A 126,431-nucleotide genomic window follows, 5' to 3' on the forward strand; every position below is an offset into this window, starting at 1 on the left:
TATGCTCAAACAGCAACATTACACACTAGCTAAAGTTAGAAAAGTGAAATCGTGTTTTACCACCCCTTTAAAAGTGCAAATGCCTATGTCATCATGACTAAAATAATTTCACAATTATATATATATAAATATAAATAGACTATATATATACACACACATATATATAGGCTATATATAAATATTATATTGTTTTGATCCGACAAGCCAATCAATCATGCATACATAAGTTTGTTTCCTTTTATTTAAATAGCTAATGAAATTTAGATGAAATAGTGACAAGGCTGCTATTAAAGAATAATTGCCTAAAAATAAATATGTAATTTTCCCATCGCCTTTGTCATTCCAAACCTGCATGACTTTCTTCAGTAGGTCACAAAAGGAGAAGTTCTGAAGAATGTTCATAATTTTCCCAACCATCATGAGACTGGATAGAAACCGAGGGCTTTTAAAGTTCCAAAAATGACACACAGACAAAATATCATAGCGTGAGTCATGGATCATGAAACTGCATAACAACATCAACGAAAGCATCATAAAAGTAGTCCATATTGCATGTACTGTATTTCAAGTTTTCTGAAATCAAATGAGGCTTTAAATATAGAGGACAGAGTGAAATTTAAGTTGCTATTTACAATCTGCTTGACACGTACTCCATTCACTTTCGCTTTACACAACTGTACACAACATTCTGCTATTAATAACTCTTATAAGAGTTCAAATCATTCAGCCTTCAAAAGACTGAGGATGAGTAAATGATGACAGAATGTTAATTTTTGGGGGGTGAACTATCCCTTTCAGTTTCAAACACAGACTTTCACTGTAGATGAACATGAGTTAAGAGTAAACGGTTCAGTCTCGATTATTAGTTTAAAAACCGTGTATTAAAACCATTGTAAAATCATCTGCTACTAATTTTAACTGAAAATCTTCCGCATATTGTGTTAGTTTAACATCTGCTGTGTCCAAAAGTCTAAAAGGCATCTGTGCAGAAGCATGTAAAAAAGTTGTTTTTCAAAGTTATCTTTACAAATTTTTACAAAAATGCAAAAATCTCTACTTGTTTTCAAAAGTCAAATTAAAATGAACAATGCATTTACTTTAAATTACTGAAGTACAATTAAAAATGCATACTTTTTTACTTTCACTCAAGTATTTTTACTTAGTAAACATTTTGACTAGTATCTGTACTTTATCTTGGGTAGGCTACAATTTCTCAATATTTTTTTTATAGCTCTACCCCTGAACGAACCACATAATTTGTAGTCCCTTTGCAAAAGTACGAGTACAGAAAAACAGATTGTGTGGCTTTAAAAGAGGGGTGGGCGTGGCTTCGGGCGCAGTGACCTCAGCGAGGTAGAGTTTCTATTCAGTTGCGTTACCAAAACACCTGTAAGCGTAAGGGTAGGGAGTTATCGATTACGTGAGTTTGCGGAAGCTTTTTAAATTGTTTAAAACCCAGTTTGTGCTTTGAACTGTACTAAAGAGGGTCGCGGCAGGGTTGGTTTGCCGAACATGGGGCCTCTTGCGAGTCTCGATGTGTTTCCGTGGCTACTGGTGGCCTCGGTTCTCCAGGTGTCGAGTGTGCGCTTGGCGCAGGCCAGTTACCTGTGCACTGCATACTTGAACATTTCCTACACCCATCCTGAAATGAACCGAACCACATGGTATCAAGAGGAAATGGGACTGTATGGCCAAGACTCACCCAAAGCTTCTATCATGGGAAATGTGTATTTAGCCGCTCCGATCTATGGATGTGACGAGGACACCGTTTATAGCCGACCGAACGATTCCAGGGGCTGGATCGCCTTAATCCAACGCGGAAGCGGTTGCACTTTCAGCGATAAAATTAACGTCGCAGCAATGAACGGAGCTGCCGCTGTTATCATTTTCAACGACGTCGGGGCAGAAAATCGGGTCATTCAGATGTCCCACCCAGGTATGTGACCCAACGGGCTTAGGACCACAGATGGGCAGGGCTGCTGAACTTTTTTTATGGCTGTATAGGTTTTAGTTTGTATATATGTAAGTGTTCCCTTGTCTATTTATTTGGATCAGTTCTGGTCTCTATTGGGTGCCAGTTGTACTCTAACCCGGGCGTTGTGTTGTGTAAGTTATGTAAACTTGACGGTTGAAACAGAGATCATGTCCTTTGCACCTCCTCAACGCGGAAGAGCGCGCACCCTGCTCTCACCTGTACAGGAGTTAAAAAAGAAACTGGACTAGATCCGCGTTTTTTTTAAAGCACAAACTGATCATCAGGAGAAATTCACTGCGTAATGACTCACTTTTTAGATGACCTGTAGCCTAATGTGTTTTATGACATTATGTGTCATGCCATAAAAAGCTGCGTGTACGTAGTTCTTTGCAGTGTTATTTTAATATCACGATCAAGATACTACTAAAGTTGTTGTAAAAATTTAGTTATTTTGTCGTGTTTGTAAAAATATGTATGTTCTAATATAATTAAAACAAAAATTAACAACATCACGTTAAACTAAATAAAAAATGAAATGTTGCCCTTTATATGTCTTGTTTGATCAGTTAACGTTTATTTCAAGTTACAAAAATGAACTTGAAACAGAACAGAAAATGTTTTTTAAATAGTTTTAGTTAACTAGGCTTTAATAATCATGGTAGAATGTTATGCGCATGCAAACAAGCAATGTTTCCATCTTTTTGAGTCATAAGAATTCAGACCTCTCGCGAAACAAACTCTTGTTTGACCACTGTTTCGACACAAGGTGCATAATTTCCTCCCCCTTCATTTAAAAACGTAATTTATTTCGTTACGTGTTGGTAAATAACTATAATGTTGCATGTTTGATGACGATTCGGCCCCTTTAGTCAGGTTGCTAAACGCAACGGGTTGTGTTTTTGGTTTGCGCATGCGTATTGCTGGTGTTTACAGTATCGTCTCTTTTGTGTGTTTCTAGGCACGAGCATCGTTGCAGTCATGATTGGCAACTACCGTGGGATGGAGCTGGCCCATCTGCTAGGCAAAGGCGTGCCCGTTTCCATAGCGATAGAGGTCGGGAAGCAGCACGGTCCCTGGATGAGTCACTATTCAGTGTTTTTCGTCTCCATCTCCTTCTTCATCGTCACCGCGGCGACTGTTGGATACTTCATCTTTTACTCCGCGCGGAGACTGACCGGCCTCAGACAGCAGAACCGCAAACAGGTAATGTAACAGCACAAGATTTTCGTGGATGGCTGCCGATGGCTGCTGATTTGATGAGCTGTGTGAACGTCAATCCTGTTAATGTACTGCGTTAATCTAGGTTTGGCCCAAAAACACTTTTACGTTAACGTTAGTCTAAATAAAACTGTAACCTTATTAAACTACATCTTTTTTAAAGACAGAGATAATACCTCGAAATTAATAAATATAAGAATAAATGCTAAAACAAACACTATTTAATAGAGATCATATTATATTTTTTGCACTAAAATATAGCAAAAAGTAGTTACACTTTTTTTGTGCAAGTAAGTTACGTTATGTAAAGTTTTGCACTTTAAGATAATTCCAGTGGCTTTGTAGCCTACACACTGCACAGTTTAGGAAATTAAGAATGATAACCTTATCCAAGCGAACCTCTTTAAATGCAATAGGGAAAGTACACTGGAACTGAGAAAATGGCTGAAAATTACTTTATTTGCTTTTCGTCACTTTGTTACCTCGTTTTTTCCCTTATAGAAATAGTCAGCCTCAAATGTCTTGGCATGTTTGACAAGAAAAATCAAGAAGGTCTGTATAGTGTGGGGTTAAAGTAACTCACAGAGACATTGCTTTAGAGGCCGAAGCTTTACCAGTCTTTCCACCAGAGCTGGTTACAACCATTTTGTGGTCTGTGGCTAATTAAAATTTGACCAATCATGTACTTGATCCTCGATTGAGCTTGTTTATTAAATAACATCATGACATCGTGATAAGAATTTCCTGTTTATCAAAATTGCCTTCTTTGATATTTCCACTTGTCACTGTCATAATCATTACAGGTGTTATTCACAGCAATGACAATAATAGAAAGCCATTTACTTAGGTTACTCATTTATATAGATGATAGCTGGTCTGCCCGGTAAGTGGTTGTATAAACAAGACTATTTGAGAATCTTACTAAATATAGATGTCAAAACCAAAGTACTGACTGTGTGTTCCAGTTATGATTCTATGAGACAACATTTGTTCTGAGAAATTTATATAGAAAATGTAGCCTATATAGAAAACATCACAAATGCGTAGTTTTGCACTGTGCACTTCATGCTTGCTTGTTAATTAGTCTGGTTTCACAGTACTGGGTTCTGAGATCATCATCCTTTTTTCAACTTTAATGTCATCACTATATGTGTATAAGTTTGGTTCAAAAATGGCATTAGGACTAACTTTAGTATCAAGGGAATGTTTGATCTTGGATAAAGTTTAACTAAAATTACAACCCATCTGAGATTATTACACACACACACACACACACACACACACACACACACACACACACACACACACACACACACACACACAGACGGACGGAATGGTTTCAATTCGCTACTGTTGAAATTACACTGGGAATTTTTTCTAACAATCTTGTTTGCAGAGGTGAATACCGTGGAATATTTAAGCTTACTAAAGCCAAAAGGCATTACTGTGCTCCAAAAGTACCTTTTCCAGTTGTTTGTTATTTTGCTTGAGGTAAAATGGGAAGAAAATAATAAAAGTAAATTGTAAAGTAAAAGTCTTTGTTGAACTTTAGCAGGCCAAGATCCCATCCTAACCTGTTGAACTTTACTACCCATATCCCGGCAACGGCCTGAGTATACAGGTTTGTGCTTTATAACTTCAGGAAAATCAGACCCTTTCTGTCTGAGTATGCTGTGCCTTTTCTTGTCCAAGCCAAAAACACATTTCATACTACAGGACTTGGATCGCAGATATTTATCCTGCTAAATACAGTATCTCTTGGCCATTGGTGATGCATCAGAGCTTCTCTCGGATAAAATTTAGAAATCATTCAAACATAGTAATCGACACTTACGTGCATGAGCACGGATTTTATGCTTCTGTCGACAATCTCCATTAACTGTCGCTGAGTGGAAAGTAAGGGCTAAGTCATGTAGTATGTGGGCAGAATAAGCTTCAACCAGAGAGGGTCCATGTCACATCCCTCTTTGTGTCACTCCAGTGGCTACTTGTAGTCACCTGCATACATTTCAAGGCTTTGACGTTGGCCATCAGGACTGCCATTGGATGTGCACACTCATTATAAGAGTATGTTCCCTCCTCCCTCCATTTGCAGCCAGTAAATGTAAAGAAACTGGTGTTTCCTCCACAACAAGGTGCAACGGTGCTTTCCAGAACCTTCTCCCTCTCTTTTCGGTTACGGGAGCCAACCTCCACCTGATCTGCTAAAATCTTTGCGGCTTTCAAGAAATGGCTGAAGACTTCAGACTCTTCTGCGATTTATCTAACTAACAACCATAAACCATATTATAAAAATAGTTTAAAGAGTGATGGTGTGTAGGTTTTTTTCTAGAGTAATAACCAGATTTCCCAGATTTGAATGGACTTTGTTTGGGTTTGTGTGAGCAATAAAAATGACTTCCTTCTTCATACTGATTTAGAATTAACACTGTCACAGGTGGTCTTATTCATGGAATTTAAAAACGTCAGAAACATATTAACTCTGACTCATTTGTCACTGGGTTGAGATCAGGTCAATGACAAATAAAAAAGAGCTCCAAGAAATCCATATTTCTTTAGAGGCTTGTAAAGCCCAATTTATACTTCTGCGTCAAAATCATGCCGTAGCTACGCCGTAGGGTGTGTGTAGCACGCATACCCTGACGTTCACCTCTCCAAAAATGTATCAATTCTACGCAGACGCAAGCACTGTGATTGGTCTGCTAGAACCCCTCCCTCAGGTTTCACATGCTCCCTCTGCATGTGTAATTGGGCGTCAACGCGGACAACGGCGTAGAAGTATAAATGAAAACCAACGCGTAGTCTATAGCATAGAGGCGCCGACGTAGGTCCGACGCAGAAGTATAAATCAGCCTTAAGGTGTTCAAAAAGGGTGGACTGTCAAGAGTATTGGATTTACTTTTGCTGGAGAACAGTCAGTTGTAAATAATTGCTGTTTTAAAAAAAGTTAACAAACATCAAATTGTTGCTGAGACTGTTGACTAGACAGATAGTCTGTTGACACAGTTTGTTTTCATTTTTTAATGAGTCTCTATTATTTGTTGGCCGTTAGTATGTTCATTTCCTCAATAGGGAAATTCATGCGGTCTTACATGAATACATTTATACTTTTTGGTATAACTTTAGTCAATAGTGTTATATTAATTATATATTTTCAATCACAAATGTTTCATCATTGGTAATAATAAAAAGCAGTGTCAATAAATTACTCTAAAGCAGCACCTGAGCAAACTTTACTTTTGCATTCTAACTCTGACTAATAACTGCTGCACTGTTTTAGATTTGAAAAATTGTTTTATGAAATTTATTACAATTTTGACTGCAGGGTAAGGATTGTGAATGTTCAACTTACTATTCATTTTTATTAATTTATTTATTCCTATTCACATGTAGGACTATATTTATTGTAAAACATGCACATTAATAGAATTATTTTTTTCTGTTCCTCCAAATAAATTAAAACGTGTATATTCACATATCCTTTAAGCTACAGCATTTATAGTCAAATGTGATGTCAGCAAAAATGGTGGCTGATAGATTGAAAACATCACTTGTCAATGTGCTGAAAAATACCTGCATTTAATTGGTGTAAATGAGCAGCGCTAGAGCTAAACATGTAATAGTACTTTGTCGATTCCCTTTTCAATCTGTTAGAGGATTCATATTAGTATGAACACAATTCACACAGTTCAAGTGAATTTGTGTATTCAAGTTCTGCAGGCATGTCCATGTCTGTTATATTAACTATTCCCTAGGTTGTATACAATTTAATAATATGTATCTAGAATAATGCAATTGAAATTACAGAAATGAGAGTTGGACTTAACTAAAAATATCTTGGTATTCTCACAAAAGAAAAAGTTGGCACATCATAGCTCCATAATAGAAATATTATTACATGTTCTCACCAAAGTGATTAGAACATGCAATAAATCATTTTTCTATTTATAAAGCTGGTGTGCCAACTTTTTCCTTTTTCTGTGTGGTTTGTGAAAGTGTGAATGAGTGTTTTGCTAGAGGTTCTTTTTTGGTTATCTAATGCATTGACATTCATACATTTTTAAGTCTGTCTCAAGTGTCCAAATTCAGTCCGCAATAGTTCTCTCGCTGAAGGTTGAGGGTTTTTTTATGCTAAATGTAATGTTCCATTTATATATTTACTTAATAATCCTAATATGAAGTTCCTTTGTTGTAGGTTTTTGTTTAGAAGAGTAAACAAATCTGAGAACACCGTGTTGATACTCACATTACAGTTTAACAATATTCATACACTTCCTGAAAAACCAGTAAGACCAGACCAAAAACACCAAAACACACACACACACACACACACACACACACACACACACACACACACACACACACACACACACACACACACACACACACACACACACATTTTAAGCTCTGTTTGTCTGTTCTTTTTCAGAAAAAACTGAAAGCTGAAGCAAAAAAGGCGATTGGCCAGCTGCAGGTCCGCACACTGAGACAAGGGGATCAGGTACATTTGAACACCATACATGCTTTCTTGCTTTCTTTCTTGCTTTCTTTCTTTTCTTTCTTTCTTTGTGTTTTGTGCATGCACATGTATGTATGTAGAGTTTATTTTTTACATTTTTTTTTTTATAGGTTTGTTTTTGGAATATTTTCGTACGGTACATATAAGTGGTACACTTTTTCATGTTGTGGATGGTACATTTTTATACAACATGTGTAACAGGAGTCTAAATGTTACAGCACTTTTGGACACTTAGGGCCATTTCACACTGTGCTTAACCCTGGGTGATTGACGTTCTAACCCCAGCTTTTAATCCTGGATAAAGGAATGTTTCACTCTTGTAATCTAGAAGTGGGGTTAGCACTGCTTTTTACTCGGGTTAGCAAATGCTTAGCAACAGACAACCAATTGCGTGCCTCATATTCACAGGCTTTGAACAGTCATGCAAACACTGAGTGTTGAATAAACAGACGTTTCAGCGTGATAGAAGAAGTGAATAAGACATCATTTCATTCTTACCTTTATAGTTCAAAAAGTCTGTTCTGGATAAACGTGATAGAACAGTTGGCAAAATAACGTATCGGGTGTTGTGTTTATGCATTTGCAAATATGCAAATAAGGTCGTTAACCCGGGGTTCAGGGTTGTCCAGTTTGACACGTCATCTTATGAATAGATTAGTTGGTAACCCCAGGTAAAGTGTGAACAATGTGAAACGTGATTCAAGATAACCCAGGATTCCATTTACCTGGAGTTTCTAATGACCCAGGGTTAACTATTTCAAGTGTGAAAAGTAATTTTGTAAATTGAGTCAAAAGCTGAAATAAAGCATAAAATATAGCATAAAAACAATGTTTGTTTTTAAAACTATTGTACAGTTAGAATGTGCATGAAAGAAGACAAATGATTCAGTGTAATGGCTTATTATCAATAGAATAACTTATTAATTGCAGATATACGAAGAACTGGATGAACCATCTGTGTGAATGATGTTTTGATGATTTGTGCATGTGTGTATATTTTTGTTTCACAGGAGACTGGCCCCGATGCTGATACCTGTGCAGTTTGTATTGAGTTGTATAAAGCAGGAGATGTACTGTCAGTTCTCACATGCAAGTATGTCTCTCTGTCTTTCACTCCATTCCATCTCTGTCAATCACTGATGTTTATTTCTTTTTTACTGTCCTACAGTTCTAATGTGGGCACAATGTGTTTGTGTGTTTTGCAGTCATTTCTTCCATAGATCTTGCATAGAGCCGTGGCTGCTAGAGCACAGAACCTGCCCAATGTGCAAGTGTGACATTCTTAAAGCCCTTGGAGTTGAGGTGAGTTTTCACACTAGGACTGTTTGTCACCCCAGACATATTCAAAAGACCAGCGTTTGACGATATAAAGCTCTGAGGTGCTAGCAAATATCAAATGTTATTTTTCACCTCCCCTCCATCTTTATCTAAAAGTTGATAAAGTTCCAAAAACACATTTATGAATTAATTTACTTTTTTCATCCGCTCTTATCAAAGATATATATTTTTTTTTCAACCTACCTTCTTTCAAAGAGGTACCAGATGGAGTCACCTCAGTTGGTAGGATGTTGTGTAAACAACGTCCCTTAATGCTTTCCGGATACTGCCTAATAAGGCGTAATTTTTCTGGTTTCAGACACAGTCTTATTGTTAAAATGGTAAAACAAAGAAGATAAAAGCTGAACAAATGCAAACAAACCAGAACCCTATTTTCTCTCAGTTCAGTTTAAAGTGCTACCATGACAATACAAATGTCCTGTTGTTTATCATGCTAAAGTGTAAGCAACTTAGCTGCAGATGAAAAACATAACTTTACTAAGCATTATTTAAAAAGGAAAAGAAGACGACAAGGCAAAATCATTTCTGTGCCTCGTGTGGCAAAGAGGAACAGATGTTCAAAAGCTCTGGTGTTATTCCTGTTCAATGTGACACAGCTCATGGGTTTAAAGCATTTGATTTGAGTCATGCAGAGTCACAGGGAGCAGCGTTACATTGCTGTTTGTGTTGACTAAAGTTGTTGGGTGCTCCTGGGAGAGATTTTGGTCTTTGGTCACCTTCGTAATTTGAAATCTTTTATTGTGGCAGTGAGTGAAGATGGATAGAGATCCATCAGCAGTGACACACCTCACCTCAAAGTTTATTTGTCACATGCTCGAGTGAGGCCATAAAACGCTATTTTCTCAAGGCTTCTAGAATGACTAGACAAAATGAATGCTGTCCTTCAATTGTTTGGGGTCAGTAAGTAAGTAAGTAAGTAAATTTTATTTATAAAGCACATTTAACCATAGGGAAGCTATCCAAAGTGCTGAACAAAGTAAAGTAAAATAAATAAATAAAAACACAGAAGCATAAAACCAAACAAAAACAAAACAGTAAGATTTATTTAATTTTTGTTTTTTTGGCAAAGATGTATTAAAATGATCAAGATTTTCATTTCAATTAAATGCTGTTTTTGAAAGGCTGCATTTTACAGCAAAAATACAGTAAACGCAGTAATTTTGTAAAATATTATTTAGTAAATATATTAGTAAAATATATTAAGTTTTTTTTCTTTCTATTATATGATGGCAAAGCTGAATTCCCAGTATATTACTCCAGTCTTCAGTGTCACATGATCCTTCAGAAATCATTCTAATATCATGATTTGGTGCTCAGGAAACATTTCTTCTTATTATTTTTTACATTATCAACAATGTTGAAAATACTTGTGCTGGTTAATATTTTTGTGGAATAACACTACAGTTTTTTCCAGAATTCTTTGATAAATGTAAAGTTCAAAAGAACAAAAAATCTTGCTGACCCCAAACTTTTGAATGGTGATAATGTGATAATAATACATTTGCACAATTTATACAGATATGCAAGTAATATACAGATACATTATTTAAAATTGTTTAAAATAAAAATAAATAATTGAATTATAGATTATAAGTATTGACTTTTGATGTCCCTAGGCTTTGGTGGTATTGGCCTTTCTGCAGCAAATACCATATCTGGGATGCTTTTTTTTCTCCTGGCCTTAGCCCTGCTCACCTTGGTGTTACATTCTGTTGCTTGTACTATCCTCTGTAAGTCTCTTTGATTCTGCTGCTATTCCAGGCAGAAGTACAGCCTGACAGGATGCTTTCGATGGAGTACATGTTTGCTCATCCTTAACTTCCAGAAGCAGTGATAGGATGGAAAAAAAACTCCAGTGTTCTGTTTCCTCAAGATGATTAATTTGCAATAGTTTTTTCTTCCTTATTATAATGTTTATAATCGAGTGAAAAGACTGTTTGTTGCACCTTGGGAGCTCACCTTTGTTCCAAAGAATGTCCTTAAGCAGTCCTGACCCAAGGTGACAAAAACAGCATACCTCTAGTGTAAGGGGTGTTAAGTGGCATTAGTAAGTAACTGCACATGATGTGTTCTCTTGACCATTCTGTCATGAGCCTTGATTACAGTAACCAGAGGGTTGATAGATCATCTGTCACTTGTTAATACAAAGACTGCTCTCACTGAAACTGGACTGATGCTTAGTCATCATGCTTCACATATACGGAAAGCTGGAGGGTTAGTTCTGTTTTTTCTTCTCTTTGGCAGCCTGGCTTTATTCTTTTGCCCTTCAAGTCTGGAGTCCATTTTAGGGAATTTGCCATAAAATCTAGTTTTCAGTTTTTGAACATTCAATCGGTGCACACTAAAAAATATTTGGCCAGACATTTTCTGAAATGTATTTTTCTGATCTTCTCTTGTAGTTGGATGTAGAGGAGCAGCCACAGATTTCAGTGCCTGATTTCAGATCCTTTTCTAACTCCGAGGACCTGCAGAGTGAGACGGCATCACACACACACAGTGAGACTGCATCCTCTGGATATGCATCCATGCGTGGAATCGAGCACCTAAGTCCTGCTGAAGGCACTCAAAACGGTATGAAAAAACACGCACACAATCACATTACTCGCGTCATGTAGAAACGCACTGCAGCTTACTGTGATTGTACTAATTAACTGTCCTCAAAATGGATCCTGTTTTTATACTAAATAATATACTAACTATTTGAAACAAATCTGTCTAATCATTTACGTCCAAATAATATCTATAATAGTTTAATGCTTCTTTGTAATTGCTGATTTGATGAAGCTGTTCACAGTGTACCTCAAAGCTGAAGTTTGTAATGTTGTAAATAAATTTGGATATGGTTGTTGTTGTTTTTAAAAAAAATCTAATGGAGAAAATGATTGGGGGAAAAGATGCTTCTAGAAACAAGGTAATAGGTCAGTTATTGTTATTGGTCTTTTGGTCTGAGTGGTTTGTTGTGATTGGTTTGCAGATGTGCAAGAGGAGCAGTTGGACGCGTCACCCCAATATGATAATCTTGCCTTTGAGGGCGACGTTCACAGGCAGAGTGAAATCAGGCCCTGAGCAGCATCAACAAACACTGATACAATGCACTCATACAGATGAATGAAGGGTTTTGATTTGAGGACTTATATTGAAGCACTGCTGAACCTTTTCTGATTAGTTTCTGACTTAAGTGCCTATATTCAATCTCTCTCTCTCTCTCTCTCTCTCTCTATCTCTATCTCTATCTCTATCTCTATCTCTATCTCTCTCTATCTCGCTCTCTGAGTTTATAATTTAATTGTCTGTGGTTAATTCAGGTTATTTCTAATTCAGGGTTTGATTCCCACTGTGGTTCTGTCAGGATTTGAGACTCATGGCCTTCCGTAGCATCATGATGTCAGAGCAGCTGTGGAGACATACAGAGAGAGACAAGAGTGCTCCACCTGCTGTACATCAGTGAACTTAATGCATTCTGTATTTTCCCCTTTTTTTGTGGCTTATTAAAATATATTGTTCCAGTTTTTATGGAAATTTCTAAATTCAGTAATATTGTGCCTTACACACACTTATGTAAGTGTGCAAATGTATATTACTCTTTGCATAGACCTAATGGGGCTGGTTTTAAAATATCTGGATTAAGTTCTCCTGATTTTAATATTTAAATAAGAGATGGAAATATTTCTTTACTTTTTCAAATTAATAGTACTGACATTAAAATTAACACTGTAAATAAAATCTTTTATGAAATTTAACGTGTGTTTATTATTCAGTGTTTTTTTAAGAAGCTCATTTCACAACTCAGTTCTTTTTAGTTTATCCAAAACAATTCACATAAATCAGAGCAGATCAAAGAAATATGAATCATTGAGCTGAAAATTACTTTTGTTTTATATGAGACTTTAATTCGTGTAATTCATGGCTGTTCTACTTTGTATGACAACGGTCGCTTGAAGATCACACAAGTTGTGTTGTAATCAGTTTGTTTCATAAAATATTGGCAATATTTTATTTAAGTCTTTTTACTCCAATATATAGTTATAGCCAATTATTAGTAAACACACCCTTTGCAAGAATTGCATTTCTTTTTTCTTTTTTTTCAAAAGTACTTACTAAAATAAAAATACAATAAAAATAGTTATCGGGAAAACCGGAATCATTATACTTTCCAATTCCCACCCCTAGTCCTGAAACACACTTCTGCATGGTATAAACTAATGAGTTCAAGGTAAAAACGCTATCGTGACAACTCGTTGTAAACAAATGTTGCTGTCCCTTTAAATAATTTGAGACAAAGTCATGAGGTTGAGCGGGGATTGTGGGAAATGTAGTTGATAGTTTTCAGGGTAGCGCTCTCCTCTGCTCAGCGGGGCAGATGTGGAAAACTACAATCCCACTGGCGCCGGTGTAGCTGTCTTTGGCTCAGTTTCTGTCGACGTGGGAAAAGCGGTCCAAGAGCAAACAACACGCAAATCTATGGGTGTATGCGTTTGAGATGATCCGAGTGTCATGCAAGAGGACGCGTATTTCTGAAAACAAATTCCAGCATGTGGCTCAAACCCGAAGAGGTGCTTCTTAAAAATGCGTTGAAATTATGGGTGACGGAGAAATCCAACGATTACTTCGTGCTGCAACGCAGACGCGGATCCGGAGAGGACAGCGGAGGATTGACAGGTACAGCGACCCCGCGGATATCCGTGTGCAAGCTCTAAACATGAAAGGCTGTAATGCTTTATTAATTGTGCTTAATAAGTATCCAAGTGTGACGTCTTTTTCGGTGTTACACCTTAAATTATACACCTCAAATGATTTTCAAAACTATTGATTTTGTTTTAACCAAAAGTCATTTTGCAACAGGTCAAGGGTTAAGATATGATGGAGTTTTTGTTATTATTTTTTTATTTTTTTGGTTAACAGTGGTCTGATGATGTGCTCTTTTGAGTACTGACGTCACCACTGCGGTAAACTGACCGTGTGCGTAAATGTACTTACAAATGCAACATTCCTTCAGAGTCAGACATTATATGTTTAGAAGCTGAAGGCTAAATAGGTTTAATACGGAGAATAATTTGGTAGATTTGAGTTCATCTCTCCTTTGAGCAGTTTTTGCGTCATGACGTCAGGTTATTTAGGTTTCAGGTAGGATTCAGCGTGTTTACAGTTTACTGAGGTTGTCTTAATAAAGTCCATCTGAAAGAAGGCAGGTGATGTGACCTGGGAATGTCTTACCAGCAAAGGGCAACGAGGCTAATGCAAGTTTTGTCTCATTTTAAGCCAATTTACATTGTTTATTTTAAAGGTGCACTCATAACTTTTTTTGCTAACATAAAAAACGGGTTTACTTTACACACAAACAACTGAACATTTTTTTTAAGAAAAGTTTTTAGAAATTATGTACACTCACATGGAAGCTCTAGTGATATCAGTATACAAATACTTACTACTAAAAATAATTAGAGTTCTTTTTTTACAAATTTTAAAAATGTTTTTTTTTACAATTTATCCACAATTTTAAATTGACAGAGAGTATGTAATAATAAAATAAGATAGATGCAAGAAGGACCACAGCTATACTATTGGAAGTGGTGCTAAAAACTGCAAAAAAAAACTAAAATTTTTTTTTGTCTATTATTATTAACACATAATTTTTTTTATTAATAAAATTATTAATATATTATTAATAAAAGTCATACTGTCGTGGAGTTTCCTCCAGTACAGAGGAACATATGGCCAGAATGGTTGGTGAGCTGATTATAGGTTTTACTCTAATTATTAGTGACTTTTTTTCCGCTTTGGAGTTCATCACCATGGAAACCTTTGCTTCATGACAGCCATAATACAGCAGTTTCTTTCTGAAGCAGTGTGTATAAGCAGTGCAGAGAGGACATATTTGCAGTGACTATCTTAATAATTTGTCCTTGATAACATCCCCAGTAGAGACATTGGAAGAAGTAAATCCATTATAACCTCATATTATTCTATATATTTTATATATCTTTATTTGAATATATTTAAAAATGTAATTTATTCCTGTGATGGCAAAGCTGAATTTTTGCTGCAAAAAGTTAGTGCCATTTAAACCTCATATTATGCTATTGTAAATATCTCTATTTTAAAACATTTTAAAATGTAATTTATTCCTGTGATGGTAAAGCAGAATTTTAAGTCATTAAGTGTCACATGATCCTTCAGAAATCATTCTATAGCTATAATGATAACGATAGTTCAATATTCATTATAGCTATAGAAAGATAGGTTTTTAAAAAATTCTAAATATAAAAGATATTATTGGAATCACTTTCACAAAAACCTTTTCCAGCTGATGAATGATAAAAACATTGACAACCAATGAGAATCCATCCAGCTTTAATGTGCACTAGCATTTAAAGCAGCAGATGACAAAACTGCAGCATGTGCTTATAATAAATACAACAATATTATCCGTGGGTGTGGATAATGCTAATATAATTATCGTTATAGTTATCTTTTGTGGGCATGTCATGGTATGAATGGGCCTTATTACGCTGACTTGGTGCTCAAGAAACATTTCTTTTTATCATTGTTTTAAACAGCTGCTTAACATTTTTGTGGCTTTCTCAATTAAGGTTAAAAAGAACAGCAGTTATTTGAAATGGAAAAACTGACCACATTCAATTGCAATTCAGACTGCAGGTTTTAAGGAATGTTGCCACATTTTAGGCTCAGGGAGATGTTTTTATAATGTTATGTTTGTTTTTTTACATCATTGTTTTAGGCCTGCTGGTTGGAACTTTGGACACAGTTTTTGACTCTACAGCCAAAGTTGCCCCGTTTCGCATTTTACACCAGACGCCTGACTCTCAGGTGTACTGGATCATTGCCTGTGGTGAGGGAGATGCTGCACACAGTGTTAATGTGTATGTGAGGGCTCATTCAGATCCTGATATAATGTGTGTGTGTGTGTACAGGAGCATCTTTAGAGGAGATCTCACAGCACTGGGACTGGCTTCAGCAAAACATCATCAGAACTCTCTCTGTGTTTGACTCTGGTGAAGACATCACCAGTTTTGTCCAGGGAAAGATAAGGGTGAGAGGGTTATTTGGCTCCCATATACCATGTTTTTTCCCCTGTTTTTTTTGTTTGTTGGTATTTTAGATATTAGTCCCAGCATTTGCCCTTGTGTTGACTTAAGTGGTGGTATGTTGTTTGTGTAGGGTCTGATAGCAGAGGAGGGCACATCCGCAGATGACGAGGAAGATCCCGAACGCTTCCGGGAGGCAGTGCTCCGCTTTGAACGTCTGTTTGTTTTGCCACAGAGAGAGAAGCTTGTGACGTATTTCTCTTGCAGCTACTGGAGAGGACGCGTGCCAAACCAGGGCTGGATCTACCTCAGCACCAACTTCCTGTGTTTCTACTCCTATATGCTGGGAAATGAGGGTTAGAAACATGCTGGCCTGCTTACACATAATGCCACAAGCTCTATTACTGTACCATTTTATGGGGGCACGATGTTAAAACATTGTGTGTATTAACAAAGTGTTTTTTAAATCTTTACACCTGGTATTAAGATGCATTTTGGTTGATTGGATCACAAGTGGATGACGCTAAATACAGGTTTAAATGGGGTCTAAAGCGTTTTGGCCTTGTCCACTTTCAACCACTTCCAGAGGTAGTCGAAAACGCAAACGACCAGATTACTTTCATAGTGTGGACACTCATGTGGTCGAATGTGTTCGAACAGCCACAATAGGCCGCCTACTCTCCGCCTACCGACCTAATTATGGGAAGTGTACTAGCCAGACCGGATTTAAACTGTCTGCTGAAGACCCAAGTTTGGTTTGAAGACGAAAATCGTACCAAGCTCAATGTTTTCTCACCATTCTTGATTTCTAACGCGGCACCACCTCACAGAGTTTGCCGTGGTCTTGCCGCTGTCAGAGCAGAAACCAAAGCTCCCGCTCTCCGTATGTTTTCCGTTGTCTCCTTTTGCGTTCATGTGTAAATTGTGCAAGCTTATTATGTCCATTAGATTAAAAGATCTAAAAAAAAGCCCATACATTCACCCACCCATATGTCACATATTACTCCATACAGGGTTCGTACAAGGTGCTTTAATTTGACTTTTGGGTATTTAAGTCCTGGAAAACCCTTGAAAACAGCCATATTTATGAAAAGTGCTTGAATTATTGAAAGACAATATGTGAAATTAGTGTTTAATTTTATTGATAAAACAATCCTTTCACTCAAAATTAACGCTGCTGTCCGTCTGATATAGATATAGAGGCATTTTGCATGGCTATGAGTTTGATATTGCTCATAAATATCCAAGTATTTGATACAGCTTTTATTCTTTAGGTCAATCATATATTCATGGGAGAAATAAAATATGTTTGATTAAGGAAAGCGATATCTTTGTCATAATATCCTTTCTGTGGTTAAAGTTAGCAAAATAGTTTCTTGTGCTGCACTTTATTTGTATAATTTTGTTTTATTGGTTTATTTTTATTAATCTATTTACCTTTTTTTTAATTTAAAGATAATAAAGATATTGTTTGAAAAGTGAGATCTCTGATTGTAGTCCTTGAAAACCAAAAAAGTAGTGCTTGAAAAGCCATATATTGTGGTTTCCTCCTTTTACAGTTGGCATCAGTCAAAATCTTATTCATGGTTTGTGCCTTTCTTGCTTAGTGAAACGAGTGTATCCCTGGGATGAAGTGAGCCGTCTGGAACGTACGTCAAGTGTGATGTTGACAGAGAGCATCCGTGTGCGTGTGCGTGGAGAGGATCATTTTTTTTCGATGCTCCTGAGACTCCAGCAGACGTATCTGATCATGCAGCAGCTGGCCGACTACGCCATTGTGCGGTTCTTCGATAAAGAAACATTTAATGGTGAACATCCACTAGCCAACCCCCTTCACATCACGCAAAGGTGCATTAATTTTATTCCTCTGAATGTTACCTTTGTTTTGTTTTTTTATTGAACAATGTCAGACTCTACTGTTATCTTTGCAGAGCTCTGGAAATACATGCACGGAATCAGTCATTCCGAGCTTTTTTCCGGTTGCCACAGGAGGAAAATCTTTGTGAAGTGTACGAGAGTTTCCTCTGGGTTCCATTCAGCCACGTCAATGCGCTTGGAAAAATATGTGTCTCTGAGAACTATCTGTGCTTTGCAAGCCAGGATGGGTCTCAGTGCCATCTCATAATACCTCTATGGGAGGTGCGTAAACTGCTAATTTTTCTGCAAACTGCTAAGAAATCTGTCATGGTGAAGAAAAAGAAGTATGCTTAATTGTGTTGAATGCACTTGTAATGTACTTCAAATCTTAAAAGTATATTTAAAAAAAAAAGCTGTACTTGCAGATAATATAATTTAAGTAAAAGGCCACGTAACTGTACATTACCCTTAACTTTAATTTATATTTATTAATTTAGTAGATGCTTTTATTCAAATTAACTTACAAATGAGGAATACAAGTGATTCATGTGTATTCATGTATTAAGACTAATGTACACTTTTAGAAAGTGCACTTTGTAATGTCAAATTTTAAGATTAACTTTGATTTTCTTTTAGAGAAGTACACTTATTTTGATATGCTGAACTTCAGTTATGTTAGTCAATATATCAAAATAAGTGTACTGAAGCACATGTAAAGTACTTGATTTTAATTTATGTAGTTTGTTATGATATATTACACTTACATTTTTTGTTTTGTTATCAGTGTGTTTACTTATTTCTGTGTTTATGGCATTAATGTATGCCTGCAGGTGTTTAGAGTGGAGCTGCCAGACCGCAGTAGTCATGCCCTGACAGTGTGTTTGCGTGGCAAGAGAGCTTTGCGTTTTTCTGAGGTTCGGGATTTTGAGAGACTTGCTGCCACCATCCGCAGAAAGTGTGGCACAGCAGGAAGCCCCCAGCATTGTATCAGTAATCCGGTAATTCCTCTACACTACAGCCACTAATATAAAGAAATTATGTGTTACCTTACCATATCTTACCATGATAATACCATTATTATATATATTCTATAGCAATTAAAAATGTCACAGGCAGTTTTAAATTAAAAATATCCCACATTTCATGGCATGATTTTGTAGAAAAAAAGAACTGTACAAATCCCAGAGGATACTTATTGGATGCTAAATTGTATGTGTGTGTCTTTCTCTCCGAGGATGAGGAGGGTGTGATGGTGGGGCAAAGTCAAGCCGTCAGCACTGAAGCTCTCATGAACGTCTTCCATCCACACGATGCCGAAAACCTTGACCCCAAAATGGTAACCTTATTGCAATATTGGTGTAACATTAGTTAAGTAAAGAAGGATTAATGGAATCAAAGCAAGTTGTATACACTAACATTCAAAGTTTTGGGATTAGATTTTTTTTTGTTTTGAAAGAATTTAATATATTTACTTAGTGAGGACACATTAAATTGATCAACAGTGACAGTAAAGACGTTTTCTATTCATTAGGGAATTCTGAAAAAATGTATCATAGATTCCACAAAAATATGAAGCAACACAACTGTTTTTAACATTGATGATAATGGGAAATGTTTCTTGAGCAACAAATCAGCATATAAGAAAAGACTTCTGATGGATCATGTGACAATGAAGATTGGAGCAAATATTCAGCTTTGGCATCACAAGAAATTTTTTATTAAAATAGAAAACAGTCTATTTTTTGATTACTTAAATGCATCCTTTATGAGCATAAAATACTTATTTTTTTAAAATCCTTAAAAAATCTCACAGACCCAAACTTTTAATCCCACTGTTGACAGCTGAAGGAGCGAATGAAAGAGCAGTCGTGGCAGATCCACTTCGCGGAATATGGTCGTGGAACCGGAATGTTTTGCACCAAAAAAACACGTGATCTCATTGTACGAGGAGTTCCAGAGACTCTCAGAGGAGAACTGTGGATGCTCTTCTCAGGTGTGTGTGTGTGTGTGTGTGTGTGCAGTAGGTGTGTCCTGCAGTTTGTACATGTATGTTTGCTTGTTATATAGGTGCAGTGCATGACATGACCTCTCACCCTGGGTACTACGGGCGCCTGCTGGAGGAGTGCATGGGCAGCAGCTCACTCGCATGTGATGAGATTGAGAGAGATCTGCATCGCTCTCTCCCAGAGCACCCAGCATTCCAGAGTGACACAGGAATCTCGGCCCTTCGCCGCGTCCTGACTGCCTATGCTCACCGCAACCCCAAAATCGGCTACTGCCAGGTATACGCACATGTGACTCTTTCATTTACCTTTCTCACATGGTCTCAGCATCAGATGGTACAGTACACAGGACATCTGTGCTTCTTGTGCACAAATCTTTTTTTAAAAGCCTTCTCAAAGCCATCAAGTTGCACTCGGATTGATTGACTACACAATCTCAGAGTGTCATACAGGTTTATAATGGTCTAATCTTTTCATGCCATAGAATATTTTGAAATATTCACTTTTAATGTCAGCTAGATGATCGTGTCGTGTCTAAGTGACCAGTTGTAGCTTCAAAGGGGAGCAGACTTTATGATTGTGTATGTCTGTACACAACGTCCTGCTTTTGCACAGCAATAGAGCATTGTCTGCCAGACTATCACACACACAATTATTCATTACCATGCACATAAACAACAGCACAAAAAGATATTGCACCAATATTTGATATTAAATCAGATATTTAACAAAACAAGAGAAAAATGAGAAACAGCTAAATCTATGGTAATAAACCATGAACTATGGAGCCTCATATAAACATTTTTGTGTGCAAAACAGGAATGACATGGAATATAAATGTTTTGTTAATCTAACACTTTGTCTATGCAAAGTATAATCATGGAAAATATGCAAAGTGAAGTCTATGTATTTGAAAGATATTGGGACTGTTTTTTATTTGTAAGAAGTCAGATTATTAAAATATTTAATTTATATTTATTTATATTAAATTTGTCTATATACAACGACATCACAAACTCTTAAAGGGTCTGTTCACTTGAAATGAAATTCTGTCATTACACACCCTTTTATGTTTTTATTCTCTTTATTCACTGAAAGTCTTGCCTTCCAGTCATTCTATCAATGATTTGAATTCCAGATATTATTTATAACATCCTTTAGCTTTAGAAGATGTATATATTCTCACTCTTGTTTATATGTTGGTCTGTCCAGGCGATGAATATCCTGACATCGGTGTTGTTGCTGTATGCTAAAGAGGAAGAGGCCTTCTGGCTGCTGGTAGCTGTGTGTGAACGAATGCTCCCAGACTACTTCAATCGCAGAATTATTGGTATGTGTGTGAGAGCTGGTTATACACGTCTCATACCCAGAATGTCATTGAATCATCTTAATAAATTTGCAGGATGCCTGCCAAAGGTGTCGTAATTGCCCTCACAACTGAAATTAATAATTATTACTGAGCTTTGTTAAGGTGTGCTCTACAATTAGTAAATGATTATTTTTGATTACAGTATTATTCAAGTCTCCGTGTGTATGTTTTCCAGGTGCCTTGGTGGACCAAGCCGTGTTCGAGGAACTGATCCGTGAGCATCTAACCCAGCTGACCGAACACATGACAGACCTGTCGTTCTTCTCGTCAGTGTCGTTGTCATGGTTCCTGACTCTCTTTATCAGTGTACTGCCAATTGAGAGTGCTGTGAATGTTGTCGATTGCTTCTTTTATGATGGAATCAAAGCCATTCTGCAGCTTGGCCTTGCTGTGCTCGACTACAATATGGATAATCTGCTTTGTTGCCATGACGACGCAGAAGCTGTCACAGTCCTCAACAGGTGATTGGACCGTTGTCATTTTATAATAGCCAAGCATTTGGGTAGCAAGCTGGATTGTTCCTTCTATCAGTTCCTTTTATTTTTGTGGCCTATCTGCCTCTTATGAGCAACATAAGAGGTGAGCATTTTATAGTAGAGGTTGACCACTGTGAAAATCACAAAAATCAATTTGCATGTATGTTTATTATTACCACCACTACTACTAGATGAATCTTTTGTCCATGCTGTGTAATTCATTCAGCCAAGATCAGGATGACCGAACCTACAGAGTTTCTTTGGATGACAAGCTGCTGTTTAATTGTAAACAGCATCTTTGGTTCTTGCAGTGGATTTTTATATTTACAAACTCGATCTGTCTTCATATTTGATTTTATCCTTCAGGTTTTTTGACAGTGTCACAAACAAAGACAGTCCTCTACCAGCTACCGTGCAGCAGGCATCTGCAACAACCAATGACAAATCAATACAAAAGGTTGACATCTGTGATCTCATCAAAGAGGCGTACGAGGTAAATCTGCACACTTTAATACACTGTAGTGAACATTAAAATATGTCTGTACAAAGAAAAAAACATGTTAGGGATGTCTCATTTGTAAGTCACTTTAGATAAAAGCATCTGCTAAATGATTAAATGTAATGTCTTTGTTAATACTTCTTTGACAATTAACACCTGTACTCAGGTTGACAGATTTGATAGTTTTGTGTAAATTTTGTGTTGACGAAATGACTGAAACCCCCCTCTGACAGGCCTGAAACAGAAAGAATAATGAGGCACTTTGTTTCAGAAATATGGAGACATTCGAACAGAGGAAGTGGAAAACATGCGAAAGAAGAACAAGCTTTGTGTCATTCAGACATTAGAGGACACAACGAAACAAAATGTAGTAAGTACAAATGAGTGTGAACCTTATTCCTTTAGTCTCATGTCATATAATATATTACAATATATAAATCTGTAGAATTTTTAAAGATTTAACAAACAAAAATGCATTATAAAGCTACATTCATTACTTTCATGGCAAATTTTATTTTGATCAGTAAGATTTGATGAATCTATTTAGCAAGGATGCATTCAATTGATCAAAAGAGAAAGTAAAAACATTTATAATGTTAAAAAAGATTTGTTTCAAATGAGTGCTCTTTCTATTCTTTGATTTGTGCTCTGTGATTTGTGAGGTATCATGTGACACTGAAGACTGGAGTAATGGCTCCTGACAATTCAGCTTTGACATGGCGGGAATAAATTATATTTTAAGATATATAAAAATAGAAAACAATTATTTTAAATTGTGAAGATATCTCTCGGTATTGCTGTATTGTATTTTTTTTTTTTGATCAAATAAATGGAGCCTTAGTGAGCATAAGAGTCTTTTTTAAAAACATTGAAAAATCTTACAGACCCCAGACTTTGGAATGTGGTGTAATCTGCATAATTTCTTCTTTACACATTGTTTGCATATACAGTGGCAGTAAAGTTTATTGTCCCTGGTAAATTGTTTAATAGTCCATCGTTTTTTGTTTGTTTCATATTACTGCAGTTGCGTGTTGTTGCTCAAGGTGTGAAGTTCAGTGCTGCTCAGCTGGACGAGCTGTACTTGCTTTTTAAGGTGAGTTACACTGTACAAACTGGTGCTTTTCAGTACATAAAGGCCTCAAAATTCGGCTGCTGCCACATGAACTGTGTGTGCTTGTGTGTCTTTTAAATTACATTTGTTGAGTATGTGTGAGTGTGTGCATATGGATATATAGTGTCTATGTTTGTGTGTTGCAGAGGCAGCACTTTGTGAGCTGTTACTGGTCAGTGTGTAGTCCTGCCCTGCAGAACCATGACCCAAGCTTGCCATATCTTGACCAGTATCAGCTGGATCAGTCCCAGTTTAGTAGCCTGTTTAACCTCCTGCTGCCATGGACCTCACATACTCACGCATGCTTGCTGTCAAGATCAGCCTTTCATATTTTGGACGAGAATGGAGATGGACTTGTGAACTTTAAAGAATTCATATGCGGTCTGGGTAAGAGGAGCCTAACTCTGCCCTTTGACCTTTCACCTTTCAGTACATAGCAGCTTGCTTTCCAATCGGTCAGATTCATTCATGTGTGTGTGTGTGTGTGTGTGTGTGTGTGTGTGTGTGTGTGTGTGTGTGTGTGTGTGTGTGTGTGTGTGTGTGTGTGTGTGTGTGTTGTAGATATCTTATACAACCGATCATTCACAGAAAAACTAAAACTTCTCTTCAAACTACACCTTCAACCAGGTAAATTAATTCTCTGATCTCTCCCACTGTGCTATAGTGTTTAGTGAGAACATAATGATATGGTTATGTATGAATATGATTGTGTAATGATTTGTATAATTTTATAGATTAATCTCTGTATATCTGTCCCCTTTAAGAACTTAAGCAATTTTTATGTCTTATACCTCAGTAACCCTTGATTATCTGTATATCTGACCCATGTATAACCCTGTATAATCTGTATGTCTTTCCCCTTTATAACCCTGTATAATCTAGAAGTCTTACCCCTCAATAACCTTTTATAATCTATACAGGGTAATAGTTGGGTCAGATATATAATCTATATGTCATCTAACCCCTCTATAACCCTGTTTAATCTATTTACAGTATCTGACCCCTCTGTAACCCTGAATAATCTGAATATCTAACCTCTCTACATCCCCTCATTATTCTCTTTATTTGTAAACAGTTAGTTAGTTAGTTATTGGAAACTTTTTCATCCAAAGGAACTTAAACAGCTACGGCAACAGTTCTTCTGTTCTTGGAAGGCCATAATAGTGATATTGGAGTAATGGGACCTATGCAATAACCTTTGGATTACTCGCCTGGTTTTGTAACAACGAAGATAACACCACTTTACCTAAATCCCCATCAATCTTGATGTAATTGGGTGCCTTTTTAAAAATATATATATATATGGGCCATTTTTAATAAGTGCAGATTTGTCCATAACTTACAACAGATCATGACAAAAAAATTTACCAGTGCAAAAAAAATAGAAGAATGTGTGTTTCTGCATATATTCATATTTTGTGTTTCTTCAGGGACACAGGACTGTAAGATTTTACCGTCGTCTAGATTTTTTCCTCCAGCTGAAGATCACTCTTTCCCCACTCGTCTTTCTGGTCAGCTTTCACTTCTTTCTGTGGCTCCTTACGCCTTTCTTTTTACTCTTTCTTCTTTCTTCTGGGTGTGTTATAATGTTAGTGATTTATTTTATGTGCTTATGTGTTATTTTCATGTTTGTGTGTTGTGTGTGGTATTTTTTATTTGTGCTTAAGAGGAACTAATCAACTAACATCAAAAAAGTTTAATTTCTAGATTTCTAACATACCAAGTTTTGGTCTTTTACCAAGAAGCAGAAGCTTAAATCCCTGCCCAGCCTAAAAAAAAGCTTATAAAATATATGTCTATATGTATGCATGTATATCTGTTCATTAATGTGTGAGTTCAATGTTCTGTCATCACTGTTTTGTGGTTGTACATTTTCTCCTCTTTTCCTTGTAGACTCGGCAGAGGATGGAGTGATCAGAAAATGTCCAGAGAGAGGTGGAGTATTCATCCCTATCCTATGATCATGTTCTCCACCATCGTATCAAACAATATCATAAAATAAACCATAACAGGGTGGTCAGGGTCACTGTGCAAAAACCAAATGACTGCATTTTTACTTGGCTACTTGCCAAATAAATGGATTGGCATAATATATTGATACAACTTTAAATTATTGGATTATGTGAAAGGAAAGAGATTGGTTGGCAGACAGAAACGTCGAATGAGTTTACTATACAAAAATATTTTACCACAAAATGCTGTGATCGACCAATCAGAATCGAGTATTCCAGGAAACTGTAAAAATCAGATGTATTTTGCCCCTCAGGTCGTGCTAAAGTAGATCTGCAAGAATATCTGAAACAGTGGCAGGAAGACTTGCAGCGGAGAGATGAGAATATTAAAGATCTGCCCAGAATTAATCAGGTACACACACACAAAAATTAAACATGGTCAGAATTTAATGGGTACATAAATACGCAATGTCTTTGTGCAGGAAAAAGTCAATGGTATTAAATGGCATTATCCAGCCATTTAATAATGACTGAACATTATCTGTTGACTTTTTCCTGTGTGATGCTGAGATTTTTCACTTTATGCACTGCTGATCTGTGTACATTAACCAAACGTAGCATCGCTACTAACTGTCCAATGTTTACTTTGTTGTTTTAACATTTTTTGTGAACATCATCTGAAAGCTGAGCGAATAATCAAATATTCTTTCATAAAGTTCTATCTTTCTCATATAGTTTTGAGAAGTTTCGGAAGTCATATTCATTTTATTGAATTGTTTTATTTGGTTCAAGATTTTATTTTATTTGTGTGTGTGTATATATATATATATATGTATATGTGCAGCAAAGCTGCATTTATTTGATCAAATACAGTAAATCAGTAATACTGTGGAAATATGATTACCATTTAAAATAACTTTTATTCTATATAAAAAAGATTAAATGTAATTTATTCCTGTGATGGCAAAGCTATAATTTCAGCAGCGTCATTAATCCAGTCTTCAGTGTCACATGATCCTTCAGAAATCATTCTGATATGCTGATTTGGTGTTTAAGAAACATTTCTTATTGTCATCATTGTTGAAAATTTTGTGCTGCTTAATATTTTTGTGGAAACCGTGATACATTTTTGAAAATATATTTAGAAAGTATGATGAGAATAAATTTTTGTTTACTGTCACTTTTTCCTTTTTCCTTGTAGAATAAATGTATTAATAAAAAAAACTTTGAAAAGGCAGTGTATGTAAATAATAATAATAATAATAATAATATATATTAAAAACTATTAAAAGAATGTAGTGTTACAAAAATACTGTAAGTGTACTATTAAAATAGGAATATATTTTTTGAATTGGAATATGAGTATTTGATCTCTGAAATGAATGTGGGACATCAAGACGGTTTCTCATGCTTATTTGAGTACAGCACCTGGTTTGCTTAGTCCTGATGTTGATTCCACAAATACATTGAGGTGTTTTGACAATTGTGTCAACAGTGTCCATTCTCTACTGACTAACATTGTTCAGTGCGGTTCTATTCCTGTTCTCTGGCATAGTCTGTGAGACTCGCTGTTCTTTGTCCTGAACACACAACTTGTTCTTGCCCTCAAACTTATGTTTAGACTTATCTTATTGAAGTGTAATAGGAATGTTGCCCATTGCTGGAGATATTTGTTGTGGTTAATTTTAAGCCATGTAAATGCAGTTCAAATCAATTAAATAGACGCTATTTGTTCCAGGTGCAGTTTATCCGTTTGACGAAGACCCTGTATGGCGTTTTCCACGGTGATGCGGAGGAGGAGAGTCTGTACCGCGCCGTGGCGCGAGTGACCAGTCTTCTGTTGCGCATGGAGGAGGTGGGGCGGAAGCTACAGCAGAGCAGCCCGCAAAAAACACCCCAGAATACACCCACCAGCATGGCTCAGACAGAGACCTCCCCATCATTGCCCACCAGCCCTGAGGCCGAGACCCTCGTTGAGGGGGAAGGCACCCAGGACCACACTGAGTCTCCGGTCAGACAACATGAAACCGTCCCGTCCTGCTCTGACATTACCCCAAACTCAACTTCGCGACCTTCTACGCCCACCAGCAGTCCCACTGGAACCAGCAGCCCTGCGTTGGACACACCAACAGACATACCCAGCTCACCCTCCACGGTCAGAGATGGGGACTGGAGTTTCTCCTTCGAGCAGATTCTCGCATCTCTCCTGAATGAACCGCCTGTCGTTCGCTTCTTCGAACGGGCTATTGACACAAACGCTCTGATCGCACACGCACGTAAAAACCAGCTTAAAGACGCACACTAAAACACTATTTCAGAGCAATCACAGCAAAACACTGCCCTAAAAGCCATAAGCCCTTCCTCCTCTCTTTCTCTTACTCTGTGCAACCTCCACAGGTCAGTGTTTGTGAAACACTTATATGTCTGTTAAAGAAAGGAAATCGTTTAATTTAAATACAAATGCACATATGCAGGTCAAAGGGACAAAAAAAAGAATTGATGTATAAAATGATTCAGATTATATAGTGTGAGGAAAGAAGTAAAACGGGTATGAGGTTATTTTAATGTCAAATAAATTATTAGTGTTAGATGTTATTCATGTAATATAGAGGATAGGTGATATAATGTAGATGAAGGTATTATGATGTAATATAGAGAACTGAATGAGGAATATATTCTAAATGATACTATAAATGGCACCTGTGATTTGGGATGACGGCATTGGGATGATTTGATTGCCTCCTTTATTTATTTAAGTTACCTCAGAATGTTCCTCTTGCTCTCATTCCCAGCCGGACCTAATTCACGTAAACACAAAAGGTAGGATAATTCTAAGGGATATCAAAGTGCTATGCTGTTGAACTGCTGACAAACTATGTTGTTTGAGAATTCGTTCAAATATCTCAGTCCATTTAACATGTCACCTGACATTTCTTACCCTACTAAAATGCTCTATGAAATGAAATTGTTGTTCTTTTTGTTAAAGCTTTATTAGGAAATCCCAAAAATGGGCCAATCAGGAGGCAGAGTTTAGTCCGCATCATATCCATTGCATAGAAGTTCTGTATTAGGAATCCAGATCATAGTTGTTTAATTCTGATTCACTGAATGTGTTTGTGTCTACAAACCGGAATCTGTGGTTTATGCCTTATTAGTTTTTGATTCAGGTCTTCACAGATACGAATATCACAAGTGCTTCCATTTAACGAAACCTATTTCATCTTTCCTCATATTGATTTGTAAACATTTATCGCAATCATTTATAAGATTTGTTTCCAAATAATGCAAATTTTGTCATAAAACAAGGATATTTTCTGCCATTATTTTACAGATTAAAAAGTCATACAGAACATACTGAAATGCTTTAGCAAGAAAAATTTGTATAACTATTGCGCTGTATATTATATGCAAAGTGAATAAGTAATTTTTCTGTCAGAGTTCATGTAATCAAACCTGTAAGAAACACTAAGTGATGAGTCCACCAATCGTTAGTAAAATATGTTGTATAATGCTTAAAATGGACCAATGAATCTGCTGAATTGTTCTTAATTTTCAGCTTTGTGTAAATGTTGAGAGCTTGTGGTGATGAATGCAAAAAGGGAAGTTGATGTTTTGTGGTTATTCTGTTTAAAGCTATGTCAGGTCTATACCAACTAAACAAGTTTTTTGTTCTATGTTTAATGAAGTAATTATGTTCTTCTAAAGTTAAAAGGCGCCTAAGAGAAGGATGCCATAGGGCATATTTTGTATTTGTTTGGTTGTTTATCTAAGGAAAATGCTGTTTTGTTTTGATTTCTTGCACACAAACCTCCAATTATATAGTCAAACCGCTCTGAACTTTGCAGATGAAGTTGAATTGAAAGTTAAATTATTAGTGTTCCATCCTCTCCTGTCACTTTCTTGCTGTTCATATGTACTGCGGGGTAAAAATGTGGTCGTTTTGATTAGATTTTTTTTCTTTGTCTAAAAGTTGTTTTTTTGTTACAAACTGTTTGTGCCTCATAAACTCTATTCTAAATTTAATGATAAAATAAAATGTATGAAGAAAACTTCTTCCATCTCTATTTCTCTCTAATCTCTAATGTTGTTCTAGGAGCAACCTCGATATTGATCCAGGAACATGCCCTTCATGGGCAGAACGAGTTAAGCCTCCTGGTAATTGAGAACAGTGTAAGCAGGACGTCCACAGTGCTGTCAATAGAGTGATCGATCCCAACTGCAGACATGCAGACAGGCCCCTGCTGTGATCTGCTTTAGCTGCCTTTGATTGGTCACATGAGCCATCTTACATAATTTATGAAGTCCATGTTGGCACAGCTTGACATCATGTCCTATGACCCCTACCACGGTGGCAACACCTGTTATGAGACATGCAAGATTTTCCTAAAAGGGGGAGATTGCAACCCCTATGGGTCATCAGACAGTTTTATAGACAATAGAAATAAAATGCATTAGGGTAAAATAATCACTAGGCCTAATATTGTGTGGCAAGCCGGTTCTAGCTCACTCAAACATTTAAATGTAATGGCAGATATGTTTAGATATGCAAGTAGCAAAGCTGTAGATTCATTATGCAAATACTGTTTCCACATAAAAGCAATTAATTTGGCATATTACCTCACATACTCTTCTCCATTGACTAGAATGGCCTCTGATCTTCTTATTGGGATCTCATGGTAAGTCGCAATGAAACAGCAGTTTAGGCAGACCTTCTCTTCCCACGTTGTGACGTACATCCGAGTGTAACTGATTTGGTTCTATTTTTCGGCTGTTGATTGGATTTTGAGATGTGGGCTTTGCACTCAAAAATGAATGTTTACTTGCAGTCGATTGTAGATGGGTTAAGCTAAATAAATTATTGTAGATGTCCAACATACATCACCAGAGAATTCTGTCGTTTTACCAGAAGTGCGGAGTTATGATATTCTGACTGTAGTATGTGGTTAGTAATAATAATAATAATAATAAACATGTGCATGGATAAAACATTCACATACAAAACATACATTTAGAAAATAGATGGGGTGAATTTGCATTTCATGTCAACTTTAAGCAGAGGTTGTAGTCTCCCTCTGAGGGTAAGTCTGTCTCTGGTCATGCAGCATTTCAAAATGTGAAAGATACTGTGTTCCAAAAGACCAAATATAGTGGGTTTTGTCTCTCCTCAGGCTGCATAAAATATTTACATTTTATTTTTCTGTAATGAAAGTATCTTATATTTCTTTCATATATTTGAAAATGCATACATTTTATTTCAACTAATATATGTGTATTTATTGTGACAGTATCAAGCTATTAGCTTAGAAACATGCTAACATGAGACTCTTTGTGTGCAGGGCATTAGTGATTTTTTTTAAGCTCATCAAAAGTTTTTTAAGTCACATTTCAGTCAGGATGATGCTGCCTTTGAATGACCAACATCTCTCTAGCCCTGCTCCAAAACCTTGTGAGCTGCCTAGCTGTCGGCTTGACACTGATCCATAACTGCCCATGTGACACTTTAAACTTTTTGGATCTGCTGAAATGCTTTTTGCAACTATTTAAGCCACTTGAATTTGAGCTACTCTTGCCTAATGGGACAGATTTAGCCAATCGGTGCTCCTCCCCTTCCGTCTGCTAGACCTGTATCAGGTTTCAAACCGGACACTCATGCTCATACAGAGTGTCTCTGGGCACACATTTCAGCTTTCTAAGAATAGTCTTCAGTGTTTATTTAAGAAGTGAACACACACATAGCAACTTTGCTTTATATCAATCATGTTTACATGCTGAGAATGTCTGGACACTACATTCATAAAGTGCTGGTTCTCTGTCTAAAAAGTTTTAAACAGGCCATAGACACATTGAAGACTGTAAACACCTGGTAAAAAAACAACAACAAAAAACAGAACTGAAGTCTGGATGATGTAATTTTTGTAAGCTGTTGATGTGTAAAATGTGATTAGTGTTGCCAATGAAAGAATATAAATAAATCAGTTCCTCTGTAGTCACTCTATACCCACTCAATAAACCTCACAAAATTCAGACATTCACATTTTACCCGTAAGTCTCCTAAGTATTTTATTGCTGGTAAATGTAAAGCAATTCTGAATCATTTTTAAGTATTATACCTATGGAAGACCATTTCTGCCACATAATAAATAAATAAAATGATGCTTTGTTAAATCATAATTATGACAAAAAATTGCTCTCTGCTCTCAACTTTAAAATTTACAGTCTCTTATTTGGAGACTTTTACCTAACATATCTTAAACACATTTCTTACTGATGGAAGTTATTTAAACTTCATATGAAATGTATGAAAAATGTGTGTAATATTGCTTGTCGGAGAAAGTGTTAAATATGAACTGACAACCATATCAATCGATCGGCTAACCAAGCCAGTTCTTTTTTATTGTTGCCATTTTATTCAATTTTAATATTCGAATGTTAGTGAGAAGAATAAAAAAATAACTTTTAGATATCCAGCAGCATATGCGATGGACATCAGTTATGCTCATGTTTAGCTCCTTTGAAGGCATATTGAGTAAAGCAGCTCTATAATTAATGAAGCACATGCAAAAGACCCGAACTGGAGGTGATGCGACCTGTTTCATAAAATACTGAAATTTGCTGCACAAAACCCCCTTATTCTTATTATTATATAAATTTGTCTATTTATATGTTAACTCGAACTCTCCCGCCATATAGCATTAAAATTAATGAGGATTCCATAACACATGACCATAAACAATAAAAATACTTTTTGAAGTGACAATGGCATGTACCCTTTGCTAACAAACTTGTGGAAGGGCCTTTCACGAGTTCACACTTACATATAATTAAATAGAGTAAAGGTAATGCTTATTTGGCGTGCTGTTCCGAGCTCGGAATTTGGCCCAAACCCAGAGACCAAAAGCATGAATTTTTTCTTATGTGGCAGAAATGGGCTCCATATGACTCAGTCCATTATTCAATCATCAATCTGTTCAATCAATGATCAAGTGATTGCAGTGTTCCCACAAAATGAATTCAAGTAAAGCATCACACCAATTTACATTCCGACTCCCTGATTCTGATGTCACTCTAAATGACACTTTTGTAAATTAATCTCATCATGCTCAGTGCCGGTGAGCGAGAGAGGGAATCTCCTGTGTGTTCAGAACGGAAGAGCCTGGAAACAGTGATGGAGTCTCGTTTCCTTCTGGTTAGATTTTGAGGTCATCCATCCTGGTCTTGTTGCTGCTGTAGCGACTTGAATGGCTGGGCCTGCGCTGCTGGCTCGCTGGTGATCCGGGGACAGAATTCGCCGCTTTACTGGTCTTGACATCCGCTGCGTCAGGTTTTCCGCTGCGCTCTACAGCCATGTTCTCGCGGTTTTGCTTGCAAACAGAGCGGCTGCCATGCTGTGGGAAGGTTCCATCGGGTTCTGAGAGGTTGAAGTGCGGTTCAGCGGGAAAGGGAGCCGGAGGAGGAGCGTGAGGGGGAAAATACGGGTAGTTTGGCACAAACTGAACCATCTCACTGGGTGCTTTAGATTCAGTGTCGCAGACAGAATGAGCGCGCCGGTAACGGAGGCCCTGTCGGCACTTGGTGAAACCCAGGTGATACATCTCCACCAGGTTAAGCAGCAGAGAGACACAGGCCACGGCCAGCATGAACACGATGAAGATGGTTTTCTCCGTAGGTCGTGAGATGTAGCAGTTGACGGTGTTAGGGCAGGGCCACCTGTTGCAGGTGTACAGTGGCTTGAGATCGAATCCATACAGGAAGTACTGTGCCACAATGAAGCCCACCTCAAACAGTGTTTTGAAGATGATGTTGAAGACATACGTGCGTAGTAAGACTCCCTGCAGGCGGATCTTCCCCTGTTCATCACGTATAGGACCTTTTCCAGCTTTGGAGCTTAAAAGTTCCTGTTTATCTGCCCCGCTGTCCCCACTGTGTTTATGTTTCTGCTCCATGCGCACCAGGTGGAGGATGTGGCCCAGGTAGATCAGTGTCGGAGTGGAGACGAAGATGATCTGAAGCACCCAGAATCGTATGTGAGAGATCGGGAAGGTTATATCATAACATACATTCTGACAACCAGGTTGTTTGGTGTCACAGGTGAAACCGGACTGCTCATCACCCCAAACCTTCTCTGCGGCAGCACCGAGCACCAATATACGGAAGATGAAAAGTACGGTGAGCCAGACTTTACCCACCACCGTGGAGTGTTCCTGGGCGCTTTCCAAAAGCTTTCCAAGACTGTTCCAATCTCCCATTACTGTTGCGTGCCCACCTGCAAAAACATACAAATATATTGGGATGTATCAATAGCAATTAAGATTCTAAATGAGCCAATAATCAGTTTTTATGGCCAATAATCAGTAAAAGATAGGTATCAAAATTCTATTGTATTTTGTTTGAATGATAATTCTAATGAATAATTCTGTCAATACTTAGTACCGATACATCCCTTCAAAAATACTCTAACATATCTTAGCGTTTTGAATTTCAGGCCAATACAGATCCATCATGTATTAAAGGAATAGTTCACCCAAAAATGAAAACTCTGTCATCATTTACTCACCCTCAAGTTCTTCCTAACCTGTAGGATATTTTGAAAAAGGTTAGTAACCAGAGAGTTGTTTAACAGAAGAAAAATCTCATAGATTTGGAACAACTTGAGGGTGAGTAAATGATGGCAAAATCTTCATGTTTTGGTGAACTATCCCTTTCACACACACACACACACACACACACACACACACACACACACACACACACACACACACACACACACACACACACACACACACACACACACACACACACACACACACACACACAAACACACACACACACACACACACACACACACACACACACACACACACACACACACACACACACTTATTTAAATAGGGACATCCCATAGACTTGTATTGTTTTCACATCTTGTTAAAAATACTATAAGCTAACCCTAACATTTTACAAAAAAAAAAAAACATTATTTACTTTATACTGTTTTTACAAATGATTCCCCAAGAGGAGGTTTTTAGCTGATTTGGCTCACACAAAATTTTACAAATTTGTCCCTATATTAATATATGATTAATTTGTTACACACACATGCGTATATAACAAGTTATCTGGTTAAGTATGTACACACACACATATACTTTAGTAGAGAGGGTTCTTTGTCATATATATTGTCATATGCCCTGAGGTTTGACTGGCATGTCTTCATGCTTGAGTATGACCTGAAACAGGTGGACATGCTCGACCCCTACACACACACACACACACACATACACACACACACACACACACACACACACACACACACACACACACACACACACACACACACACACACACACACACACACACACACACACACACACACACACACACACACACACACATGGATCTTCTAACACACTTCATCCTACTGTCTGTGCATAGATTCCGTTTAACTAAACATTAAATTATCTTAACTCAGGGGTTTTCAAACTTTTTAAAGCTATGGACCTCCAAATAGGATGCCCCCCTTCCTAAATTCTAAAGGTAGTTATATATTTTCGTGCACATACTGTAAAAAATGAAGACATTATAAAAATGTGTCAAATATTTTCTGGAAAATATCTAATTTGTAATAAGTTGACATTTACATATTTTTATTTCTTATCTGTCAATAGAACAAAAATAATAAGTGATTAATTGCATGCTTTTTTGGCCAGTTTTTAAAAAGCAGAATTAAATGGTGATTGGTTACATTCAGTCATATACAGTATTTGTCACATCTCTCCACCATGCCCATGATCCCCACAGAGGGCACTCCTCCTGACTCCCTTGCTTTCCCACACAAACTTCAACTCCCATAACCCATTGCCTGTACTCATTTTTGTTTGATCACTACCACCTGTGTCTCATTATCTGGTTAAACTCTGCCCATATAAGCCTGGTGTTTTCACTCATTCAGTGCAAACTGGAAAGTTTTGTATGTTCGATGTTACACTGCAATTCTGAGCCCCTGTTTGCAGCTTAGGCCACATTTACACATAGCCGGGTATTTAGAGAAACGAAAATAATCCCCCCCTCCGTTTTCAACAATAACATTGTGCACACACATCGTTTTAAAAAAAGTTGTCGTTTACGTCTTCGAGCGCCATCATAACTATGCCAAACTGGGCGCTCACATGACGTTAAGCATTTTCTGGCGCATAAATGTTTGAGAACCTAAAACCCCGTTTCTCTCAATTGACACGGCAACAGATAACCGGCGTTATCAGAAATCTCCACTTTGGCAGGAGTTTTTAGAAATAATCTTTTTCTGTGATTAAAAACAGGGTTTTCGTGTAAATGAGAGGCCAAACCACATGGAAATATCTGCGTCTTCCCTTCGTGTAAACGGGGCAACTCTGGCCATATAGGCCTGGTGTTTTTACTCATTTAGTGTGAAAGTCTTGTATGTTCAATGTAGTACTGCCATTCTGAGCCCTTGTATCCAGGTTGCCCATGTCTTAGTTTTGATATTCTGACTGTTGTCCTGGATTTCCCTGTTTGCCTGTGTTTTCTACCCTGGTGTTGTTTGTCTGCATGATGTTTTGACAATTGCTTGCTCCATGGATTATGATTCTGGATTGCCCAATAAAAGCTGCATTTGGACCTTTTAATAATAAAATGCTAAAATATGGACTTTTCCCATTTTATATGAATCTAACTACTAAGTTTATTTAGCTCAGCAATCGAGACACACACACACAGACACACACACACAAATTCTCTGAAGAACAGGTTCTCAAATACACCCTAAACACAAAGTTTTTCGAAAACCAATATACACATCCTTCCTCAGATAATCACTCAGAAATACTGTGATTAGTCATTGACGAATATACACACACAGTCATATATGAATTAATCACATTAGTCATAATACTAAATATAGGACCCCTTTTGCTTCTCATTTGTGCCACTAAGCCATTATCTCTACATAAAGATTGATTCATAATGTTGAATGAAAGGAATAAAAAACTGTGAATACAATCTGAACCTGAAAGGATAATAAATTGTTTTTTTCATTCTGACAGATTATGTTCCTGTGCTGTCAGTCTCTATGTGTGTGTGTGTGTGTGTGTGTGTGTGTGTGTGTGTGTGTGTGTGTGTGTGTGTGTGTGTGTGTGTGTGTGTGTGTGTGTAAGGTAGAGTGTGTGAAAGATTTTTTTAGTTTTATTGTGTTAAACTTACCTTTCTTAAAAGGCCAGAGTTAGAATAATCCCCTCACACACAAATGCAGTGCTGCACGTCTTCTGTCATACACACACTTTCTTCTGTATTCCAGCACTGGCTCAAACTGTAAGAGAAGACTGACCCATACAAATACACTGTATATATGGGTGCATGTACGTGCGTGTGTGCGTGTGTGTGTGTGTGTGTGTGTGTGTGTGTGTGTGTGTGTGTGTGTGTGTGTGTGTGTGTGTGTGTGTGTTAGGGTTAATTTTGGCAGGGAACACAATCCCTAGGGAGAATTTTGAAGAGTGTACCACCTGCCTTGTTTTTCAGAGCCTTTCTGCTGAGTGACAGCTGTCAGGCCCAATGGCTGAGCTCACATTTGAACGGATGCATTTGAAGGAAAGTAACTAAAACATATTATAATTATTTTTATCTTTCTAATTTTATTTCTACCTTTTTAAAGTGTGTTTAGCACCAAACAGAGAACAAATAGAAGTTATAGAGCAAGAGGTAGACAAAAAACAAGGCTGTGTCTCAGATTGTAGCTATTTTGAATGTAGGATATGTGGTATGACAGATGACAGGGAATATTTTACATTCCCTATAAGCGCAGGTAAAATCTGGATTGGTTGGTGACAGAAGACCCAGGGCTCAAAACAGTTTCATAAAAAGGTTTATGAAATATTTTAATATTTGCTAACCTCCGTAGCAAATGTAGGTCAGTACAAATTAATAATAAGCATTTTAACAACAGATCATTAAAACAAATGTCCTGCCCATTTATAATGTAGAAATTAATTCATAAAAAAAAAATGTTTATCATCATTATGTTCCGAGAGGCTGACCTTGATATTGCAGATAAAGCATCGAGAGTTGGTCTTTTGGAACTGTAGCGCCCCCTAGAGAACAAGTAAAACAAAAATAAATCTCAAAGTTATGAGTAGGCTTCTTGTGCAATTAAGAGACTATTAAAGGGTAACTAAACCCCTGGTCAAAGCCTGACTTAACCCACTGGCAATATTTGAAAAATGCTGGAAAAGTGGGCAGAGCCCAGCGGAGATAGAGGCGACGAACCGAGGGCGGGGCTGAGCGGGCGGGGGGGTTGGGGGGGGGGGGGGTGCACCTGAGACCCGCAGTGATAGCTGCTGTCAAAATGCGTGATTTTTTTTCCCAAACCACTTCAGCGGAAATCCCGCCCTGCAGCCGATTTCATTGGTTTAGGTTACAGTGACGGGTAGGTTTAGGGATCAGTGTTTGGTGTAGGCAATCAGTACAGTGATTGACATGACCAATGAAAACTTTTAAATCGGCTGCAGGGCGGGATTTCCACTGAAGTGGTTTGGGAAAAAAAATCACGCTGTCAAAATAGCTAAAATGGAGTGACGCAAGTAGCTGTGCAACAGAGCGGTCATTTGAAGTCGAGAACTTTTCTCCCCCACCTTCACCTGAAGTGGAGGAGCGTGAATTGTCTGTGGACACCAGCTCAAACTGCGGTCTTGACTCCCGCATCGCGATCGGCATCCGATTATTCTTATATTGAGTCATTTTGAGGTAATTTTTTCCAGGATTAATAATAATAATCAGGATTATTATTACTATTACGTTCAATATATTTTGCTGCTATGTGAAAAAAATAATCAGCAAATCGCGCCGGCGCGTTTGTCGACACCAGAGGATTAACTTTAGCCTAATAAGAAGGAACATAAATTCATGACGCCGCTGCGGAGGTGGCAGGCCCGGACTGGACATCGGGAGCCCCGGGAGATTTATTATATTATTACCTTTACCAGTGATCATTTTCGAATTCGTCATTCAATAAAATTATTATTAAGATTAATAAAAATAATAAAAAATAAATTCACAAATCTGTTAGTCTTTTTTACAGTCTATGGTCTTGACTGGCAAGGCTACGATTCGACTTTATGCCTCAGGCAAACGGTTAAACAAAAAATGCGAGCAGCACACGATGATCGAGAGAAAACCGCCATGTGGAGCAGAGAGGGAAAGGAAAAAGAAAAAGAAAGCACTCCAAGAAGAAGCAGCAAAATGTTGCAAAATTACTGACCTGTTCAGGGCTTCAAGTGCAGGTCAGTTTCATCTGTAAATAGCCTACTGTAACGTTACTTTTTTCTTCGTTAACTTAGAATTGAACTGCTAGCAAATGAAAGCGATAGCGCCCCTATTACTATCGTCATACATTCGTGGAGAAATCAAAACAAATGAGTGAAACAGCACACAGAACACTCACAGAAGAAATCTGAGGTAAAAATTCTAATTGATTGAATGATTCAGCGTTTTGAACGAATCTTTTGTATGAATGACTCAATAACTCAATAATTAAGACGGTCACTTGTCGCCACCTATTGGGGGTTTAGTTTGATGTTTAGGTATTGCATTTTTTTATTTGTATACTCAAACATTTATAACATCTCATGATAACTTTATTTATTGCAGTTGTAATTTTGCAGTGCAAATTATTTAATTTGATGGGTAACAGCCCTATAGTGTCTTATTATTATGAATTTATTGATCAAATGTAATAATTTGACATGAAAGAAGATGCATACATTTAATAAGGTTATAAAAATATTTGTATTAATAATTTTATTAATACATTTTATAAAATTTATTTAATAAATGTATTTTATTAAAAAGTCTTATGCAACCTCCTGACCTTCTAAGCTAACTTTTTTGTTTAACCTCTATTCTGCAGTTTATATACATTTATGAGTGTGAAGTAGAGAGGTAGAAAGTAGAAACAGCTTTGGACTTCAAGAGTAAATGCTTGTATAACGTTATGTGCACAGACCCATTTGACATTAGAACTGCTTTACTTCTAGGTCGGTTGTTTATGTTTTCATGTTATGGTCATACTGTGAAATAACGGGGGGCGGCAGGGTTGTCCGTGTTTCTAAATTTTATTTGGGTGCATAGCATGGCCTGGATGGGTGTAGGATTTCCCGGCCTGAAATTGTGTCCCAGTCCGGTGTTGTGCCGAATTTTGACTCCCTGCCAAATTATTACCCCCCTCGTTGAAATCAGTATCTGATTGCCTAATCCTAACCCCACCCCTAATCCTAACCCCGCCTCTCCCACAACTAATCTTAAACCTACCATACTAGGGGGGGTAATAATTTGGCGGGGGTCAGAATTCGGCACCACACCTGTCCTGGGTGGTGGAGTTCATGCAGGTATGAAGAGCAGCGTTTGGCAGCGCGAGCTGTGTGGAGAAGCCCATTTCCACCTCCATTGCGTTGAAGAAGCAATCCAACGTAAAATGCAGGTTGCACACTGGAGCGATAGGCGAGATTAACTACCTAGGCTACACGAAATAATCTAAATAATTATATAAATGCTATGCTAACTAGATACTAATATATACAGTATTCAATACTTGTAATTCCAACTCCTGACTCGCTACAGTAGTTTTGACGGAACCAGATGCTTTTATACCAGGGGCTGCCAAGGGCGTGGTGAGCTCGCACCAAGGGCGTGACCGAGTGACGTCAGAGAGTATTCTACGTCAGAGAGTACCCCTACTGCAGGAGCTTTCCGTTTAACCTGAAGAGGGCAGCACTCAGACGTTTTTACACCATATATTTGAAAATTAAAACACTTTATACCCAGATGTCAAAAAATGTACTCGAATCAATGAACAGCATTTATGAAGCTCCATTCTTACAGATAATAAACTAAAAAAAGTTGTTTTAGTGTTTAGTTACCCTTTAAACATTTTTTGACACAAAATCCAGAAATCATAATGAATCTGAATTGCTATAAACTCTCTGTAGATGTTTGTTGGCAAATGATATAGCAGTGATAGACCTACATAGTGAAGCACACATTTATGTAAGTGGAAAATAAATAGCAGAAAATTTTGTTTTATAATAAATTAGCTTTCTACTGCAGTGGTTCTCATCCTTTTTGACTCCAAGATCACCATTGTCCAAGACAATATTCAATCCTGATTGTAGGCTACCTCTACTTCTGTTGTAACAATAATAAAAAGCTAAAATAAAATAAGGTGTGTTTTCGTGTGTTTATTTTATCATAAACAATTACGATTATGGGAATATAACTACATTTAAATCAGTTTAAGACTTATTGGTAAAACCCACTGATCTACAGGATAATGAAGTAGCTACAACTGATGAATGTATTGAAACATTTAGAACTTTTTTTGTTGCAAACACTTTTGACGTTTGCAATAAATCTCAATGTGTGAAATCAGGCAGAGATTTTATCACAAATAAATCAAGATTAAGATTTTCTTTAATTGTAATATTTTTTAGCTACAATATAACATTTTTATACAGCAGTGTAAATTTATTTAAACAATATTTACACAGTTTCACAAACAAGGCTTAAGCCTAGTCCCAGACTAAGATGTTGGAGCTGTTTTAACTGAAAGCTACTACTGACATATCTTAAAAAATGTCAGTGCCATTGTTGTGCCAAGGCACGTTTATAAAAGCTACATAAATTCCCTAATTGAACTAAGGCCAAATCAAAACCCTGTCTGTGAAACTGGGCCACTGAGTTATAAAGTAAAATAAAAAAACATTATCAATGAGGTGAGGATATTATTAGGCCTCATTAACATTAAGTGTTTGAGTGAAATATTTAGCTTTCAGGGTGACTAGACGAGCACTTCTAAAAGGAAAACAATTTCTGGGAGATCCAGGCTCCCACTGCAGAGTCCTTGGAGTTATTGAGATGACGACTTGTTGCCCTAGCAACAAGAAATATGATTTCTGCGATGTTGAGCAGGATGCAGATGCCGGACACCGCAAGCATAAATATAGTGAACACCGTTTTCTCTGTTGGCCGGGACACAAAGCAATCGACTATGTTTGGGCACGGGTACGAATCACACTTTACCAGCCGGAACATCTTGTAGCCTGGGTAAATCATGTAGAAGAGATACATAAACGCAGATTCGAATAACACACGGAACAGCAGGCTAATCATGTATGTCCACCAAAGGCCACCGGTAATCTTCATCTTTTGAGTCTTTATCTGCTCTAAATCCTTCGGACTGGTGCGGCCAGCTTGGCGATACAACTTTTTGTCGATATGCCGACGATGTGCAATGTGCATGGCAACCAGCAGGGCGGGGGTAGAGACCATGATGAGCTGCAGCGCCCACAGTCGGATGTGAGAGATGGGAAAGAAGTGGTCGTAGCACACGCTGTTGCAGCCAGGCTGCTGTGTGTTGCAGATAAAATGCGCTTTCTCATCGCCCCACACGCTCTCCGCCGCCACCACCAGAACCATGATACGGAAAATGAAGAGAACAGACAGCCAAATCCGCCCAATGCCTGTGGAATGCCGGTTCACGCCGCTGATCACGGCATAAAAAGACGCCCAGTTCATTTTTGGTTCCAGATCTGCAAAACAGAGAAAAACTCCACTCTTAGCAAACTCTCTCTCTCTCTCTCTCTCTCTCTCTCTCTCTCTCTCTCTCTCTCTCTCTCTCTCTCTCTCTCTCTCTCTCTCTCTCTCTCTCTCTCTCTCTCTCTGTTTTTTTAAGAAATAAATATTTTTATTTAGCAAGGAAACAATAAATAGATCAAAAGTGGCAGTTTATACTCAGCTGAAAAAAATGCATCATGGTTTACACAAAAATATTAAGCAGCACAACTGTTTTTAACATTGATAATAAATGTTACTTAAGCACAAGATCAGCATATTAGACGGATTTTTAAAGGATCATGTGACACTATTGGCTGCTACATGAAAATCCAACATCATAAAATATTTAAAATAGAAAACCCATAGGACATTATCACATCACAGTCTTGATGTCAGCCTTTTTATTACCACACAATAATCATAATATGTGACATGTAATGACTATGTCTGACTCAAATCTACAAATATATCTTTGAAACACAATAGTAAAAATGTAATTCTGACCAATCTGAGACCAGAGCTATGAACTTGTTCTGTATAGGCTGGTACTTGCAGAAAGTGTTTTTTCATGACTAGCCTACAACCTAAAATAACCTCATTGAATCAAACTCATTTACATGTCAAAAGTAAAGCAAATGCAAAGAGAAAAATACAAATACATCAACAGAAGATAACAGCAGCAGACCACCCATGTTCTGACAAACAGAGAAAGTAAATGAGAGAAAGAGATTTATGCAGTATTCAGCATTACCAGACTCCGCAGGTGGTGTTAGTGGCATGGGCAAAGCCCGTTCAGAGGGGTTCTGAGACCCGCCGTGTCTCCGGTGTGTGTGTGTATGCCTGTGTCTGTATGTGTGTACTTCTGTCAGATGGAGTGTCTCCGGCTTGCAGCCACCATTTATGAAGAAAGGGACACCCATGTGACTGGCGAACTCAGAGCCAATGTCATTCTCCCATCACACAATGAAAGCGTGGGTTCAGTCACAGAACAAGAGTGTGTGCTTTGATGTGTGTGTTTGTGTGATATGGGTCACCGGGTATCTTCCATCTTGTACTTTTGCTTTCTGCCTCATAGATTTATGTAATATTTTAAGTTTTATATTATATATTAATATTATATGCACTATTATATGCACAATCTTTTTGATTTTAGTAAACTTAATTTTCTATATCCAATTCATTCGTCCAATGTAGGCTATTTGAATTGACAAAATAAAAAAGTTTGGGTGTAATTAATACTCAAAAAAGCCCATGCAAAAAAAAAAAAAAAGGAACACAGTTTAATGATTTGAGATTATTTACAGTGTGACCTCACAGGACCATGTAACATTTTTTAAAAACAAATTTAAGCACAGTCAATATGAACTCAAATTTTACGTGTGAGTTTATAGGTAAGTTTAGGAATTAGAAATATGCCAATAGTTTGGTTTGCAAACACCCTGAATCAATAATATGCATCCCTGTGAAAATTAATAAAAATTATGATGTCATAGAGCAGGACATGTTTTAATTCATGCTTTTACATTATTAATAAATATTACTATTATTATATTTTAATATTTAATATAATGGAATATAATTTCCTATATAATAATAATAATTATTATTATTATTCATATACAAATGCTTGAATATAAAGTGTTGTCTAAAAATAATTAAAAATATATTATAAATGTCTTACATATCTCAATCAATGCATTTACAGAGTTTTTTTTATTCCTACGTTTTTTCTCTGCTAGGAAAGTGTTGATTGTGGTTTTATTATTTTTTTAGTGAAATACAATAATGGATGTCATCACAAAGATACAGAATCCTACAAGTAGCCTACATCAGAAATCCACTAAAGAGTCTCAAGATGCTGTGTAACATCTTGGCTTCAAATAGCCTACAGATTTATAGTTTCCAAGAGTGGTGTTATGAAACAATACATTGTCTGATATTATTATGTATTATATACCATGAACAGGGAGTGGCTGTAAACTTTCTAAAATAAATATAGAGAGGAGTTCCACACAGCTGAATTCACTGGTTTGGGTTTGGTAGTTGGTTGATTATTGAGTTTCTAGAGTGAACATGGTTGGTAGTTGATTATGTCAAAGGTTTAATTGGTAGGTTTAGTACTGTGTAGTTTGATAGGGTTGATATTTGGCTGATGTTTACCTGCGGTTGGTGTGGTCCCTGAGCAGAAGAAGAGGTTGAAGTCGCACAGGAAAGGGTTGATGTTTCCCTAGTGCCGATTATGGCGCAGTACCGGAGCTTTGCATTGCTAATCACTCGTGTCACGCTGTTACTCACCCCACTACAAACATCTCAACACAAAAGATGCTTGTGCTGCCGGTCCTTAACCATTCAGATCAGATCCGAGGCACACACCCACCAGGAGAAACTGTGACGCAAATTATGTACAAACGCACATTTACACATGAACATACACCAATGTGCATTAGTTGCATACACATAGCAATTCTTTCACACACATTCGTGGCCAAGAACAAACATGAATGTTTAAACACACAACCAGTCTGTGTCTGAAAAAAAAAGATGTACACAACAAAACTGTTTTTAAATAGACCTAAAAGTATTATATTAAATCACTTCAATCACACTCACAACAGCAACTTCCAAAGAAAAGATAAAATTCATCCAAATTGTTCCTTTTTGTCCAATAAAAGCAGCATTTATTAAAGGGAAATTTCATCAAAAATATAAATAAGCACCAAACATTAAGTTGTTTATATATATTTAATATATTATTAATATTTATTGTCAACAACAAGTAGCATACAGTGCCATATCTCATATAACAAAAGATGCCTCAACAAGAAGGAACTTGCCTCAACAAGAAGTAACAAAAAAATAAAAATAAAAAAATAAATAATAATATTAATTAAAAATAAGTAAAATTAAGATAAAAAGACAAGAGGGTACATAAGCATCAGTTTACAAATAGAAATACATTGTGCATATAACAATTCCATAGGATATTACAATGCAATTTTAATACAGAACATATACTTTACCGGTCAGCACCATTCATTATGTTTTATATTTTTTATATTATGTAAAAATGTTAAAGGATGAGCATATATATATCACTTTAATTGCTTTACTATTTTTAGATTTTGACATCACATATGCCTACATATATTTTAATCCTCCTTTCAAGCACCATAAAAAGAGGTTTGCCTTTTGTAAACTTGCATTTATGAATGTGAAATTTACACAGATATATAAATAAAATTTATAATAAAATCAACCTCCTTTAAAGAGCGATCCTTGATATAATAACCTAAAATCACATGTTTGTAAGATAAAGAAAATGTTTTTAAAATATTATCAGCAATGAAAATCTCCACATTATTCCAAAAAGTACTGGGTGTATATTTTTTTATTTTTAAATGCAGGGGACATTCTTTTAACTTTTAGTATTTCACTTCCCAAAGGTCTCCACAAGGTGACCCACGAACACGGGCACCAGCACTCTGGCACAAACATAGAACGCGCGAGCGCGGCAGCGCGCACGACCAGCCCCACCTACAGGAATTGTGGGAAGACATGGCAGCTTCCGCTGTTTGTGTTCACGGAATTTCCGCACTATACAGTCATTAAATGAATACAGTTTAGTTAAAACCACAACTCAATAAGTGTTGCGTTTCGGTTTGTTTCGGGATGGAGGAGAGCGGCAGTGTGGACAGTGTGGAGTCGCTGTGCAGGTATCAACAGTAAACAAACTCTCTAAATAAAAAATTAATGGATAATTTCACGCTGGCTTTTATATAACGTTAATGTTTTTGAAACTTCTTGACAAGCGCAGCCGCTAACTGTCTTCACTTCGATTTCAGAAGGGATAGTTCACCCTGAAATTAAAACTCTGCCATCATTTACTCACCATTATGTTGCTTCAAACATGTATGACACCACTTATTTTTATTACATAGAAAAAAAGAGGTAAAGATAATAAATTATGACTGAGGCTGTCAGTCTCTAACATTCTGCATTGTATGTTCCATGGAAGAAATAAAGTCAGTTTAAAATATACCGTTTTGGAACAACATGAGGGTGAGTAAATGATGAAAAAATGTTCATTTCTGAGTGCACCTTTCCTTTAAGATCATGAGTAAAGCTCATAGGTGTGTTTTAATCTGCCTTCCACCTCTAATGTCCTTTCAGCTCCACTACCACCCGCTCTGACCGTTCAAGTGGCACCAAAGTTTCAGACACAGAGCTGCGGGTCAGTGAGAACCAAAGTTCAGCCCAGCACTTCTTTTTATGTACTTAAAACTGATGTATGTTCCGAACTGTTACTATTACTAAACCTTATCTGTTACTTTTTCTTATTACAGAGTAAAGGAAGGACATTAGAAAAGGTATTAAAGTTTGAATGTGTGCAAAAGACTTGGATAAAGTTTCAGTTTGTTCACTCATCAAATTTTCCTGTCTGCAGGTCTATAAAGACCCCGGTAAAGACGAACTTCCTCTTCTGGCAGAGGAACTGGTTCAGGATGTCGGTATGTTTGGCACATTAACACTGACTGCTGTGCATCAGCTATTCTGATGGTTTTAATGTATGTGCTTATTGTATGCTTGTCCACAGCTAAAGACGTGACTTACATTTGTCCATTCATTGGGCCTGCTAGAGGATCTCTGACCGTCACTAACTACAGACTGTTCTTCAGATGCACTGACAGGGTAAGAACCACGCACGCATGCTGTTTCTGTAATTCTGGAGAGAATTTCTAAACTAAAGACTTAATTTTCAGGCACGTTATTTGTTTGTTAGGAGCCGGTGTTTGGGCTAGATCTGCCTCTGGGAGTTTTGAGCAGAGTAGAGAAGATCGGCGCAGCGACTAGCAGAGGCGATGCCTCATACGTCCTTGTCTGCAAGGTTTGTGAATGTCTTTTTTCTTTTTTTGAAATAGAAGACTTGACATTTAACTATACATATGTTTAAAAAAAAACAATAATTAAAAATATAGCTGAAATAAAATATAATTATTGAATGAAAATTTTAATTAAAAAGCTTAAACAAAAATTATAAATATTGAAATAAAAATGTACAAAAATGACAAACAAATAAAAATAATTTAAAGCTAAATTGTAATATTAAAAAAATACTGAAAATATCTGAATAAAGGCTACTTCAAAATAATAAATAATATAAATGAGGTGTTATTAAAAATAGTGTTATTTATATACAAATAAAATAAATAATACTAAAATAACACTCTTTGTAGTTGGCCAATGAAAATGTTGGCAGGGCAGGAAACTGGCCAGCAGAAAAAAACCTTACTGTTGAGCCCTGATACATTCTTTTCCCTGCATGTTTGCTCAATGTATATGTGTCTTGTAGGATATGAGGAACCTGCGTTTTGTCCACAAGGAACCTGAGGATTCACTAAAGAAATCAGTGTTTGAGATTCTGATGAAGTTTGCTTTTCCAGTGTCAAACAACATGGTGAGAAACATAAGAAGACAAAGACCATATATTATTCCAGTATACAGTATAGTATAATTTATAAACCCAATTCAGCAAAATCAGCATCAGCCTAAAAGTAATTAGAGCTCATAATCTCTCTGTCTGTATCCCTCCTTTCTCTTTGTCTAGTCCCTCTTTGCATTCGAGTATAAGCAGGTGTTTCCTGAGAATGGATGGAGGGTGTATGATGCACTGGCTGAATACAAGCGACAGGTAAATTGTGTGTTTATTCATTTTTTAGTTATATGCAAGGTGATAATATACAGTCATCCAGTTTTTGTTGCAAAATAAACCCCTTCAGAGGGATGAGGACTCTACTGTAAAGCTGGGGCCGTTTGTATCACCCTAAAAAGGTTTGTTTTGCAATAATGATGGCTGGGTGTACATTATCCCATGTATTACTCACTTATTTACCAAATAAATTAATATAAATTAAAATTAATAATGACAACAATAATAATATGAAATAATGGTTTTATTCTACAATATTTCAATATTATTTTTATTTTATCACTTGGTAATTGTATAATAATAATAAAATGAGTTAATAATATTAATACATGTATTATATATATAAATATATATATATATGTGTGTGTGTGTAAAATATGAAAAATATATAACAATTAACAGTATTTAACAATATTTTATTGTTTGAAAAGAATGAGACTATGGAGTGATACAGGAGGCATCTGGCACAGCTATGTAGGATATCGTAAATCAATTATACATTTTATGGTCATTATACAAAACATATTTCTCTGCAGAATTCTGTGATTGTCCAATAAGAAACAAGTATTTCAGAGAGTCGTGTTTTAAATATAAATAGGGTCTTCCGAATGAGAGCTGGAGGATATCCAAAGTAAATGATCACTATGAGCTGTGTGATTCATACCCAGCGGTGCTAGTTGTGCCGGTAACAATCACTGACGAGGAACTGCGGCGCGTCTTCAGCTTCAGGGCCAAAGGACGCATTCCGGTCAGTGTCTTGAGACGTTTCTGAATCTCCACACTTCAGTTTGTGTGTGAGCAATAATTCATCCTCAGGTCTCATCACTGAAGCTATTGGCTCGTTCCGGTTTAGGTATTGTCATGGATCCACCCGGAGAGTCAGGCTGCAGTGGTTCGGTCCAGTCAACCGATGGTAGGTCAGAACGGTCGACGCAGCAAAGAAGATGAGAAACTCCTTCAGGCCATCATGGACGCAAACGCACAATCACACAAACTATTCATATTTGATTCCAGACCCAGTGTGAATGCTGCAGCTAACAAGGTAAACACTCACTTTCTTTTCAAGCGTGTGCTTTAAATGAAAGGGAAAGTTTTGACAGTTTGTGTTTTAGATGAAAGGAGGTGGGTATGAGAGTGAAGATGCTTATCAGAATGCAGAGCTGGTGTTTCTGGATATCCACAACATTCACGTAATGCGCGAGTCACTACGGAAACTGAAGGATGTCGTCTATCCCAACATTGAAGAATCTCATTGGCTGTCCAACCTTGAGTCCACACACTGGCTGGAGCATATTAAGGTGAGACAAGACAAGAGGGATCTCTTCATAATGTTTTTCACATGTTAAGAAACATGAGGATGATGAAGAGGGCACTGATTGTGTGGTGTGTGTGTGTGTGTGTGTGATAGTTGATTCTGGCAGGAGCTTTAAGGATAGCCGACAAGGTGGAGTCTGGGAAAACCTCAGTGGTGGTTCATTGCAGTGACGGCTGGGACAGAACTGCTCAGCTGACCTCACTGGCCCTGATAATGCTGGACTCTCACTACAGAACCATACGAGGCTTTCAGATACTGGTGGAGAAAGAGTGGCTCAGCTTTGGACATCGCTTCCAACAGGTCAGTCAACTTACATGACAACAACAAACAAGACTGTAAAGGGGATCAAATGTTTGCGGTTTTCCAAATTTCTCACTTGTTAACTCATTCAGTATTTACTATATAATGAATGCTTCATAGTGCATCACATAAGTGGTGTCTACGCTGGGCACATACTTTGATTTTTAATGTGTTGCTCTACTTAAAAGTCTGAAATGAAGTCAAAATAAAGTTGCTAGAATTACTTCATTTGGCAATTAAATAAAGTGGTTTCATTTTCAAATATCATTAGACATTCTCAGCATTATAAACAGCAATGATGATGAGAAGAGATTACACTGGTGTTATGCACTAGCATATATTACATGCTTTTCTAACTGAACATCAACATTACTGAAAATTATCTTTTTTTTTCATTGCCAGGCTGCAACATAAAAACAATGCTAGTGGCTATTTTTTTTTAACAAAAGGATGAGCCACTCAACATGTCCCTCCCTGATGTTTCAGTGGAAATTACATCAAAACATTGAATAACGCTGTGCTTTTCAAGGCACTTCAGAAGAACTTTAAAAAATTGCTTATGTACATTACAATTCAAAAGGGGTCAGTAAGATTTTAAAAAAGATAAATTAATACTTTTTTTCATCAAGGACACATTAAAATTGATCAAAAGTGACAATAAGTGTTACAAATGATTTCTTGCCTTTCTTTCTATTCATCAAAGACTAAAAAATTCTATCACAGTTTCCAAAAAAATATTAAGCAGCAGAACTGGTTTTAACATTGATAGTAAGAAATGTTTCTTGAGCTTCAAATCTGCATAATAGAATGATTTCTGATGGATCATGTGACACTGCAGACTGGAGTAATAATGCTGAAAATTCAGCTTTGCATCACAGGAATAAATGGCATTTTAAAATATATTAAAATAGAGAGTAATTATAAATTGTTATAATATTTCACAATATCACTGTTTTACTGATCAAAATAAATGCAGCCTTAGTGAGCATAAGAGACTTTGTTCAAAAATATATATATATAAAAAAAGAATAGTGACCCCAATGTTTTGAAAGGTATTAAATACAGCAGCATGTCAAATATTGAAATAATAACATTCAAAAACAAAAAAGATCCATGTTTTGTAATTATTTTACAAATAATTTGCTCATTAAGTTTGCTCATTATTTGCTCTACCAGATGAAGCAAAAGAGGTTACTAGCATTCATATTTTTAAAAAGCGGGTTAACACATATCTTTTTAAAGTTGTTTATATCAATATAACAATATGGTGTTTTAATATAACAAAGCTGTGTGTAAGTCAGTTTTATGTTCTATTTTACCCTTCTAATTTGTTCTCGTTTTTTATTTATTTTATTTTATATCGATATTTAGATCAAACTATATGGCCAATTTACTTTATTTTACACGCTGAACCTTTATAGTTGTTTACGAATATTTTTATATTTACATTGTGTGATTGTATTATTTGATTTTATGCATGTGAAGCACTTTGAGTTGCATTCTATGTATGAAACGTGCTGTACAAATAAATGTTTATTATTATTAATATGAATACAGTACATGATTATTTTTGTGTATGTAGCGAGTAGGTCATGGTGATAAGAATCACACAGATGCAGATCGCTCTCCGATCTTCCTGCAGTTCATTGACTGTGTCTGGCAGATGACAAGACAGGTTCGTGCAAAACACCCCACAGTTCCATTGGCCGACCTGCCTATGTCTTCAGTGTATTGCTATGATCTGTTTCTGTATAAGTAATAAATATTTGTGTCTCTGTGTTTGTAGTTTCCTGCAGCTTTCGAGTTCAATGAGAATTTCCTCATAACAATACTGGATCACCTCTACAGCTGCCTTTTTGGCACATTTCTGTGTAACAGTGAGCAGCAAAGACTCAAAGAGGTGAGAGCGAACCTACTCTTAGGTGTAAATGTTTGCACACTTTGTATGTATGTAATTTAACAGTAAGAATATTAATGTTTAATGGATCAGGACATAATCTGGTAGATGCTATTATCTTTAATTTACAGCGAAATGAACCGTGTTTCGGCCAAAATAAGAGTCATTTCAAAACTTTGAGTTTTGTGTTTATTTATAACCAAGGACATATAACTGTGTGTGGGTCTAAGGGACTGTCTGTTTTTGTGTTCAGGAAGTCCCGAAGCGCACGGTGTCTGTATGGTCATTTGTGAACAGTCAGCTAGAGGAGTTTGTGAATCCGCTGTACGTACACTACCCCTCCCACGTTCTCTTCCCCACCGTCGGTATACGACACCTCCAGCTCTGGGTCTCCTACTACATACGCTGGAATCCTCGCATGCGACCACAGGTACACACTTGTGAATGGTTTTTAAATGAATGTGCAGGTGCAGAAATGATTAGGTTCATTCTCTGATTCTGGCAGAGAATGTGTTCTCACAATCTTCTGATATTTAAAAGATAATAATGTGTGTACTAGAGGAGTCCTTCACTACAAAAATCTAAGTATCTGTTGGTTTAACTAACAGGACTAGATCCTTCCATCTTTAAACCCAGCTATTTTGTTTTGATTGTCAATAAATATTACTCTGATGTAATTAGATGGATTTTTATTATCCATTACCTAAACATCTGACATTTTAGGTATCATTTAAAGACCTTATATTAGTTAATAATGCGTCTTGAAAGTCACTGTTTGATTAAAAATGTATTTTAGGAGCCCGTCCATCAGCGCTACAAAGAGCTGCTAGCAAAACGGGCAGAGCTTCAGAAGAGGGTGGAAGAGCTACAGCGCGATGCGGCCAATCGTACGGCCTCGACATCCTCCGAGAGGGCGGGGTCTCCTACGCGCTCCATCACACCTGTTCAAACCTTTGTATAAGTGCTCGACAGCTTTGAGGAATGTAGATAGCCACACACCACGTGAGCGTCACTTGTTTCCCATGTTACTTGCAGTGATGCACAACTGATGTAAATTCACACACTAACATTCACCTTGCTGCTACAAGCTGGCTGGCTGGGTGGATGGAAGAAGCTTTTAATCACTAAAACTGTTTGATACTAGTATTATATTAATACATTTATTAAGACTAGTGAAGCATTAATACTTGTTAGAAACATATTAGGGCTTGTACTGAATGAACTGTATGTAATAGAACATGACGAAAGCATTGTGATGTTACTGGGATTCTGCCTGCATTCATCTGATGCCTCGGGGTTCATCATCAAGCCTTGGGGTTTTATGTACAGGGTTGTGTCTTTACTTGAAATTCCTAACTTTCTTGGGCTTGATGAAGATGACACTATCTAATCATGTTATGAGTGATATTGAATATGCTCTATAATCTAACGTTTGCTTATACATTAACATTATTGACCAATAAAGTGTATGGACACTAATTAAATGAAACGATGTTGTCAGTCGTCACCACTGCGGTGGTGCTATGATACAGCTAATCCACAGCAATAAAACACCTGCAGTTTCTGGATCTAGACAATGAATTATATGTTTTGTTCATGTAGAGATTTAGTATGTTTACATACACAGTTATAATTGAGCTAGAGCGGGTGTTTGTGTAGTTTCTGCAGTCTGTCAGTGTATACATGACACAACATGTAATTTAATATTTGCATCACCTGATAAAGCGCAAAGCACCAAAATTGATTAAAGAGTGTATAATCACATTATCTACATCTTTTAGTTTCACTTTTTTAAAGTTTTGCCATAAGATTTTAGTCGGACTAAAGCGTTTACGTTGTGAACTTTTTAAAGTGCATGTGAATATCAAAGGATCAGTGTTAAAAACTATTTAAAAAGTTTGGTATTTGAAATAAAGCTGAAATAAAATATAAATATTACATGAAAAACTTAAATGAAAAATAAAAATGTTTACATGGCAATTACCAGAAATAAGTACTAAATACCAAAATGACTACAGCTAAAAAGAATGTAACAAAATTACTAAAACTTAAACTAAAATTACAATGAAAACTGCATATTTAAAATAAAAGCGAATTCAAATTGTTAATAAATAGTATATTAATAAAACCAAAATAACACTGCAATGAATGAGGATCAAGGTGTCTCAGAGAGACCAAGTCCTGATAATTTGTGTATGAAATTGTGTATTGAGCAGTTATCTAGACCAAGTACAGCTAAAAGTGGGGAAATCTTTTAATCTAAAGCAAATGTGAGAAAACATGGTGTTAAAACCCACTAAAAGGTTACTAATCACTCAATGTCATAAATTAGCTTGTCATAATGTCATAAACTGTTCCCAGTTTGCATTTGGCAAGTAAAATCAGCTCCCCAAACAGTACAAACAGACTGTTTATTTACACATTATCACATTCAGTTAAATTTTTAAATGACTCCCAATTTGTGGAGAAGTACTTTTTATAAAAACCATGAAAGTACATAAATACAAGTTTATTTACAGTATTTATGTTGGTTTGAATTCCTTTGTGTCTGTATCTGTGAGCTAGTGGTCCTGCTCTCACTGTACTTCACCACTTCCCCCTCTTGCTCCAGTCTTTAGGAGTAAAATGCAAGCATTTGGGATCAATGCGGAGGTGGCGTTTCTGCATGGCACGCTCGTGGCCTTCCACTATGTCCTCAGACAAGGTGAGGATATATTGACCCTGCAAGGGAAGAGAGTGAAATCAATCACCCTGAAAGGCCCCATCAGTATCTGAATTTGCAAAGAATATAGCTAATTATTACTCTTTATTGGAAGTTATTTCCTACCTTATAATAATTGATGAGGTTGAGGTATTGAAGAGTTGATATCACGTCCTCTTTCTTGACACTCGTGATCTCACTAATTTCACTAAGAATAATAAAAGCGAGAACACTGCTAGAAATTTGTGCCTACAAAGTATTTCTTAAGTAAAATACAAAGAGTGGGAACACACTTGATGGTGATCTGTGGGCGTTCTCCATTCTCTGATTTGAGGTCCATGAGTATCTCCAGAATGGTCTGGGACCAGTATGAGCGGTAGGAAAGCAGCCCCAAATCAGACAGAGGTTTCTCTGGGGTACCTGTCTTTCCTTCCACCTTTGAGAGCTCATAACCTTGGAAACAGATGTGAAACAGGGGCCATGACATGATTTAGGGCTTATTTCACAAATAAAATTAAGCAAACTAACCAAATTTGACTATTCCTGAAGTGTAAAATTACTCACTGAACTCAATTAGTAGTTTTCCATAGCCTCTTCTCTGATAAGGTGGTAACGTCAGAATACAGGCCACATTATAGTCTTCTGTTGATTCTTTCTCCTTTAATTAGAGAGGAAAAAAGACATTAAAGTCGTCATGAAACAGAAGTTACGATAGTCTTTTGTTGTGACGTATATTCGAGTAAAACAGCTTCTCGAACAAGACAAAATGTAGGCAGAGACTTGATTTTGTCCATCTGGGATGTGGTTAGCTATTGCTGTGATGTCATGTTAATGACAGATTGTCCCACCCTCACAGCAGTAAACATCACCAGAGAAGAGAAGAGATGTCATTGCAAGTCATGGAAAGTTATTTTGATTAAAGAGGGCACATTCATTTAAAAATAAATAATGATGTGCCAGATAAATCATTTATATTACATTCTGCAAAATTCCATAAAAAACAAGAATCGTCCATATTGATTTCATGGTGACTTTAAATACAGCGGCCTCATAAAGTATTTGAACACCTTATATTAGACAATATCAAAACAAGAGGCATTCATTCTAAATAAAGATAGCACAAGCAAATGTTTAAAGGATTAAAAAGCAAACCACAGATGCCAGCAGAGAGGGAATATACCTTTGAGAAGTAGCCAACTATATGGAAACCCTTTGAGTCATACTCCGTCATAACATAGAAGAGGAAAGGATCCGTGTCGTAGTACAGGGTCTTGTGGTCCAGGAAGCATTTGGCCAATAGACACAAATTTTGGGAATATGCCTGTGCAGCAAAAAAAAGAAAAAAAAAAGAATTACAGATTTAAAAGACCATCAAGAGACCACATAGATGTACAGTACATACTGCAACAGTGCACAAGACATTATTAGTGGAAGGGGCAAGGGGAATCATTCGAGTCTTATTACACACCTTGTTTTTCCTGCCATCTATTTCAAAAAAGGAGATGGTTCCTTTGCGGTAGATCTCATTTCCTGGAGGATGCCGAAGGTTGCATTTTGTCTGTAAAGGTTACAGGGGGAGTAATTGTATATTAAATATAGTGCAAATTATACAAAAGGTATGTGAAACTATACAATAACAGCTATTTAAAGATGTGGTCATAATTATGAATGTCCAGCAAAATTTTGTGGGTCATTTCAATAGGAATCCTCCATGCTATTTAGAGTTTTACATAAGAGCGGAAATGTTCAACAGAAAAGCTGCTTGGTTTGAAAGTGTGAGCTACTGACAATAGAATTTTCGCCAATGTGACCGCACCTTACGCTTAAGTCTTGAAACTACTCTTACCAGGTGTCTTTGAAGACATTTGAGGCTCTTGAGGTATTTGAGACAGAATTCACAGAGGTAGAGAATGGGTAGAGAGGTGAGCTCCTGTGAGTATGGGGAGAAGTACCAAGGCTTCAACCTGTGCCGGCCCAGCTCTATACAGTTAATGTTCTTCATTCGCGTCACAATGTCATCATGACTGCGGTCTGACACCAAACTACCGGTCATGCGAGGGGCAGATGGGATTCCATCTGAACTGTCCTGAGAGTCCTGAGATCAGAGAGTAGTGTAAGGGAGAATTGTATGAAACATCAATAACATGAAAAAATGAAGGTCTTTCATATACAAAAATGTTTGTGGGTTTCATGTAAACTTTTGTTTTTTTTTGTTATTAATGTCAGATTTGCCCGATTTCCATATATATATATATACATACTGATAAATAAATATACTGCATTTACAGAATCCATTGTATCAAGAAACTATGATTCTTTAACAGCCTTAAGCCTCCATTCTGGCAAGACACTCAACAAAGCAATGGGAAGTAAATGAGCAGGACCTCTCCTGGCAGCAAATAGACGGTGGAGCAGCGGGGACTGTTATTCTGGAACACCTTTACCATCTAGAAAAACACAAGGGATTGTAATGTTTTAGGACACTTTAGAGGAGAAAGAGTTATATTTAATTGGAAAACATTTGATGGATTTGGTTTTGATTTGAAATCAGGTACAGACTTGCTATCTCGTTGGTTTTTAAAGTAAAACTTTGTAGAGCTCAGAATTTGTTTAACATAATAAAAAAAAGTTCCTTCATGAGAAATAAAGAAAATGTGAAAACCACATTTTTAATTCCTAACATCTTACAGCACCATTTTACCATTGCCAAATAACAATAAAATGTGTGACGTTTATTTTTAGGTTGCAGGACTTACCTCATCTGTCCCTCCACAATTTTTTCTTTTTCTCCCAGGCTGAGGAGGAATGAGATGACGCTGAATGGACATTGTGCCATTCTTCCAGGTGGAAGAAGCAGAGGAAATAAAGAAAGGTTTGATTGTTAAATAATATTTAAAAAAATACTTTATACTTACAACATAATAATTATAATAAGGGTTATTATTGGTGTTGTTATGCAAGAAGAGACACACTGGTCTTAAATTGTTTTAAAGTAATTTCTTACTGTTGTTAGAGAGGTGAGTGGTTCATGCTCCTCTCTGGATTTAATGCTGAAAGGGGAATCTCTAATTGTTGGATATACTGAGGCCTGACTCGCCTCTGCAGAACCAGGAAGTGAAGGCACTGGAGTCGCTGCGGTCACTTGTGTTGCCAAAGAGACTGACTCTGCTTTCCTTTTCTGTAAGATCAAACAGAAACAAGTGTTACTTTTTAATCTTTAAAAGGCACTAAAATCCATCATATATAAAAACAAAACCATGAGTGAACACCTGTCACTTACCTCATGATAATAAGTAATAAGTAATGAGAATGACTAATGGGGTATGGATGCATTTAGAGCTTTTACATAAAGATTGCAAAATGAATACATTTGCTTTAGAATTAATAAAACATCTTATTTGAAGGGATAGTTCACCCAAAAATTTAAATAAACCTGTAAGATCGGTGAACTATCCCTTTAATTCCATGGGCAACAAATACTAACAACATATCGACTATCTTAAATGTGCATGTCAAAGTTTCAATCTCATGTAAACCCTTTAACAATGCTACCATTATTGTGGGATAAATATCTTTAAATTAAATGTCACACAAAAGTTTCTGGAATCTGCAGTTGAAATTGAGATGAGCCAAAAAACTGCTTCCCTCACACTGTTTGAAAAGTGTATAATCAGTTTATTCAAACTAGTCTTTAATTCAGCCCATTCGCCGTACACTCTTGTAGGACAGATTGATCAGTAAAATCAATGGGCAGGGTTCGTCTGTACCGGTGTGGGGAGGGTTTTGCCTCTTGAAGGAGCTGAAGCAGACTGACCGTGGAGATCTAGACTCTTCTTCTAAATTTAAACAGAAAGTAACAAGATGGTAAATGGACTTAAAAGCATGCAAATTTCAACAAAAACTGAATGTTAGATTTTTTGATCATTGATGTGGGGGAGTATTGTTTCTACATTTAGTGTCACTGGGTACAGAGTAGATTCTCTAACCACGTCTCTCTCTGGGGAGCTCGGCCGAGACCCAGGCAGGCCATTCTTCATGGGAGTCTTCGCCTCCTTCTTGGGAAACTGGAGCTTTTTCATGTCTAGTCGGTCTGGAGTAACCCATTCGTCCAGGCGCTTATTGACTAACAACAAACAACCACAAATTTAGTTGAGATTTTTCTTTCCAATTAATGGCTACATAAATGGAATCATGCATTATATAAATATTAACACTGGAGGAAAGAAATTAGGTAAATGACCAAAGTATTTAGTTCTGCTGATAGTTAATACTCACAGTCAATATAGTGGACATAGTAAAGATTTCTCCCAAGGATGTCTTTGACACTGAGAATTTCAGCCAAAGCTATGAACAGACATGAGAAATGATCAATTACTTTTGGACAAGCAAGCAGTTATATCCTCAAATATACTTATATACTGCTATTCACGTGTAGCTAGTTTTGCGCTTGTGACAAATGTTGTGTTTACATTCTATCTGCAGCTGTCAGGCTGATACTTACGCCATTCGTCTTCATTCTCTTGATTTTTTCGCAGCACAGGCAGTCGACAGCCCTCAGTGATCTCACCCTATGAGGACATAACGCAATTATGAATCACATCGACCAACAAAGACGGGACAAATGTTATTTAAATCGCGCATAAGACAACATAAAAACCAACCGTCTATCCATTAACGTTACTCACCGAGTGATCCGCCATCTTTTTATCTGGCGCACAGAATTGTGCGTTATAATAAAACGCCGGTCGCGTATGTTTTGCATCGAGTGACGCGCTGAACCATAATAGATAATAAAGGTTTTATTCACATGGGGAAACAAGTGTAGAAAAAAAACATAAGAACAAAGTAAAAAAAAAACATACTAAAGATTACATTTACATGAAACTCATAACGTTTAAAGAGTTTCATGTGCATGTAAGCCTAATCTTTAGTATTTTGTATTTTTTGTATATATATGTGTGTGTGTGTGTGTGTGTGTGTATATGTATGTATGTATGTATGTATATATATATATATATATATATATATAAAGAGCAAGTTTATACCTTTAATTGAAATATCTATATATTTAAATCTATATCTTTAAATCTATATCTATCACAAATAGTTTGAATGTACCAGGTTCATGTAAGAGCCTAAAAGTTTCAGTAGGCTAAACTCCATACTAATGCACAATGAGCAGAACACAGAGCAAAACGCAACACTTGTGAACATGGTGATTAATAATAATTCAGGTTAAATAAGTGAGTATAATAATGTTAGGGTTTCTGTAACATTTTTGTTCATTTTTATTGGAATATGACTGTCTGCTGAAATCCTTCTATTTTTCTTGTTTATCTTCTTTGCTTTCTATAGCTCTAAAATTGAGATTATTCTTCTGGAAATCCCTAATGATCATATTAAATATTCTTTAAATGCCCCTACTGTAATTCCAATAAATTAAACAATTATTATAATTATTTTTTTATAATACAACTGGGTTCTCTCTATTCCTGAAGGGGATGTATTGCTTCTAATATACCATGTTCTGTTTATGTTTTGCTCTAGAGAGAAAACAAAATTTTTACAATTTTACAGTCGTATTCTTTCCTGTTTAACTTTTTTGAAATGCTTTATTTGAACATTCAGTTTATGAACATTAGAGATATGAAAATTAGAACATAGCAATAATTAACATCAACACTAATAGAGAGAATAAAGAAAACATGAACAAACAATACCATAGCTCAAAGCAGAAAACGACAGAAACTAAAAAAAGAGAAAAAAAGAAAAGTAAAGAGGAGGGCATTACATTAATTTATAAAAAATGACACATTGAATACAGTAAAAAGTTTGTAGGCCGTGCAAATTGTAGACATGTTCTGAGAGCTTTTTTGTTAAGCAAGAGTGAAATTGAAAGTAGGCCTAAATAATGATTTATCTCTTGTAAGAATACAAAAAAAAAATAGGTTTACAATTCGAAAATTCACATTTATGAATATAAAATCTACATAGAAAGAGAATTAGGTTTATTATAAAGCAGGCATTTGGATCCGCTTCAAGTCCAAAAATAACGGATGTAGGATTCATTGAAAAACCTTGAGATAAACAGACAGATTCACATCCAGAGCTGAAAAGTATAGTTGCACGACCAAAACAAATGAAGAGTTTCTGTGTCATTCTGACAAAAGGAGCATTTAGTATCAAAATCAGATCCCAATCTTTTCTTCAGAAAATTGTTGACACTTTTTTGACACTCACTGTATAAGAAAGGGTGTCACTAACACGTCACAAAAAGATTGCGTAGTTCTTTAAAGGGGTGGGACGAGGTCTTTGATTGGTGCTTATATTTTAAAACCACTCTTCCCGCCCATCGGTGCAGGCTCCCGATTGGCTGTTGAGCCTTTCCTTTGTAGTCACAGGTCGCATCCGCTTCGTGCGTCGACGGATACAAAAAGGAGAAAGCAAAAATTCTCGCTAGGAGCCAAAATACCGAGCTATGAAATCAGGGTTTTAGTTATTCTTTTTACGTATGAGCATATTTTAGTTTATATTTAATTCTTAGTCATGAGTATAAGCCACTGGTGCTTTTATAGTAGTATTCGCAGAGCAGTTTAGATGGTTGGATCCATTTTATTTATCGGGATTAGTTGCCGTTTTAATTGGGATTGAATCTTCTCAGGTCTCACCTCGTCTCATGTGTTAAAGGTCGCCCTCGCGTAAGTGTAGTTATATTTTACAGTAGCGCTAATTGTGTGTTTGTGGGGTTGGTGATGGCCACATCGGCCCTGTACGCCTGCACCAAGTGTAACCAGCGGTTCCCGTTCGAGGAGTTGTCGCAGGGCCAGCAGCTCTGCAAGGTGAGAGTAACGTTACACATGCACGTACTGTTTACATGCGCTTCAAAAGTCTCGGGGAAAAGTGTGTGTGTACTGTCTGTGTTTGGTCAGAGAGTTATTAAAGTGTTAATTGTGAACGGCAGCAGCAATCCAGACATTGTTTCCGCTAAAACACCACTGCTGTCCTAACCTATTTATGTTTCAATTATGTTTTCACACTTGAGTCCTCTTTAAAAGTACCGAACTCAAGACCTCTTGAAGTGGACCCTGACCCTATACAATTTACCCTAAAATTTTATTCAATTCACTTACGTTGTGATACCTAGTTTTTATTTATTTTTATTTATTAATTAATTTGTTAAACAACATTTCTACAAATTCTGTTGAGTAAGTACTACTTTGAATATATATATATATATATATATACACACACACACAATTTAAAAATTGTCCTAATGTCTAGTATTGATGCAATATTTGTATGCTTTTTTCCCCAATTTGAAATAGTAGGCCACTGTCAGTGATTGCATTCATTCTAAATATTTAAAAAAAAGTACATAACCAGTAATGTACTTAAATTAATCTACTGGAGAAATCGGGCATTTATGAGAACTAGCAGGTATTCACTCCATACATAATTGAACATTGTTATTTATCACATATAGTATTATAATAGTAATATAAAATATAAAGAAGACATTCTCACAGCTGCGTCTCTCACAGAATTTGGAAGCGATTGGAATAAGAAAAACCTAGACAAGTGTATTTTAGGAATTAATAATTTTGAGAGGTCTTTCAGCAAAAGCAGCCCTGATGAATAGCCGATTTGTATGGAGGCATTTGATGACCAAACTAAATTGTCCCAAGATGATGTATGTTTGGCTCGCTTTAAAAGGGTTTGATATTGTTTGGAGTATACGCATATGGGCCAAAAATCCAGCGATCCATGCTCAGACCCCTGAAAAGGACCAAGTGTGAAAACGCCTAAAGATGCAGTCATACAGTATATTGGATTATAACATGAATCATATACTACACAACACTGCCATTATTAGTTTTTTTTTTAATGTGGCCTATACATCTATATTAAAGCACATTTTAAGTTTACACTATCATTGGTTGTTTTTTCCTCCCAGGAGTGTCGGATTGCGCACCCTATAGTAAAATGCACCTTCTGCAGGTCAGAGTTTCAGCAGGAGAGGTGAGACACTCATATAAACAATCAGGGTGGGAAACTAAGTCTTTGCTCACCAGCCACAGTGTCTGCTAAACATGTATCATCCTATCTGCGCTAATGGAAGATCGTTCCTTTTTTTCAGCAAAACCAACACTATCTGTAAGAAATGTGCGCAGAATGTCAAACAGTTTGGAACGGTAAGTTCATGTGAGTATATATATTTAAATTACTGGAAATCCCGCAGATGAATGCACTAACACATCTTTTCCTCTTTTGTCAGCCGAAGCCATGTCAGTACTGTAACATCATTGCTGCATTCATTGGGACCAAATGTCAGCGATGCACCAACTCTGAGAAGAAGTACGGCCCTCCACAGACCTGCGAACAGTGCAAGCAGCAGTGTGCCTTCGACAGGAAGGATGAGGGCAGGAGAAAGGTGACCAATCGCATGCACATTATTATTCAGTCTTATTACTCACCCACACTCTGGCTGTGTTCTCTTGACTGCATGTGTGTGATGTGATTCATCGTGCTCTGACAGATTGAAGGGTTACTGTTTTCAGATTTCAGCACATTGAAAGCTCAGTCATGTCTGTCATTAATTACTGAGCAAGTTGTACAAAACCGCTGTTGGTTTATGCACAAAAAAGAACTGAATCATTAAATCCCATTCCTTTCACCAATGTTAACAACTGATCACCCAAATTTACTTATTTATGATCAGCAGTGTATTGCGCTCTTCATGATGCATACAGTAGTGGTCAAAAGTGATATCCGGCCTAGAAATTTTTTGATCTTCACCCTATTTTCAAATATTATTAAAAATGTGTTAAAGATTTTGCAAGTATATTGCCTAGTTGTGCTTGGAGTCAATAGTTTTTTTTTTATGATAATGCAATGACGCATGCCAAATGATACAGGCATAATTTTTGGCCAGGCAAGAGAGAAAAACAAGAGAGAAGTAACGAAATAATGCATAGTAAAATAAAATTTGTTGTTTGGTCTTTTTTTGCCAAATGATTTTGTCAGCTTAATACCTTAACCAAGTTTAGTGCTTTGTTCTTCCCTCATTTTTAAGATATAAAATATTTTCCTCATATTTTGATGGTTTAATCAAACTTGTTGGGTCACTAAGGGTGTATTCACACCAGGAAAGTCCGATAGTTCACTTGCTTTGGTCCGGACCAAATAAAATTATTATTATTTTGTTTTTGGTACGGTTTGCTTTCACACTGCTCTTTTTGCAAGTGAACCAAAATTTGTAAACAAAACCACACGTGTGCTAAGGTCGTCCATTCATTGGACAAGGATTCTCAAGTAGGATAATCAGGAAGTGCAAAAAAGGCTCAACATGGAGATATTTCGTACTGCAATATTTGTTCTTTTACTAATTTTGTGTTATTCTGTACAAACGCAATATGAAAAAACTAATGAGTATCATATGATACAATGTCATCTATACGATGTTGTAATTCGGATTTTGAGAAGACGACGGTGTGCTGCAAGACGGTTCCGGCGGAGAGAACATGCTCTCATGTGCGCCTACCATGGCATGCTGACAATGCGCACGACTCATTTTATCAAATGTAGTAAGCTACAACAGATCACTTTCCCATAACGCAACTCTGACTACGGAAGCCTGTTAACTCAAAGGTGCAGTGCTTTCTTGCAATTGGGTCGGTTCATGTTCACACCGTAAACGAACCGTACCAGAGTTCGTTTGGAACCATACAGAGACCACCTCTTCAGCTGGGTCTCGGTTCGGTTGTTTGGTCCGCACCCGAGTTCGATTGCTGTATTCACACCTGCCCAAAAGGTCCGCACCAAGGGGGGAAACGAACTAGAGTTCGATTCAATCGAACCAAACAAGGCAGGTGTGAATACACCCTAAAACAAATATCCACTCAGGTCATCACTTTTGGCCACTACTGTAGATGTTGAAACATTTGCTGTTATGTCTTTAAGCTGCTGTCATTTTTTCTTTGAGGGTCAAGCTGTTTGAAAACATCGTTTATTATTTTGGTGATACTGGTGGTGCCCAAAAATTGACTTTACTTTTAAAACATTCAATCCATGAAAACGTTATTTTATGACCATGGATCCATCTTGAATTCGGTTGTAGCCCACATCTGCAGTTTTGACTATGCAAGCAAATGAGACAGCACTATTATTTTTCATTTTTCAGTGTTCTTTCTGGTTATTCTGTTTGAAATTACATTGCTGAAAATATGATTTAAACCCTAAGCTGAACTGCTGCAGCACTTTTTTTATCATATTTAAATATTAAGAAGTATCAAGTATTTTTTTTTTTTAACATCAAAGGTTTTTATGCGTCATGGCAAAATGCAAACCGAGTTAACAGCATGTGTAATAAGAGCGCACAGTGTTATTGTTAACTAAAATTATAAAAATAAATTGTTGTTAATTTAAATAAATAAAACTATAAATATTAAATGGAAAACAAACTAGAAATATTGCCTTGGAAAGTGCTAAACCTGAAGTTTAAAGAGATTTAAAGATAAATAGAAATTTTAAAATGGCACTAAAATTATTAAAACTGAATATGAAAACTGAAAATATAAAAGTATTTTAAATGATCTATTATATAAATAATACTAAAATAACACTGGGCACACTTAATGCAGAATTGTATGTTTCTGCAGGTGGATGGGAAGCTCTTATGTTGGCTTTGCACACTGTCATATCGTCGTGTTCTACAAAAAACAAAAGAGCAGCGGAAAGGCCTAGGCTCTTCCCACTCCAACTCTTCTTCCCTCAGCGACAAGGAACATCAGAGACACCATCATCATCATCATCATCATCAACACCACAGACACGGAAGTTCACATCACAAGTAAGCCCGAATGATATAATACAAATGCAAGCAACCGAAGCGCATGAGCACTAGGGGTGTAACGGTTCAAATGACTTTTAGTACAGTTTGGTATGTGCTATGTTAATGAGAAAAGGACAAAAAAAAATTTTACTCAATTTTTGTCTGTTCAAGCACAAAAAAAACTTAAAATCGAACTCAATTTAATATTAACTTGCTGTCTGAGACGCAGCTTTTCCAAAACTTCTCACACAGACGACTTTAAATTCGCAGTACTACTTAGTTATTGATGTTAATCACAGTAAGCCGCGAACAAGGACTCGATGCGGTGATCACACTGACAGACACAGCTGAAGCATGTGCACAGATGCTGCCTTTCACATGCATGCATTCTTGTACTCTGTTCTCTTTCACAGCTACACACACAATTGTCACACACAAAAATGCACATCGTGTGGACTGTGGAGTATTCAATGTAAATAGTCTGTTATGCCATACTACACGAACGAAAACAAATCGGATGTGTAACTACATCCGTGCATTCATTCTTAAAGGGACTGCCGCCTCATAAATTGTTGCCATTCTTTTCAGTAATGTTCATAATAACTTTTGACTGAATCACTTTTTTAATGCTTATTATGAATCAGTTTACATTTAATTCATAATGTGAAAACTGTTCAGTGTTAACTAACCCTACAATCCAAATGCACATTGAATTGAAATTTGATTAAGAATCGAGAAACCTCAAGAATCGAATCTAATCGCGGGGTCCCAAAAGATTCCCACCCCTATTGCTTATTAAAAATTCTGTCACTGTGTGTGTGTTCCAGAATGAGTGGTACTTTAAGTCCAGAGCAGGATCAGGGGTTGTGGAAGCAGAGGTGAGATATCTCTTTTACATGCACACACAGCATGCTGTTTCTATTCGGCTGTAGTTTAATATTCAGGATGGTCAGTGTCTCTTTGTCCATGCTGTGGGATTATGTTGACATGGATTGACTCTAATTTGCTTCTTATGTAGCATTCAAAAGGAAACACCAAAGAAAAAACCCAAACTAGAGACAAAGCCATCCAATGGAGACAGGTAATTCTCATTGCAGTTGTCCCTTTATTTGTTGGTTTCTCAGTGTGGACAGGCTGACACAATCTTTCTTTCAATGCCAAACATTTCTTTTTCTTTCCCTCCAGTAGTTCAATCACTCAGTCAATGGATTCTGGAGGCACGGATAACTTCATCTTGATTAGCCAACTGAAAGAGGAAGTGATGTCATTGAAGCGCATGCTCCAGCAGAGAGACCAGACCATCCTTGAGAAAGACAGAAAGGTAACTTGTGATGCCACTTCCTGACTTTGGCACAACATTCACATGGAGTCAGTGTTGTATCAGTATGACTCACTGAATCAGAATCATATCAAGGGACTCTTACAGTCCTCTATTTATTTATTTATTTATTTATAAATATATTAAATATTAATATATTATAGTCCAAATATATTAAATATTATATTAAATATAATTTATGGTTATATTTTATATATATATATATAACAAGCTCTAAAATGAGATACAGAAAATAGTAAATAGAGATTAATGGATCCATAAACGTGTTAATTAACATTATTAGACTCTTTCTGAGTTTCATCCTGCTGTCTGTGATCAGCCACCCACATCACAGTCCTTTTGGAGATGATAATTATGCTGAATGATTAAGCTGTTACTAGAAGTCTATAAGTGAAGATATAAAAACTGTATTGATGTAGATTTGCATTTTTTGTGTGACTGTGATGTATTTCTTTGAGTTGCAATACAATAAATTCCAATTTAACTTCCTATGCCGTGTTGCCAATGCAGTTTGCAAAGAACATTTTCTGAATTTGTTTACCATTTCAGCTGACAGAGCTGAAAGCAGACTTTCAGTATCAGGAGTCAAATATGCGGGTGAAGATGAACAACATGGAGAAAGCACACAAAGAGGCCATGGAGCAACAACAGGTCACTTACACCGTACACACTCCAATACTCAAATCACCACATCAGCAGACGTCAAAATTTGCACATTACCTCCTATGGATCAATAATTAATTTCTATATTAATAAATGGCAAAGAGAATGGGATCTATATACTATGAACAAACTTCATTAAATTAGCTCCAATGTTGGAAGAAGTTCTATCAAATCTCAAACCGATGGGACCAGATTATTTATACCCATTGCAGAATAGGCCATTCCAGGATGAGACAAGTTTTAATACTAGGAGAAAATCCACCAACATGTTCTTTCTGTCTAACCTCTTTATCATCGAAGCATGTTTTATTAGATTGCTGGTTTTAACCCAGTGAGAAACCTTTTTCATTCAGTTAACTCTTCTGAAGATATTAACAAAGTTAAACCAAATACAGTTTTAGAGTTTTTAGAGAAAAAATAAATTGTAAAAACCTGAAATATTTTTACCTTAAATTTTTCTCTCCATGAAAAAAGCTGCCGTTAAAAACAAACAAACTCAAATCACCACACATACTGATTAATGAATTTAACTGGTAACCTATTTTCCTATTTAAATATATTTTAAAATGTAATTTATTCATGTGATGGCAAAGCTGAATTTTCAGCATCATTACTCCAAACTTCAGTGTCGCATGATCCTTTAGAAATCATTTTATGCTGATTTGGTGATCAAGTGACATTTCTTATTATAATCAATGTTGAAAACCGTTGTGCTGTTTAATATTTTTGTGAAAACCATGATATATTTTTTTCGAAAGTCGATTAATAGAAAGTTGGTTTATTTAAATAAATATATTTATTATTGCATCCTTGCTGAATTAAAGTGTTTTTCTTTAAAAAAAATGTGTGTGAATTGTGCATATATAATTCACTAACTGTGGGTTTGTGTTTGTCTTTCAGGGGAAGAACAGAGAATTGTTGAAACAGGTTGCTGCACTCTCGAAAGGCAAGAAGTTTGACCGCAGCAGTAGCTCACTGCTGTTACCATAGCAATGACCTCATGCCATTACAATGACCCCTTTCCCAGATGTGTCATTACTGTGAGGAAGCTTCACCCTCCATTGCTCACAGGTTCTCTGTGTGTTGTGTTTTATTATTCTGATGATGTCACATATGCAAAAATCTCTATTATAATTTTTGTTTGTTTTCTTTGGCTGTTCTCAGCTGTTTAAGTAATCACACATATTTACAAAACAGACAGAACTGTATAGAGCCATTTCAGGAGCCCTGGCTGATCACAGCCTCAGATCTCATATGCAAAACATTTCAGAATTTCTGAAAACAAACTGACAAAAAGCAGAAAGTGCTGTCAACAAATAAATGGAAATGTTATGAATTGAACTTGTGTCTGATATACTGAACAGTTTTTATAGATGCTCAATTCATATCACTCTCTCTCACACACGGAAAGACTGTATTATTGCATGTCTTACTGCCTGGTCAACTGTGTGGTTTTGTATATTAATTAATCACTTTGTTTTGTTTGGCTTCGTATTAGTGATATTTCAAAGATGAATTTTACAGGCCTGTATGAGATGCTGCTGTTTTAGTGAGTGAGCCTCTCTTATGTCCCTCCATGCATTTGCATCTTTTTACTGTCAGACACTTTTGTACTTCTTTTTTTTTCTGCAACAGACGTTTCAGGAATATTAAAGCTAGAAAAAAACTCAGTTTGTGTGTGTATCCTTATCGATGCATTAAAATTGGTTAAAGTGTGCAAGGTTATTATAGTTTTGCATTTTAAAAGTTTTATAAATAGTATTCCAAGTGTACTCCCTTTTTAGTTTTGTTTATAATTTAGTTTTTATTTAGCAGGCACATTAATTCATTTTAGAATGTGTTGTAACTGTAGTTAAAGAAGCACTTGGGTTCACAAATCTTTGACAGGTATTTATCTCTGTACTGAATTTGTTGTCATAACAGTATCATCAGAGCCTTGGGGAGAGGCGGGCTCGTTTCATTCTGTTTTTAAGTAGTATTGCAAAACCTGCTAGATGATCTTGTTCTGAAAAGTAGGATGACAAAATAACGAATTAAAATAGCGACGCCCGAACAATATTGATGATTAAGTAAATACTGACCATTCACAAAGCGGGTCACAAAGGCATTTGTAACAGGACACTTTCGTGCGATGTTGCATCCACGCAGCTTGGTGTCAGTATAGTCTGTCTAACATTGCTCAATAACAATATAAAACGTTATTCTTTTATTTTAGTTGTCAGTACGTTCTGCGCATTTACACAACTTTATACAATTGTCCAATATAATTCCATTTATTTGTTATAATTCCACAGATTTACAACGATCCGTTGTGTTATGAAGTGTGTATCTGATTCTCTCTTTTTCGATTCGACGTTTGTCCCGCTGCGGCCACCGTGACCCCACATACACGTGACTGTAGTGTGAGTATCGCGGTGGTTGATGGGATATAAGTGATGAGCAACAACAGAAGGGCTAATCGCAAAAAATAAAATACAAACTCGCTTGGTTTAGTTAGTTGTTTAGGGTAAGTACGTTTAATTTGTGTTCTCGTTGATAGCTCACAAGTATTCGCAGGATTAATATCGTCCTGCTGCAGGTGAGTGTAAAATAATGTAACACAAGTACGTTAACGTAAACCCAGCATGTTTTTATCGATAACAAAAATAGAAACAGTCAGCATTACAGACGTCAAAATGGAGTTACACACATGTTCTGTCATATTAATTAAACAACGAAATTATTCCAAGGTTCCTTGTTTTTAGAACTTTGATAGACTCAATTAAAAGGTCTAAATTGGGTTAAGTCATTCCATTTTGTCTAATGAATTTAATACTTACAAAGAAACAGAAAAGAATTATCTACATTATCCTAAAATAACTTATCAATGCGTTATTAACTTTACATAAATTGAGGATAACATACGTTATCTTTAAATTCAACATAAGTTACACATTCTCCTGCCTAAAGGAACATTCAGTAAATAGATGTCTATATATATATTTTTTTTTAAAAGAACAACATTCATTATGCCCAAATGCAATTTTGTATTTTTACAACTGTGGTCAAAAGCATATTTCATGTGTTTATATGAAATCTCCATAGTTTAGAACACTTCTAAACGTTATCAGACACTTGACTGAAGATGTCATATCATTAATTTGATGTTATAAATTATTTGTTTCAGATAACCAAACATGACCACAGCGGCAAGGCCAACGTTTGAGCCCGCACGAGGAGGACGGGGCAAAGGAGAGGGAGATCTGAGCGCTTTGTCCAAACAATACTCCAGCAGAGATCTGCCAGGACACACCAAGATCAAATACAGGTGAAGTTGCTGATTACAGACTTTATTTTGCAGAAAAATCAATTATTTGCAGAGAATTTGTCTATTACCTGTGGACTCAATGATTGTGTGATCGTTTCATGCCGAATTAAAAAACTTCCTGATATGCTTGTGTCCCCAGGCAGCCCACTCAGGATGCTCCAGAAGAGGTGAGAGCTCGTGATTTCAGACGTGAGCTGGAGGAGAGGGAGAGAGTTGCTGTTAAGGGAAGAGATAGAGGAGCGAGAGGTGAAGAAGCATGTATTTGTGACTTTTTTTTTTGTGGCTTTGTTCGGTCAAGATGTGTTCATTGACCATGATCCTGTCCTGTTTCTTTCAGAACACACAACTTCGTCGTCATCGTCTTCATCCTCCTCCAAGCGCCCACGTCTGGATCAGATTCCTGCGGCCAACCTGGATGCTGACGATCCCCTCACTGATGTACATATACTTTTTTTATATATACTTAGCCGTGCGGATTGATTTTGGCTGTAGTTTAAATTATGTGTGCGTTTTAGGATGAAGATGACTCTGACTCCGGCTCTGACAGTGATGATGACACTGCCGCCCTGCTGGCTGAACTGGAGAAGATCAAGAAGGAGCGAGCTGAGGAGCAGGAGAAGAAGGTGAGCCTCACTGACCAATTATTACCATTTTTTTTTTATCATATCAAATAATGATATTGATTCTTAAATCCCAAAAATCAATTTTTTAGTCAAAACCATTATGGCGCTCTTTAATGGGCCTTAGTTTTAGCGGCAATTGAACAGATCATCTCGTTCTCTTTACTACTAGTTATAGCACAAAATAATCCTGAATGAACGTCAGAAGGTATGTTGACGGATACAGTAGAACTTACCAAAATGTATAATGTCTCGTAGTCGTAATTACTCAATGTTTCAACTGTGAAAAGATTTCAATAAATCAGCATGTAATTATTGTCACGAAATGTTGCATTTAACTTAAAATATGCACTATAATACATATTATGTATGTATGTACTTAACAAATCGTTAATAAATCTTCAGTATTTAATTAATGTTTGAATGAACCTATCATGAAAACAGCCACAGTACAAATGTTTATATTTCCAAACCAAATAGGTGTAGGAACATAATTGTCATTATCCGCGTTTAGATTACCCTTTAAATTGCGCAAATTGAAAATACGGCCAACAGAAACATTACAATTTAGCAAAAACTTGCATATATAAATATATTATGCTCGCATGAGGTGGTTTTTTAGGCAGTTTGAAAAAGGAATATTGCGCAAAACTGCAATTGAAACAGTTTTGCGCAATTACAGTTCACCTGACGTAGATGACGCGGCAAATTTGGACAAAAGACAAGACCGAGTTCTTTATTAAACTCATAAAAGACAAAAGAATTACAGGAATACTGGATTCTAAACAACTAAGAAATGCCACAATCAAGACCTCGAAGCAGATAAAAGGTAGAAACACCCAGAAAAATCTCATACGCAGCCGCTCTCAAGTATAAGGGGCTTTCCTTGCCATTAATGCTTGGATAACATGCCTATGTCTCCTTCGATTAAAAATAATGGGCAGTGCAGTGGCTGGGATATATGTAAACATCCGTTGCCATGATTTTTGTAATGACTTATTGCGAGAGCAAAAAATTACGTTTCAGTTCCATAACATCGGTTAATGGAAACATCTTAATTTCGCAAACGTTTTTTTATTCAACATTTAGAAAATATCGTATAACTTATAGAAAATAAGTTTTGGGAAAATCTTTATTGGAAACACAGCTATTATAAGGTTATTTTAGTATTATAAAAACTGCCTTAAATATACTTTATCTGATATATATTGATTGGAATGAAATCAAATTGCAAGCTTGTGAATCAAAATCTAATTAAATCTTGACTTTTGCGTCAATACCAATGTTCTTGGGACACCCTGTCAGGGTTTGTTTTGTGATAATGACCAGCCTTCATGTGCATTTATGCCTTTCTTAGGCTTGATATCTTATTGGCTTTAGTCTTCACTGTTGTTTTTGTTGTTCTGTGTGTGATTAAGGAAAGGGAGCAGAAAGCAGAAGAGGAGAGGATACGTATGGAGAACATTCTGAGCGGGAATCCACTGCTTAATCTGGCAGGCCAGCAGCAGCAGCAGCAACAACTACAACAACAACAAACGCAGATCCAGAACACATTCAGTGTGAAAAGAAGGTAATTTTGTGGTGGTCAAAATAAGTAACAATTGTTAGGTCTTCTCGTTTAAGTTACCTTCAAACTCATGTTGCAGAATTATACCCGAAGCAAAAGAAAGTGCTTAAATATAAGATGATGCAACACTAAAAAAGTACAGCCCATCTAATAGTAAACATTTCACTCATTGTTATGTTACATAGTAAAAGTGTGATAGTTTCTGTACTGTACTCTTGAGTCCAGCAATATCAACAATATCTCCATGTGTCCACAACAGCTCAACATTTTGTTTTTGGCAGGTGGGATGATGATGTCGTGTTTAAGAACTGCGCTAAAGGAGTGGATGAATCACGTAAAGAAAAGCGCTTCATTAATGACACACTGCGCTCTGAATTCCACAAGAAATTCATGGAGAAATATGTCAAATAAGATGTCCTGTCATGGAATTGTATTTCAGCAATTTGTAAAAGTTTTTTCCTTAAGTAAGTTTCACATGTACTTCTCTTTGAAATATGGTCTTTGTGTGCTTCCATTCAGTCGTTGCTCTGTAATAGAAATGTACCAATAAACAATGAAAAATAGAATACTTATTGTCTTCTCTTTCTACTGTATGTGAACCAGTTGTTTTAAGTCATGTTTTACGACATTTCACTAATCCTGTGAAAGTGTGTCTGTCTTTATCTGTATCTTCTTATTTTTAGTCAGAATGGCCTGTTACCCTGTTAGACCTGATTATATTCACATCACAATATTAACAACTCTTTATATGTTCATTTATTTGACAAATTGTATTGCTCTAGGTCAGAACGTTTTATTTTTGAGTATCTGAAGCAGAGCCGCTTTGAATCAGTAGAGCAGATCTGACTTCAAAACCAAACCTGACCTGTGTTCTTTCACAAGGGCGTTCTATTCTTTTCCCGTCTGTAATTCGAGCTATCATTTTCAGCATGTTATTCTCTCCATTCAATTCAGTTTTATTTATTTAGGACTTTTAACAATGGTAAATGTCTCAAAGGAGTTGTACAAAGTAGCATGCCTAACCACCCTCTTCCCAAGTGAGCAAATGGCAACAGTTTCATAGAAAAACTGAGAAACCAATGTTGAAAGAGGAAACCCATCCTCTTCTGTTTGGTCTTAATAATTCTTTGAAAGATTGTACACAGAATCAGAACTTTACTTCTTTATGGACGGTTTGTCTAATATTAGTAGCCCCAACTGTTTCCTTGGAAAGAAAACCAGCCCTGAAGGATGCGTTTAGATGTCCTGATAGCACACAAACGGTAAGTAACCGAGTTAAAAGTATAGGATGGTTGGTTGTGGGCATGGTGAGGACAACGTTAGAAGCCCACAAGCATCAGTCACTTGTGTATTTATGTGGTCAAAGTTAATGAACCACTACACTTGAGGCAAATGTACAGGTCAGACCTGTTCTGAGTTGGCAGCTGTGTGAACCATGACCAAAAGACCAAAGTTTTTTCTCTCGCAACAGTAAATGTGCATCAGCTGAGTGGGTGTCTGAGTAATAGAACTATGTGTTCTTCAAAGTTTGAGTAAGCTCTTAGCTCTGACGTGTATGATTGTGTAAGTGAGCTAAAGGAAAAACTGTTTGTCAAGACTATGTGTGTAAAGGAAACACCTCCTGATATTCCCTCAAATGTAACCTCAGAACTTCCTCATCAGATCTGTCTTCTGATTGGCTGGGACCGGCGGGTGGGCTCAAAATTAGGTTTACTGGAACTTTACAAAAGGCATCCAATCACAGCCAAGAGAGCCAGAGACGGACAGAGAGAGAGAGAGAGAGAGGAAAGAAAAGGGAAGGGAAGCCCAAACCTCCTGTTGCAGTTAGCCGTCTGTCTGAAGAAGTAAAAGAAGAACTGCTTTGCACAGTGTTTATTTGTAGGTAAGATTTCAGCTTCCTGTACAATTCTTTTGCCTTGGGTTTCATGTTTGTCTGAATGAAGATGGCTTTCTTTTTCAGTTGTTTACAGTAATATTATACTGTTTATCTACAGTGTTGATGTTATTGAAGTTTTTAAGTGGAGAGCAGACATACACTCATGTAAGATATTAATGTAGATAAAACATTTTCTGTATATAACAATTTATCGTTCAGAAACATTCATGTAAAAGACAGGTTATACTTTTTGTTTGATGGTAAATTCAATTTAAAAAAATTCTGATTGGACTAAATTGTCTTAGTATATTAATCCCTTGTCCCTTTTAAACCTTAACGTTTTTTGTTGATTGGTTCAAAAGTAACAATGTATTATATATTTTACTTTTGATTAATAAAGACTAGCTCCCTGCACAATTGGTTTTGAATGTTATAATCATGTAATTCCTCTAGTATTACAGAAACTGTTTTTATAAAGTTTTAGCTTAAAGTCATTAATGTGATAATGGCAAAATTACATCATTATAGCAGTATTTAAAAAATATATAAATAAAAATTGGGTGTTGTAATTATTTATGTGTAAGCTAACATTAACTAAAAATGAACATTATTAATGAAGTGCATTCATTAATCTTTGTCAATGTTGAAAAATACAATTGTTCATTATGCGTGTTAGTTCAATCAAAACATTATTTAAAGTGCCTCTTTTATATTTTGTTATAAATAAAAAATAAACTATAATAAATAATAGAAAACTCAAAACTATTTTTTCAGGATTCTTTGATAAAAAGAAAACTCAAAAGAACAGCATTTATTTTAAATATACTTTTATAACAATGTTCTTTACTTTCCCTTTTCATCAATTGAATGCATACTTTTAAGCAACTGAATATAAGTATTTATTTCCTCAAACAAAAAAATCTTGACTCAACCCAAACTTTGGCTTCACGAACAGACCAAACCAAACCACCACTGAACCAAAAAAATTATTCTCTGATTCAGAGGGCTGTATCTGCTATATCATGCAAGATAAAGGTGATATCACCGTACAGGATGTGCGTCTAAAAGTTAATTCAGTCTTCTTGGACAGTTTTTCCAGATGTTTAAGTGGGTCATCTGACTTCCTGAACACGCTGCTCGAATCCCTCCAAACTGTGATGTCATCAGTTTGGAAACGGTGGCATTCCTGGATAGTGTTGTTTTAACTCATGCTGGTGGAGCATGTGTGTTTGTGCATGTTGATCGGTTCCTTTGCAAGCAGCAGATCTTCAATATAACATTCAAGTGAAGCTTCTAAAACTGGTTTTGGTGGTTTATTTAGTTTTAGCATTAGTTCAACTCTGAAAGCAAGATTGAACTGGTCTATTAATGCAGTCTTTTTAACATAAGACTTTAAAAAAGCCTCAATAATTGTGCCAAGAAACAGCCTACACAACCATTTCACTTTGATCGGATGTCTTTGTGTGTGTGGGTGCGTGTGAGTGTTGCACAGGATAAACATTTAGTTTGTTTATAGCTGTAGTCAGCCACAACCACGGATGTTTCATGATGTTTCCTCAGGGTTGCTTGAACGTTAGTGGTAGGTTTGTTGTGAAGCAGTTCCTAAATCAGCCATTCATTCACTCGAACATTTATTTATATCATACTTACTCTTCCTCTTTTCCCCTTATTGTTCATGTCTGGATGCCGAAATGTTTTTCTGTGTCTTTTTAATCTCTCAGAGGGGTTTCTGGTCTAATTCGGGGTGTAGGATACATAGAGATGATTAACGTTTCTTATCATGTGGTGTTTGTTACTATTTTTAAGTTGATGTTCATATGGAAATCTGTTGGTCTGTGTATGTTGTGTGTAGGTCATGTTGCCTCAGTGTGAGAGAGCGCGGAGTATAACTGGACGTCCAGACGGGCCGTATCGGGCGGTAGAAAGTGCAGATGCTCTCGCTACTCAGGACTTTGAGGGCGTAGACACGCTGGACAAACTTTTTGCTCATGCTGTGAAGAGATTCAGTCAGGAACCCTGTCTGGGCACCAGAGAAGTCCTTGGTGAAGAAGAAGAAAAACAACCCAATGGGAAGATATTTAAAAAGGTAAATTCATCCAATGATTCAGTTAATTCTCTTTCAGTATCAGCTGATCACGGTCAAGATGTTAAGGACAGTTGATAAAGAAACGTATTCGTGATTCTGTTTGTAGGTGGTCCTAGGAGACTACAGCTGGATGACCTATGAAGCGGTCAGCCAAGCAGTGGAATCTTTTGGCAGTGGTCTGGCAGCTTTGGGTCAACGGCCAAAAAATACCATTGCCATCTTCTGTGAGACACGGGCAGAATGGATGATCACAGCGCAGGCCTGCTTCAGACGCAACTACCCATGTAATACAATCACAACACTTTTTTTATGAAAGGTTTCGTCATACTTTTTTTGTCCTCAGAAGAAGTTTTAGTTTATGTAACTTCTGATCCATGAATTTGATTGACTTTTGCCTTTTCACTGTTTTTATCACTGCACCATTTAAGCTTGTTCCAGACAAATTGTCAGTCTGCATGCAGAATGCTTTTTTTCTTAACTAGCCGCTACGGCCATTTTTAACTCAAATATACAAGGCTACAATCAGCTGCTTCCAGTTATTTCTGTACAAAACCAGCTTGTTATGCTGCTTGATGTCGCAAACTGGTATTTGTATGTTAATATATTTATACTGCAGCAACCCTGGCAAAATAGCCTGTAAAATAATAACTGTGTGTGCTTGTTTGTGTGCAGTGGTTACGCTGTATGCAACTCTGGGTGAAGATGCTGTAGCTTATGGGCTGAATCAGTGTGGAGCCACACATCTCATCACCAGCACAGAACTGTTGCAGAGCAAACTGAAGGTACACAAACTCCCTGACATGCATGCATATCTGTGCCTATCTTTGTGGTCTGACTAACTTTATATTTTTTCTTTCTCTCTATTTCAGAACGTTTTGACCGTACTCTCAGGTTTGCAGCATGTTATCTATACTGGCAGTGGCGAAGTATGTCAGGCTGATTACCCACAGTCTCTCACCCTTCACAGTGTGCATGAAGTAATGAAGCTTGGGGCAAAGCCAGAGAACTGTGAGCAACATGCAACACAATTACTTATGCAACCAAACTGTACTGTTTAACAAAGCTGATACACTCACTCTCTCTTTTTGTCAATCTCTTAGTAAGTGAAGAGTATGAGAGGCCGACTGCATCTGATCTCGCAGTGGTTATGTATACAAGTGGGTCTACAGGGCTGCCTAAAGGGGTGAAGATGCAACACAGTAATCTAATTGCAGGAATGGCGGGTCAGTGCCAGCGGATCCCGGGCCTAGGGTGAGAAACAGTAACACTAGTTTGCATGTTTTTCCATATATACAGACAGACAAATTACTTCCAGGTTAAATCACTTAAGTCACGCCTGGTTATGACATAATGCATCAGTAGGGTAAAACTGAATCAGAGTGTGTGATGGAGTAAATACAGAGATGAACGAGAAGTGTGGGTGTAAAATTGTGCTAACAAATCATAGCATCTGATGATTAAAAGCATGTAAAAATTAGTATAAATTAGTGTCTTTCTAATATTTCAAGCTCACTATCAACATAAATCTTTATTTGTGTCAGTGTTCTTTTAGTATTATTAATATACTATTGTAGTGTTTATTAATATTTCGAATTAGCTTTTATTTTCTTTATTTTCATTTCAAGCTTTAGTAAATGTTTAGTGTCATTTTTATTATTTTTTTAATATTTCACTTTAGCTGTGACATTTTATTTTTTAGTAAGTTTAGTATTTCAATTTAAACTTATGTCAGTTAGTTGTTGTTTTTTTCATTTATATATTTACTATTTATTTTATTTCAGATTTATTCTAATAAAAAATATATATATATTTTTAGTACTTTTAGTTTTAGTTAACAATAATCACATTGCTGTTTATATATACAGATCACAGGACTCATATATAGCTTATCTCCCATTGGCTCATGTGCTGGAGCTGACAGCAGAAATATCCTGTTTGTCATATGGCTGCAGGGTCGGATACTCTTCCCCACACACACTCACGGACCAGGTAACACTAACACTAACACACACACCCACACCCACACACACACCCACACCCACACCCACACCCACACCCACACACACACACACACACACACACACACACACACACACACACACACACACACACACACACACACACACACACACACACACACACACACACACTATTATACCATCATCTCTGAGTTTGACCTGTGCTCTTGTCTGTGCAGTCCAGTAAAATAAAGAGCGGCGATAAGGGAGATTGCTCTGTGCTCAAACCCACCCTGATAGCAGCAGTACCGGTGAGCTTTTCAAATTTTACTTTTCTTTAGGTGTTTTATTTATGTTCCCTTTTCTTTACTCAATATTGTGTGTATGTGTGTGTGTGTGTAGGAGATCATGGATCGTATCTGCAGGAATGTTAATGGGAAGTTGAGAGAGATGTCAGTGGTTAGAAGGACTCTGTTTAAAGTAGGATACAACTATAAACTGCGGCAGGTGTCACAAGGAGCTGATTCTCCGGTGTGTAACATGTGAGTTAATCTATCTATCTATCTATCTATCTATCTATCTATCTATCTATCTATCTATCTATCTATCTATCTATCTATCTATCTATCTATCTGTCTATCTGTCTATCTGTCTATCTGTCTGTCTGTCTGTCTGTCTGTCGTATCAATTTTTTCCTAAACGAAATGGCTACTAATGGCTTCCCAAAAACATGTTAACGGGTGAAAAAAACAAAACAAAAAAAAACATCATGAATATCATTGCTTAAGTGTCTGGAGGTTTCAATATAAAAAATGGCTGTCCAAATTGATTAAACAAAGTAAAATATTCTGACAAATTGAAAAAAAAAATGTTTTAACTCTGTTGCACTTTATTTTACAGTCATGTTCCATGCATGCATATACTATGTACTTATTATAGTAATTATAATACCTGTGTAATAATAACTAGGTTATAACCCTGAACCTACCCTAAACCTAACCTTAACCCATGCAGTTACCTTATATTGCCCACTATTTTAAGTACACTGTAAGTAAATGTACTGTAAAATAAAGTGCAACCAAAAACTCTCTCTCTCTCTCTCTCTCTCTCTCTCTCTCTCTCTCTCTCTCTCTCTCTTTTATGATATTGTGTATGTTAGGTTGATCTTCAAGCATGTGAATTTGCTGCTGGGTGGGTGTGTACGCCGGATGTTGTGCGGAGGGGCTCCACTGTCTGCTTCCACACAGAGATTTATGAACGTGTGTTTCTGCCCCATCGCTGTGGGTTATGGCCTTACAGAGACCTGTGGAGCAGGAACTATCACAGAATGTAAGTGCTCACACACTCATTCAACTTGTGACGTTTATCCTGCACGTTAAAATGACTAGATTCCTGAGCTGACGTGTTCAGTCTTGTGTGTTTGTATGTTTGTAGTTTCTGATTACAGTACAGGACGAGTTGGAGCTCCTCTCATTTGCTGTGAAATAAAACTGCGAGACTGGCCTGAGGGTAAGAAAAACACACGCACGCACACACACACCAACTGCAATTGAGGGTTCATTTTACATTCCTAACCTCTCTCTCTTTCATCATTAGGTGGATACACCAGTCAGGATAAGCCGCACCCACGAGGGGAGATTTTGTTTGGTGGACCGAATGTTGCCATGGGATACTATGGGAGTGAGGGGGAGGGAGAAAATGACAACTTTTGGCTAGACGAGTCGGGGCAGCGCTGGTTTTGTACCGGAGATGTCGGGGAAGTTCATCCAGACGGTTGTCTCCAGATTGTGGGTGAGTATCATCTTACAGAGAAGAGTTACATCAGAGAAGTCTGCTGTTGAGTTACGTAAACCATAGCACGCCAATCCTCCACTTCCTGTTCTCAGATCGTAAGAAGGACCTGGTAAAGCTGCAGGCAGGTGAATATGTGTCTCTGGGGAAGGTAGAAGCCGCCCTGAAAAACAGCCCCCTCATTGAGAACATCTGCGTCTATGCCAGCAGGTACACCAGAACCTTACATCCCAGTTGATCGCAAAACAATCACACACAGCACAATATTCCCTAACTATAGATTAACCTGGATAAACACTACATTTACATGTGCGATTCATTTCCGATTAGTGACCAGAACTACTTGATCAGCTTTGTGGTGCCCAATCAGAAGCAACTGACTGAGCTGGCAAATAAGAGTGGGATAGAGGGTGAGTGGGAGGAGCTTTGTAACCACACCATGATGGAGGAGGAAGTGCTTAAAGTCATCAAAGAGATTGCAGTAAAAAGTAAGCACATTTTTACAAGCCTTTTAATTGAGTTTGTTTGTTTGTTTTAGGTATTTTGTAGAGATCTCCAGTTGTTTGTGTATTTAGAATTGAAAAGTGTATTGTTTCAGTGTTTTTTTCCCCACCTATCCCAACTTAGTTAGCATGAAACAGAAGCTGGAAGTCCTTTCTTCCCTATTGTGATTTATGTCTGAGTAAAACGGCTTCTCGAACAAAATAAAATTTAGGGCAGGACTAGAATTTGTCCTTTGGGAATTGATTGGATTGTGGTTTGCTATTGCTGTGATCTCATGTGATCGACAGGTTGTCCCGCCCTCATACCACTAAACACATCATCAGAGAAGAGAAGAGATGTCGTTGCAAGAGGGAGGGGAAGTTATTTTGATTAAAGAGAGGGCACATGAATGCAATATTCAATAAAATTAAAAATGGTCAATTTTGATTTCAAAGTGACTTTAATATGCAGACTGAGTTGGGGGTGGCACTGAAATTACACATCTTTAAACAGTGTTTGTTGTAAATTACTGAGATTTGTGTGTTTGATACTATGAGAAACGACAAAGCCGTTTATGTTTGTGTGTGTGTCACTGTGTCTGTGTATAAACTGTATAAACTTGTGTGTGTGGTACTATAGATAAACTGGAAAGGTTTGAGGTTCCACAGAAGATCCGTTTAAGTTCTGAGGTTTGGACTCCAGAAACAGGGCTGGTGACGGACGCCTTCAAACTAAAGAGAAAAGAACTGAAAAATCATTATATAAAGGACATTGAGAGGTTATATGGGACTAAATGATGCACATGTAACATTCCTCTAGTCTAGGCTGATTTCCAATTGTCATTCTACGCTTCCTAGTTTACTACCCCCCAAAGTATACAGATGTATATCTTGTGTATTGTATTGTCGTCCAGTCTTGCTCCATATAGTAAGCTATGTTACATATTCTTATAGATGTTTAAAAATTCTGCCACCTTTACTTGAAAGTGTTCTTGGGATGTAAGTGGTAAATGTCACATTTCTAGTTGCTCAGTGTGATATTGTTTAGAGTCAGTTGAACAAAAGCTGATAAAGTGTTGTTCAGTGTGATTCACTTATTTCTGATGGTTAAGATTAACTGTCACTCAAGACCTGTAGAAATACAACTGGGAATTGTGTAAACTACCAATATAATGTGGGATGAGTTTATGTTTACATATGTATGGGAAATATGTTTTTGTTTAATCTGTATACTATTGATATAAAAAAGAAACATTTTCATGATGTTTTTACATTTAATCTCTAGTTGTTCCGATGCACGTGGTATGTGGTGCCATGCCCATGAACCCAATGTCATTGTGTAATGTGTGTTAGAGATAAAACTGGGAAGTCATATTTTTCGCGTTGAGCTATACTGTATATTATATTGTATTTTTTAATTGAAATTCTATTGTATTTTTTTATTTTGAAAACTATATCGCCATTCCACAGTATGAACTTTTTCACCATTCATTTATTTGCCTAAACAAAGCAAACATCCTTATTGGTTTTCTGTTTGCTTCGTGTGTGCTTGTTTAGTTTTTTGATAAATGTAAAAACGTTTATTTGTATATATGCCTTATACTTGTGAATTTTGTAAAAAAAAAAAAAAAAAATAGGCCTAAATAAAAAATATATATTCCTGACTGCTATGTTCTGATATAACTCAGTTTTTAATAAACACAGATCCTTTCCATCTGGTCTGTCCACCATCACTCCACAGACTTTGGATTCTCTTTTCATTCTCTAGCTTGATTTGCACATTCATCTGTGTCAAAATAAAATGTACTACTTGTTTATCCCCCTTATTTTATCAAAATTTGGCCCAGAATTTCTGATTATTTCTTTCGTCATTTGTCTGTTAAAACTTCTCTATACCAATTGTTGTTCCTGAATTCATCTTACCATGGAAATCGGTCTTTGTCATCTGGAGAATTGGACGTTTAACCCTTTTCTTTTAGTAGGCTACTGTTCTTTCTCGTGTCAAAGTCTGATTTAAAGTTTAAATGGTTGGCTTTAAAACGTTGATGTTCTCATATCTGACTAACATGAATACAGTAGACAATCTTCTAGTTTTTCCTTAATAGAAAATTCCTTAATAGAAACAGTGTGATTCAGAAACTATATATTAAAATTCAAACCATTTTAAAATGTTCAAAAATTATCTTTGGTAGCCTACTTCCACGATGTGTGTGGGGGGTGTGTTTGTGGATACTAGTGTGTGGAAGCGTAATAAGTGTGTTTTGGGTTCCTCGAAGCTGTATTTTACTTCTGTCCTCCTACAGCACCAAACTGCCTCTTCCACCTTCGAACCTTAACAGAACTGAGCCAGCAGTTCCACTTGTATCATGTTTTAATGTCTTAACCGCGGAGCGGAGCGGAGGTCCGGTTCGGTTCCGTTCGGCGGCGGCTCTGGGCGGGTTTTATGCAGCTGGACTGGACTCACGCTGAGGGAGGTGAGGGAGGAAATTGCGGCCTATCTTCATAAATATCCGCGATTTTGGAAAACAATAAAATAAATAAAAGACATTTTACTGTGAGTTTGTGGAGAGAGACATTTCCCAGAGTCGTTCATATGTCAGACCGTTTCAGCCATCAGCTTGAATATTGAAATTTATTGAGACACTCTAATGTGCTAACTTACGCGTGAAGAAACGTAAAGTTGTAATGTGGTTTTGCAGTTTTACATTGTTTTGGTGGGTTTGGGGCGGTTTTAATGTCTTTTAGAGAAGCTGGAGGCCTATTAGCATGTTAGCTTGCTAGCCCGTGTTTACGGAAATCAAACTGAATATTAAAACAATTAATAAAATCGCACACATTATACGAATACTTCGATATTTTATGTATTTAATTGAGTTTGTATAATGTTTGATTTTTTTGTACAGTTATGTTGACAGCAAATGTCTGATATTTATTATTAAAGTCACACATGTAAACATACCGTCCTTCACACAAACGCACGCGTAAAACAACTAATTCAGTAACTGCATCATGAGTAACTTAGTTATGGTTGTTTTTAAACAGATATGTTAAGAAATGGTTTTCAAATTGCAGTTTTTAAATTGTGTGGGTCTTTCTTCTGCAGTGTGGGGACACTTATAAAGTCCAGAAGAGACAGAAGATGCTGAAAAAATGATAGCAGTTCAGGACTTTCAAGCAGACTTCTACCAGTAAGTACCAGACATACATTAACTCACTCCTTCTCCAGCCAGACAGTGTCTGTATCTCAAAACCAAGGGAGCTAACGTTACCTACCTAAACGGCATTTTTTGGAAATCATAAGAACATTCGGAAAACAAGTCGAGTATCTGTTACATGACTATTTGCTTATTATGCACTTATGTGAACTATAACAACACCAATATATCCATGTTTGTAGGGAAATTTATTAAACTACAACTTGGGTGTTTGCATATGGTATATTAGGAAATTAAAGCACCTGTTTAACACACACCCCAATTACTTTGATCTCCACTTTCACACTGCTGTAATCACTGTTGCATTTTGTTTAGGGAAGGACACTCTCAGCTCTCGGACACCGATCTTGAAGATCTTGAGGGTCGAAATGGCAAACCAGGAAAAGGAAAGGTACCTAACAGCCAATTAGCTTTCAGATATGCAGTCAGTTCTTCTTCATTAGCGAAACAGATACACTGTGTAAAACAGATATGAGTTGGGCTGCATGAATATTTGGAATAAAACCGAAATCGCAGTATGGCTAATGCGATTTAATGAAATGAAAATATGCGTTTAATGTTTCAGCGTGAAGTCACAGATAGCACGTCTTGTGAGAATTGCAATGAAGGTTATGGGTATAAGGGAATACTCATCACTTCAATCAATTTATGAATTGTTGGTTTTAAAAAATGCACAATAGTAGGTGATACCAGCCCTGTTTTATTTCCAATGTATGAGTTGCTGCCATCAGGGAGACGGTATAGAGTACCATTGTGTAAGAGTAACCGTTATAAAAAATCCTTTATTCCTCTATCAATTAATATGTTTAATAGCAAGATGCAGTAATGTAGGTCTATAGTTTCTGTGTGTGCATTTGTTATATGTATACTGTGTATTAACGCAGCCTCGAGTCCATTTGCTGTATGTATGTGGTGTATTAATTTAGCTTTGAGCCCAAGACAAATTTTCTGAAAAAGGACAATAAAGATTTCATTGTGGCACTGTTTTCATTTACACATGTGCAGCTCACATGTGGAAATAAAAACCCAGTGTTTTCAGTATCTCGGAGTGGCTTGGTTCACAGTAAATGCTGCTGGACACAAACTCCATTTCTGCATGTGCTTAGCTTATAATGTGCATTTAGGAATGCATCATTGTGGCGAGCAGGACGAGGCAGAGGGCCGTGGGAGAATGGTGCGAGGCCGATGGCGTGATTGATAATGAGCGACACTTGCGCAATGTCTTGATCTTCACTGTCTTCGCCCCTCCTTTTATGCTTCCGCTCCTCCCTGAGAGATATGAGACGGTACGTCGCGCAGGTGTCGCTCATTATCAATCACGCCACCGGCCTCACGCCCTTTTCTCACGGCCTTCGTCCTCGTCCTGCTCGCCACAATCATCTTCATATCCTGTGATGAGAAGCGCTTATAAACAAGTGGTTGTCAACAAAAGAGAAGCTTTGAGGGCTTATTTTGGTGGTTTTCTACCAAAATAAAAGCTCAGTGGTTTAACATTTTTTAACATAAATGCTAGTATTGTAATATAACTGTTGTATTGAAATTAAAATGATTGTATTATTTTTCTAAATTTGACTTTTTTTCTATTGAAATATTTCAATAGAGTAACATTTCTCCTTGTTTAATATTTTTTTCAATAATAATAATTATTATTATTATATCATCATCATAAACAGTATTTTTTACCAAAATGTGCAGCTCTACGAGCAAGCCTAGAATTTTTTTTTTATTGCAATGGCAATTTTTATCAGAAAAATTGCAAATTGTTTCCTCCTCATATTGTGCAGGCTTGGATCTGAGATGGAATAGATACTAGCTTGTTTGATGGAAATTTCCTTGCTTTTTGCCATTTGTGTCTAGAAAGGGAAGAAGACCCTTGGAGAAAAGTTGAAGGGGTCAGAGGTGAGAGGTCGGGTAAATGGCCACCATCAGGAGAATGATGTGGAGAATCTCAGTTTGTTCGAGATTGTCAAATTGGGCAAGAGTGCCACACAGGTACCAACATACGCTCAACATCTTCAGATACGTGCTGATCTCTCGCACTTTATTCATTCATAGACTCTATTTCAAAGTGCTTGGATGTATCATCACGTGAATCAGTGGTGTGTGTGGTTAGTTATTATATCCAGGCCTAACTGCAGCGTGTGCTTTCTGTGTAGGCTGTGTGTGTATGAAAGAAGGTTTAACTGAGGTAGTTTGAGCGAGTGTGTGTGTGTTCTCTCTCTCTGCAGTCAGTGGTTGATGATTGGATTGAGTCCTATAAGACAGACAGAGACTCTGCCCTGCTGGAAATGATCAACTTCTTCATCCACTGCTCTGGTTGTAAAGGTGTGTGTTTGTATGTTGTCTAGGTGTAGATAAGTTTGCATACTACAAGCGTGTGTTTTGTGTTACTGAACGCGTGTGTTTGTTGTAGGCGCTGTGAGCTCAGAGATGTTCCGGCACATGCAGAATTCTGAGATCATCAGGAAAATGACGGAAGAGTTTGATGAGGTTTGTTAATGTGTGAGTTTATACCACAGACATTTCAATAAGAAGAATATATGATATGTAAAACTGTGTGTGTGCTCGGATGGAAGAGTTTAGCTCAGAGGTCTTCAATCCTACTCCTGGAGGGCCACTGTCCTGCAGAGTTTAGTTCCAACCTGCTTCAGCACAGCTGCCTTTGTATATTCAAGCGATCCTGAAGAGCTTGATGAGCTGATTCAGGTGTGTTGATTAGGGTTGGAACTAAACTCTGCAGGACAGTGGCCCTCCAGGAGCAGGATTGAAGACCTCTGGATTAGCTACTTCAAATGAATATGTGTAAAAAGGTTGTGTGTGTATGTGTGTTCAGGACAGTGGCGATTACCCACTGGCGAGTTCAGGTCCTGTGTGGAAGAAGTTTAAATTAAACTTGTGTGAGTTCATCGCGGTCCTGGTCCGACAGTGCCAGTACAGCATCATCTATGATGAGTACATGATGGACACGCTCATCTCTCTCCTCACCGGCCTTTCCGACTCACAGGTCAGAGCGTTCAGACACACCAGCACCCTGGCAGGTGGGTTACCTTGGGCTACGTACCATGTAATGTTCAGAATAACATAACCTAACCACTATTTATTCAATATTGATATTTTGACTCGCACAACTGTTCAAAAGTTTGGATTCAGTCTTTTTTTTCTTTCTTTTTTTTGGATAAATTAATACTATTATTTAGCAAAGATGCATTAAATTCATTAAAAGTGGTAATAAAAACATTTAAAACATCACAAAAGATTTCTGTTTCAAATATATGCTGTTTTTTTCTATTCATCAAAGATTCATGTGACTCTGAAAACTGGAGTATTGATGCTGAAAATTCAGCATTCCAATCACAGAAATAAATTACATTTATTAAATAAAATCAGCCTTTAAGAGCATAATAAACTTCTTTCAAAATCATTAAAAAAACTTAACAACCTCAAACTTTTAAACAGTTGTGTATTTTGTTTTATGACTGAATGCACAGAAATTTCGACTACTAAAATTTTTCGGCCGAAACAGCTATTTTCCGAAATCTGACTGAAACAGACTTTTAATTAGCGCTTTTCCGATGGCACTTTTTGACTGTGTTCAGTGTTCATGAAAGTGAACAACAGTTAAATATGTCAGCTGTGTGGACACGACCTCTGGTGTCTTTCTTTCTGTTGATATGTGAACAAAACTCAAAATATTTGTAGCAAGCTTGCCATCCATCTTTAATACAATGTGACAGATTGCTGCAGCCTCTTCAGTTCAAGCGGATGTAGCACATGTGAACTGATGATCTAATCTCTTCTTTACTTCTAGTTTTGTGCACAAAATAAAAATGAGTGAACACATTTTAAAAGATACATTACAACTTACAGAGATCAATCCTGTCTCAATCAGTTTTTCAGCTTTGGAAAGACGTCAATAAAACAGCTTCTAGGCTATACAATGCCTCTTAACATTACATTTACCTCAAGAAAGCTATTTAGTGGTCATAAAAATAACTCTACAGAAGAGCATTTTGCTAAATATATGCACTGTATTACATATTCATTATTCATTATACTTAACCTGTTATTGATGTCTTCATTACTTATGTATATTAGAAAAAATCTGTCATGAATGAAGTCTGTCAAGTTATTACATTTTATTGTCATTTAAATGTTTATATTTCACCAACAAACTGGAGTAGTTGATATAAAAACTACCTTATATGCAATTGAAAAATTTTACAGCTAATTATTTAGCTATTGAGTGTTGATTAAAGTTTGATCAATTAACTTATTATTCATTTTTCGGTTTTGTCCAAGTGCATCCTGAATTTTCGGTTTCTGCCCAGAATTTGCATTTCAGTGCATCCCTACTTAATACATTTGCTAAGTTGCTTAGTCTTGTTTACTGTATCCTGACAATGCAGTGCGCTTAACTTCACCTTACATTTCCAGTTTGCTAAATGGACCAGGCCGTGTACTTTGTATACTGCACAGTGTGCAGTAAGCAAAATGTTAATATTCAATTCTGAGCATGAACAAACTATTATGTCATGAATTTTGTGATGCAATATTCAGCCATGGTGTTCTTATTCATAAGGGTATGAATTGTACACCCTAACCCTAAAGTTTTTCACTGTATTTCAGCCATGAAACTGATGACCGCTTTGGTGAATGTTGCTCTGAATTTGAGCATCAATTTGGACAACACACAACGACAATACGAGACAGAACGCAACAAGAGCATCGGGAAACGAGCCAATGAACGCCTGGAGTTCCTGCTGCAGAAACGCAAAGAGGTGACACACACACACACACACACACACACACACACACACACACACACACACACACACACACACACACGCACGATAAACCTGACTCAAACATGGATTCTGTCCTTTTTAGCTCCAGGAAAACCAGGATGAGATTGAAAACATGATGAATGCCATTTTTAAAGGAGTGTTCATCCACAGATACAGGCAAGGAAACGTCTCAAAATTAACTAAGTTAAAGGAGTGATTCAATGAATTAATATTTTAAAATATCCACACAGTCTTTGAAAAGAGCTGATTATTTTCATGTAATGTGTTTGCAGGGATGTGATCGCTGAGATCCGGGTCGTCTGCATAGAGGAGATTGGTATGTGGATGAAGATGTACAGTGATGCTTTTCTTAACGACAGTTATCTGAAGTACGTGGGCTGGACCATGTATGATAAGGTATCACAAACACATTCAGATAGATTGAATGCTATATAGTCATCCCAGCTAAAACAACAAATAAACAGCATGATTTTTTCATTTCTTTGAAGCAGCTTTGAAACAATCTGTATTGTATAAAGCTCTATATAAATAAAGTTAAATTTTACAATCTCTTTGTCTCATCCATTTATGTTATTTTTCTTTCTCCAGCAAGGTGAGGTCCGTCTGAAGTGTCTTACAGCTCTTCAGGGTTTGTATTATAGCAGAGAACTTAACGCCAGACTGGAACTCTTTACAAGCCGCTTTAAGGTGAGTGTTCCACCATGATACTTGAAATGGCAACATCAATTCACTTTATGGTTCTGAAGGCTCTGAAAAATGTATTTTCCTACTGACAGTTCTCTCCTCCTGTCTCTGTAGGATCGGATTGTGTCCATGACTCTGGATAAGGAATATGATGTGGCTGTTCAGGCCATTAAGCTGCTGACACTAGTTCTGCAGTGAGTTCAGCATTGATCATTCATCAGTGACAGTCACTTTTTTTCTTCTTTTTTTTTTAAAGATGTGTCCATTTAATTTGCGGGTGTGTTTGTTTGTTGACACAGAAGTAGTGATGAGGTCTTGACTGCTGAAGACTGTGAGAGCGTCTATCACTTAGTTTACTCTGCCCACCGACCGGTTGCTGTGGCAGCTGGGGAGTTTCTCTACAAAAAGTGAGTGCCACATTTTTTTTATTCAACAACACTGTGCTTCATTAAATACCAATGTGATTAAACACATTTGCCACATTAAGCTCAAAGTATACTTCGCACACTGTCCTCGTGACATAACTTTCGTCATCAGGAGGGTCCGACTCCGCGGATGTCCATGGTGCAGTCCAATTTTAGGTCCGGTTATACAGTTTAGTGCGGAAGCCTTTATGAGTATACTCCTTTGGCATGAGCACGTGGAAAGACGCATGCGAAAATTAATGGACTTCTTTTCTAGTGCTCAAGTCACTTGCATGTACTCTGTTGTACGCACACCATAGATTCATAATTTGGGCTGTGCAGAGACGTCCGCATAGCCTCCTGATGAAGAAAATTACGTCATTGCGCAAACCCTCGTGGAACACGGACGAGCGAAGTATACTTAGGGCTTTAGTTCTGATCCGTAATACATCTGACTCTCACCCTGACTCACTGATTCCGCCATGTGGCTATTTTATGAACACAACAATTTTGTGTGTTTTGTTCCCAGGTTGTTCAGTCATCATGGTCTAGAGGATGAGGGGCGGCCAAGGAGAGGCAGACAGTGTTTGAATGCTAACCTCATCAGAACCACTGTCTTGTTCTTTCTGGAAAGTGAGGTGTGCTTGAGGTGCTCGGCCTGTAATGTAGAAGAAAAAAAATGTTTTGGGTTATTTTATGAATGTTTGTGTGTTTTAGCTCCATGAGCACGGTGCCTATCTGGTGGACAGCTTGTGGGACTGTGCGTCAGAGCTCCTGAAGGACTGGGAGAGTATGATCAGCCTGTTGCTAGACGAACCGTTCCCTGGAGAGGAAGGTACAAATGCACACACTTGTATTTCTCATAGAGTTTTTTTTTTTGTGTCTGGACCAAAATTTGGCTAAAAATCTTTCTAACCTACATCATTTAAACACTGTGATGTGTGTATTTCAGCTCTCACTGATGCTCAGGAAACTGCTCTGATTGAGATCATGCTCTGTGCTGTCAGACAGACTTGTGAGTGTCACCCACCCATCGGACGAGGCTCTGGAAGAAGGGTAAGAGACAACATTTTGATTTTGCTATATTAGTGAGGACGTCATGTAGGTGCAGTGGTTTTTACATAGAGGAGATATTTTCTTAACCCCTAACCATGAACCTAATCTGTGGAAAAGTTGTCAACCCTCTACAATGCGAGTAAATTTCACTCTGGGTGACTAAATAATGTCTATCATTAGATAATTGTCTAATAAATTCTTAGATTTTACTCGCCAGTGTGTGTGTTAGATGCCAAGTGTAAGTTTAGCATAGATATATTTTCACTCGTTGAACACTGACTGAGCGCTTGAGAGTTTCGCTTTCCGTCAAGCGATCTGATTCTGTAGTATTTCAAATTCAGCTCATTCACCTGTATTTTACGTACCGTAAACTCTAGTGTGAAGGCGTTTTTCTCACACACGCAAAGAGTGAGAGTTTTACATACCACACAAAATCGACGCGCTACATGTAAACGATATTCTTGCTTGCTTGAGTTTATCTGAAATTATTTAGCTTTTAAGAACAAGCAGAAGATATGCCGGTTTCTCCGTTAGTGGGCGGAACTAATGTGCAAATGGCAATCTCATTGGTTGGCACTCATCCCTGTTTTAATTTCAGCAAATCAGTGATTATCAATGTGATTAACATTCATGAACCCAGCAGCTCATGTGTTTTATATTATTACTATTAGTAGTAGAATTATTATCTTTTAATAATAATTACTATTATCAATTACTATTATCTAATTTTTTTACAGGAACACTGAATGACCAACAATATCTTAAACACCACCCCCAGTCCTAAATTCAGTTAAAATGACAAATATGCATTCATGCATAATTATTAAGTTTAAGATCTAATAACTAAAGTTCTATCATTAAATAATGCTTGATTATCATAACATCATAATAAAATGCTTGACTGACTGATTTTAAGAGTGTACATTTATATATTTAAAAAGCTGTGCCATTTTACAAAGATAAGCTGATTTGGTGGAATTTTATATATATATATATATATATAAAATTCCACCAAATCAGCTTATCTTTGTAAAATGGCACAGCTTTTTAAATATATAAATGTACACTCTTAAAATCAGTCAGTCAAGCATTTTATTATGATGTTATGATAATATATATATATATATATATGTATATATATATATGAATAAAATAGTATACCAGTCTGGCGAGTAACCAAAAAAATGTACTAGCCAATGGCGATTCTATTGCCAAGGTGTGCGTAGAGGGGTTGTTATTTATCTTATTTTGAATGATTCATCCATGTATGTTTCATGTAAAAAAAAGGTTAACCTTGTAATTTAATAATTTCTTTAACCTCGATCTTCCTTTGAAACTAAAGGCTTCTTTCTGATGACACATTATTTTTACATGTTTCACTATATTTGTGTAGACATTTTCAAAACATTGGACCTCGCAAATGTAGTCAAACCTATGTACACACAACAGTATTTTCAAACCATCATACTTATGTTGCCACTTAAAGGAATAGATAAAATAATTGTCTAAAAACTCTTTTAAAATGCTATCATTATTCACTCATACTCAAACCCGTTTGCTGTTTTTTTATTTTGGCACAGGTTCTGACAGCTAAAGAAAAGAAAACCCAGCTGGATGATCGAACAAAGATCACAGAAACGTTTGCTGTGGCTTTGCCTCTGTTATTGGCTAAAGTAAGTGTTTCTCTTCCCTGCTTGACAGTGTGTAATGCATCAAAAGAATAGCAAACAAATGTAAACAATTGTGACAAAATGTCACTTTGATTGATCCTCAACACTTTTTGCGTGTTTTGGGGTTATCAAAAGAAATTTCATTGCAATATTGATGGCTTTTTGGGCATAAAACAACAGTCCACAACTTGCAATTGGCATAAATATTCCAACCAAATGGTTCTGGCCATCTGAATCAGGATGCAAACTGATTGATTTCTGAACAGACTCTCTCTCTTTCTCTCTTTTTCTTTCTCAGTATTCAGTGGACCCAGAGAAGGTCACTAATCTGTTGCAGTTTCCTCAGTATTTTGATTTGGAGATCTATACAACCGGTCGGCTGGAAAAGGTTATTATGCTCATCAAAAAAAAACCTTCATATTGTGCCACATAGTAATACAAATATTGTGCTTATAAAATATGGCTTTGTGTTTTTAGTTAGAAGAAAGTTTTCAATAATACCAATAGTTTTTTTTAAATAACATGAATAGACATGAAGTAAATAAATGATTGATTGTTGTTTTGTTATACTAGTACTTTAAGTAATAACTATGATGTCCTGCAGCATCTGGATGCTCTGCTGCGTCAGATCCGCGATGTGGTGGAGAAGCACACCGACACAGATGTATTAGAGGCATGTTCTGTGACATTTCATGCACTGTGCAATGAGGAATTCACCATCTATAACCGTGTAGATATCGTCCGCAGCCAGATGCTCGATGAACAGATTGACAAGTTCCACCGCTTACTGGAGGACGTCCTGCAGGAGGTTTGTGTGTGTTTTAGTTTAATTACAGTTCTGTGTAATTTTAGCCAGTTTGAGTTTGAATGCTTTTGTTTATTTAAGGGCGAGGAGCCTGATGAAGATGACGCCTATCAAGTTTTGTCAACACTCAAAAGAATCACAGCCTTCCACAAGTAAGAACACATACTCAAAACTGAGAAATAATTGAGCTAAAACTGAGAAATTGCTAAAATCTTTAAGTTCTTAAAACACTGCTTTCATTTGATAAACAAATTATTCTTATTTATTCTTTTGATTTTGGTGCAAAATGAGATCTGGACATGTTTCTGTGAGACCAGAGGAGTGTCTTCGTCATAACTCAGTGTCTGTCTTTCTGCAGTGCCCATGACCTTACTAAATGGGACCTTTTCACCAGCAACTACAAACTTTTGAACTCTGGCCTGCAAAACGGGGATATGCCTGAGCAGGTACTGTATACTAACACAGGGGTTAACTCATTTTAGCAGCTATTCTGCAGCTAAATGTTGTCCTGAATCAACTTCATACTGCTTTAATAACAAAAAACGGAGCACTTTCTGTTGAAATGTTGAGTGAAAAATTAAGTCATCACTTTCTCACCCTCAAGTTGTTCCTAACCTGTATGGATTTCTTTCTTCTGCTGAACACAAAAGAAGATATTTTGAAGAATACGGGCATCCAAACAGGCCCCGTTGACTTCCATAGTATGGAAGAAAAAAATACTATGGAAGTCAATTGGGCCCTGGGCCTGTTTGGATACTAACATTATTCAAAATATTTTTTTTGTGTTCAGCAGAAGAAAGAAATTCATACAGGTTTGGAACAACTTGAGGGTGAGTAAGTGATTACTTAATTTTCATTTTTGGGTGAACTAGAAGAAATTAATTATTATATAATTATAAAGATTATTACCCCTGATTTATTAATTTATTCATTTTACAAATGTAACTGTAGTGCTTAATTTTTCACATTTTTGCTGAAAAATATATATTTTATTGTATTGATAATGTTCTGATAATGAACATGGATAATGTTTTAGTTACAAGTAGTGTAGTTCTCTACAGGCCATATTTGGTCTTTGACCTGTGTGTTTGACTCTGCTCTGAACTCTTTGACCTCACTTCAGGCACTTTCATTGATATTTAATTGTTTTTGTTTTATTTTTATAGATTGTGGCTCATGCACTCCAGTGCACTCACTATGTCATACTCTGGCACTTGGCTAAAGTCTCAGAGGGCGGTGCCAATAAGGTACAACACACACGTACATGCCCAGACCTGTGTGAGACTGTCATTTTGAATGTTTAGTCACACTCTTGTCCCATTTCAGGATGAAATGGTGCTGTTGCGGAGGCAGGTGAGAGCCTTCTGTCTGATGTGTCAGAGGTACCTGAACAGCATCAGTACCACTGTCAAAGAACAAGTGAGTCTGACCTGCCACTTAACACGCATCCTTTCATGCATATGGAATCGAGGGAAAATTAAAGAATTCTTGGAGGCAGTCATGGCCTATAATAAGTTAGAGTCATACTGGTAACCCAAATGCTGCAAGTTGGATTCTTAATACCGGCAGGAAGTTATTTTTACTTTTATGAACTGTGTCTATCCGTGTGTTGCAGGCCTTCACCATTCTCTGCGATTCACTCCTGATCTTTAGTTATCAGATTGTGGCGTCGGGGCGGGAAGCTTTAGAACCCCTGGTGTTCAGTCCAGATGCATCCTTACAGAGTGAACTAATCAACTTTATCCTGGATCACGTTTTTGTTGACCAGGATGAGGACAGCAGCACAGGTGAACAAAAAACAAATACAAAGAGGACAGAAGACTGTTCTGATCCACTCTAAAGTGGATTTGAATGTATTACAGCATGTATGCAGTCTTTGCTCCAGAGGCACGATCAGCTGCTGTTTTGTAATGCATAGTTCTAATTTCTGCACAACTGACATCACCAAAAAAATTATTTTTTTTAAACTGATATGGCAAAATGTCTCAGGTTTGAGTTTGGGGTCAGACCACTGTTGTTGTCAAACAATGGCATACCTTTTTTAAAATAAATTAATCTGGATTATGCTTTATGAGCTTTTTAGATCTTTTAAGTTTGAGTTAGCTGCACTTTCTTGGGAGGGACAAAAATCTCCCAGGTTTAATTAAATCTTAATTTGTGTTTTGATGATTAACCAATGACTTGAGGGTGAGTGAATGATGATAGAATTTTCATTCCATTTAAGAATACTGTGAGGAAATGTATTTATAACTGTTTTGGTTTGGTGCTGTTATTGGAGCAGAAATGAAACACTGCACCTCATTAATTTATTTAGAAACACAAATGTTTTTCTACAAAGTTTAAACAAACTAGCTGTTAAAAATTGGTAATTGTGTTCAATTTGTATTTTTTTATTTATTTCCATCCTCGCTTTAAAAAAAAAGTAACAAAAAATAATAAAAAAAAGTACAAATTATTATTATTATATTCTGCACAATTATTGGCTGCTTTTTTCACTATTCAGTCCAATTCATCCATTTCTGGGGTGTGTCTTGCAGACGATGAGGCTGGTAAGATTGAGGCGCTCCACAGACGCAGGAATTTACTGGCCGCCTTCTGCAAATTGATCATCTACAACGTGGTGGACATGAAGACAGGAGCTGATGTCTTCAAACAGTACATGAGAGTGAGTCCCTGTAACAGTCCTCTGGTTTTTAAATTTTTTTATTTAAAGATTTATTTTTAGTGTTTTGCCTTTATTGGGATAAGATAAAATATAGTACACAGGATGTGAAGTGGGAGAGAGAGAGACGGGTGGGATTGGTATCGGGAAAGATCCGTGAACTGGGAGAGGAACTCAGGCCATCTGAAGTTCAACCTTGCTATCGGCTCTGACACAGTCCTCTGTGTTACTTGAAGCTTACAGTGCATCTCTGTCTCTCTCTGTGTGCAGTACTATAATGATTATGGTGACATCATTAAGGAGACCATGAGTAAGGCACGTCAGATCGACAAGATTCAGTGTGCCAAGACTCTGATCCTCAGCCTGCAGCAGGTGAGATAGCTCTTCTATCCTTACACAGACCCGCTCTGCCAGCAACACTGTATAACAGTAACAGAAGGGTGATGTGTGTGTTTCAGCTGTTTAATGAGATGCTGAGTGATCTAGGCTGTAACTTTGATCGTTCCGCATCTGCTTTCTGTGGGATTAAAGAACTGTCCCGACGCTTCTCGCTCACGTTTGGACTCGATCAGGTCAAAACAAGAGAGGCGATTGCAATGCTCCACAAGTAAGAAAACTCAAACATGCTTGCTGTTAAGACCCAACAGGGTTATGGGGCTGGACTCCATCCACTTTCTTTCTCCTGTCTGTATAAATCATATATTTTATTTATGTCTAAGATTTGTATTTGCTATATCCTCTTATCACCAGATTAAGCACCAAAAGCAGCTCTCGATTGCATAAAGTTACTAAAACAAATGAATAAAAATAGTGGTTGACTGAAATTGTTTTTTCACTGGCCGATACCAATATTTAGAAAGCAGGGTGGCTGATTTAATGCAGAGGTATGCATAGTATTCATTTAATGACAGGAAATGAGTTGTACACAAACTTGCTGAACTTAAAATTAAATGAAAAGAAATGTGGGCTTATTTTAAGAGAGGGTCACAAATCTTCTGACTGTCATACTGCTCTTGTTACCAGTATCAGCACCATTTGTGGAAAAGGGGCTTCAGCGTCCCCCATATGTCTTAGTAACAGAGTCTTAAGTGTGTGTATATGTGCTTTTTGTGTTTTAGGGATGGAATAGAATTTGCATTTAAAGAACCCAGTCCACAGGGAGAAGGCGGCCCTCCTCTCAACCTTCCGTTCCTTGACATCCTCAGTGAGTTTTCCTCCAAACTACTGAGGCAGGACAAGAAGACTGTGTAAGACACTCACACTGAGAATCCCTTGCTTTCTCAGATCCCTCAGAGACCTAAGCATTGTTATTCATGAAGTATTTGTTTTTTTTAAACTTCAAAAATGTGTTTAGGAAACCATTAGTTATAAAAACTATTTTGTTTCGGCACAATTTACATCGGCGTATAAGTTGGAAAAATTTTGTAAAATTGCAACGCTGACCATTTAGCGCTGGTTAACTATTTTTTGATACAATTGTGAGCTGGATTGTGTTCAAATATTCACTTATTGTATTTGAAATAATGCATTTGAGCTAGGAAGGTAAAAATATATTTGACAATTTAAGTAATGTAAATTTAATTTGCATCTTAATTTAAAAACATTGTCAATGAGACATGATGATAAAAATTTTAGATGGCATGTAAGCCTATATATATATATATATATATATATATATATAATGTATGTATGTGTGTGTGTATGTATATATATTAATTTATTTTAAACAGATCAAATTTGTTCCAAAAGTATTAAGAATTGTGCCAGCCATTCTTAACACTTTTGGAACAAATTTATCTGAAGTATCAGGCATCTAATATATAGACGTACATTTTGTGTGACTTTAGCAAGCTGTGGCCGATAATATTTGATTTGTTTTTGTTCTCACTAAAACTGCTGTTGTGATACATTTCAATCTTCAGCTACTGGTATGTGTAGTTTTTACCCATATTTAGTGAATATACAAGTGTTGCAATTCTGCTGCGCTGGGTCTCTGAAGGTTAACTGTGTACTGTCTTTTAAATTAATTATTCTGCTGAAGTATATCTGTGTTCTTTGTCTGACCTCTGACCTTTCCCATCAGGCACCTGTATCTAGAGCGGTTTATGACCTTTCAAATGGCCCTGCAGAGGGACGATTGCTGGTTGCCGCTCATCTCCTACCGGAACTCTCTGCAAGCGGGCGCTGATGATGATACACTGTCTGTCATCAGCGGCATGAGCAGCAGGAGCTCCGCCCGCAGTCGCAGGAGCAAACCACCTGCTGCCAACAAGAGAAAACTGCCTGAGGGTTCGTGTGTTCAATCGTAATTATATCATTAATTATAATCTCTACAGAGTTAAAACTAACTTTCCCTTTCATCGTCTTCTCTATCTGTCCGTCTCTCAGAGGAGAGTAGCTGTAGCAGCAGTGATGTGAGCGCGTGGGTCAACCGAGAGCAGACTGGCCCACACACTCCTGTAATGATGTCATCACCCCACATTGTCTCCACTGTCCTGCGGGACGCAAAGAAGCTTCGACCAGAGGACGGGTACATGGGTGTTTACAGCATGAGCAACGAAACGCAACACACACCCCTGCAGCAGCCGCACCAACACATGGACTACAAGTAAACATATACACATACATTTATACCAGGGCTAGGCAAGTTCGGTCCTAGAGAGCCGCTGTCCTAAAGAGTTTTGCTCCAACCCTCTAATTCTCTGCAGAACAGCGGCTCTCTAGGACCGAACTTGCCCACCCCTGATTTACACATACTCCCTCTATTAGTAAGAGTTGACTGAGAAATGTCGTTTTCAGTTCTCAGGTCGCGTGGATGATGGCCCAAAAACAGCAGCAGGACAGAGCAAACCTGCAGTATGGCAAGATGAGAGGCCACATTCAGCACACCATGTGAGTGGACATCTACGTACACATACACTACTGTTCTGAAGTAAGGGGTCAGGACTTTTTTAAATTAATACTTTTATTCTGTAAGGATACATCAAATTGATCAAAGGTGACAATAAATGACATTTATAATTTTACAAATTATTTCTATTTCAAATATAGGCTGCTCTTTTGAACTCTCTGTTTAACAAAGAATCATTTAAAACAATGTACTACCGTTTCACAAAATATTAAGCAGCACAACTTCATCATTGATAATAAGAAATGTTTCTTGAGCACCAAATCAGCATCATGTGGGGATCATGTGACACTAGCCCCTTTCAGAGCGTTGATCCTAGAAAATTGACATAGAATTGCTAGAGTGCCTTCTATGTGAACGCAAACACGTTCCGGGATGGGGACCTAGTAACTTCAAGTCCCAGAAGTCCCAGAATGCGCCCTGTGTGCACAAAAGGCAGTACCACTGTAAGGGGTGTCTGAATGATGTAGTTATCGCGCGACTCTTTGATCGGGGGTTTTAAATGCAGATCAGCGTTCACGTTGCACATTAACAAAGAAGAAAGTTTGTGTTCGTCAAGGAACAAACAAAGGACGGAAAAATGTCTGCAAACACGTCATATCCTGATGTCATGTATCTTTACAGGATCTTTACGAGATGTGTTTGAACGACCGCTCAGATTTCAGAAAAATCACTGGCAGTGTGAATGAACCAAAATAAAATGATCCCGGGACACATTATCAGTGTATTTTAAAAAAAATCAGATTAATGCAGGCTTGTTGAGCATAAGAGACTTGTTTCAAAAAAACATAAAAAGAAAATGTACAGATCCAAAACTTTTGACAGGTAGTGATATTAGTGATAATTTTTTTTATTGATTTGCTTGTTTGCCAGTCGCCGTGGCAGCGGACTGATGGAGGATGATGAGGAGCCAATTGTAGAGGATGTGATGATGTCATCAGAAGAACGACTGGACGACCTTAATGAGGGCATGGACTTCGACACCATGGACATTGATCTGGTAGGAATAAGAGTTCAGGAAAGAATAACATTAATCAGTGAGAACCCTTTCTTACCAAAAGATTCACTGTCACCCAATCGGGTGCGGAGTGACACTGAAAGTTTCTCAGATCTTCACATAGTCCATCTAATCCAATCTCCTTTGGCTGCAGGGTCAACACACTCATACATAGTGAGAAAACACATTTTGTGTGTCATTGTTTTTAACTTGACCTTTTTTGTCCCTCTGAAGCCTCCATCCAAAAACCGCAGGGAGAGGTCAGAGCTGAAACCAGACTACTTTGACCCTGCCTCCATTATGGACGACTCGGTGAGCATTAATTAATCTGTTTATTCATTAATTTATTAATCCACTCAGTCTATTGATTAGTGGTGCTTGTTAGAAATCCCTCAGACTTAAATTAAAGGACCAGAGCATTATGTTTTTTTTATTTTTTAAATTTAGAGCCCGACTGATATATTGGCGGGCCGATATTATCGGCCGATATTAGGCATTTTCCTAACTATCGGTATCGGCATAATGGCCGATAAATTAATATTTAAAAAAATGCGGGTACGGTGATTCATGTGGCGCTGCCAATAAAGCACCTAAAAGCTGTCACAAAGAACTGGCAAAAGTAATGATTGTGAATACATCAAATATAGCAAAGAGACATTTTAATTGTTTATTAATAAACAAGTGTTTTCAGTCAGTGTCGCTGGAAAGTTGATGACGCTGACTCGCAATCTTCAGTGAACACACTAGAGAGAAATGAACAAAATCATACGGATTACAGCAGAGAGCAGTCTGTCTTTCGTTTTGAATGGCTCTGTTTAAAAGTAGACATTTCAATATAGATATATTTCTCAGGTCTATACGCTGAGTTTCGGTTCATTTAAGAGACGAGTTGCAGTTCATGCGCCGGCGCCTCCGTGTCGAGATTATCTATTGTCTGCTATATTTACTTCTTATTTAATAAATCCAGGCATTTGGTTGATGAAACATTGATTAAAATTAAGATACAATTAATACAAAAAACGAAATTCACTTTAATGAAAGGCTTTATGCTTTCTGTTTGAGGTCTCTTTGAAAGTTTTAAAGCACTTTAGTGCCGCTTTCAGAGCTTGTCACGTCCGTAACATTGTTTTTTCCTCATAAATACGAACACACAAAAAATAAAATAAAATGAATATTATGTTCTGTTGAGAGCCAACCCTTCTTCATCCGGTGGGTAGTAGCCTATTACTTTTGATTTGCGCTGTGTAATTCACAGAATTGATTTCTCTGCTACCAGCCTCTGTCACGTATTGTGTGAGCTTGTGACTATTGCAAGCGCGCAGTTGAGAAGTCCTGATTATATTGTCTGCTATATTTACTTCTTATTTATTAAATCCAGGCAATTGGTTGATGAAACTGATTAAAATGCTTTGCGCGAGCGACACATCTCCGACAGTAAACTGATGCCCCATTCTGCTTTGTAACGGGCGCTTTTTTGCGTCTAGGGTAAACAGCTGTTGCGACGCGAGCAATAACGGCCGCGTCCGGTGTATACAGTGTTAAAGCTCATTCTGCCTATAACGTTACAACATCTAGCAATATTCCAATAATTTATATAATTATAACACTTTATGTTTCACGTTCAGTAGGCCTACATTTTGCTTACTAATTTAAAATAGTATAAAAGTACTGTACATATATAATTAAAAACGTTTTCATTATGATATTATTAATTTTACTTTAGTAAAAAGGTCTGAGTTCTTCCTCCACTGGTAGAGATTAGAGGAATTCAAACTAAAAATAGGAGATAATAAGGTTGTCAGTGACACTTTTGATATATTTATTGATACAAGTTATGTTTTATATAACGTGACTAAATTAAAAGACAAAGTCGTTAGTGAAGAGTATGCAACAGTATTTAGAATATAATATAATATAATGTAACATGCAATGCAAACTAGTTTGGTTACAGCTCAAATGTATCATTCTCATTCTATAATTCACCCTGCCTCCATTACATATCTTTGTCACACAAGTGTTTGATCACCACATTTGAGTGATCATTGCAAAACTTTTATATATTAATTCTGTTTATACTGTGTATTCTATATATAGTACCCATCAAAAGTTTGTAAACACCAATAGGAAAGTGTGTCCAAACTTTTGACTGGTACTGTACTATAAAACATAATATTGCTACTGTATTACAATATACACATAAATAATATCGGCCGATATATCGTTATCTGGGGTTTTTTATCGGTATCGGCATCGGCCCCCAAAAATCCATATCGGTCGGGCTCTATTCTTTTAATTAATCTTGTGCCAGAACACCTTAGCAACTGAACAGCATTGTTGTAGCAAATTTACATTTCACCCCCCCACACAAAATTAAAAAATCTGCTTTGCTCATCTGTTCTCTCTGTTTGTCCAATTGTTCTTGTCATTGTAAACTGACAGAGAGAGATGCTGTGAAAGAATACAATACTAATGGCCTGTTCACACCAAGAGCGCTACGTATAAACTATGAAGTGAACGATAACGATAAACTATGATGTTTAAAACGTCATTGTAAAGGTGTGGTCTCATTGGCTACTTTTTGTGGGCAACAAATTCCATTGCCTTTTTGTCAATAACAGCAATGTACACAGATCACACAGAAGTCACTCTGAAATCAAAACATTTCTGTTGGAATCTGTCTGACCAACTTGAATCCTCTTATCATTAGAACCATCATTAGAATGCACATCTTTGCACCTGCAATACTAGGGTTATAAAGCGACTCTGTGTTTTGCCTTCCAGGTTCTTAATGTCTCCATGTTCTGAGATGGGTAAATGAGGGCATCACTGACATGTTTCTCCTCTTCTGATTTCACTCCATGGACTAAATGCACATGATGGTGCTGTGTACCGTTCCCTCCTGAAAACACACCATAACTTTCCATCTGTACATATAACAGACAAACATTTACAGCATGAGATCAGACTTATCTAGTCATGCTTTTTTGTAATGGAGGTTTAAAAATAGCTGTTTTTTTGATTTTTAAGTAATTTTGTAAAGACAATCAGTTGTAAATGACTTTATAAAGGGTGATTGAAATCTAAAATTTATAACTCAACTTTCCTTAAAGGGTTGAGACTTGCAGTGTCTGGTTTTCCCCCCAGTACTTCTCTCTCCTGTTTTTGCTTTTTAACCATCTCTTACTATGTTTTCGCTTCCCAGAATTAGGTTAAAACTCATATTGTGATGATATTCCTCACTTGTATGGTGGTGGTTGGCTGATTGAGAGTTTGTTATTTTTATTGGTCCTCTAAGAGCTCAAAGCAAATGTGCTGATTGGTTGACACTTTGAAAGCCTGCCCCTCCCTCAGATTTAAATTAATTTCTGAATATATAGATATATTTTTAAAGGTATTTCTGCATAAAGGGCATTACCCCCTTTTTCTGAGAAAAGCTCTTTCTGTTGAATATATCTAATTTCTTTTTAAAGATTAGAATGAGGTATTATAATATAATGTTATATATCTTAAATACACACACACACACACACACACACACACACACACACACACACACACACACACACACACACACACACACACACACACACACACACACACACACACACACACATATGTGTGTGTGTGTGTATATGTATGTATGTATTATTTTGTTTTACACAAAATTGGTAATGTAATGTGAATCATTGCTGGTTTATATTTAAGTTAATGTTTTTATGTTTGGTATCCAACCTACTGTTTCATTCATGCTTCATCTGTCCTGAGAGAATCACTTATGTTTTTTTATTCACTTTTATCTTGGAAAAGCTCCACTGTGAAGAATTTTATAATGTTTCCCCTTTGTGTAGTTCATTGAGATATGGATTCAGGTTGTGTGTTGTTTTTGAGGTTGGGTAGTTGAAATTATGAATGGCTTGTTAATCAGAGCGAATCATGATGATTGTTTTTGTGGTAAGAAATCTTGGTAAATGTAACCATGGTGATTGTAAGCAGGGTAAATGCATTTCTGCGAGGAGCTTTTGTTCAGGATTGGAAAGGAAACGTCTTGTTATGTGCATTTCACACATAGTTGGTCATTTGTCCCACTTTGATTTTAATTTCCAGTTCTGCAATGTCTCCTTATTTCCAAAAGTGTGTGAGTGTATGTATTTTAATGTATTGGACTGTACATAAAAACCAAGATGTTTTATTCTATTTGCAAGATGTCGGTTGTTTAATTTCCTATGTTTATGCATTTATATTTAGATACAAAATAAACCTTCCTGGTCTTTAGCACTGCTTTTTAAATCTGCAACTCCCAGAGAGAAGACTGTTTGCCCAGTCATCAAATTTTACTGAAAGGTTTGTTTAAATTGTATTCTGTTAAATGCTTCATTGAAGAATACTGGAACTCCAAATTAATTTTATTTTTTGTCTATGTTTGTGTGTCATAGATAAAATACAAACAATTGTCATACAAATCACTTTTGCTTCATTTATCTCTTCCTATGAACCATGAATACAACAGTGACATTTTCTGGGTCATGAACAAGAAGGTCTGTGTTCATCATTGGCCTAATCAAAGCCTTCATTCACACAAAGAATCAATGACTGAACAAACACATCCGACCAGAACAAATGACAGAGATTAGTGTCAAACACCACAGCATAACAAACCTCTACTCTACTGAACATGAAGGGTTAGTTGTTTTTTATGCAGTACGCATAGGCATGTTTTAAAACACTCTTTCATAGAACCTTAGAAGGATGTTGTGCACCCTGGATGTAAAAAAGTATGTCTCTAAATATAGTTTAAAACATAACTGGTCAGGTTTCAGAAATAAACACGCAGATAATGGTTTGTTGTTCACATTCAGCCCCTCAGTATCAGCAGATTGTCTTTTTGGGAAATTTCAAATGCAGAAGATGAGCAAAAACAACATTGAAGGTTAATGACAATGATTCAAAGGAGTAACGAGTGTATACATATATCGATTAAAATAGTTTTAATTTAAGTAAAAATGGGAATATATATTGCACATTATTATAGTTTACTTGATTTAGTTCTTCAAACGACACGGCAGGGGGCGCTGCTGTCGTACCTCGCATTGACCGGAAACTAAATCTCATGCGCAGCTTTGAACTCGATGGCGGGGATGACGCGCCTTTTCTAAACTGTGACGTAAAATATTCATCAAAACATTTCGATTTAAACATTTTTACAACTTTATATGAGACCTCTTTTGTAATACCGGGCTTTTAGTGGTTATTATGGATCTGTTGAAAGCAGAAAGGCTAAACGCGCCGGCGGACTTCATGAAAGCTCATGATGGAGGTACGTTAAGTTAACGTAGCTAAACAAATTTAAAATGAACCGAATAATGACCGACATAAACCATATAAACAAACCCAAACGTACTGGTGCTCTTATATAAATAGATATCAATTGATTAATATTTGTGGTATTACAATTTATAGAATCAAAATAAGCAGTAACGTTATATTAGACTTTATATCAGGGTAATTGGTTGACATGACATGTCAAGCAGTGACTGCTGTTTTGCGTGATATGAGAAATTTTATCTAACTTAATTTTAAACAGCATTTTATATTATCGTAATTGCAATTTATATATCACAAATGAACTCCATAGTCAACATGGACTATTTGTACTTCTAAAAATGTAACGCTATAAAGCCTACTGTTTAACATTTGATACACACATTTCTATGGTCTCTAAAGTATCAATTAAGGTTCAATAAACCTCCATTTAAAAAAAATATATATATTTTTTCTGACTATAATTTCATTTTGAGATTTTACAGGGTTAAAGTGAACTGGAAGAAAGCTAAAAGGTGGTTAAAAATAAAAAACTTGGAAGATAATGAGCAGTTTTGTTGTGTTGTATGCGAGGCATCTTTAATATTGTAACGTTAAATGTGAATGTAAAGACACCCAGATGCTCTGGACACATACTCAAAAGAGAGTTTGAGGTCAAGTCTTTCTTTCTTTCTTTCTTTCTTTCTTTCTTTCTTTCTTTCTGTGTTTAGTACATTAATATCAGTCTGTCTGTTTGTCTCCCAGCATCTGTCTGTAACCCTTCTCCTCTGATGACACCTGCTCAGTTTACTGGGGGTCCTGTGCCCCGGCCCACAGCTTCACAGGCCACACCCACCCAAGATCTGCCACAGTCCACACCTTTCAGAATTCCGCCCCCTTCTAAATTCAATGGGGAGGGGCTCGCCTGGACCGAGACTGCTGGAGTGGAAGCATGGCGGCCCATCCATCACAAACACCAAAGCGAGAAAATGTTACCTCAGCGCTCTGACCACAGGTACACAAAACACAACAAGCAATTGCCCTGTTGAATCCAGTCTAGTGATTTTAGGGGTCTGTCTAAAAATTCATCTCTCTCTGTCAGGTTGCCAGAAGATGAGAGGAGCAGCTCAAAACCTCTGCAGGTGGAAAGGTTAAGAGAAGACAAGGAGATGATGATGGTCGAGATGGAGCGTCTGAAAGGAAGAGTAGAGTGTTTGAAAGAGCAGATTAGAGATCAGCAAAGCCAAATAAACAGGTACATATACTCAAACTGACTGACTGCATGTCTGATACTTTCACTGTGTATGTAGGCTGAAATATATATATATATGTGTGTGTGTGTGTGTGTGTGTGTGTATGTGTCTGCAGACAGTGTATGGAGCGTGATGAGTTACACAGTGAATTGAAGAGTTGCAAGTCTGAACTCAGTATGAGCCAAGACCTGGTAAATACATGGATACACTTCCCTTATTCTCTGATTCTTCAGAACAGTTTTACGTGTATGTAATGTTTATGTAGAGCGTGTATTTTAGGGTCAGAAAAGCTAGTTTCTGAATACACCTTTATTTTGTGTGTCTAGCTTTTGACCTTAAAAAAGGAATATAAATTAGAATGTCAACGTTTGGAGAAAGAGTTACAGGACTCAAAGCAGGAGATGGGGAGACTGCAACAAAAATTAGAGACACAGGTAAGGCACAATTGACACAATATTAGGAATATTTTGTTTCCATAATTTAAATGTGTCTTAAAGGAACACTACACACCTTTTTTACAACTAGCACAGTGGTTCTTCTTTTTAACTTGAAAGGCCCCTGTATTTCCAACCCATTATTCAAATGTTCCCCCTCCCCTATGTGGCTAGATATTATCTGTATTTATGCAATAATTATGTCAAAAGTGTTTGTTGAGATAAATTAATTAATCATTATTCTTGGGGTGTTTATATTGCGATTTTCTTAATTTTATTCATGGGTGTTTTTAAAATAATTTTAACTTATTAATATATTAAACAATCTAATTCTAATATGAATTAATTTAAGATCCTGTGGAACTTTTGGTAGTTTTCCTTGGTTGAGAACCAGTGCACTAGCGGTTAGGGGTGTAACGGATCATAGTTGACTTATGATCCGTACAGACCAGCCCAAGCAGTTAGGGAAGCATGCGTTTAGGGGAAAGTTCAAACCTTTATGTGCACCTGTTTCTATGTCTTGCCAATTTACAAATTCAAGCAATTTTAAACCATTCAAGTTCAAGAAGAGGCGAAAGGGAACTCAATTTGGTACTCGCGGCTGTTATCTGTGCGCAAAGCCACTCACACTCAAGTGCGCGCACACATAGAGCCGTGTTTCAATAGTGTGTACACCAGATTGATTTCTTTTCCGCATCTTCTTCCGCTTGCAGGGACACATACACACAATATTGTCAAAATACCCATCTCAACAAGTATTCCGGTAAACACAGTCGGTTTATGCCTTAAGTGAATGTACTCACTTAATTTGTAGCTTTGTTGTATTGTATTTATGTATGCTTGTAATTTCTGTTTGTTTCTCTTTTAGTACTGACTGTTCACTTGTCTTTATTATTGTGTTTGTGGTTTTTGCTGTGGTATCAAAGTACTAAAAGTTTAAGTAATAAATGGAAAGCCAAGTTTAATTTTCCCCCCTTCCCCCAAAGTTTTTTTTTTGCTGGTTTTTTTTTTTGTTGCTGATCCGAAATCTGCAAATATGTGCACCACTACCAGCTGTTGAGGTGTAAAACTATTACCTGCGGAGGAACTCATTTTGGTATCTACATGAACTGGCTTTGGCTAAGCCCTTCAGTGCAGATGAATATGATGGGTTAAGGCATACTGCGGTAACCATGTTTACAGATTATCATTTTAAAAGAGCGAATTTCACTCTTTCACGAATATAAGAGTGATATAATTTAAAAAGTAAAACGAAGAATATCCGTGAATAAAGTCTTTTGTGTAGGTGAGTTAACAGTCTTCCACTGTTGTTTTGGCTCAGTGAAAACAAATTTTTTTTTAAATAAAAAGGCCATCACTGGGTCAGAAATTTCTTGGGGTTATTTTAAAATATAATAACTTGATCTTGTTGTCTAACTTTTTTTTTTCCTGATAATCTGTTTTACTCAGATGTACGTCACAATATAGTCTTTGTGTACCGCAGTATATACGGTTTGATTTCACCCTCCAGTTCATTGTAATTGTCTTTTCTGTGTGATCTAACTTTCAACCTCATTGACTATCAGAACGTGATAAATGATGCTGTACAGGAAGCGACCTCACTGAGGACCCAAATACAAGAAGTGATATCAGAGAGAGATGAGCTGAAAAATCAGCTGAGGTGAGTATATAAAAAAATAAGTTGCTCATATAACTGTTTCTAAATGACAAATCATTCACAGGTCTGTTTATTTGAATCCACTGATCCTCAACAACTCGTCTCAACACCGGCGTGATTACTTGGACTTCCAAAAGATGGAAATGGATAAATATTCTAAATGTTCCGATCCAATCTGACTTGTAATGCTGCCCGAATCATAAATCATGCACTGTTCCTTCGTTGGCCAGAGGAGAACTGGCCCTCCGACTGAGTCTGGTTTCTCCCAAGGTTTTTTTCTCCATTCTGTCACCTGATGGAGTTTTGGTTCCTTGCCACTGTTGCCTTGGCTTTTAGCTTGCTATAGTTGGGGACATTTAATATTCAATAATATTATTGATCTGCCTTACTTAAGGTGGACGTTGAGGCAATTTTCTTCATGTTATCACTGTGAAGCTGCTTTGATACAATCTGTATTGTAAAAAGCGCTATATAAATAAAGGTGACTTGACTTGACTTGACATGATTTGTGTTTATGCAGTGTCCTCAACAGCTCATGGCTGGAACAGTCTGAGTGTGTGCAGAAACTGCGTACATACATTGGCAGCAACATCACTGAAAGAAAAGAAGATGAAGAGCTTAGACGGCAGATACAGGTACACACACACACACACACACACACACACGCACACACACACGTACAGTCTACTGAAATACCATAGGTACATCAGCTGTGTAAGTTGTGTTGATTGCATTATTATTTCCAGTGACTACATTCATTTTATCATGATTTTGTGTTTATAGCATTTGGAGAAGGAAAAGGAAGCTCTGTCTCTATCTGTCCAGCTACTGAATGTCAGAGTCAATGCATCCAGTGACATTCTATCCATTCAAGAGAAAGAGCTAGGCGAACAGGTACGATTACACATGTGTTTAGTGTTTGAATTGATTGACCAATGCAGTTTGATTGTTAAGAATTCATTAGTACATTTAGTGATACTTGTTATGCGTGTAGATGCAGACGGACCCGTTGTACTCTGGCAGTAAGGCTGGGCAGATGTTGAGTGTTTGGAGACAAAAGGTCTTCATGCTGCTTGTTAAACTGCAGACCACGGACTTGCGACTCCACACAGAGAAATCACAACTACACAACATGGTAATATAAACACTTTCCCATACACATACATAGTGTACTATCATAAATATTCATTACATAGATAATCATTTGTTGACAAACAAGTATTCATTACATCAATGAGCTCAATGTTTCTGCATTAAATTATTACATTGTTTCAATTTATACATTTTTCGCTAACTGTTTTTTTTATATGTACCTGTACATTTCTGAAATACATAACTTAGACAGTTACCTCTGATAACAGATCACTCAAAATTGTAATGTGGACTCGTGCATTTTCTGTAAAGCTGCTTTGAAATGTCTATTGTGAAAAGCGCTATACAAATAAATGTGAATTTAATTGAATATTCATTCCTAACCACTAGTGTCAGTAATTTGCATTTTTGTTTGCCCCCTGAAATTGATTTTCAGAAGTCATTCCTACCTATTAGATTATATTTTTTCCAACCATAGTGTAAGTCCATATACAGGTCACAATGTTTAACGTCAGTAAGGCTTTTATTTTTAAAGAAGTAATACTTTTATTCAGCGAGGATGCATGAAAATAGTTTTACATTGTTACAAAAAATTCAAATAATTAGTTCAAATAAGTGCTGTTTTTGTTCATCTAAGAATCCTGAAAAATGTATAATGGTTTCGACAAATATTAAGCAGCAACTTTTTAAACAGTGATTATAATAATAAGAAATGTTTCTTGAGTAGCAAATCAGCATATTGTAATGATTTGTGAAGGATCATGTGACATTGAAGACTGGAGAAATGAGTATTGAAAATTCAGCTTTGCCATTACAGGAATAAATTGTATTTTAAAATATATTATAGAAATTCATAAAATTACAGTTTCTACTGTATAGATGTATAAATAGGTGTAGTTGTATAAATGCAGTCTTGGTGAGTATAAGAGACTTCTTTCAAAAAAAGAAAGAATTGTACCATCCCCAAGCTTTTGAACAGTAGTATGTCAATTAATTTAATAGATCTGCAAATAAATTCTCAATCTGTTCAATTATGGCTTATAAAATTATGATTATAAAAATCAAATCAACTTCAAAAAGACAAATAGCTGACGTCATTAACACATTTTAAATAATTGTCTGTTTTATCATGTTTGAATGTGTGAATAAATTAATCTGTAAATGTGTGTAGGTTTCCTCTCTACAGCAGGAAGTTGAGTGTTTGCAGTCGCAGAACAGTGTCCTTCAGCACCACCTAGAGGACAAAACAGCCCAGTTGGCGTTACAGCATGTACACGCCCAGGTACTCTCTTCCTTTTTCTTTCTTTTTTTGTCTTTTTTTCTTCTTTTTTTGTCTTTTTTTTTATTTTATTTTTTTTACACGCGCAGGTACTCTGTCATACACATATGTGACCCTGGACCACAAAACCAGTCCCATGGGTCAATTTTTTGAACTTGAGATTTATATTATACACCACATGAAAGCTTAATAAATAAGCTTTCCATTGATGTATGGTTTATTAGGATAGGACAATATTTGGCCGAGATTCAACTATTTGAAAATCTGGAATCTGAGGCTGCAAAAAATCGAAACATTGAGAAAATTGCCTTTAAAGTTGTCCATTTATGTCCGCGATTGTGCTGCATCCACTCACAAAAATAAATATTTTATATATTTACGGTAGGATATTTACAAAATATCTTCATGGAACATAATCTTTACTTAATAACCTAATGATTTTTGGCTTAAAAGAAAAATTTATCATTTTAATGGATAATTCCAATGGAATAATGGATCTGTGCATGTCTTAAGATGACAGCAGCCTATTAATCATGCTGCTGTCTCTGTTTTTTTTTCTGATTTGAGTTTTGTTGTTTGATTAACATTAATGCCCATGCTTTTAAACGGATAACTTTTGTAACTTTAATTCTTAGGATTAATCTGTATTTAATTTATTCAGATAAAACTTTCCAGTATTATTTTTTACATTTGATTCCTTATTCAATTTCTTTAGTATTCAAGTATTTGTACGTTTTATTTCATGCTTCAGAAAAGGGAACATAGTGAGCATTGATTCTCCTTGGTTTTCACAGTGCATTGTGGGACTTTTTAGGCAGCGAGCATTTCAGTGCACTGGAAGGATTTTTACAATTGAAACAGCCCTTAAAATGGCCAACTCCCAGATCACTGATTTCATTAGAATCACTTTCAGAACAGGATTTTCTAGTGGATGAACGATAAAAACATTGACATCCAATCAGAATCCTTCCTGCTTTAAAACACAACTATTTGAAGTGGCATAACTGCACCGTGTGCTTAGAATAAACAATGTGTGAAACAGGCCGTAAAGTCTTCACTGATGCCATACGTGTTGCTGTCATTCATATTGGGTTTCTGGACTCAATATATACATTTTCACAGTGTTACACGTGTTCTAACCAGGTATGGCGTGATAAAGGGTTTACTACATTCCAGGTCTTCCAGGTCATGTGATTGCTTTGTGTGAGAAACAGACTGAAATTTAAGTGGTTACTCACTAAATATCTTAAGTCTAGCTCATTGTAATTCACATAATCATTTCAGCATCAGCTTTTGAACTTTCTCTCTAACCCTCATGAGCTCATCTCTTTCTGCCTTCTTATCTTTGCTTTTTAACAGCCTGAGCAGGTTGGATTGAGCTTAGGGAGGTTTAAGCTTGTTCAGCATTGAATTACAGAAGATCTGCTATTTTAGCATCACGTTGTTCATCTGTGATTAATCACTGCATGCTGATCACCCATGTTACACGGTGACAGCACCAAAACCTTTCTTCTGTAGCGCCTACAGGCAAGTGTGTGTTTCTGAAAGCCTGTGTGCTTGCTTTTTGTGTGTGTTCAGGGAATACAGCAGCAGTTGGACGGAGCTCTACAGGAGAATGATCAGCTGAAAGAGCAAAATAAGAGCACAGAGGGATCACTGAATGATATCAGTGGAACTGCACACAGGTAGCACACACAATCACACCCCTTGAGCTGGCTCTTCATTCTGTTAGTGCTCTACAAGTCTTCTAAACATCAACATGACTGTCATGATTAGATTAAAGCTGACTGTTCCTCTGACCAAACCCCTGAAGTCCGCTCATCCATAAACATCTGCCTCTTTCTGTGTTATCTTTCTCTCTCTGTCTCTCTCATCAGGGTGATGTCAGCCGTAGAGATGAAGGCAGGTCAGATGGAAGCAGTTCAGTCCAGTGTAAGTCAGCTGAACCAGAGACTCGCCTTCGCTGCCAAACGTCTGGACACAGTACACGGTGAGATTGTCATCTGTGTGTGAGGGTGTGTAAGTGCGTTTCACTTATAATAATATGTGTTGTTTGTCTTCAGGGCTGCTGTTGAGGAAAGAAGCTCTGTGGAGAACCAAGAAAGCTACAAGATCTCCAGAGCCGGCAGTGTCAGAGAGGTAGAGAATCATGGGAAAGATTTAGAGACATTGATAATCAATGTCAATTTTGAGTAGTTATATTATTTTAAGGTGACTTCTTCACCGTTGATTGTTGGAAAAGCCAGAAAAGATCCTTGAGTTTCATCACAGTCATAATACAGTGTGTGTGTGTGTGTGTGTGTGTGTGTGTGTGTGTGTGTGTGTGTGTGTGTGTGTATATATATATATATATATATATACAGGTCCTTCTCAAAAAATTTGCATATTGTGATAAAGTTCATTATTTTCCATAATGTAATGATAAAAATTAAACTTTCATATATTTTAGATTCATTGCACACCAACTGAAATATTTCAGGTCTTTTATTATTTTAATACTGATGATTTTGGCATACAGCTCATGAAAACCCAAAATTCCTATCTCAAAAAATTAGCATATCATGTAAAGGGTCTCTAAACGAGCTATTAACCTAATCATCTGAATCAACTAATTAACTCTAAACACCTGCAAAAGATTCCTGAGGCTTTTAAAAACTCCCAGCCTGTTTCATTACTCAAAACCGAAATCATGGGTAAGACTGCCGACCTGACTGCTGTCCAGAAGGCCATCATTGACACCCTCAAGCAAGAGGGTAAGACAGAAAGAAATTTCTGAACAAATAGGCTGTTCCCAGAGTGCTGTATCAAGGCACCTCAGTGGGAAGTCTGTGGGAAGGAAAAAGTGTGGCAAAGAACGCTGCACAACGAGAAGAGGTGACCGGACCCTGAGGAAGATTGTGGAGAAGGACCGATTCCAGACCTTGGGGGACCTGCGGAAGCAGTGGACTGAGTCAGGAGTAGAAACATCCAGAGCCACCGTGCACAGGCGTGTGCAGGAAATGGGCTACAGGTGCCGCATTCCCCAGGTCAAGCCACTTTTGAACCAGAAACAGCGGCAGAAGCGCCTGACCTGGGCTACAGAGAAGCAGCACTGGACTGTTGCTCAGTGGTCCAAAGTACTTTTTTCGGATGAAAGCAAATTTTGCATGTCATTCGGAAATCAAGGTGCCAGAGTCTGGAGGAAGACTGGGGAGAAGGAAATGCCAAAATGCCTGAAGTCCAGTGTCAAGTACCCACAGTCAGTGATGGTCTGGGGTGCCATGTCAGCTGCTGGTGTTGGTCCACTGTGTTTTATCAAGGGCAGGGTCAATGCAGCTAGCTATCAGGAGATTTTGGAGCACTTCATGCTTCCATCTGCTGAAAAGCTTTATGGAGATGAATATTTCATTTTTCAGCACGACCTGGCCCCTGCTCACAGTGCCAAAACCACTTGTAAATGGTTTACTGACCATGGTATTACTGCTCAATTGGCTTGCCAACTCTCCTGACCTGAACCCCATAGAGAATCTGTGGGATATTGTGAAGAGAAAGTTGAGAGACGCAAGACCCAACACTCTGGATGAGCTTAAGGCCGCTATCGAAGCATCCTGGGCCTCCATAACACCTCAGCAGTGCCACAGGCCGATTGCCTCCATGCCACGCCGCATTGAAGCAGTCATTTCTGCAAAAGGATTCCCGACCAAGTATTGAGTGAATAACTGAAAATAATTATTTGAAGGTTGACTTTTTTGTATTAAAAACCCTTCTTTTATTGGTCGGATGAAATATGCTAATTTTTTTGAGACAGGAATTTGGGGTTTTCATGAGCTGTATGCCAAAATCATCAGTATTAAAACAATAAAAGACCTGAAATATTTCAGTTGATGTGCAATGAATCTAAAATATATGAAAGTTTAATTTTTATCATTACATTATGGAAAATAATTAACTTTATCACAATATGCTAATTTTTTGAGAAGGACCTGTGTATATATATATATATATATATATATATAGAGAGAGAGAGAGAGAGAGAGAGACTATATATTCACATTTTAAATTACTCGAAACACATCAGTTGTATGATGTTTTAAACATTTTATCCCACGATTCATAATAATATTCACACAATAATAGTTTTTGCATGTTGTTGTTGTTAATGATATAATAATATGATTATAATAATTATTGTTATTATTACCCTAACCTCCTTTTTCCAGTGTGACAGATAATCTAGAAATTATATCAGCATTTTTACCTTTTCTTTATAATAATAATAATAATTATGATAATAATATATATTGTTGCTGCTACTACTACCGTAACCTTCTATTTCCAATGTGAGAAATAAGCAAAATAACATCAGCCTTTTCTTTATATTTATCTTTTAATATTAATTGATCAGTCTGGTAAGAAAAACAGTTTTCCAAACTAAACATGCAGGTAAAGAGATTGTGTGATGACTTTGTGTGAACTTTTATTAAATCATTCCATAATGTGTACAGCTTCACCTGCAATTAATTTAGTAGTGAACTGTGTATAATAAGCAATACGCTAGTGTTCCGTTCTGTCATCTTCTCTCTGTGTTGCAGCTTTATTAAGAGTCTCCAGGCTGAGGTGGCATTGTTGAGTGCAGACAGGGACAAACTCACACAAGAGCTCAAACGCACACCAGACCTCATCCAGGCCTCCCTGTCCGAACTACAGCAGCAGCGTATGTACACAAACCCCAGCCTAACACTGAATGTTTATAGAGTGGAGTAAAGAAAGGAGCCCTAACTGTGTGTTGTATGCACATTACAGGAGAGAGAGAGCTGAGCCACCTGAGGGAAGCTCTGTCATGCAGCAGAGAGGAGTTGGAGGCATCAGAAAAGATGCGAATGGAGATTCAGGGACAATGTGAAGAGCATGAGGGGACCATCAGGCAGCTCCGTGCTGAGGCCCAGAGACTACAGCAGCAGTGTGACTCAGGTGTGCGAAAAACACTGTGTGTGTGTGTGTGTGAGTGGAGCAATGGTAATTTCCCCTCCCCACACAAAGCATTCTGTATTCACTCCACAAATTCCATCTTTCTTTAATTCTCATTGCTAATAGTCTATGAACACTGTGCTTAACACACGGTGAATTCTGCTGACATCAATTGCTCGTTGCTCCAGGCAAAATCATGCAGCTCTGCTTCCACTCTGCTCACATACTCTAATTATGAATCATTTGTGCTTCTTTATATCCATGTAATATTTACAAAGTGTATAAGATCTATTAGTACATTTGCTTATTTTTGAAGATGTGCGTGTTTGTGCAGTTTTACAAAAGGTATCAGAAGTTGAGAGTGTGTGTGCAGAGAAGCTCAGGGACATGGAGGCTCAACTCAACACAGCAAGAAGAGAGCACACAAAAGCAGGTATACATATATAGTTTGCATACAAATATTATGTTATATATTTCTAAATAATGCTCTGAGGATCTGCACAGAACTGAACACACACGGTCTGTTTCATATGTGTGTGTGCAGTTGTAGCTTTGCGACAGGTTCAGAGGCAGGTGGAGAGAGAGAAAGAGCAGATGAAAGAAGGAGAGAGAGAGAGAACAGAACACACACTCAAACAGATCACACATCTGCAGAAACAGCTAAAAAACAAGGACAAAGACTGCAACCTTCTCCTAGTGAGTCATACACACACACACACATACTCATCTATTCTCTCTAAGGGGGAATTAGTGGCAGTCCTGGCTCACTTGGTTCTCAACACAAGTATTATAAACAAACTTGAAGCGTTCAATTTATTATCCGAATATTTACAGCTAATATCAGAACAAATTTTGCTGAGAAAAACAACAACATATGAGAGTAACATAAGGTGTGATATTTTGTTTTAACTTGTCAAAGATGCTAAAATTGTTTTGGAAGTTGTATTTAAAATCCACTTGGTTCAAATATCTAAATGTGGGTTTTCGATCTTTTTCTGTGTTCCTTGCCTTATAGTGTTTTGTGTTTGCAGGCAGTGGTTCAGGAACAGGGTTTGATGAATGAGTATAAAAGACTGAGAAGATCAGAAATTCAGACAACCGATGCTCTGAAACAAAAACATCATCTTCAGTCTGAGTGCAGCAATCCTCCAACACCTGAAAGTAAGCATACACTGACACTCACTTATGCAGTTGGTTTTTAATGCTTTTTTGCACATATGAATTTATTTGTATAATATTGCAAAATCTTTGATTATTTAATTTGTTCATTCATACATTGATTAATTCATTTATTTTTCTTTGTCTATTCAATGTTCCTTCGCGCTTGACTTGGTTCCTCATCCTGCTTCTCTCTCAGGTCTGCTGGGGGCACTGCAGGCTCTTAGTGCCGCAGTGATGGGCAGCTCAGAGGAAGAGGATGATGAGGAGGGTCAGGCCTTCACTGTGACACAAACACCCTCTTGTGCTGACACACATAAACAATAGTGCTGAACACACCAATCAATTCTATCTCTCTCTTTCTCTCTCTCACACAAGCACACGCTGTCTTTCCAATTCCTCTCATGGGGTTCGATGTCTGTTTTTTAATTTAATAAAAGAGTTATTTGTAAAATTAGACTTGCAGATCTTTCAGTTAATCTCAGATGGCTTGCAAAAATACACATTTCTGTCGGTGCCTTCCCGGGAATTATTATTAGTTATCGGTTTATATTTCAGATTTATTTGCAGTTATCCCATAGATCAGGGATATGGAAATGAGAATGAGGGAAACGAGAAGCTGCCATTGGTCAAGAAAGATAATACAGTATGAGAGATGTCACTAAACCTCCCGTCATTTCAAAGAATAACTTATTTGTTATTTAGTAGGACCTTTTTTCCAGAGCAGCTCATAGTTCATTTACCAGGCTACATTTATTTGTTCAAAAAAGGTAATATTGTGACATATATTACTATTACAATTAAAAAAAAAACATTCAGAAATGATGTGCTGGTTTAGTGCTCAGTAACGTTTCTTATTATTATCATTGTTAAAACAGTTAGGCAGCTTAATATTTTTGTCAAAATTGTGTTACATTTTTTTCAGGATTCTTTGATGAATAGAAATAGTAATAGTCAAAGTCAACTTTATTGTCATTTTTAGCACATTGAATGGCAATTGTTAAAAAACGAAACAGTTCCTTCAGGGAACAACAGTAACACATTCATGAAGACTAAGAAAAGACAACAGTAGTGAAAACAATAGATATACAAAAAGATGGACAATAAATTATACAAATAAATAAAGCAATATGTATATATTAAGTGTAGCAGCATTGAGGTACGAGTATACTTAAATAAAAAAAAGTATTATAATGGGGGTATGGTCACAATCTTTTGGCGGGTTGGGGGTGGTGCATTCAGGCTTGCGGTTCAGAAGTCTGAGCACTTGCGGGAAGAAACTGTTTTTGAGTCTGGATGTTCTGGCCTGGATGTAATATTTTGTAACATCATAAATGTTTTTACTGTCACTTTTGATCAATTTTGTGCATCCTTGCTAAATATAAATATAATTTCTTTAAAAAATGAAGTGGCTTACTGGACCCCCAAACTTTTGAGTGGTATTGTAAATATGAAGAAATGTAAGATAGAACAGCATAAGATTTTTTTTGCCCAATATTTTAATGGGGTTGCCCCGATTTGATATCTTAAATTTTATGTTTAAAAACAATTATCATACATTGAATGAAAATTAATTATAAAAGTCAACATGAAATCAAAATTAGTCTTATTGTGAAATTATTTGGTGATCACCTCTGACTGTCCCTTTTTGGCCTGTCATTCAACTCTTCTCCTTCAGCCACCTGGCTCCATTCTGGTATGGAATGACCATTTTTCATTGTCCTATTAATGAAATCCCACGCCAGAACTCTGTTCTCTCGTGAGTAGTCGTTTCCTTATGATAGGAAAATGCGCTGTGAACATTGTTTCATGTTGACTTTAATAGCTTTTTCTGCAGAACCTGTAAATAATAGGGTGTAGGTGTGTGTGTTAAACCACTTTGTACTTACTGCCATATATTTCCTTGATAAAATCCACTCCTTCGCTTTTAGAGCGTAGAGTGTATCTATTAAAATTGAAACTCACCTCCAGAGAACTTTTGAGTAACGTTACTGCTTGTATTTCAGCCTGTGCTGGAGAGAGAAAGGCATCACTCACTGTCACTGACTGCTTCACACATATATGCCTAGTTTGACATGCATGTCTGTATTTTTCTGTTTTGCTCACACTTCTCGCTCTAGGGCAGTCACCATCTACTGGTGATGTTTGGGATGTAGTATCCAATAATGGACTTTAATACAGGTTACTGAGAGGCCTTAAAAATCCCAGTTTGTGACTCCATTTAAGGGGAAAGAAAGAGTGTTTCTTGAGAGTGACAGGTAAGTGATGTAGTATTGAAAGAAGTGAGTATTACTATTGAGTGGGTGATTTGTATGCTTTAAAGGGAAAAGCCTCTTTGATGTTACAATTTTCACCAGTGCCTCTCTATTAGTCATTTTTGGGGGGGACTCCTGTATAACAGTCAGTCAGAGTTTGTCATAAGACATGGCTAATGTGTTAATGGACGTCGAATAGAGTGCTACATAATTTTATATGCCAATTGGAAGTTAGCATCACACAAAAAGCCAATAGGATTTTTCCATTGGCTTTTGGATTAATGCTGAAAATAAACTTACCAACTAACTTTTATAATTTTTTACATATTTTGTTCAGCAAGATAATCTTCACACATGAACGCAACTTTTTTTTAAAAGAAGTAAAAAGCTTAAGGCTATAAATGAACTAGTGACTACACCATGGCTCATGATTTCAACGTCACCACCAATAGGCATCTGACAATGATTTTGATCTTGAATTAAAATTTACAGGTTGCCAATTTTGAGTTTGAATGGTTTGCAAGAGCGCGAGCATAAACACGAGGAAGCTGTATAAGCAAAGTAGTGAGTAGATGAGTTTTTCTGTTCTGTGTGATGATGTTTAATGTCCCAACAACCTCTATAATCCCATTTAGAAACTTTACAGCAACCGCCTTTTGAACCCTCGGGTGCTCTTCACGTGTCAGTCAAAAATGACAGATTTTTTTTTATTTCAATTGAATGTACTATATTTTAGTTTGGTAATGTTTTTTATTTCATTTTTTTAGGGGATTTTATGGTACTAAATTATATTTACGCTGCATTTATAATCCATTTATTCACTTTTTGAGCTTTGAACTTTTTTAACTTAATTTGTCGTAAATCTCGAATGCTTTAGAGCACAGACTTAAGTTTGATCTCTTTTCAAAGATGACACTTGGCAGATTATTGCTAAAGTGAAAAAAGTTTAAAAAAGTGAAGTTACAGAATTTTACGTTTATTGTTATGAAAACTGTACAAAAATACTTTTTTGTATTTAAAATTTTTTATATAAATATATATATTTTCAAAAACACATTTTATTCTAAAACTGCAAGAAAATCAAAGCCTTGAATCTAAACAAGTTGTGTTCCAAATTTGAGCTTGATACCTCAAAAAATTTGCATTCAGTAAGATTTTATTTGGCCGCAGGACCAAATATTTTCGCTAGATGAAATTCGTCTCCCATTCATTTTCAACCTTTACTATGTTTCGTACCATTACGATTTCTGAAATCTGAAAAAACAAAAAGTAAAATTTTTCCAAAATGACCGAAGAGCAACAGAGGATTGACTCATAACAGACTAGAAAAAAATAATAATTAAGTGGGATATTAGTGATGTATTTTATTCCGAAGAATAAAACACGAAACTATCTTGAGCTTATTTTAACCACAGGCCTTATTTCAGCCATTTAACCAAAAACCCATTAGTTTTAGGACTCATTCCTGCAGCACTCAGGGAGACTGAGATGCCTATTTCGGTCCAGATGGTTTAGTTACACCATCTACCAGGAGGGACAAACCGGGTCATTCTAACCAGCCAAACCGTGACCTCTTGGTTGCATCACGTCTCTTCCGATTCGTGCCGTTACTGAGTCTTTGTCTTATGCTCAAACTTTTCATTTTCCCTCAAGACACGTACTCTACATTTCCCTCAATGAAAAGTGACGGTGCTCATGTAACCATTTTGCTGAACTGCAGCTGGCCTATGTGCTTGTCCTAAAGCACAAACAGCTGCCATACAAGATTTAAATGGATATGTACTGAACGGATGGAAGTGTTTGCAGCAGTAATAGGTGGTATGACCCGCTGCAGCCGTATCAGAACCACAATGAAGGGAGATTTGTGACCCACACTAAACGGTTCATGGACGTCATGCGTGACTGTAAACAACGGATCGGTAATGTCACAAGGTCTTTGTGTGATCGCTATAGATCCCAGCCATGAAAACTGTCCATAACTTTATATCTGAGTCTGATCTCGACTACAGAAGACATGGGCCATAATTCAGCTTGACAAACACATACACACTTCCACACATACTTTTTGCTCTTTCGGTGGGCGTGTTGCAGTTTGGGTTTAGGCCTCTAGCAGATGGACAGTGAGAGCTGCTGACAGGGCATATTTGCGTGAGCAACACAAGGACAGGGAGAACGGTTTCCTAAGGGAACTTAGAGGACGGACACACAGATGAATGTGAAGGAATGATAGAGCCCCAAGGGGGTTAAGAGAGGGAACTTAATGATGGATGAGGCTTTTACTTCCTCTGATATCTTAGAACCCCTAATGCTTCCTCTGAGTGTGTATGCATTACAGGGAGACTTTGTGCTGTTGCACTTTTGCCGCAAGGCAAAAGATCTCCTGCTCCCTATGATGTCATCAGTGCAATCGTCACGGCAACGGGTGTTTCGCAGCATCATCAAATGCCCTCTAAGCCACGCCCCCAGCTGCTTTACTCATCAGTCGCATTTAAATTCAGAGGTTTGTGGATTTGTACGAAGCTTTAGAGGAAACCGTAGCAGGTAGACAGATGACTTCCAGGGTTGTGTGATGAAGTTTGAATGACCCTTGCTGATATAGGCTCTTGAGAAAACTGATGAAGGCAGTGCTTGTGCCCGAGGAAGCAGCTAATTATAAACCCCCAGAATTTGATCGGTGGTATTAACTTGAAGCAGCTCCTAGCTAAATGTTTTCATGAACTGAATCATGTAGAATCTTGATTTGAACATCACAGGCACTGTCTGCAGGCTATTCATTAACATATTAGCATGGAATTTACAGGCTGTTTGCATCGGCAGTACAATATGAACATCATAAATAAACCTCCCCTGTGATAACTCTTTCTCTGCAGCAGTGAGCTCTGGTTCTCAAGCAATCATCTAGCTGTGTTTGATTTCAGAGAGTGCTGAGAAGTTATTGACTAGAAGCAGTGTAAAAGCACTTATTGCTGAATCTAAATTAGAGATTTAATCTGAATTAATGAGATTTCAAGCATACCCTTGTGAAAAAGAAGTGTGCTTGAAGGGATAGTTCACCCAAAAATAAAATTTCTGTCATTAATTATACCCTCATGTCGTTCCAGACCCGTAAGACCTTTGTTCATCTTCGGAACACAAATTAATATATAATTTGATGAAATCCGAGGTTTCTGAACCAGCCATAGACTGCAATGTCATTCAACTTTCAAAGCCCAGAAAGGTAGTGAAGACATTGTTAAGATAGTCCATGTGAATACAGTGGTTCAACCTTAATGTTATGAAGCGACGAGAATACATTTTGTGTGCAAAAAAACAAAACAAAAATAACCACTTTATTCAACACTTTTTTCTCTTCCGTGTCAGTCTCCTACGCTGACCACGTAGTAAACACAGTGTAGCGTTTCCAGGTTCTACGTCAGAACACCGGATTGCGATGGTGGTAATCATGAAATGAACCTATCACCCGTTACAGAACTGCACACAGTTAACCAACACTCTTCCGCAGTGCAGCCAGCGAAATGCTTAGAAACACCAGATAACTCAGGCTTGTTTAAAACTCCAGCAGCTCGAACTCGTCCAGTTTACGTTCTCTCTTTGTGTCTTTCAAACTTCCCCGCCTTAACCCCGCACACCTGTTGCTTAAATAATCCCGCTAGGTCCTTCCGTCTCACAGAACCTCTCCTAATAACCACATTACATTTTGGTCAATGTACAGGTGAAACTCGAAAATTAAAATATCGTGGAAAAGTTTATGTATTTCGTAATTCGAAATGTATTTATGTAATTCAAATTAAAATATGAAACTAATATATTTAGTATATATAACTATATACATATGCATGATTATACTTTTCAGAGGGCCGACATTTCTGTATTTAAAATCCTTTTTTTTTATTGATTTCATGTAATATTCTAATTTTCTGAGATTTTGAATTTGGGGTTTTCATAAGCTGTAAGCCATAGTCATCAAAATTATAACTTTTGCACAATATTCTAATTTTCCGAGTTTCACCGGTAGTTCAGGCTCAGCATGTTTGATGCTTTTTACTGGAGCACAACGACGCACTCACACACACGACTATTTTATCGATGTCTTTACTACCTCTCTGGGCCTTGAAAGTTGCAATGACGATGCAGTCTATGCCTGGTTCAGAAAGCTCTTGGATTTCACCAAAAATATCTTAATTTGTGCTTAATCCGAAGATGAACGGAGGTCTTACGAGTTTGGACCAACATGAGGGTGAGTAAATAATGACAGAAATTCAATTTTTGGGTGAACTAACCATTTAATTGTACTAAATGTGCACTTGTAAGTATCTTAAGATAAAATATCTTAAAAGTATATATTTTTTAAACTGTACATGAAGATAAATGAATATAATCAAGTACATTTTTAAAAACAACATCTTTGTAATAATGTCTTTATTTTAGAATACATTTTAATTTTACATTTTACATTTACATTTTAATTCATTGTTTAATTATATTTTCTGTGTTTAAAAGACGTACACTTATTTTGATGTTGACTAGCAGTCTAAAGCACATGTAAAGTACTTGATCATAAATTTAAGAAGTGTTATTCGATGTTAATATATTTTGAATGTACTAAATTGGAACTTTATTAAAAATGTGTAATGGCAAATATATTTAAAAGCATGACAATTCTAGTAGAAATAGCATTATAGTGTACTTTAGTTTACCGTAAATAATTGTCAGTGCATATTGTCTTTGTAATATGGTTCTAATGTAAAGTAGTTATGCAAATTTAAACTATAATACATTTTAATTTAATTGCAATAAAAAGCAGTAAGTATGTGCGTATGTATATTCTTTTAAAGTATAAATACTCCTTTTAAATGTATAATAAAGTATTTTTTTCACAAGGTAGTCTAGTAAACTTTTTTTGCTATAATTTGGGATACAGTATTGCATATATGATATTGAGAAATATTTGAGTTTGAACAGTGATGATCATTTAATAATAAATAATGCAATATATAAAAAGAAATATAAATCTGTTTCTCTCTCTCTCTGCTGTGGTTCTGTTTAAGAAGTCAGAGATTCATTTGCCGTAAATCTGATTTGTTCTCTTAGATGGTGTGTGTAAGAGACTGCAGAGACCAGTTAGGTGTGTGTGTGTGTGTGTGTGTGTGTGTGTGTGTGTGTGTGTGTGTGTGTGTGTGTGTGTGTGTGTGTGTGTTTGTGAGTGTGCTCAGGGCGAATCTCTATGCTTCAGTGGGTCGGCACTGAAGAATCTCTGCCTGGAAAAAATGCGGAGAATAAGTGATGAAGTAGAAGAAATGGGGGGAAAAAAGAAAGAGTGATGGCTGCTGAGGCTGTTACTGTGTGTGTGGGTTTGTGCGCGTGTGGTGCTTAGTCAACCATGAGTTCCTATTACAGAATGTCCAGTGTAAGTAAGCGGTATACGAAGACATGCACACATATAGCCGATACACAGATAATTTACAGCTTGACCCCTGTGGTGTGTATTCAGTCCAGGTGGCTCATGGTCATTCTTCAGCCTGTGTCATTAGTTATTCTCCTCCAGTTTCTGACAGGTCAGCATCACCTCAGACCTGTAAAATAAATAAATATTATATACAGTATTCTTACAAAAATAGTTTATATTTATTACTGTTATTTTTTTTTCTTCCAGTTTTTGGCATCATCCCATCCCATTAGTTAAAAAAAATGATTTGCAGACTTGTAAGCCGTATTCATGAGAGGTTGTGAGATTAATTTTCCAGTCAGCAGTCGTGGACAATTCCCTGATCACTGATTAAGTCAATAAGTCAACTTCTCTTGCTACCTGTTATTGATATTACATTATTTTAAAATCAGCTGTCAGAGCTGTGGTCACTAAGACTTTAAGGATAGATTTGGGTGCTTTTTTTTAAACCTAATTTTTTTAATCATGCAGATTTTTAACTATTTTATAGAAATATGAGTTTCTTTACACATATTTAAGCAGCATCAGATTCACAATCATGCATTTTAGCTAATACAACAGCATGACTAATAGTGTGATATTTATTCTGAAGTTAAATAAACAAGAAGTTACTTTCGAGAAACAATTTAGCCATATTTTTTACTCCGCCAACGCACAGACTGAAACAGAGGTGTGAAGGAAATGGACGGAGCTAGAGCAAGAGAAAGTTTCTTGACTAAATTGGGTGTACTTTGATGCAGACTTACAAGACTTTCTTAATAAAGTTACATAAAAAGTAACAGTTTCAAATTTGGAGGAGTTCTGTGGTTAAATCTTAGATAGCCCATATAATTGTGCAGTCTGTACACTTGGGTTAGCATCATTCAATTTCATTCGGATCAGTTGTCTTTAGACCTTTAAACCTGGATGGCTGTCTTTGTCGTTTCTCTGTGATTTCTTTCTTTGCTAACGTAAAATGTCTCACACTTAAAAGTATGGTCAAACTCAAGCAAGTGCATTTTTATGTGCTGATAAGTGTTTAAAATGATAGTTTTGATGAAAATTAACTATGCTTTGGTCAGATGCATGTGGTATTAGAAGGGAAGGACTTTTTTCATTCTGAAGAGCATTTTATTGGACAAAGGTTTGGCTATGCCTCTGAGATCTACCTGAGTCATCAATATTTTGGTCGGGGGGGGGGGGGGGGGGGGTTACCAGGAAAAACTGTAAACATTGGAGTTAATTTAGTAAATTTTTCGGAGTACACTAGCATATAGATGGCATAAAAACTTAAAGACATGGACTAAAAGCCACACAAGTCCAATTTTGACTTCATTGGATCTTTAAGTGACAGTTTGGGGCCAAGTGCCTTCTCAGAAAATGAAATGGATAAAAGCTGTTTACTGCTGAAAACTCCCATTTCTCTTAAAATCCCCACAGGAGCTTTTGTAGCCGATTGGTCCAATTAGAATCTGTCAAGATGAGCTTCTGTTGTACCAGGCATAATGGTCACATTCAAATACATGCTGAAATTTGATTATGCAATTTGATGCTTATTTATTTATTATTTTAAGCCTGTCTATCACAGAACTGTGTGTCTTTTTAGCATTGTATAGACTAAACTCTTAATCTGCACTGACACTTCTCTAAGAAATGCCTCATTCTCACTTGTTTGTCCATTTCTTTCTTCAGTGTGAAAATGGAGTGATTGCTGCAAAACCGCTGTTCTTGTGTCTCACTGGATGACTGCCCACCAGCTCATGCCACTGGCCACATTAAATATCGCATCACTTCCTGCCCATTTATTATGGTGAGATCACTGTGACAGCTGTGCAGAGCACTAAATGCACACATGCATAGACTAATTTTTTATTTAAGAAAACTTAAAACAAATACATTTAATTATTTAATTCGTTTGCAACTAGCAAAGTTGAACAGGCACACTTTCAAACAAAAATAAATAAATAAACACAATATACCAAGAAACAACAGCTTCTGCATATAATC

At 36.9% G+C, this 126,431-nt stretch overlaps 11 protein-coding genes across 16 annotated transcripts; 8 read left to right on the forward strand and 3 right to left on the reverse strand.

Moving 5' to 3' along the window:
• Positions 1-743: 743 nt before the first annotated feature.
• On the forward strand, positions 744-12,790 carry rnf128a (ring finger protein 128a). The gene is made up of 7 exons (XM_077241178.1): positions 744-1,936; positions 2,934-3,178; positions 7,623-7,694; positions 8,723-8,805; positions 8,918-9,014; positions 11,450-11,621; positions 12,025-12,790. Exons 1-7 carry the CDS (start codon positions 1,513-1,515, stop codon positions 12,114-12,116), a joined length of 1,185 nt encoding a protein of 394 aa, XP_077097293.1. The 5' UTR covers positions 744-1,512; the 3' UTR covers positions 12,117-12,790.
• A 565-nt stretch (positions 12,791-13,355) lies between these two features.
• On the forward strand, positions 13,356-29,412 carry tbc1d8b (TBC1 domain family member 8B). 2 transcript variants are annotated; one of them, XM_077241151.1, is made up of 21 exons: positions 13,356-13,709; positions 15,790-15,900; positions 15,983-16,101; positions 16,230-16,452; positions 17,704-17,944; positions 18,028-18,235; positions 18,784-18,951; positions 19,188-19,289; positions 19,796-19,946; positions 20,021-20,235; positions 21,169-21,286; positions 21,501-21,786; positions 22,168-22,294; positions 22,572-22,670; positions 23,325-23,393; positions 23,558-23,798; positions 23,973-24,038; positions 24,842-24,922; positions 25,305-25,346; positions 25,678-25,775; positions 27,102-29,412. In XM_077241151.1, exons 1-21 carry the CDS (start codon positions 13,583-13,585, stop codon positions 27,666-27,668), a joined length of 3,459 nt encoding a protein of 1,152 aa, XP_077097266.1. In that variant the 5' UTR covers positions 13,356-13,582; the 3' UTR covers positions 27,669-29,412. The 2 variants fall into 2 exon arrangements, with proteins under 2 accessions (XP_077097266.1, XP_077097267.1); XM_077241152.1 differs by lacking the exon at positions 24,842-24,922 and having other exon boundaries at positions 13,366-13,709.
• Positions 29,413-31,042: 1,630 nt separating this feature from the next.
• Positions 31,043-36,837, reverse strand: gja2 (gap junction protein, alpha 2). The gene is made up of 2 exons (XM_077241179.1): positions 36,581-36,837; positions 31,043-33,626 (listed from the first exon to the last, which is right to left on the reverse strand). Exon 2 carries the CDS (start codon positions 33,607-33,609, stop codon positions 32,551-32,553), a length of 1,059 nt encoding a protein of 352 aa, XP_077097294.1. The 5' UTR covers positions 33,610-33,626; positions 36,581-36,837; the 3' UTR covers positions 31,043-32,550.
• Positions 36,838-40,819: 3,982 nt separating this feature from the next.
• Positions 40,820-44,310, reverse strand: gjb1a (gap junction protein beta 1a). 2 transcript variants are annotated; one of them, XM_077240548.1, is made up of 2 exons: positions 44,141-44,310; positions 40,820-41,955 (listed from the first exon to the last, which is right to left on the reverse strand). In XM_077240548.1, the coding sequence occupies exon 2, from the start codon at positions 41,939-41,941 to the stop codon at positions 41,219-41,221; it is 723 nt and encodes a 240-aa protein (XP_077096663.1). In that variant the 5' UTR covers positions 41,942-41,955; positions 44,141-44,310; the 3' UTR covers positions 40,820-41,218. The 2 variants fall into 2 exon arrangements, with proteins under 2 accessions (XP_077096663.1, XP_077096662.1); XM_077240547.1 differs by lacking the exon at positions 44,141-44,310 and adding an exon at positions 42,732-42,845.
• A 1,163-nt stretch (positions 44,311-45,473) lies between these two features.
• mtmr2 (myotubularin related protein 2) lies at positions 45,474-52,966 on the forward strand. Its single transcript, XM_077241153.1, has 16 exons — positions 45,474-45,693; positions 46,151-46,211; positions 46,324-46,347; positions 46,425-46,488; positions 46,575-46,669; positions 46,761-46,865; positions 47,331-47,435; positions 47,586-47,669; positions 48,286-48,435; positions 48,541-48,729; positions 48,800-48,985; positions 49,096-49,302; positions 50,885-50,977; positions 51,089-51,202; positions 51,453-51,629; positions 51,996-52,966. Exons 1-16 carry the CDS (start codon positions 45,650-45,652, stop codon positions 52,158-52,160), a joined length of 1,863 nt encoding a protein of 620 aa, XP_077097268.1. The 5' UTR covers positions 45,474-45,649; the 3' UTR covers positions 52,161-52,966.
• Positions 52,967-53,591: 625 nt separating this feature from the next.
• On the reverse strand, positions 53,592-58,685 carry kat5a (K(lysine) acetyltransferase 5a). The gene is made up of 15 exons (XM_077241154.1): positions 58,586-58,685; positions 58,402-58,468; positions 58,176-58,244; positions 57,887-58,023; positions 57,668-57,736; positions 56,905-57,078; positions 56,657-56,737; positions 56,285-56,347; positions 55,747-55,995; positions 55,369-55,458; positions 55,081-55,221; positions 54,465-54,558; positions 54,194-54,353; positions 54,027-54,108; positions 53,592-53,920 (listed from the first exon to the last, which is right to left on the reverse strand). The coding sequence occupies exons 1-15, from the start codon at positions 58,598-58,600 to the stop codon at positions 53,786-53,788; spliced, it is 1,626 nt and encodes a 541-aa protein (XP_077097269.1). The 5' UTR covers positions 58,601-58,685; the 3' UTR covers positions 53,592-53,785.
• Positions 58,686-60,275: 1,590 nt separating this feature from the next.
• fam76b (family with sequence similarity 76 member B) lies at positions 60,276-68,403 on the forward strand. Of its 2 annotated transcripts, none has more exons than XM_077241157.1 (10): positions 60,276-60,739; positions 61,855-61,919; positions 62,038-62,092; positions 62,176-62,331; positions 64,559-64,749; positions 65,559-65,609; positions 65,750-65,812; positions 65,917-66,052; positions 66,620-66,721; positions 67,634-68,403. In XM_077241157.1, exons 1-10 carry the CDS (start codon positions 60,653-60,655, stop codon positions 67,721-67,723), a joined length of 996 nt encoding a protein of 331 aa, XP_077097272.1. In that variant the 5' UTR covers positions 60,276-60,652; the 3' UTR covers positions 67,724-68,403. The 2 variants fall into 2 exon arrangements, with proteins under 2 accessions (XP_077097272.1, XP_077097273.1); XM_077241158.1 differs by having other exon boundaries at positions 60,279-60,739; positions 65,920-66,052.
• Positions 68,404-69,118: 715 nt separating this feature from the next.
• cwc15 (CWC15 spliceosome associated protein) lies at positions 69,119-72,788 on the forward strand. The gene is made up of 7 exons (XM_077241159.1): positions 69,119-69,311; positions 69,900-70,040; positions 70,180-70,286; positions 70,378-70,478; positions 70,556-70,663; positions 72,079-72,230; positions 72,509-72,788. The coding sequence occupies exons 2-7, from the start codon at positions 69,910-69,912 to the stop codon at positions 72,636-72,638; spliced, it is 729 nt and encodes a 242-aa protein (XP_077097274.1). The 5' UTR covers positions 69,119-69,311; positions 69,900-69,909; the 3' UTR covers positions 72,639-72,788.
• Positions 72,789-73,796: 1,008 nt separating this feature from the next.
• On the forward strand, positions 73,797-82,153 carry acsl4b (acyl-CoA synthetase long chain family member 4b). Of its 2 annotated transcripts, none has more exons than XM_077241155.1 (15): positions 73,797-74,109; positions 75,956-76,189; positions 76,296-76,473; positions 76,862-76,971; positions 77,059-77,197; positions 77,290-77,440; positions 78,055-78,178; positions 78,387-78,458; positions 78,550-78,689; positions 79,307-79,476; positions 79,582-79,656; positions 79,744-79,938; positions 80,034-80,148; positions 80,269-80,426; positions 81,061-82,153. In XM_077241155.1, exons 2-15 carry the CDS (start codon positions 75,959-75,961, stop codon positions 81,216-81,218), a joined length of 2,016 nt encoding a protein of 671 aa, XP_077097270.1. In that variant the 5' UTR covers positions 73,797-74,109; positions 75,956-75,958; the 3' UTR covers positions 81,219-82,153. The 2 variants fall into 2 exon arrangements, with proteins under 2 accessions (XP_077097270.1, XP_077097271.1); XM_077241156.1 differs by having other exon boundaries at positions 73,968-74,105.
• A 461-nt stretch (positions 82,154-82,614) lies between these two features.
• Positions 82,615-104,086, forward strand: stag2a (STAG2 cohesin complex component a). Of its 2 annotated transcripts, none has more exons than XM_077241164.1 (34): positions 82,615-82,894; positions 83,524-83,608; positions 83,951-84,026; positions 85,493-85,627; positions 85,864-85,960; positions 86,049-86,125; positions 86,469-86,673; positions 88,262-88,413; positions 88,523-88,596; positions 88,713-88,836; positions 89,029-89,127; positions 89,239-89,318; positions 89,424-89,531; positions 90,058-90,166; positions 90,246-90,363; positions 90,481-90,584; positions 92,165-92,257; positions 92,553-92,642; positions 92,859-93,062; positions 93,141-93,211; positions 93,418-93,505; positions 94,226-94,306; positions 94,386-94,478; positions 94,675-94,846; positions 95,597-95,724; positions 95,992-96,093; positions 96,180-96,328; positions 96,840-96,968; positions 97,805-98,010; positions 98,110-98,329; positions 98,521-98,613; positions 99,503-99,629; positions 99,861-99,938; positions 102,408-104,086. In XM_077241164.1, exons 2-34 carry the CDS (start codon positions 83,571-83,573, stop codon positions 102,429-102,431), a joined length of 3,744 nt encoding a protein of 1,247 aa, XP_077097279.1. In that variant the 5' UTR covers positions 82,615-82,894; positions 83,524-83,570; the 3' UTR covers positions 102,432-104,086. The 2 variants fall into 2 exon arrangements, with proteins under 2 accessions (XP_077097279.1, XP_077097280.1); XM_077241165.1 differs by having other exon boundaries at positions 82,655-82,974.
• A 608-nt stretch (positions 104,087-104,694) lies between these two features.
• cchcr1 (coiled-coil alpha-helical rod protein 1) lies at positions 104,695-117,198 on the forward strand. Its single transcript, XM_077241160.1, has 19 exons — positions 104,695-104,940; positions 105,690-105,939; positions 106,027-106,179; positions 106,293-106,368; positions 106,504-106,611; positions 108,177-108,271; positions 108,789-108,903; positions 109,052-109,162; positions 109,263-109,403; positions 110,532-110,642; positions 112,218-112,324; positions 112,517-112,629; positions 112,703-112,778; positions 115,211-115,332; positions 115,422-115,589; positions 115,921-116,019; positions 116,131-116,282; positions 116,618-116,747; positions 116,944-117,198. Exons 1-19 carry the CDS (start codon positions 104,877-104,879, stop codon positions 117,069-117,071), a joined length of 2,319 nt encoding a protein of 772 aa, XP_077097275.1. The 5' UTR covers positions 104,695-104,876; the 3' UTR covers positions 117,072-117,198.
• The last annotated feature ends 9,233 nt before the right edge of the window (positions 117,199-126,431 follow it).

Source organism: Siphateles boraxobius, unplaced genomic scaffold (genome assembly GCF_051911475.1).
Source record: "Siphateles boraxobius isolate OS27281-9 unplaced genomic scaffold, OSU_SipBor_1 24, whole genome shotgun sequence".
In the NCBI taxonomy this organism is placed as follows: domain Eukaryota; kingdom Metazoa; phylum Chordata; class Actinopteri; order Cypriniformes; family Leuciscidae; genus Siphateles; species Siphateles boraxobius.

Bases quoted from the DNA above. Each gene is read 5' to 3' on its own strand.
- rnf128a (XM_077241178.1), top strand. From the start codon at position 1,513: ATGGGGCCTCTTGCGAGTCTCGATGTGTTTCCGTGGCTACTGGTGGCC. The intron at 7,695-8,722 runs GTACATTTGAAC...TTTGTTTCACAG, and splicing joins CACTGAGACAAGGGGATCAG to GAGACTGGCCCCGATGCTGA. The intron at 8,806-8,917 runs GTATGTCTCTCT...TGTGTTTTGCAG, and splicing joins CTGTCAGTTCTCACATGCAA to TCATTTCTTCCATAGATCTT.
- tbc1d8b (XM_077241151.1), top strand. From the start codon at position 13,583: ATGTGGCTCAAACCCGAAGAGGTGCTTCTTAAAAATGCGTTGAAATTA. The intron at 23,394-23,557 runs GTGAGTTACACT...TGTGTGTTGCAG, and splicing joins AGCTGTACTTGCTTTTTAAG to AGGCAGCACTTTGTGAGCTG. The intron at 24,039-24,841 runs GTAAATTAATTC...GTGTTTCTTCAG, and splicing joins CAAACTACACCTTCAACCAG to GGACACAGGACTGTAAGATT.
- gja2 (XM_077241179.1), bottom strand. From the start codon at position 33,609: ATGGGAGATTGGAACAGTCTTGGAAAGCTTTTGGAAAGCGCCCAGGAA.
- gjb1a (XM_077240547.1), bottom strand. From the start codon at position 42,759: ATGCCACTAACACCACCTGCGGAGTCTG. The intron at 41,956-42,731 runs GTAATGCTGAAT...TCTGTTTTGCAG, and splicing joins AACACCACCTGCGGAGTCTG to ATCTGGAACCAAAAATGAAC.
- mtmr2 (XM_077241153.1), top strand. From the start codon at position 45,650: ATGGAGGAGAGCGGCAGTGTGGACAGTGTGGAGTCGCTGTGCAG. The intron at 46,348-46,424 runs GTATTAAAGTTT...TCCTGTCTGCAG, and splicing joins AAGGAAGGACATTAGAAAAG to GTCTATAAAGACCCCGGTAA. The intron at 47,436-47,585 runs GTGAGAAACATA...CTCTTTGTCTAG, and splicing joins TTCCAGTGTCAAACAACATG to TCCCTCTTTGCATTCGAGTA.
- kat5a (XM_077241154.1), bottom strand. The intron at 56,738-56,904 runs GTAAGAAATTAC...TCCACCTGGAAG, and splicing joins CACTCACCTCTCTAACAACA to AATGGCACAATGTCCATTCA. The intron at 53,921-54,026 runs GTAGGAAATAAC...CTTCCCTTGCAG, and splicing joins ACCTCATCAATTATTATAAG to GGTCAATATATCCTCACCTT.
- fam76b (XM_077241157.1), top strand. From the start codon at position 60,653: ATGGCCACATCGGCCCTGTACGCCTGCACCAAGTGTAACCAGCGGTTC. The intron at 60,740-61,854 runs GTGAGAGTAACG...TTTTCCTCCCAG, and splicing joins AGGGCCAGCAGCTCTGCAAG to GAGTGTCGGATTGCGCACCC. The intron at 62,332-64,558 runs GTGACCAATCGC...ATGTTTCTGCAG, and splicing joins AGGATGAGGGCAGGAGAAAG to GTGGATGGGAAGCTCTTATG.
- cwc15 (XM_077241159.1), top strand. From the start codon at position 69,910: ATGACCACAGCGGCAAGGCCAACGTTTGAGCCCGCACGAGGAGGACGG. The intron at 70,479-70,555 runs GTACATATACTT...TGTGCGTTTTAG, and splicing joins CTGACGATCCCCTCACTGAT to GATGAAGATGACTCTGACTC. The intron at 72,231-72,508 runs GTAATTTTGTGG...TGTTTTTGGCAG, and splicing joins ACATTCAGTGTGAAAAGAAG to GTGGGATGATGATGTCGTGT.
- acsl4b (XM_077241155.1), top strand. From the start codon at position 75,959: ATGTTGCCTCAGTGTGAGAGAGCGCGGAGTATAACTGGACGTCCAGAC. The intron at 76,190-76,295 runs GTAAATTCATCC...TTCTGTTTGTAG, and splicing joins ATGGGAAGATATTTAAAAAG to GTGGTCCTAGGAGACTACAG. The intron at 79,477-79,581 runs GTAAGTGCTCAC...GTATGTTTGTAG, and splicing joins AGCAGGAACTATCACAGAAT to TTTCTGATTACAGTACAGGA.
- stag2a (XM_077241164.1), top strand. From the start codon at position 83,571: ATGATAGCAGTTCAGGACTTTCAAGCAGACTTCTACCA. The intron at 96,094-96,179 runs GTGAGATAGCTC...TGTGTGTTTCAG, and splicing joins TGATCCTCAGCCTGCAGCAG to CTGTTTAATGAGATGCTGAG. The intron at 99,939-102,407 runs GTGAGCATTAAT...TTTGCCTTCCAG, and splicing joins CCTCCATTATGGACGACTCG to GTTCTTAATGTCTCCATGTT.
- cchcr1 (XM_077241160.1), top strand. From the start codon at position 104,877: ATGGATCTGTTGAAAGCAGAAAGGCTAAACGCGCCGGCGGACTTCATG. The intron at 110,643-112,217 runs GTACTCTCTTCC...GTGTGTGTTCAG, and splicing joins TACAGCATGTACACGCCCAG to GGAATACAGCAGCAGTTGGA. The intron at 112,630-112,702 runs GTGAGATTGTCA...GTTTGTCTTCAG, and splicing joins ACGTCTGGACACAGTACACG to GGCTGCTGTTGAGGAAAGAA.